Below are 144179 nucleotides of genomic sequence, written 5' to 3' on the forward strand. Positions count from 1 at the left end.
TTACTTCCACTCTGTAAAATCCCAGTCCTTGACCAGCTGAAGTTGACCTAAGTATTCTCTGAAAGGTCACTTGTCTTCAACCAAATCCCACAAAATGAGAAGTTCCCCCAAAGAAAGAAGTGCTGTATTCAAAACCAAAGGAAAAGATCTTACCTCGTCCTCATCATACCAACACTTTAAAATGTTTCTGAAAAAAGTAAGATGGCAACCTCCTTTTCTTTCAGTCCAACTATGTGCCAACCAATCAACAGGGCACTTCACAGACCTCAACCTCTTCCCTGATCCCGTGAGGTAGGAGCTAAGTAGTTTCAAATGAGACAGCTACTCAAAATGGTGAAGTAAAGCCATCCAGCCAGACTTTCCAATGCTTTAACTTCAGCATCTCTTCTCTCTCTCTTTTTGAAAGCTTGAATTAATACACATAATACTCATCTTCCTTAAAAATACAGCACGTGAGGATCGACATAGTGGTTTGAATAATAGCCCCATAGACACATATTTGAGTGTCTGATACCCAGCTTTTGTAACTAGGAGTGGCCTTGTTGGAAGAGGTGTGTCACTGTGGGGGTACCTCTCTCAGCCTCCTGCTGTGAATCAGGATGTGAGCTCAGCTCTTCCTGTGTTATCCCTTTTGCCTTGCCATCATGGACTCTGCTCTCTGAACGCATGAAGCAGAGGCTTTCATCTATGAGTGCCTTGGTCATGGTGTTCAGTCGTGTTTAGTAGAGTTAACTAAAATAAGCAATAACCAGGGAAAACTGACACAGTGGCAGCACAGTTGGTTTTTTTTTTATTATAAATTTTTCTTTTTGAGGGAAAAGCATGCTTCTTTCATTTCCTTTAACAGCACCTGTAAAAAATGAATATACTATTCTAAGATTCTAAAATACATATGTAGACTTTGGAATGTTAGACTGTCAAAACATCAACTGTATCACATAACAGTTAACAAACAGAAGGCAAGGTAGGCTAAACAAGGACAGAATTTTGTTAACTAAATAATAGCAGCAACTTTTGAAAGATGATTTTATTAAAGTCATTGCACTTGGTCATTTTATTGCTACAGCACAAGGCCATTCAATTGTAACACTTCTCAATTCTGATTGTAAAGATTGTCTCATTCTGCTCATACAGTTCAAGTTTAAAAGCAAGCATAAAACATTCATCAAAAAATCTACAGAGCACTTAGAACATTTCTTGTCTGTGATCACAGTTAGGAGTGTAAGGAGTCCTCTGTTAAGACCAGCCTATTCTCTCTTTGCATCTTCTGATTTTCTGTGAAGTCCTATACAGTTGTATAGAGGTAACACCTTTATAGTAAGAAGCAAGCTTAGTGGTCACGAACACACCAAAATAACATTGAAATCCCATTAGAAACTTAGTAGTGCTATGTTTCAAAGACCAGCAAATCTGAACTATACATTCACTAATAATTTGGCAATGACAGATTCAATTCTGTCTTTTACACTAATATTGGGGGAAGAGAGATTTGCCTCTACGTAAAGTTGTTGTTAATCATTTTCTAACTTCAACTTTAGAAATAGTAAAAGTTCCTATATCAAGGGCAAATACTGGCAAATGCTATTTTAAAGGAATTGGTTTCCCTTTAAGTAAGTTCAAGCTTGTTTGTTTTTTCTTAACTAATTTGTAAAGGGCAGAAAGAAAATAGACACATGGAAAATAGTATGACTTCTCTATTCCGACTGAGAAAGCAAAAGCATGTAGGGATGACTCACTGCTATTCTGATTGTGTGGACTAGTGAATACCCACCACCACCAAAGGAACATTGTTTCCTTTCTCATGCACATAGGGCCCCTATGCAGCACAGGCTGGCCTCATACTCATGATTTCCCTCCCTTAATCTCCAAGTTACAGGCATGTCGTCACTATACATGGCTCAAATAAACCTTTTAATAGCATATAAGCATTAAAATATATGTGTTGCTGGGGCCAAGATCACACCAATCAGGTCAGTGATACATAGTAGACCAGAACGGAACCAAACTGCAAATGAAAATTTAGTATACAATAAGGGATTGTGCTTCTATATTTCTTGTGTTTACCAACACATAAATCCATTTTTCTGCTATCTGCTTTTCTAATTTCTTACATTTTACCTAGTATCTATGAGCTACATATTTGTCCAGAAAGCATAGTCACTTGCCTACTGTTGAATGTGTATGTTACTTTTTTATTAAAATAACCTTCATTGGGAAAAGAACACAGTTTGAATTGTTAGAGCTTTCCCTTCCAGCAGTGTGGGTGGAGACAAACCTTCCAATGGGGAATGTAGGAGATAATTTCTAGGATGTGGGGAAACTAGAAGTGATTTTTAGGGTGAGGACACTGTCACCTGAGGACTGTCATTACATTAATAAGAAGCAAATGCTTCATTTGACTCATCACTTAAAAATAAAACAGAACAATTTTGTTCATCAATAACCTCTCATTAGATGAGCTCAGACTTGAAATGGTTAAAAAGGCTAGGCAGACTGGGCACACCTGTCATCCTAGCACTTGGGAGGCAGAGGTCAGGGAAACTGGAAGTTTAAGACCATTTTTGCTAAACCACAAGGTTAAGTCCAGCCTGGGAGAATGAATGAATATATGAAAATATATATATATATATATATATATATATATATATATATATATATATATATATATATATATATATATCCCTGTGTCAAAAAAACTAAAATGTACACTCTATGTACAATTAGCTCTCCCCATTAGCTAATCAAGTGTAACTTTGTGTTGGCAATTCTATTATTTTCTACTTCAGTTCTATTTTACTTGAAGCAACACAAGAAATCAGACTTTAAAACACTTTTCTATTTTAAGATTAAAATGTAAAGAAAAGGTATTTTTTAAGAAGCATGATAACTTACCATTTGACATTTATTTTCTAAAGTAAAGCTTAAAGCCTAACTTTTTTTAACAAATAAAAATATTTCACTTTTTAAAATTAACCTTTGTGTTTTTAAACATGTTGCCCTACAGATACAACATTTTTATGTTCACCTGGTCTATAGCCACACCACCCTGAATGTGGTTTAGCCAGCCTAAGATGTTCAACTGTTTATTGTGATGCTAAAGAAATGGCTCAGCATCCATTATGGAATGATCTTCAATATGTCAATTATATTTGAATTACATACCACATATTACTACTTGTGAAATGCTAACACTCTTTTTCACTTTACCTAAGCAACAATCCAAAATATCTCTAGGAGTTAGTTTGTTCTATTAGATAAATTATGTCTGTAAAACCTGAGTGTTTACACAACAGTTTTGCAAATACAGAACATTATTCTGGAATTTTGAAAATATCTGGGTTTAGAGGCTTTGTTTTCTAAGATTATCATTAGTGAAAATTAAAGGAAGGGTACAATGAATTAAATACAAAATAATAAAATGAATAATATTTATGACTGTAGAATGAGCATAAGAATACAACAATATGGCTGGCGTTTACCTATTCCACATGTGCTGCAGTGTCTAGGCACAAATAATTAGCATGACATTTTTTAGATCTCTTAGGCCACATGAATTTAGAACAAAGCTCCTATTTTCTCAAGCTTAATCCAGTACAGTTTAACTAGCTTCCTTTAATGAATTCTATAGTGTGAGCATAATAGAACACTATAGAAGTTGGATTTATAGTTATTATTTCATTAATGATTAAATATGCATGGGTGAGAAACCTGGTAACTAGAAACTCCTATTTTATCACCCAAAGTACAAACAGCACTGCAGACAAACAGGCACAACAGTGTAATCCTGGGTAAGAAGCTAAAAGGAAAGTGTGTATGAGAGTGTGTGTGTGTGTGTGTGTGTGTGTGTGTGTGTGTGTGTGTGCGCGCGAGCGCGCGTAGTAGTAGTGTATGTATACAGTTCATGCCCTATGCATTACAGGAAAGCAGTGACTCTACTATAAAGCTAACCCGTCCTCAAATAGTTTATCTTACAGCTTATTTGTAAAGATATTACGATATTTATAGTATAGAACTCTTTAAAAAATAATACAAGTTTCAATAAAAAAACTATTATGAACTTTCTTTCCTTTTTATACAGATTCAGTAGTATTTTCAAGCAAACAATAGAAATGTTTGCAATCCCAGCACAGTAAGAAATAAGGCCTCTTCTTTTTTCATATTGGCAAAATAAAATATATAAAAAAACCTGTCACCCCCAACTTTTCCGAAGATATCACAGTTCATGTCCTCATCACAACACCGCCTGCTGTCTTTAACAAGTCAGTTAGGTTCATGCAGCATTAGCAACCCTGGGTCCACACCACCTCAAGACAACAGAACAGCTTTCTTCAGCTTTGCTATTTCCACCTGAAAACATAAATTGAACAACATAAAACACCTTTAGCAACGTTTACATTAGCCAATCTGTACCACATGACCATGCTTTCCAGCCACGGAATTTGTATTTCAATACTGAACTCTTAATTCCTTAGAATGCAAAATTCATACTGTTGAATAAGAAGTCAGTAAAAAATATAACAATGTTAGTTCCTAAATAGAAAGGAATGAGAAAAAAATATATTTATTTTAGTTAGAATAATGCTAAGTAACACAAGCATTTGAAATAAATATGGAAAGAAAAGCAAGGCAGGCACAGGCACACACAAACACACTGAAAAGAAAAATCTCTCAAAAAGTAATGGAAAGAGAAACTAGAAAGAACGAAGAACCACTAAACCAAGAAAACCTTTTACAAGGTGGTAATGGAAAACTGTGACATACTCCAGAAGCTGAAGTAGGAACCCAGAGCTGCCATCAGCTAGCAGAATCTAAAATGCATATGGCTGAGGGACATGTTTGTAATCCCAGTACTCAGGTAGCCAAGGCAGGAATACTGCAGTGGGTTGAAGGCTCAGCTTTCCCACATAGTAAGACCCTGTCTCAAGAAGTCAAACAGGGAGCCTGGTCAACATAAGACAGTACAGAACAGTCAGGGCCACAAAGAGAGACCCTATCTCAGAACAAAGCAGGCCCCATGCCCAAATTATTTTATGTAAACTAATTCCTGAATATATATTTAATAAGAAAATTAAATGGCACTGGGCGGTGGTGGCGCACGCCTTTAATCCCAGCACTTGAAAGGCAGAGGCAGGCGGATTTCTGAGTTCAAGGCCAGCCTGGTCTACAGAGTGAGTTCCAGGACAGCCAGGGCTACATAGAGAAACCCTGTCTCAAAAAAAAAAAAAAACAAACAAAAAAAAAAAAAAAAAAAAAAAAAAAAATTCCAGTAGAAGAAGGATGATGGTACTGACAGAGGAAGAGAAGGCCCTGAAAAGACATGGCTGAAGAGAAAAATGAGGAGAAAAGTTAAAGAAACTAAGTCTAACTTCCAGCTTTCCCCAAAACCACAAAGCTAATGTCACCTCTCCAATAACAAACGGAAGTGAATGCCACAGCTGTGGGGCCATCGAGCCATGGGGCTGAGAGGAGCAGACCTGGAGCAAGAGTGGGCTGAGGTATGTCCAAGCTCAGAACTCTCATCCTGAGATCAGCAGGAACAGAATCACCCCACCCCCACACTCCATCCTGAGCCTGCATGTCCTGGTGGAAGTAGCCCTGTGCCCATCACCTGTGCCTAGCCAGAGACGGTCTCCTACAGCCAGAAAAACTTCCTTTTCCCTTATAAGGTCATGTCCAGCAGCACCTGGAATTCCTCTTCAAGCAAATGAGGCATCCAGAATGCCACGGCCCTGACCAATGATGTACTCTTACCCTGGAAGCACCTACACTCCCCCTGAAAGGTTTAAATAGCCCTTGTTTACCCTCTTCTCTGAAGCTATTCCAGGGTGTGTGCTTTTTGCCAGTGCACTCACTTCCAAACAAGATGCTGCCTGCACCTGGCTAAGCTTCCCTCCCTCCAACCCAGGCAGAATGGGTCTGACTATCCCAAGGACAAGCTGACCAGAACCCAGATAGGCAAAAGCCTGCTTGCCCCTTAAGGTAAAAAAGAGAAAAAGAAACTCAGAGAAGCTCAGAGAACTGAAGACCAAGGGACACCACCAGTATTTATTCACTCACACCCCTTACACACCTAGTGCTTCACACACAGTAGAGTTAAGACTCAGAGCTATCACAGAGCTGGAACTACAGCTCTAGGTCTGAGTGATTCCCTAGCAAGCACAAGGCCCCATGTGCGATTATCAAAACAACAAGGAAAACAATTTCTTTTAAACTGCATGAATACATACAGTCAACAAGAAATTCAAGCAATTGCTACCATAAAATGGTGCAGTGCTCATCTGAGGTAGGAGAGCATCATTTGTAGCAGAGCCAACCACAGAGTTGAAAGAGGGAAAAACCAAAACCTCACACTTTGCAAAACTGAAATGCATTACCTCTAGATTACTTCGCATGGCCTTCTCTTCTTCTAACTCTTTGCGTAGCTTTTCCAGTTCTTTCCTAAAGGAAAAGTATTACTGTTCAGTTTTACCATTAAACGCCCTATTTCACAGATAGTAACTGAAGCTTTAACTTACACACATACATACAAACAACATACAAAGGGAAACTTTCTAGGAACAATAACCATGTTAATTTAGAAAAGTTTCAAACTGTTTAGTTTGAGTACTTCAGTATAAGGTTTGAAGAAACAAAAACCAGCACTTCCAGAAGACCTGAGTTTGGTCTGTAGCACTAGCAAGAGGTGACTTACAACCACATATAACTTCAGTTCCAGAAAAATCTGACATCCTCCTCTACACTTTGTAGACATTACATAAACACACACACACACACACACACACACACACGTCGTTTGTATTATTTCATTCCTCCTTATTAAATTTAATAACACTGACGACCACTCAAAAAGTCATACAGAAACTTAAAATCATAGGGGTGTGTGTGTGTGTGTGTGTGTGTGTGTGTGTGTGTGTGCACACGCGCACGCACATTTGTAGCAAAAAGAACTATGTTGTGGAGGGGAGATGGAGAAATGCCTAGTGATTACGAATACTTGCTGCATTTAGAGACATGCATTTCCAGCACCCACATGAAAGCTCACAAATGCCTGTAACTCTAGTTCTAGGAGACCTGCGGCCCTCTTCTGGCCTCTCAGAGTATAGGTATGCACATAGGGCACATATACACAGGCAAAATACTTACATACATAAAATAAAAATAAATTAAAATAAGAGAGTTAAAATAGACTTACCCTATAATAAAACAATGACCCTACTAGATACCATATGCTAACAAAAAAAGTTCAGTAATAGAAATTGGTGATCTCTTTTGGAGTTCTCACAGACCTCCCCAGCCCAAACCTTACAAGCTAATGCCGATGCTATTCATTACCCTTCAGAACTTGACAGCAAGGCCCTACTGCTGAAGATACCACAGACTTGAGTCATCAGAACAAGAGAAATAAAGCTACTTCTAGCCTAGAAGCTTCGTGTCTACTTGCTAGCTTTCACAGTACCAGCAGGGACAGCCATTCCTCAGAACTGTACACACTGTAAATTTCTGCGTATCAATCATCAACCCTTGCTATTGCCCTCTGATTTTAGATCTTCAAATAAACCCCATCATCTAGCTTCATTTTTCCAAATCAGCTTGAGATGTTGAAAGTAATCTTTGGAAAAATTTGGAAAAAAGTATACACAATAATACCTTACTCATTCTACTGACAATTTAAGAAAACATACAGGCAATTTATGTCTGCAATTGCTACTTCAATAAAAATCCTACATTTGGCTAGGTGTGGTGGCACACACATGTAATTCCAGCACTTGGGAAATTGAGACAGGAGGATCAGGTTCAAGGTCATAATTAATCTAAGAGTACAGGGCCAGACTATGGTACATGACACACTGTCTCAAAGGAGTACACTTGCTATCAAATGTGTAAAACAACAAACTTTAAACCAGGAGAGTTTTCCAATTGGTGAGTGGTCTTCAACATTTAAAGAGGAATAAATATACAGCTTCTACTGTATGTAGTACGGTCTATAAAAAAAATTTTCAAAAATCAAAGTACCCAAGAAAGACCTGCCATATCAAATGACAAATTCTATAATCATAATGTATTCATTAGATAATCTATGATGCGTACAAGACATATATATATATATACACACATATACATATATATACACAGAAAAATATAGATTATATATGTATATATGTATACATACACTGAAACATATATGCTGAAAATGCATGCATTTTTAGTAGTTATTCTAAATAAAAATTTTGTTCCCATTTGTTATTTTTAATTTACATTTATGTTGTTATTTGAAGCAGAGTCTTACTACATAGCCCTGGCTGGGAGAACCTGGAAGTCATTCTGTCATTCAAGTTGGCCTTGAACTTAAGAGATTTTTTTCCCTGCATATGCCTCCAGAGTGTTGGGATTAAAGGCGTTCACCATACCAGGCCCTATTTTATACTGTTAATAGCACTTAAAAAAAAAAAAAAAAAAAAAAAAAAAAAAAAAAAAAAAAAAAAACAGAATTCTAAGCCTGGTGTAAATTAAAAAAGAAATAGTTAAAATTAGACTCAGGGTCTAGGCATAAATTTTATATCTTACAATATATATGTCCAAGAAATCTTTCTGGAGAGTGGGCGTATACATATGAGATGGAATACTCATCCTCAGTTTAGTTAGACTGATTGAGCTTTCATCTGATTTATCCACGGAACCTTGGCAAGATTATGGTTAAAGTATCAACAGATCTATAAACCAATCAAAGATTCAAAGATACAAGGTTGAGTGCAGACCCTGACACTGAAAACCTGCAATTATGAGACAAATAGCTTTACACACACATACACACACACAGGATTGCGCAATCTGATTTGTTCATCAAAAGGAGAAGGGGGCTCTGCCCACCCAGCTAGTGAGTGCACCCCGGATACTGCCAGACACTTTCTGGGGGCTCCATAGAACCCATAGCCAGCGCTAGCACTCCCCTTCCGCCACTCGCCCCTCTTCCAGTCTGAGGCCTGCTGAATGATCAGCCTTGGTGTATCTACTCAACAAGCAAGCTGGGCAGACCCGCTCAAACCTCTGAGGTCCAGGAATTCCATCTGGAGGCAGCGAAGACACAGCATCAGAGGATTGTCAATTTGCTTTCCCCCCGCCCCCCACTCCTCTTCTAATATCTCAACACCCATAATCACCTTGAAGAAGCTAATGATGAGTCAGCGCCCCTATTCCCTGGGCATGGGGACTAAGGTGGTAAATGTTGGGCTGTCTCTCTAGGGAAAAGTAGTGGTTTTGTCGGAATAGAGAGGATTAGCTAGGGTTTATTGCATAGCCATAACCTATTAGTAGAAATCTGTATAATTAATATCAAGATGAAGATATAAATTCTTAAATGGCACCAATTTACTTTGTTTACAAATTTTAAGGTTTTCATTGGCATGAGCTTCTTAGTGATATAAGAGTGAGATGAATATTGTTACTCCCATAGGCATTGTACCAGTATAACACATTTAGGAATACAAAGCTTAGACCCAGTCCTTCTTTAACTTTTTTTAACTGATTTGAGATGGTCAGCCTGTGAGTTAAGGGACTATAGCAAATTCATGACTTGGAGTTTATTAGAAGGGTGTTCTCTATGTTTTATTTAGAAATAGCTGAGTGGAGTTAACAGGCAACAGTCCAGATTACCTTACATGGATAGCTGGTTTTCAAAACATCAGAAATCCTTAGAATTGACATGACAAACATTTCAGTATTAATGTTCATTTTCATTAGAGACCTGTCTGCTCCGGACAGCTTCCTATATTGAATTCTAAGAAGAAATTGAGCATCCTTGGAGTTACTCCAGTTGTGGTGAGACAGCCACTAGGCAAGAATTGCCACTTTCCTTCTACAGACAAATTACTGTCCAGAAAAGGACACACTTGCAAAATAGTCTGCTTAGACAGAGTAATCAGTCCTTAATAATTCTGCAGCACTAAAGTCTGTCAGATGATCCTGGGCCAGAAGGCAGAAGAACAGATGCTCCAACATTTTGAAGGTGTTCAGAGGTCTCTATAAATTGGCTAAGTTTTAGAAACTATGATTTGTGCTTCCCACAATTATAGTTAACTCAGTCATTCTGGATTTCTGATGGGGTTGAAAACTTACAGCTATTTACAATAAGAGAAAAGATTTGAGTGGATGGTCGTCAGCTGACATTCATCCTAAAGCCAGGTTCAGAACTAAATGTTTTAGTTAGAATAGATGACAGAGGTGCTAGTTAGTCAACAAAAGGATGGACTGGGTATTAGGACTATCCTGTACCTCACTGGTACAAATTGGCATAATTATGCTCTAATTGTATTTTGAGAGAAAAGTTTCATTTTAACAGGAAGGGTGATGTGTAGGAGGAGCTAATGTAGGAGGAATACTGAGAGGAAGAAAAGGAGTAAGAGGAGGAGAAGAAGGAGAGGAGAAGCTAGGTGATGAAAGAGAGAAAGAGGGGGGAGACAGGGAGGCAGATATTCATGTATCTCCACCAGTCAAAGATAGTTGTTATATCTAGGTTGGTCAGTGGGTTACACCTCTGATTGAACAATTCCAAACTTATAAAGCCTATGATTAACATTATTTTTTAAAAAAAGTATAAATGCAAAAAGGAAAAGGGGACATGGGATAGGGGTTTCCTAAGGGGGGTGGGGGGTGGGGGGGAATGGGGATAGGGGATGCCATCTGAAGTGTAAATAAAATATCTAATAAAAAAAAGGAGAAGGGGGTCTGCAATAGGGTATCTTTTAAACTTCTTTTAAAGTTGAAACTTTATGGGGGGAGGGTATATCCTACTTTATAACTTTCAGACCTTAAGCATAGGTCAATGGTAGTAGAGTGCATTAACACCACACTCTGAGCTTGAGCCATAATACTACACAAACAACAAGGACTTTCAGAGTTAATGGGAGAGTGGGGATGTGAGGGTAGGGAGCTGGGGGTTGTTAGAGATCTCTTGTGGATTGGAACCCATTCATTTTGTAACCACCTGATGTAAGCCTAACAGATGTAGGGGTTAAAGTCCTCCAAGAGTTAAGTATGAAGATCTAGATCATACCCAAAACACCAATACAATTTTATCAGTATTTTCAAGACTAATTAGCACCTATGCCTGGCCAGCTCCGACCTTAGCACATAGGTACACACAGACCTTCTAGAACTGAGTTACTGGAACAAAATTTCCCATCAAGGGTTTTGCTGAAAGTGCTATAATACAAATAAATGCCTTTGATATGCATTTGCATACTTAGGAAATTGGGGCTTCAGTTCACAAAGCCTAAAAGTACATCTTAGAGGACACTTTGAAGGAACTAAGAGTTACTCACCCATGATCCTTTTTCAGTGCATCCACAATACACAATAATTCAATAATTTGGGCTTTAAGTTCGTCCATGGGATTTTTTTTCCCATCATCTGCTTCTGCTTTAGCTCTGAGTTCTAATGGAGTTAGGAAAGCAGCTGTATTTACTTTAGAAGCACTTGAAGGTGTTGAAAGAGATGGCTGAAAAATATTTTTTAAAATTCTCATTATGTTTGTGTTTATATTTATATTTAATATTATATTTTAATCAGAAGATTGTTTTGTTCTGGTTTTCATTTTAACACAGGACCACATGTAGCCCAGGCTGGTTTTTAATTCCAGATCCTCATCTATTAAAGTTCTATACTGCCCTCTACCCCCAAGTATTGAGATTACAGATCATACAGTACTAAGGATTAAACCCAGGGTTTTGTATAACAGGGAATCACTCTGCTAACTGAGCTACATTCCCAGGTCATAATATTTTTACAGCAGAAATACAAGCAATTAATGCAGAATATACCAAGCACTTCTAATCTGAAAAGCCCCAACCTTAAAAATTCTACTCCAGACTTTGTAATGAGTTTCAAACAGTAGGCATGCTTAAATGTGGGTAAAGAATTACATGAAACAAGTAAATTTTAGTCTTGAGTCACAGTCCTAAAATATATATAATTACTTATCTGCAAATTTTCCAAAATTCTGACCTCAAGCATTTTAGACAAGAACTATTTAACTCCTGCTTTAAGATAAGTGGAACCCACTAGAGTGGGTGTGGGATCGCTTACAGCCTGAACCGTGTAAGTTCCAATCAGAACTTCAGATCAGTGCATCACTCAGCTCTCATTAGAGAAGCTTGTTGCCGTTGATGGTAATTAAGACACAGACCAGTAACTGACAATGTACAGAGAATAAGAGACTTTGGAGTACTCCGTCGTCAATGGGATGTCTACGTCAAACCCCTTCCCTCACAATTCAGGTATCTAAGCAGAAAAGGGGGCAGAAAGGTAATAGGAGCCACGGGTGATAGATGACATCAAAGAGTATAATTAGGACCTGAACAAGCTCAAGCCATGAAAAATCCCAGCTCAGAGAAGGGGAAGTGGGCACACAGTCGCATCCCTGGCAAAGAAGTTGTGTGTAAATACCAGCAGTTGGGAGAAGGGAGAATCAGTTTTCTGCAATGGAGTAGAGCCAAGTGTATATTAGGCACTTTTCAAGGCAGGTCCCACGCTCACATGTAGTTGGCCAACAGAAACTTGATTCCTTGTTTTCTTGTGAGTTACTTTTGTTAAGACAGAGAAAATGTAAAGTTGAGTGGGAAGGAAAAGAGGTAGGGGTGTGTGTGTGTGTGTGTGTGTAGTTGGGAAGAGGGGGAAAAATATAATCAAATTATACTATATGAAATTTCAAAGAATAAAAACATTTACAAAAAAATAAATAAATAAATGATAAAACACAGAAATTCCAAAAGTAGTTTGGTGTTCACTGCTTGGGGGGGGGGGGGGATCAATAAAAAAAGAAATCTGTAATCTCTAGTAGCTTTATTTTTAAGAAAGGAAAATACCCAATGGCTTGTTTGTCTAGTGAGGCATCTACAAGTAAAATTATATGGACATTAAAGTGCTATTTTAATCTTTATTGATACAAATATCCAAAGCCACACTTAAAAGAGATTATGAAGAATTTAATTAAGTCCATAGACTACCTGATGATTTCACTAAAATCTGTCATTTTAGAAAAGTTTCAAGAGACTGCTGACAACATAGAGAATCAGATTAACTATATTTGTTAAATTCAAGAAGTGGCCAAATATTCTGGAATGAAAATGACAAATAAAACACACCTCAAGTATATGTATAATTTGTAACAAAACTGTCTTCAATAAAAATTATAACTTTAGAAAAGAAACATCTAGTCCAGTATACACTGAATGCTTCAGAGTGCCAGGAACCAAGTAAAGAATGAGTGGACAAACCATGACTCCAATGTGCTAACTCTCACAGGTAATTAGGCTGAAGTTACTTTATGAAGAGTAGCTGAGCATGCGTATGGAGATGAAGGCAGGGGGATGATCACTACAAGTTTTCTGAGGGAGCCTGGTCAACATAAGACAGTACAGAACAGTCAGGGCCACACAGAGAGACCCTATCTCAGAACAAACAAAGCAGGCCCCATCCCCAAATTATTTTATGTAAACTAATTCCTGAATATATGTTTAATAAGAAAATTAAATGGTGTAAAAATCAACTTCCTATGCCTTGGAAATATGAAACAGACAGCACACTCTTTAGAATAAGGTAAGTACTTCTATTCTTAAAAGAGCTAGAGAGGACAGTGTGTCTTAAGCTTAATAATGCAATTTTTAGTAAGAATTTATTTCTTGGTGGAAAAGAGAAAAAAAATTCTAAAAGGGCATCCTAAATTTCGTGATTATAATAGCTACAACACATCTTAAAAACTAAACAAACCTTTGAAGAGTAGCTTGCATCCTTTTTAAATTCCAATGGCTTTAGGTTGCCACTATCATCTTCTTTTGGTAGCTTCAAGGTCTTTTCTGGGCTTTGGGTTGGCTAAATGTTAAGCATTTAAAAGAAAAAAGAAAAAAAAAAAATCAAGACAGATTTTATTTTTAAAAAATTTAAAAAAAACCCTTTCATAAGTATTTACACAACAGTCAACATTCTCAGCACTTAGCTGCTGCTCTGCCTGCTGCTCACTGCTGTGTACAAGATGTCACATAAGGTCAGGCTAAGCAGTACTTCTGCATATCTGAAAGGCAAAACTAGCTTTCCTCATCAAAATAAAAAGTGTCTCCACTGAGGTAATTTTAAAGCAACACAGTAGTCATAAACTGTGTTCTAGTGAAGTAGATTTGCATTTCAAACAACAAATAGAAAGCATGGAAAGAAGTTACTAAACTATGACAACAAATACTACAAAAGAAATTACCAAGAGGTGGGGAAAGGACCTCCTTTCCTGAAGTCTGTACCCACTGCTCACTGACGCTGCTGTGCTGTCTGAACAAAGTCCCTGTGCTCTGTGACTGTGGACTCAAGACAACTCTTCCCCCTCCCCCTTTTTTTTTTTTTTTTGAGGCAGGGTTTCTCTGTGTATCTCTGGCTGTCCTGGAACTCACTCTGTAGACCAGGCTAACCTTGAACTCAGAAATCCACCTGCCTCTGCCTCCCAAGTGCTGGGATTAAAGGCATGTGCCACCACTGCCCAGCCTTCAAGACAACTCTATTTTCTAATTCTGGAATCTTTCAGGCAATATCCTATTGAACTGCGCATACTTCTTTTCCTGCATTTTCTTAAATAAAAAAATCATAAAGCTGTCTTCCAGAGCTTTAAAATTAGGTGTGACCCTAAGTCTGTTCATTCTCATCTCAAAACTTTCTTTTCTTCTACGTTTTTCTAAAGTAAGGGAAACTCACAGAATGTCCACCATTGAAGCGGCCAGGCAATCTTCTTCCAGGCATCTTGGGTCTATTTGCAGTGAGATGTAACAAGTTCTCTGAGGAAGCTATGTCATCAAAATTTACATTATCTAGAGAATAAAAATAAGTATTACTAACTAAGAGTTCCTTCTGAAGGGCAAAAAAATCTATTTCTGGTTTTTTACTTCCACCATGAATTAAATACAAGCCACCACTAAGTTGAAGAGCTCACAAACTGACCAGTGCTTTATATATGCATTTGGAAAACAATACCCATGCTCTTATTAAAAACAAAAACAAACAAAAACTCAATCTCTCTACCAGATAAAGACCTTTTAACCATGTAAGACCTGTTTTCAATAGAGCCAGGATGAATGATTAGTTCGTATAAGAAGAATCTGTACGATGTAATGCAGTAGAATAAAAAGATATCATTTGAAGTTCTCACGTTTTTAAAAATCTATTTGAACAATTACAACTTAGAAAATTTTTACATGTATAACATTTTACACTTTACACTGTGGACTAATATCAAATTTGAAGGCCTAAACTGAATCTGATACCCTGTTGCTTTCCATATACTCTCAATGTAAAGTGAAGTTATGATTTAGTTATCTTAACCTATAAGTATGTTATAATCAGGACACAAACAGAACTGAAGACATTATATGAAAATCATAGCTAATTATGTATCTAAGGTAAATCAGATAATAAGTGTAAATGCTACATAGAACACTAATTTATTTTTCTGCCATCAATCAAAGGTTAGTTGACCCTGAACCAAATACTTTGTGTTTAAGGGCATATAAGACATATACGGTAATTCAAACCTCTTAAACAATTGTATATACTGCCTGGCGTTTTCAAGGGTAGCCAGAAAATCTTAAGCAAGCTGTTATTACTCCAAAACTCAGATGTCTACTCATGGCACAAAACTCTTTTGTAAATTCCAGATACTGCCATGATCAGTCTAACTTCCTGTAGCTCAGATAACTAGGAATATTAACCATATTAACCATAGCCAAAGTATCCCAATCTTCTAGGAGACTCATCTTTCTCATTAGCATTTGTCTGACAGCTGTCAAGAATTATCAGACACTTATTATGTCCAAATTCAGTGATCTGTTGTTTCTTTAGACCTAAACATACTCATCTTTATCAACCTCAGATGTACATAATGTCCATTTGAGAGATGGTGAATACATGGTAAAGAGAGTCATCATTTGGAAATGTGCACTGTATCACTGAAAGGACTGGCTCTCTATTAAGTTTTGCGTGTTCTACCCTGAACAAACACATCAAAATAGAAGCTATAATTTAAAAAAAAAAAAACTTAATTTTCTGATCTTGATAATTACAATTATAGAATATAACAAACCACAGAATAAAATAAGTAACATAAATGAAAAATAAATTACATAATCTAAAAGGTTTGGTTTAAATATAAGCATATGCCATTCTGTTTATAAATATATTAAAGAAAATAATTGGTATAAAATATATTAAATAAATGTGCACTAGTTACCTATAAAAAGACTGAAGAGTAAAGCCCTATCATCTTGACCAAAGAAATAATTTTCAAATGCATATGTAAGCAACTTGTAGAAAAAAAAAAAAAAAAAAAACAGAAAAATATGGAAGAAATCAAAGAAAAATGAAACAGAAAGGGTAAATTTTTTTAATGTAGATTTACAAAGTACAGCATACTCATGTAAAAATGCCTTCATACATCCAATTTAGGGCTACAACACCAAGACAATTTTACATTCTAAAACTCTCTCAGGTTCTCCATTTAAGATATCAAATAAAACAGAATAGTGCACATTTTGGATTTATGATACACCTAAAGCCATGATATGTGATCTATGATTAGTTAACAACAGATTCACACTATGAAAATGGCATAAAAGGCATTAACTCTACAGTCACATCTGTCACTCTGACAATCACTTACACTTCTGTATGTCTGAGGAAGACATGGGTGGCTTTTTTAAAAGCCAAGCAAAGTGACCAATTATGAGGAAAAAAAGTCTGATTTGTATGGTTGCCAATTTTTTTGGAGATGTATTATCAAGAGTATTTTAAAATTATAATCAAGAAAAGTTTTTGAAAATGAACTTGATTGTATTTTAAAATGGAAAACCAAAAGGGTTAGAATAGACAAACACACACGTACTTTCAGCAGAATTACAAAGATTGATGTGCACCACCTACTTATACTGAATATACTACTTTGATTTCTTTTATAAATTGTTATCTTACCAAAATGGAGAAGGGTAGGATAATTTCCTGACACGTAAGAAGGGAGGAAACATGGCAAACAGGCTAGGAAACAAAATCTGGAAAGAAAAGTCAAGGATAGGAATGTCTAGAAAAAAGACTAAATCAAAAAAATTATTTTACAAAGCAGGAGAAAAAGAACAGTTGTAGAATGAATAGAAGCATTTCAATGTCTAGTAACCGCAGGCCATCTGAACTTACACAAAACCTGTACTATTAGATAGATTTGCTCTTTTGCCTTTCAAAAGAGAAATTTTAAATTACTATCAATTTCAATATACATTAAGATTTTTAAGCCATATTATGTTACTCGCTGAACAACAGGAAGTTTCTAAAAGGACAGCTTACTATTTTAAGAGGCCAAGGGTACAAATCAATTTCTAGCATCTTACAAGATAGTTGTAACTAAAATTACACCATCATTTAGTGAAGTTCTAGTGTTTGGTGCATTATAGTAATAATAAAGGTGATTTTAATTTTATGACACTATAAAATAAAAATATGCCAAAAAGCAAAGTATATTTAAATAATCCACTATAAATTTGATTCAATGCAATCTGACATCTCTCATTGTCTGTCTGTATGTATGTATGTATGAATGTATATATGTATGTTTGTGTGTGTATATGAGAGACACTAATGTTAACTCCATGTTCTAGGCAAAAGAACCATTACTAGGAATAAGAACACTGTTTTGCTTCTGGTTTGGATACAAATCTCACTGTATGTGTTTACTACTTAATAATTGCCTTATATAAAAAGTTCCATCATAAATTCTTCCTGAAAAAATATGTATTAAGAAAAATTCAAAGAAAAGTAAATAAACTATAATGGTAAGAGAGAGTATAATTCAACAATATCATGGAAGCCTTGGAATCTCATATATATAACAAAGATTTACTTTTAATCTTAAAAGAATTTATCAGAGAGAAAAAAATCAAAATATAACATGCTTATATCAAAGCACACTTCATCTGAACTTCTCTATGTAAGTAAAATGCTTCTAGTAAATTTTCTATCTACTGTTCTAAGACTAATTGAAAAAAATTAATTTTGCTGGTAGAAGAGTTATCATGTTAACTTATAATTAATTGATAATGGCAGTGAGATTTTCATTAAAATTTATTTTTATTTCATTAAAGTTAATTTCTGATGAGGCATTTGAGGAAAGAAACTGAAGTACGGTCCCCACAGCTCTGCAATTACAGCCCTGCTACATATGAACACACTGGAGGGAACAGAAATTACTTCATGCCATTAAAATAAAAAAGGAAATGCAAATGAATATTCTAGGAATGACTTGGTTTTTTTTTTTTAAGCATCTATATTTCCATAGATAATTCACTGTTTATTTGTAGCTCTATAAATAGAAAATTGTGAGAATAAGGTAAGGAAATCAAGTCTTTCATAGGTCAAAGCAGAAACAGAATGAGATTGATTAGAAAATGCGGAGGCACTGAAGGAACAAATCATTCAGTTACTTCCCCACCCCGTGTTCCAGAAGGAGAGATAAACACGCTCATTTGCTCACAAGTTAATCAAGAGAAATGATCTGAGGAATAAACCTGCTTACGACCAATCAGCTACTAAACAAACTCCACAGTTTCAACAGTGAAGTCAGTGTGAGTGTGGTTTATACCATACTAGTTCATGTTGCGTTATTTAAAAGTTGTGAGCTGTCCCATGTGGGTGATGTGAACTAAACTCACAGTTTAGTTCTGCAAGAGCAATGCTCTCTCTTCATCATGGAGCCATCTTTCCAGCCCTAGTTTACATTTTCTGAGACTTACAAACTATGTTCCATCCTACTGCTAAATTTGAGGCTGTATTCAACCCAAAACTCACAAGAGAGGTAGAAAACTTCTATAAGGACAGACTGAAAAGCCCAAAATGGAAAATGCTTCAAAAATCAAGCATTTGAGTGGCAACATGACTACCAGTGGATAATAGATAATAGCTGGCCTCAAGGTACACAAGGAGCAGGCATGGTGAAAACAAATGGGCACGAAAATCATGACCATCTTTCCCTAAGGAAATCTATATCAAAGTTACACATACAGACTAATTCTGTTTGATATGATGTTTATAAGAGAAGCTATTTGCTGCCATCAGTGAGACCTTTTATCCTAGCAAAGAACCCATGTCTAGAATACTGCTAAGGATGTGGCCGCTGTTCAGTAAAGTATTTTTACTTAATTCCCCAAATTGATAATTACTGAAGACAGCATAAGTGTGGCACACCACCAAAGTTAGCCAAGTTAGGTGAAAAGAACCAAGGACAGTTGCTTACAAGTTACCTGCTGATTGCCTGCGTTGTGACAGTTTCAGTATCTCTAAACCACTGTTTCCTTATTAAAGAAAACCTTAAGCCAAAAACTTTAACTTTCCAAACTGTGTTCTACCAGGCCTGTCTATTATATGAAGAGTAAACAACCACTATGGATATAAAACAAACATGGCTTTTAACTTTCCAACCATGAGTTTGAAATTGTTAAACAAACAATTTCTACTACAAATCATAAAAGACTGCTGGTAGCTGTAAAGAAAACTTGAGGGCTTGGAAAGATGGCTCTGCAGTTAGAAGCTTGAACACTCCGGAGGCAAAGGCAGGTGGACCTCTGTAAGGTAGAGGCCAGCCTGGTCTATATAGTAAGTTATGAGATAGCCAGGGCTACACAGAGACCTTATCTTAATCAACAAAATAGAGTGCACACTTCTCTTGGAGAGGACCCAAGATTGGTCTCCTGCAACCACATGAGATGGCTCACAAACCACCTGTAACTTCACCTCCATGGGGAATCCTGTATCTCTGGCCCCCAAAGAAACCTGAATTCACACATATACCCAGACAGAAACACACATACATACATGTAATTGAAAATAATAAAAAATAAATAAATAAATAAACTTTCTTTTAAAAGTCAAAAGCGTGCCAGGCAGTGGTGGCGCACACCTTTAATCCCAGCGCTTGGGAGGCAGAGGCAGGCGGATTTCTGAGTTCAAGGCCAGCCTGAATTCCAGGACCAAAGGGGGGAAAAAAAAAAAAAAAAAAAAAAAAGCCAAAAGCTTATTTCATCTCAAGTGTTTTAAAACGTCTACTACTTTAAAACCAAAGAGAACAGATATTCAAGAGTGATACAAAGTATTGCAAAAACAAATTTCAATTCCCAAAAGAACGTAACCAAATTTAATATTTTTGTGATAAAGATCACAAAAATCGGGAAAATTTGAAAGATAATACCAATAGATGTTTATTTAAATCATTAAATTTACATAAATGACAAAGTTTTCATCAATTATGACTTTTTGAAAACACATTGCTGGTTACATTTTGAGTACATATAAAAACATAAGCTATGAGAAGTCTACTATTTTACTACTGTCTATAAAAATAGATATTTTAGATCATTTTTCATTTATTATTTAATAGTAAATAAGGTCAATTTAACAAATAAGATACAAAGAATATATTTTAGTGAACCTTTCTAAACTATAGATTGCAATTCTCAAATACTGGTACTGAATGTAGCACCATCTAGAGAAGGGAGGATTCAAATGACAAAGGGATTCATAAAACACTAAAATCAACTGATTGCAAGAACTGAAGATGAAGCCTTTGCACTGATAAACTGAAATGAAACAAGGAAACATGATTATAAAGTGTAATTAGTGTTAAAGTTTAAAATACTAGCCTGAAGCCAAACAGTGCTCTATGACCCTAAGACTTTCTACAGAGCACCAGAGCACTGATCCATATGCAAGGACTGTAGCATTCTCTTCACTGGTGATTGAGCGTGCTGATGTGTCTATAGCTAACTCTGTTATATAAAATGGAGGAAACAGCATCTGTTTCCTAGGGCTACAATAAAAACAAAATAAAAACATACATGAAAAAGTCCTTTAAGAAATATAAGAAACTTCCAGAAAGTAATGACTCTCTAATGCTCTTAAAAGGTAGAACTTAACCAAGATGTCTGTGCTTCCAGCTTTCCACCTTCCCACTGTATAAAGAACCAGAAGAATGGACAAACACAAGATGATCAAAAACAAACAAACAAAAAAAACCCTAAATCTAAAGAAACACTATTTGGTAAATGTGAAGTCTACTGATAATAAAAATATTTTCTTGTAGATAACAGGTTTCTCCAGATTTCTTAGCTTTATAAACTACAACTACTGCTAGCACTGAATCTATGTCATCCTAGTATTTTTTTAAAAATCATGCATGCAGGTACAGGTTGCAGCCAGAAGAGGGCTTCAGATCCCCTGGAACTAGAGTTACAGTCAGTTGTGAGCTCATGTGGGTTTAAGGACAGGCAGCCCGTACTCCTAACCACTGAGCCATCTCTCAAGCTTCTCATTTTCAAATTTTAAAAACCAAAATGTACTGAACTCCGACAAATGTAAACGATATGGTCATTACATAACAGTCAAGACATAATGAAGCACTGAGCACGTCTATCGGTCTTGCTCATTTTCTGTTTCTCAGTAAGAAATCTCTGCTCAGACAGGACTGTATTCTGCCCACTTATCATCCTCACGTCTCCACTCTGGCTACTAAATTTTAAGCCCATTCCAACTAGTTGCCATTATTTACATCTGCAAGTTGCATACTCAAATCTAAAATTCTAAAATCCACCTGAATCCTTTTTTAATCTTGCCCATTCTGGCTTACCTGTTTCTTTTGAGTTCCTGGCTACAAAGGCATCAAGGTCTACTGATTTTGGTCTAACTGGCAATTGTTCAGGATCTAGCTTTGGTTTTGATACTGGCTCAGTATCAGTCTTTGAAGAAATTGCAGAAACTTCTCCATTAATTCTGAAATGAGAAATCAAACAAGCAAAAATCACTTGGAGGTTAAATTTAACTTTTAAAGGCATTAAAGATTTTATGTAACAGAATACTAATTTCCATCTGTTCTGTAAAACTATGCATAAACATAAGCTGCTAACCCTAAAATTGATCATAAGATCAGAAATGTAAAAAATAGTTTTGTTCATTTATTTGGAATATATGATTAACATTTAACAAAATGAATAGTCTACAAGGAAATAAATGTATGGGAAGCAGATATTTAAACTTAGAAAGGCAGCAGAGACATTCAGGTTAAAGGTAGGTAATCAATGTCTAATTTTAAATTAGGCTTACTTGGCTGTTGGAGGTGGTGGAGGAACTGGCTTTTCTGGCCGTTTTGGGTACACTGTTCCAGGAGACCTCAGTAAACTATTTGCTTTGGTAGGAGGAGTGGGCTTTTTGGGTGGGACTTGAGGAGCAGCTGGTTTAGAAGGTTTCTGTTCTAGCAGTGATTTTTCATCTGATGATTAAAAAAATGCTTATTAATAATCAAAACTTGTTTAGGTTTTATTTTCTTATACACTATTGCAAGATTGGGAAAAAGAGAGGCAGAGACCAATATTAACCTTCATATTTTGTATGTGTTTAAGTATGCATTGTTTAAAGGTTGCACTTTAATGTGTTTAAAAACCTTTTTAAAAATGACCCAGGGGAGCCAGAACTCACTAAACCCTGATTAGAAAGAATACACGCTTTTAGCTATGCTTCCAGTAGGCTTCACTTGCTATTAGGGGTGAGAAAACCATTTTATGAAGTAATTCAATGAATAGATACTTCTGAACAGTGCAAAATACTTAAAGAACTATATTATGAATAACTGTATGCCACATTCATTAAAACAACTTCACCAACAAAAAGGTACCAAACACTACATCACACTACATACAGCATATCCATGTCCTTATTTTTTAGGTACTAAGCACAAATATTAACAGAACATCTGTACACATGCAGTTCAGATCCCTAGACTAGTAGTGAGTGTAACAGCCACAATTAAAAACATAATTAACTTAGGCCCAACACTGAATGATTATTGTCTTTGAGAAAACAATGTGTATGAAAGTCTAAAAATAATTTTATGGAATTTTCTTGTAATCAGAAAGTGAATATTAAACTTGAACCAACAGCACAACTCTTTTAAAATTAAAAATTCTGCAAAAATATACAACATAGGTGCTGTAGAACTGGCTCAGCAGTTAAGAACACAGGCTGCTCTTGCAGAGGACCCAAGTTCAGTTCCCAGCGCCTACATGATAAACTCATTGTGTGTGACTGCAGGTCCAGGGATCTAATGTCCTCTTCTGGCATCCTTGGTATTAGGCACACATACCATGCACAAGCACTCACACAGGCAAATACTTACACAATAAAGACACGTTAAGTACAGTATACTGCCTGTGTTCTACCATGTATATAATTATTCCCTTAGAGCTTGTGAAAAATAGCAATCTGGTCACCCTTTTTAGACAAAAGTTGCTTTGCTTGTTTTTGTTTGTTTGTTTGTTTGTTTGTTTTTGTTTTGTTTTTGTTTTTGTTTTTTTAAAGACAAGGTCTTTCTATCTAGTCCTGGTTATTCTGGAACTTACAATGTAGACCAGGCTGGACCTAAGCTCACAGAAATCCTCCTGCCTCCCAAGTGCTGGGACTGAAGGTGTGAGCCACCATGCCTGGCTAAGTCTATTTTTATAGCCTCAAAAATATAATGATGTATCACATACCTATACCATTAGGAAAAAAACACAAAACTTCTGGCCATAATCAAGTAGAACCCCCTATAGCATTGTAACAGATAGCTAAATTTGAATTTCTAGAAAATAATGAAAAACAATTTCTAGAAAACAGCAGAAAGGGGTCTTTGTTTAACTTACCCCTCCCTCTAGCCCATTCTTGGGAATCTTTCTCCTGTCTTAATAAACTGTCCTATTCTATTTCTAATCATGTATTCCTGATGCAATCCTTTGCCCTGGGACATAGAAGCATGGAACTACATATTTCCCTGATACTCTGGGTGTTCTCACTGTTCCTCTGACCTCCACATCTAACTTCAATGGCAGAACTTCTCTCCACCTCCCTATTCCTGGCAGCTGCTGAGATTTACAGCATTCAGGCAAAGCCTCACAGTAATCCCAAAGCAAATTCCCAAGTGCTCTTTCTGTGCAGAACCCTCAACTCTGGTACTCTGCACAACTGAGCATCCTACAGGCCTGTGTCTGCCCTCATCTCTGCAACAGTATCAGGGCCATCCGACTCCTTTCTGCTGCATGTAAAATATCTTTGGAACAGGCTAAAGAAGGTAAACAAAACTCTTAAAAATTAATTTTAAATATAAAGACAAAACATACAATCCTACAATAGAAAACCACTATGATATAAAACAGGAAAGACAGAAACAGAAATGGCCTTGAGTATGATGATAACTTGAACCCATGGTTTAAGGAGAAAATCAACTTCTATAGGTTGTCCTCCAATCATGCACACACCCCTAGCACTGACACACAAATCATATATACATACCTATTAATCCATTTCTTTAAAAAAAAAAATCTAAAACTTCAGAAAAAAGAAAAATAAAATTCTGTTCTACAAGAAAACTAAGCACCCACACAATGGAAAGGTGTTGGTAAAAAACACACAGGATAAAGGACAGCTACTCAAAATAAAAAATTCTTAAACTCACTTTTTAAAAAATTGATTTAAAAAAACAAAAAACAGACAAATATCTAACATACAATTCACCAAACATAGATGACAAGCACATGAAAAGATGTTCAATATCAGTTGTCATTAGGAAAGTGAAAAACATGAGACACCACCATCACATAGCTACCAGAATACAAATTCAAAACAAAGAAAACATTACATGATGTCAAAGACACAAAACCATCTTTCACTACTACTAGAAATACAACATGGTACAACTACCTTGGGAATAGTTTGGTAGTTGCTTACAAAAGGAAACACACTCTTACCAAATGATCCTATGATCACTGGTATTTATTTCATCTTTGATATTTATTTAAATGAACTAAAGTGTACATTCACACGAAAATCTACATAAATGGTAAAAGCAGCTTTAGTTAGTCACAACTGCAAAAACTTAGAACCAACCAAAATATTCCTTACTGAGTATGGCACACACAGACAATGTAACAGTAGTAAAAGCATTTGATGAGGTGCCAAGTCATAAGAACACAGGTAGATTTTTATATACACAATAAATGAAAGGTGATAAAAATGGCTACATACTATGAATAATTGGAAATGTCAAAGTATAGAAACAGGTGAGAAAAAAGTGACTGCCAAAGATTAGGAAGAGGGAAACCCAAGAGAGAGCAGATGACATCCAGGACAATCAAACTACTCTGATGGCACAATGGTTGACACATGGCACTACGTATTTGTCCGCAAAAAAATGTACGATATATAGCAAACCCAACAGTATAAACTCTTGAAGATAATAGCATGTGAATTATAATTATAACTACCAATCACAAATAGTACACACTCAGATGTAGAATGTATATAGTAAAGGAAACTGTGCCTACAGGGGAAGAAGGCATGCAGGAGAATAGGAGAACTTATACTTTTGGTTGGTTGTCCTTTCTTCTGATTTCTTCTGAGTATGTGCATGCACACATGGCACACACATCACACATGGCACAGTACATGTGTGGAGGTTATAGGACAACCCTGATGTAGGCTCCAGGAACCAAACTCAGATCATCAGACTTGTGCAGCAATGTACTTTTACCTGCTGAGTCAATCTTGCTAGCCCTTGGTTCAACTTTCTATGACTCGGAAATTAAATACAAAAAAGAAGGGAGGAAGCGAGGGAAAATCAGTTAAGAAGTCATAATAATTTAGGAAAGATATAATAGGCTACACTCTTAACATGACCACAGAAATAAAACCACTCTGAAGGAAAATTCAAGGTTCTGCCCAATCTATTATATATTTTTTAAAAAGTCTTACTTTCCTAAACTTAACAATATAAAATGTTAAAAAATACATGGTGTCTCAGAAAAACTTTCCAAGTTCATACACAATGGGATTAAAGATACCTAGTAATTACCACAGTTAAATTCTGAAGAATTTTTAAATTTTATTTTCTCCAAATCACTATAAAAAGTATCTTTTTATAAATAGTTTTTTATGTATAATATGAAACGATAAATACTCCATCTTACTGAAGGATTCATTTAACCTTAACCCTAATCCTAACCCTATTCAGTAAAATCAAAGGTTTAACTTCATATCAATTTGACACAATACTCATTATTGGAAAACTCCTAATGGTGCAAAGTAAAAACAAACAAGCACATGAAGAAAGGTTTAAATGATCTAGTGTGGTGGTCATGTTTCTTTAAGAGACAATCAAAGGGTAAGGGGAGAGTTAGCCTTACCTTTTTCTTCAGCCTTTAGAGGAAAAGCTTTCTTCTCTGCAGCTAACAGGTCAGGCTTTGGAGCTAGGAGGTAGGAAAGAAAGTGAATACTAACTTTTAAGAATAGTATACACAGAAAGAACAAAAAGATGGTAATTTCTAGCACTCAATAAAACACTAGAATTCAAAATAATTTAGTCATGTATATTTGGATTAACACCACTAGTGTTCCTTTATTTGGCACATTTATCTTATGAATGCATCTATACATATATGACTTTGTTTTATTTCAGTTGCAGAGTCATATAATAGGAATGGCATAATTGTAACACACCTGAAATTCTGGCACTGGAGGCAGAGGCAGAAGAGTCTAAGTTTGAGGGTAATGTGAACTATCTAGTTAGCTCAAGGTTTACCTTCAGCTACATAGTGAAAACCCTGTCTTGAAAAAACAAAAGAAAACAAAAACAACAAGCACACAAAATCTCCGGGCTGTATTTAGATATCTAGGAATACTTGCATAAAGCAGCATTTGTTCAAAACAAATACATGAATACAAAAGTAGAGTATGGGGCCAGATACTGTGGCACACACCTCTAAACCCAGCACTGAGGAGCCAGAAGCAGGCAGATCTCTCTGAGGTAGGTCACCCTGGTCTAAATAATAAGTTCAAGACTAGCCAGATCTACAAAGTGAGACCTGTCTCAAAGAAACAAACAAAAGTATAAATAAGCAATGTGGCAGCTCTTACAACCATCTTTAACTCTAGTCCAAAAGTAGACCTGGTGCCTGCCCTTTAGCCTCCATGGGCAGCATGCACATGGTACACACACAACAGACAAACAGACTCAATATTCCTATTACTGAAGTACACAAGTTGCCTCTAAGAACCCAATTTTATTTTATTTTTGGAGACAGAGTCTAACTATATAGTCCAGGCTGCCTTGAACTTACAATCCTAAAAGTGCTGGGGTTACAGATATGCACCAGCATCCCTGACTAAGATCCTTATTTTATATCATTTGTACTTTTAAAAATGATGATAAATATTTAATGCAAGTAAACATTTAATTTTGTATAGATTTAAAATACCTTAATATTCATTTTAATTGAATTTGCTCATAAAATTCAACGGTCATGCCAGCAGTGGTGGCACATGCCTTTAATCCCAGCATTTGGGAGGCAGAGACAGGCGGATTTCTGAGTTTGAGACCAGCCTGGTCTACAAAGTGAGTTCCAGGACAGCCAAGGCTATACAGAGAAACCCTGTCTCAAAAAACAAAACAAACAAAAACCAACAACAACAACAACAAAAATAATTCAATGGTCTACCTTATTGTTTTTTTTAAACTTAACAATATGAAAAATAACAAACTAAACAATGCATTTTTTTTTAACAAACCTGGACCTTTTGCAGGAGGAGGTGGCTTCTTTGGTTTCTAGGAAGAGGAGAAAAGATTAAAATTAATTAAGTATTTAAAGTTAAGATAAATTAATCTAAATTATATTGTTTCTCATCTTACTCTTGCCAAAAATAATAAAAATATTAAAAATGTAACAACTCTAGAAAGGGTCACTGAAAAAAAAAAAAAAAAAAAAAGTATTACATCCAAACAGATTCCTTGATCAAAAGTTAGTCAAATACTTTTTAAAAAATAGTTAAGATGAAAAAAAAGTCTTGATGAGCAAAATGTTTTCATATTGATTTAATTAGTTTTTGATTTCTAAACATCAATTTGTCTTTTTTCATAGCTAAGGAATATAAACTTGGTCAAAACACATGGAGGGGGAAGTCATAGGCTCCAGTGGAGAACTACTGATGTTTTCTAAATAAACACAATATAAAATTTATACTCATGGTATTCCTCTCTGCCTTAAAGCAGTTTCTGTTTTCAGCAACCTATAGATAACACAGAGACTCACAACAAAATAGTGCAAAGAATAAACTACCTCTCAGCACTTGGCACTAAGTTGTCTATGTGTCACATCTCCACCAAGGCTTGGAAACATTGTAGAAGCAGGTGCAGAAAGAACATGAGAGACAAGACATGGGAAGGAGTGCTATGGATAGCTGTTTTTCGATATGATGTGACTGCATACATGGACTCAAAGCAGCAGTGGCTATTTGCAGAAGACTGAGCCCATCAGCATGGCATCATGCACTAAGGAGGGCTCAGAACCCCACCCCCACCCCCTCAGCCCCAGAAAGTGGAGGCAGTGGATGGATCCTAGGGATGATCCTGTGCTGGAGTCACTGGTAATTTGCCCTTGCTCAAGGCTCAAGTAAATAAACCCCAGCCCCAGTCAATGGTAATAAATACAGATGATTACAAACAGACAGCAACTACTAAGAACATGAAACTAAAAGGGTCTGTTGGAAAGGAAGGGTCTAGTGACAAGGAGGTGTGATTAAAGGGATGATGAAGGGAAGGGGGTGTGATCCATGCATACTGCATGTACTAAACTGTGAAAGAGAAGTTTTAAAAAAACCTTAAAACACATATGAGAAAGTAAAAAACACAAAGAGTAACAAAAACAAGCATAGCTTTCCTTCTTAAGTCTGAAGAATTCTCATAGTTACAGTTAAAGGCAAAAGTCTCCTTGCCTCAATTTCTAAGCATTAATTCACTTTTAGACTTCATTTAAAGTCTTTAAACGTTTCTAACACTTTTAATTATGTTGCTCCAAGTTAAGAATAAGTGAAAAGTAACAAAATAAAAGCAAAAAAAAAAAAAAACTAGCACTCACTGAGGAAAGACTAAAAGTAGACTGAATGCAATACAGCAAAGGAAAGAACAGCCTGAGCTGACAGCCTGGGCTTCTAGAAAGTAATTGCCAGTGATGAACTTAATTAAAGACTCCAAAAATTAGCATGCTCTGCATAGGCTACAACTGAAGATGACAGTGCTGTGTACACCTAACTGCTCTGCCTTCTGATTTGTAAACTCAGGCAGCCTTGCATATGGAGAAAGTGTCAAGGCATCAAAAGGCAGATTATCTAGTGTAAACAAATGACCTAGTCTCAGTGTTTTGTTAATATATAAATAATATATGTATAAGGAGGCAAATGCTCAGCCTCAAAATACCTTAAAATGAATTGACACTTTTCATTAATATTAAATACTTTCATTCAAAAATTAAGAATATATTCAATTTATATAAAGCTAGCTTTTTGGTAAGTCAGAAACGCTAAACAAGTCAAAGCTGGTTTTCAGTACATATAGTCAATATCAGAATAAGATACAGGACTAAAATATAATACTATTTCATGGCTAATCAATTTTTAATTAAATGTACAATCTTATGAAACTATGAAATTTAGCAGTAGAAAAACATTATTTTTCAAAAAATATTGGTAAACAACATATTATCATCATTAAAATACAAACAGAATCTTACTGGAAAGTCTTTATCTAGTTCACTTATCTGAACAGCAAAATTATCTGGAAACACTCCTTCTTTACCGTTCAGTTCACCCTTCCACCAGCCCGCTTCTCCAGTCTCCTAAAATGTAAACCAAACAGTTACACAAATGGAAGGTGTGTGTATGTGTGCGTGTGTGTGCGCGTGTGTGTGTGTGTGTGTGTGTGTATGTATGTAAAGGGATCCTTATCCTTACCAGGTAGCCCAGGCTGCCTGGAATTTACCATCCTCTGTTCCTACCTCTGCAGGCATGAGCTAGTAGTTAACAATAAATGAGGGAAAAGTTCACAATGAGCTAGGAAAGTGATGAATTCCATTAGCTTTAGAAGGAAAGGGCTGGCTGGGATGGGCAACCTAAACACTAGTATAACGTTTTCCTAGAATAAAAACTATTCTCTGCATATTAATTTCATCAGGAGTTACAAAACTGGGTTTAATACATAGGTGTGGTGAATGCCCTTAAATCCCAGAACTCAGGAGGCTGACACTCACAGATAACTGAGTTTGAGGCCAGCTTAGAGAGGTCCATGCTAGACAGAGCAAGACCCCTCTTCAATAACAACAAACAAACATACATCTGGGTTTAATGTTTTAAAATAAATCAATTCTTTAAGTTAAAATGTTCTCATGCGGATAGGAGAGGTAAGAAGAAATATAATAGATAAGGAAAATCAGAAAAAAATAAGGAAGCCCTAAATTGAATTTTTTAAGCTATCCTAACATTTTATATGTATATACTGAAAAGTACTTATCTAGCAGCTTCAGAAAGTAGCACTCTGCAAAAATATTAAGTTTTATCAGTCTAAGCTATGAATATTAAAAATTATAAGGGGTGAGGTTAAATTTGTGGACTGCTTTATCTATCATGCGGGAAGCTACATGAAACACTGGATATATTAATTTCATTAAAGTAACCTTTTTGCTATCTATTTTGAATCCATAATGTGTACACTTTAAAGGTACACAATGAAATATATTTCCACAACATCATGTACACTAAGCCAATTGTTAATAGTTTAAACAGTAAGATGAACTTCAAAACAAAACACATCACAGAATTATAATAAATGTAAATATTTATTATTCTCTTGTAAATAATTACTATTATAAAATTCTTCCCAGACCTAAATATAGGAGCATTTTTCCCCATTACATGGCCTTAGAATTTATCCTAATTTACATGATTATTTATTTCTTTAAAATAGATGTACCAAGACTGGGGAGATGGCTCAGCAGATGGGCTTGCTATCGAGGCTGATAACTTGAGTTCAAATCTGGTGACCTACAGTGTGGAATCTGGAGAGAACCAATTTCTACAAGTTGTCCTTGTAGTTCCACATGCATGGCATGTGTACCCTTCCCAAACAGATTCACCATTTCACACGGAAAGATGAGTCCCACACCTGTTACTTACTAATAAACATTTAGGTTGTCCAATGCTTGGAGTTAATAAAGAAATATGTAATGTGATCACGGGTCATTTCTTTTTCTTTTTATTTTAAATTCTTATTTTAAACATTTCTTATTTTAAACATTTGGTTATTTTGTCTACATGTGTGAATGTGCATCATGCATATGCCTGCTGCCTGCAGAAGTCAAAAGAAGGTGTCTGATCTATGGAACTAGACTTACAATGGATCTAAGCAACCATGTGGGTGCTGGGAACTGAACCCTGGTCCTCTGTAAGAGCAACAAGTGCTCTCAGCTGCTCAACCATCTCTCCAGCCCCCCATCACTGCTTTTTAATATATCCATTATAAGTAATATACACAACGAAAAATGTTTAAATTTTTTAAAAAATCATTTTTTAAAAAAAATCACTTTACAAGCTTATTTATGTTCCAAGTTCCCAGAAACCACACCCCCCTCCAAAATAAAGTCCCAGCCCATCTGAAGTTAACACTCTATAAGCAATGCAAGAAAGTACTTCTGTGAATGATGGCTCACTGAAAATATCTTACCTTACTTATCAGGTGGATTATCTCCCCTTCTCTAAAAGTAAGTTCATCTTCATTGGTTCCTGCATAGGGAAATAATGTTCTACAATATTCCTTAGCTGAAACAAAGAATATAAATACTGTTGCTGATTGATGCAGCACATACTTATCAAGCCTCTGTGCAAAATAACATACTCAATAAGCAATTAAAGGTTAATTTTAAAATGTATATTCAACATTAAGAAAAAAAAATTCACTATCACTCAAGTATTACTCAATGTGTGATATGTATCAGGAATAGTTTAAACTTCAGAGAAACTCTAAAATGAGCACAGCATAACAGAATTCTCAACCTCATGCACTTTTATCCAATAGGATTTACTATTCTGGGAATCAGTACAGTGTAACACACCCGTCTAGTGAGTTGGTAATATAAAGCACATTTACGCTATGATGGTTTATTTTAGAACTTACCTTTAATCTTGCCATCAATGTCTGGTTTTGTTACCTCCGCATTCGGGGTTCTAGATCCCAGTGACTGTGGGATTAAAGGCTAGAAGAGAAAAAAACACTATTAACTAGCTTAAGTCAAAATAAAAATAATCTGCTTTTTAAAGTCTGTACTATTTGGGCAGGGGAGATGGCTCAGTGGTTAAGACTGCCTGCTGCTCTTCCAGATGACTCAGGTTCCATTCCCAGCACCCACATGGTGGCTTACAACCATCTATAACTCTAGTTTCAGAAGATTCAACCCCCTTTCTGCTCTCCAAAGGTACCAGGCACACATGTAGTACACAGATATGCATGTAGGCAAAACAAAATAAGTCTAAAATATATTTTTAAGATTTTACTTTAATTTTAAATGTATGTATATGTGCCTGCATGTGGAAACATGCACATGAATTCAGCTGCCATAAAGGCCAGAAGATGGTGTTGATGTCTGGAGCTCAAAGTACAGGTGGTTGTGAGCCACCTGACATAGATATTGGGAACTGCACTCTGGTCCTCCACAAGCACAGTGTGAATTCTTAACTACTGAGCTGTGTCTCTAGCCCAGGAATAAGACTTTTAAACAGTTTTCTTCTACACTTGTCCATCCCTCCCTAATGGTCCTTACATTCAGGTGAGTAATCTAACTAAAATCCAACAATAAAAAATTAATAATCTCAAAAACTCCTCAAATAATACTTTCCTTACATGATAGGGTGTTTTGCCTGCACATATGTTTACCTGTGCACCAAATGTATGCAGTGCCCATGGAGGCCAAAGAGGACAGTGGATTCCCTGGGACTGGAGTTATAGACAATTGTGATTCACAATGTAGATGCTGAGAATCTAACCAAGGTCCTCTGGAAAAGCAGCTAGTACTCTTAACCACTCACCCATCTCTCCAGTCCCAATAGCCACCAATTTTTAAAACAATCTAAAAATAATAATTATAGTATTCGCATTATGATTTAATAATACAATTTCTGAAATAAATGTATATTGAAACTTAATCCTTACAGTTTTCTGCATCAAGTGGGGATTATAAATCTTCCTTTTTACATTAGGAAGCAGCTAACCACATCAAAGCAGTAATTAAGTCCTGAAGCCAAGATCTCAACCTACAAAAATGGATGGACTCTTAAATTTATGTTACTTAGCTATTATTTGAGAACTTCTTACAGGTATGCAATATATTATTGAGGGCTTCATATATGAGTATTGCATCTACATCATTCCCACCCTGAAATAGAGGGAATATTTAGCACTCTCTGAATGAAAATATTTAGGTATTTTAACACAGTACCCTTATATAGTCTACTTAGACATTTCCCATACAGTATGGAAGGTCCTGCACTACCTTCAACAAGTGTTTCTTTTGAGTATTCTACTCCAACAGACAGTACTATATATGACAATAGCCTTCAATAGTTAAAAATATTAATATACTGATAACTAATCTATCATTATTTTTTGTGTCATACTCACTTTAATTTCTCCCAAATCTAACTAGATCTTTTAATATGGTATCATTCTACTTTATTAAATAATGTAACTGTGAGATTACTCTCACTAATAACTGAGTAGTGGACATCATTAATTATGACTGGCAGGATACTAATATAACATCACTAATCAAATAAAGTTATTTAATACAATTATACACTTTTAGTGCTCAAATTGTCCCTCATAGAGAAAGAAGCTATAGAACACAATGCCACAAAACTGTGAGTTCAGTCCATTTATAGCCCATAATTTATTTTCTATCTTTTCTTTCTTTTACCTTTTTTTTTTTTTTTTTAAAAAAGAAAGCATTTCACTATGCAGTCCTAAGTGGCCTGGAAATTGTGATATAGAGCAGACAAGCCTCAAACTCAGAGAGATTGGCCTGACTCTGCCTCCTGAGTGCTGGAATTTAAACATGTATGTCATCACACTGGACTGGGCCCTAAAATCTTAATGCCACTTAGTCTCAAAGATCAGAAAGGACAGGGCAGGACAGGGCAGGACAGGGCAGGGCAGGGCAGGGCTGGGCTGGGCAGGAAGCAGAAGTCTTCTTTCCTGTATCCAATTCACAATTAATTAGAAAACTATGTAGCAAGCTGGTAGAGCAGAAGACTTTTTAAAACCACTATCTTAAGAGAAAAAGAAAGGATTTCACCAACCAACCAAATGAAATGTAGCTGAACTGAGTCAATAAATAATGAGATGTTTTAAACTTCTAAGAGATAGGGAGGTACAAATGAGAATTACTGGAGATGGTACAGCAGGTAAGTGCACTTACTGCTTTTAAAAACCCAGGTTTGGTTCCCAACACCCTCATAGCAGCTCAAGTACATATAACTCCAGTTTCAGAGGATCCAGCTCCCTCTTCTAAGATCCTCCAGCTCATGTGTGCACATGTTATACACATATACACACAGGCACAGGAACACGCGCGCGCGCACGCACACACGCACACACACACACACACACACACACACACACACACACACGAAACTGTTTTTAATGAGACTTATTGGGATAAAGTTAATTTCCTCTGAAGTAATTCTTAATTTGTATCTCCAAAATACAGACACTGGGAACAGAAACTTCAAAAGAAATATTCAAGCCTGCAATCATTTCCCCCTGAAACAAAATCTTATGAACTATAGATTGTTTACTTGATTCCATTTTTTAAATGCTGGTAAAATGCTAATAGTTTACTTGATTCCGTTTTTTAAATGCTGGTAAAATGCTAATAAAATTATCCAAACACTCAGAAGTGATGTTAGTAGATTTAGCTATTGTTGAGAATCCAGAAAGGTGGCTTATGCCTTTAATTTCAGTTCTTGGGAGGCAGAGGCAAAGGCAGGTGGATCTCTGTAAGTTTAAGACTACCCTGGTCTACAGAGTGGGTTCCAAGACAGCCCAAGGCTACAAAGAAACCCTGTCTCAAACAAACAAACAAATTCCAGAGAAAAGTTGAGTAGCACTTAAGGTAATTTCTTTTTATATTCACTTTAAAATAGTGCAATTTTAGGTAACTATTAAATTTTAAAAAAATAACAAATTTTAGCTTTAAAAGACAAAGAGAAAAGATTTCCCTTTTATATTTACACTGAATTAAAGACCTTATGGCTGCCACTAAGAAAAGTCTATCTAGGATTTACCAATTAATAAGCACCCTAATTTTGTGACACTGAAACACAATTATTAACCGTTACAAATTTCAAGTTTCCCCATAAGCTTTTCATTCGTAAGTCCGCACAACCCCCAAAAGGAAATTAACAGACTTTCAAACTTTTACATTTTAAAAAATGCTTAGTGATGAGGGCAGAAGACCCCAGGAGGACCGAGCATCACTAAGAAGGAAGCTCAACTTAAGCAATTGCCTAAATCAGACTGGCCTGTGGATCACGTCTGCTAAGCATTTTCTGATTGCTAGCTGATGTGGGAAGATCTGCTTAGCTGAGCAAGCTAGGAAACAGCTTTACTCCATGGCTCCATTCCAGTCTGAGTCCTGCTTTGATTTCCCTCTATAACGGACTAAGCCAAACAGACTCTTTCCTCCCCCAGCTTACTTTTGGTCTATACATATATTATAGTAAGAGAGAATCAAGCCAGCCATTACCTTTTCTGTTTTTTTCTCCTCTGTTTCACTACTGGAAGTTCTTGTCCTAAGTTTCACAGAGCCTTCCTTAAAGATGTCTCCAAACCCAATTCCTCGGATTTTCTTTGGCTGTGCAACTGATCCAAGAGCAGGTTCATTCCCATTCCCCGGAGACGGCAACGGTGAGGTAGGGCCAGTCAAAGGAACTTCTACAAGAATAATTTCTTTTTGAAGAATGACACCCAGAATAATAAAAATCTTTACATTATTTTCTACAATATCTATGCCTTATACTTTGTAATTTAAAAAAAAAAAAAAAAAAAAAAAAAAAGGAATGATGTCAATAAGATACATAGCATGGTACTCAAACATCCTAGAACAGGATGTATATTACATTGATTTTTGTTGATAAGTTGAATAAAACAATAACTATTCTAAGTATATTTATTTGTATGACTAAGAAATACAGAAAACTAACACTAAAGATTCTTAGCAAAATGCTACAGCTTAGATAAAGGTTCGTGTGGTTAAGTCTGGTTCTCAATACAAATGGTATGGAAGGGTGATAGAACACTGAAGAGGTGGCACCCACTAAGAGATGACTGATCGTGGAGAAGGACTGATGCTCATGTCAGGAGTTGCAGGACTAGATTAGTTCATCACAGAGTACTGGACTATAAAGGAAGCTTCACAGTAGCAGTTCTTTTCCTAAACAACCCTTTGATATTAATAGAACCATCTGAGATTTAGGATTGTCTTACACAGAACATCAGGTTCTGCCTCTCGTAACCTGTTTTGAGGCTCTGACAGTATACTTACCAGATTGGCAATCCTGGCCTGTCAATTTTCAGACTATTTATATTTAATAATTACTGATATTTAAATTCATTAACTTTCTACTTGTATTAATTACTTATTTTTATTCCTTTTCTCTTCTTCTCACCTTGATTTATCCCAGTATTTATTAGCATTCTGTTTTATTAAATACAAGTTATTAAATACACCTCTACAATAGCTCAAATGTACACTGACAGTCATTGAACATATATCTCACTATTCACCCTAAAATCTGTCCCTTTAGTTCTTTCATTAAATATGTACAGCAAATGCTATTTCACATTTTGTACCCTCATGTGGTGACATAAAAATACTTTTTTTTAAAATCTTAAATGTGTTCCTTTGTTGAAAAATTAACAAGGGAATGCTGGGTATTAAGGAAAAGTAATACAACACAGACATCTGATGAAAACATAACAATGAGAAATAATCTAGTTTACCATTAATCTTATAACAGTCTAGAAGCTTTTAAAGATGGCCCCATATTTTCTTGTATTCGTGTATACTCATGAGGAGGGAGGGGATGAAGGAGGGAAGGAAGGAAGAAAGAAGGGAGGAAGAATGAGATGAAAGGAGTTTATCTTGATTATCTTTATTTGGATATTTCCATATTCCCTAGCAGGTCTCTAACTCAAGATCTCCAAAGTAAATTCACCATCTCCCAACCTATCTCCAGCAACAGCATCTGCATCAACCCAAAGACTACCTGGTAATCTCTGAGCCCTCTTCTTCAGTCTCTCTCCACAGCCCACCATCACTAGGTCCTATGTAATATAGCATCTACTGCATAGCTCTCCCATTCTACCCATGTCTTTCCATCACCACAGCATTCTTCTAGTTTAGACAAATACTCTTTCTACCTAAATCACCAAAATTCTCTCAACTGCTCCTGCTACCGGACAACTCTTAAACTGTACACTCCATCCTACAACCAAAACAATCCCGCTGTTAAAAACAGTTGGTCATTTTATACTGCCCTGCAAGCCTTCTCTGTGATGTAGTGTTTTCAATGGCTTAACCTGAGTTTCTCCATCCTAAACATTTACCACATTCGACTATTTAATCACAATCACTGTGGTCTGAGTATCTTTCAGGATCTTGAAAAGCCTTGTTTTTTCCCTTCGCTCTCCGTCAAGTATGCTGAGGCACTCCTCTTCTTACATAGATCTAGAGTACTCTGTTGTTTCTTGTCACAAATATTTTTTCGTGTCAAACTACATTAACTTTGACCTATTTAATAAATAGCCTTTTATTCTGAATGCAACAAAAGCTTCAAAGTTGGAGTGGGAAGTTGCTTTCCTATTAATCACTGAATCCCCAGAGTCTGGCACAGTATGCTGTACAACAAGCACTCAAGAAACTAAGTGAATAGCAGTATTAATATGCAGGATTTCCTTTCAATCTTTGACTATTAGATCTCATATTTAATGTGCCTCTACTAACATGTAAATGGACTCTCAGATCATTGCTCAGACATCTCAGTCATGGGTGAGGAAAATCAGAATCCAACAGGGAAATGACAGGGCAACAAAACTAAGAAATGCCTATTACCTTATTTCCTTTCCATGCCCTCCATGCATTAAATAGCGTTAAAAAAAAAAAAAAAAAAATATGAGCAGAAGCCCAACTGTGATTTTATTATAAAGTAGATAATCAGGAGTTCCAATTTCATTACCCTTAAAGATCGATACCAATGCCCTTAAAAGTTAAGTTTCACTCATTGGGCATCAATATGTCATACTATTCCACAAAATAGGTATATGGCAATTAACAAAAATTTATATATTCTAATAAGTAGTTTGCTTATACACACACACACACACACACACACACAGAGAGAGAGAGAGAGAGAGAGAGAGAGAGAGAGAGAGAGAGAGACGTTAACAAGGAAGAGTAAAGTCTACTTCAAGAAGAAATCAAACCAGGCGGTGGTGGCGCACGCCTTTAATCCCAGCACTTGGGAGGCAGAGGCAGGCAGATTTCTGAGTTCGAGGCCAGCCTGGTCTACAGAGTGAGTTCCAGGACAGCCTGGGCTATACAGAGAAATCCTGTCTTGAAACCCCCCCCCCCAAAAAAAAAAAAAGAAGAAGAAGAAATCAAATGGAAGACAACTGAAGTTAAAGGGTTGGAAGCTTCTGTTTCTTTATACAGAGCAGTCAGGAAAGGCATCAATACTGAAGTGATTAATAAAAAAAAAACTTAAATAAGACAAGAAGCCATCAGAATATTTGAAAGAGCCTTCCAAGCCCAGTGTGGTCACCACCCAAGCATTCTACATCCAAACTGAATCAAGTCGAAATGTGATTAGGTATAAGATGGCTGCTTCTTTACTTACTTTTTCTTGTTTTTACTTTTAAATACAACTATTTAAATTGTTTTAGGTACTAAGGTGGTCTGAATAGGAATGGCCACATTCCTGTTCAAATAGGAATAGACTACAGTTTACATACTTGGCCATAGGAAATGGCACTATTAGAAGAGGTAGCCTTCTAGGAGTAGGTGTGGCTTTGGTGGAGGAGGTGTGACACTAAGGCATAGATAGGCTTTAAAGTCTCAGAAACCCAAGCCACACCCAATGTGGCGCTCTCTTCCTGCCGCCTGTGGATCCAGATGTAGAACTCTCAGCTCCCTCTCCAACACCATGTCTGCCTGAACACTGCCATGCTTCTTGCCATGACAATAATAGACTAAACCTTTAAAACTGTAAGCTAGCCCCAGTTAAATGTTTTCCTTTATAAGAGCTGCCATGTTCATGGTGTCTCTTCAAAGCAATAGAAACCTTAAGACAAGTATTATAAATAAAGCTAAAAATTACTTAATGTACACAATCAGATATGCCTAAATTATATGCAAATTCTAGGCCATTTTAGAAAGAAACTGTAGTCCTCTGATATTCATGTCTGTATCGAACCTTAGAAGCTAGTCCCTCAAATACTAAACAAACAATGCATTTAATCCACTCAAGAAAGATCAAAACAACTGCTCTATACTCTCCAAAAGTCTCAATGCCCAGACAAGAAGATAGAAAATAAAGAAACAAGTCTAAAGACAAGAAATAATGTGTGTGGTCCTGAGATCAGAAGCAAGAAGTTATTACAAAAGCACAGCAGAACAACTGAAGAAGTCTAGAAATAAACTATGTGTGAAACAATATCAATATAAAGTGTCCTGATTTGATGGTGATAATAATGTAACTATGAGACTATCCTTGTTCTCAAAAAATTAGTAAGATTTTTAAAACAGACATAGAGCATGAGCAATAGTTAGCACAAGTGGAATTGTTAACAGTGCATATATCTGTGTAAATAATACACAAGCCGGGCAGTGGTGGCACATGCCTTTAATCCCAGCACTTGGAAGGCAGAGGCAGGCAGATTTCTGAGTTTGAGGCCAGCCTGGTCTACAGAGTGAGTTCCAGGACAGCCAGGGCTATACAGAGAAATCCTGTTTCTAAAAGAATATACGAGAACTCTTTCATTTTTATTTATTTATTTATTTATTTATTTATTTATTTATTTATTTATTTATGAGTTCACTGTAGCTGTCTTCACACACACCAGAAGAGGGCATCAGATCCCATTACAGGTGGTTGTGAGCCACCATGTGGTTGCTGGGAATTGAACTCAGGACCTCTGGAAGAGCAGTCAGTGCTCTTAACCACTGAGCCATCTCTCCAGCCCCCGAACTCTTTCATTTTTATGTTTACCCAAATTAAAAAGAAACATTTCTAGTACATGCCTGTAATCTCAGCACCTGGGAGGCTAAGGCAGAATTATCATCATGAATCTGAGGCCAATCTGGACTATAGTAAGACCCTGGTTCAGAAAAAAACAAGCAAACAAACAAATTTCTTCAAAAAATGATTTAGCTACAGAGAAAACAGAATCTGATAAGAATGCAGAAAATAAAAGTAAGATGTTACTGTAAATTTTCTAGATTATTAAGCTAGGCCATTTACAAACTCAGCAGTTTAAAAAGTAGTGCAGATAAGCAATAGGGTAAAATAGAATTAGGGAAATAAGAAGACGAAATTATTCGACCAGGTAATTTTTCCCTTTTAGTCCCATTATACTTTGTTTTCTAAAACTACATTAGCTGAAACTGACTAAACACGCACAGGAACCATTCCAAAAGATAAAGTCAGAGTCCAATCACTTCAGTGTCTCCACCAACCTGATTCTTCCTGAGCGTCGTGAGTTTCACCATCATCTGTGAACTCTAATTCTTTCACAAAGTTTGAGGGAAACAGTCCCAATTTATTGTTCAGGGTTCCACTCCACCAGCCTTCTTCTACCTGAAAAAGTTCACAGCTCAAAAGTAATAAAATTCTTTTAAGTAAAAACCTTCATTCTATTAAAAAAAAAAAATGGAGCTGTAAAAATAAATGACAGGTAATGATGTAAAAGAAGCACTTTTTAAAAAAGGGAATATGATGTAAGTGGATAAAGTCTAATTAATATTTCTAAAATAGTATCAGATTAGTCATGCTTAGAAATAATCATATTACTTGCATTTTGCAATGTTTACAAAGAGAACTTACAACCAATTACATCCTATGAAGCAAATATTTTTTACTAAACTGACAGATAACACAGTAATTATGCATTAACTGAGAAAGCACACAGCTCTTGACTGAAATAGCACTCACACATTACTGGGCCTTGCTTTATAAATATAACATATGTTTTAGTTTAAAATTTTTGTTTGAACAAAGTTTAATAACTTTAAGAATATTAATTCCCAGACTAGTGAAATGATTCATCAGGTAAGAGTACTTGCTCACCTTAACTATCTGAGTTTGATCCCTAAAAGCCACACAGTAGAAGAAAACTGACTCCCAAAAGTTGTCCTCTGACCTCTGTATGTGTGCCATAACACACACACACACACACACACACACACACACACACACACACACACTCAGAAATTAAGAATACAGAAAATCAGAGTTCAATTCCCAGGACCCACATCAGACAGCTCATCCCAGCTCTTGGAAATCAGACGCCTCCAACCACCTCAAGTGCCAGCACACACATGCACATAAACCCACACACATGTACATAATTAAAAATAAATTTTAAAAGAATAAAATGTAAAAGCATTTATAAAGATATAATTTCCTAAGTGTTACAAAATTTTATTTTCCCCTTTCAGCTAAACAATGACAAGATTATTTTGTCTTTTTTTCATTATTGTGTTCATTTTATGTGTATGAGTGTTTGCCTGAATGTTTGTCTAAGTACCACATGTATGTAACCCCTGCCCCACCCTACCCCCAGCCATAAGAGGGTGTCAGATGCCCTGGGATTGGAGTTACTGTGTGAGCTGCCTTGTGAATGCTATGAACTAAACTGGGATCTTCCAGAAGGGCAGCCACTACCGAGTCACCTCTACAACCCTGAAAAAAATTCACTTTCTTTTTTGGTTTTTTTGGTTTTTCGAGACAGGGTTTCTCTGTGTAGCCCTGGCTGTCCTGGAACTCACTTGGTAGACCAGGCTGGCCTCGAACTCAGAAATCCGCCTGCTTCTGCCTCCCAAGTAAAAATTTACTTTCGAAAGTTCATCTAACAAGTACCTCCTTCCAAACAGAAATAGTCTCATAAAACAAATTCTTTAACAAATCATTTATACTCACTAATAACAAGATTGCTCAATTTCCGTAAGTTAAAAAACATTCAGTAAATTGCTTTCAAATAAATAGTTTCTGCTATGAATGCTAAAGGGTTTTAGTAACAATAAATTTTGCCAAGTATACTACTCATTGTCGCCATTTACTTATCAGCATTACATGTGACATCACAGCTAGAAATATCTCATTTAAATAAATCATTTTCAATGTGATTAACCTTATAACTGAAAATAAACCTTCCTCTACATAAACTTATCTGGAGATCCTGGATCTCATTAAGTAGACTGGGCTGGTCTCAAACTCAGAGATCCACTTGTCTCAGCCCCCAGATTAAAGGCATGTGCCATCATGCCTAGCCTGAAAACCAACTTTTGATAAGTAATTCATGTAACAGGCACTCATTATGTACAAGTCATGATGTTACTGCTAGTTAAGAGATTCAAATCTTGCCTAAAAGAAATGGCTTCCTTGCTTTTGCTGAAACAGCTAAGTTGAGAGACTACAGCAATCCCAACTCTTTAATAAAACAATCTACACACATAGTTAGAATGCAATATAACTGTTAGGCTTGGCAGCACATGCCTTAAATCCCAGCACTCAAGAGAAAGAGTGCCATTCCAAGCCAGCCAAAACTACATACTATTTGTCTCAAAAAAAAAATAAAAAAAAAACCTAATAAAAATGCAATGTAAAAATAAGTGCTATAATCAAAGTGGAGATAAAGTGCAATAGGCACAAGCTTGAGAGTACCAGAACCTTCTCCCCTAAAAGCAAATGACCAAAAAGCTCAATAGTGAGCCACAGTAAAAAATCTTCTAGATAAAAAGCATGTGAAAATAAAGCACATCAAAATAACTGACAGTTACAGACAATGTAGTTGAAATACAAGTAGCTAGAATACAGTATATTTGGGATGGCAAAGTAAAGCAACAAGTATCAGGAGCTCAGAGGTTTTAGCAGACCTAAGGCAGTAAGAACCTGGGCACGATGACGTGTCTGACCATAGCACTCACCACACTGGGGTGGGGGAAGCTGCTTTGACTGTGAATGAGGCCAGACCAAGCTAAATTGTGAGTCCGAGGAAGTGGGCTAACAGAGTGAGACCCTGCCTCAAAGGATAAAAAACTAAAATAAAGGATTGAAATTATAGAAACACATTAAATGACAAAATACCACAGACACCAAGAAAGAACATCAACTCATTATTTAAACTCCAAATATCAGCGATTAGTTAAGAGTGATTTAATTAAGGAGTTCTTGGGAAGAAGGGTGGTAAAGAACACTAATTCACGCACAGCAATAATGAACTGGATATGGTGCTCATTTTTGTAATCCCAGAATGGAGGCTGAGGCAGGAGGACCACCAGTTTAAACCCAGTCTGAACTATGAGATCCTAGCTCTAAAAAGATGAAAAGACAAACTCAATTGAAAACAGAATGCAGTCTAGCCTGCTGGCACATGCCTGGAACACCAGTGCTCGGGAGGTAAAAAGAAAGGTGAATTTGAGGACAGCCTGAGCTATATAATCAGATCCTGGCTCAAAAACACCAAGGGCCCACTACGTGCAGAACCCTGAACTCAACTCCTCCATTAAGGGAGGAGAGGGGCTTTCAAGACGCAACAAGCTTTCAAGAGTCAACAAGCTTCACACATTCAAAATCAGGCCACTGCATGTCAGGCATATATGAAGATGACTTCAATAAGGTATCTCACACCACAAATGTGGTCTTGACACAATTCCCATCAAGAACTGATCATTTCTGTGCTCTACCCTTTCACTCTTGATAGCTTCTAAGTGGTTGCATCATTTCTGGACTCCAAGGCTAGACTGTAAAAAGTACTTCCTCATGTTTGCTGATACAGTTGCACTTAAGAGTTGTGAAAGTGCCATGCAAATCAAAGCACCCTCTATTCAAAATGTATTCCAGATTTCGGACTAGAGAATATTTACATTAACTTTACTGAAAATCTGAAGCTTTTTAATTATTATGTCAACAGGTTTCAGAATCTGGCCCATTTCAGAGATCTGATATATTGCCATACTCCAAATCCAACCAAACGGGAAGAACTCTTAAATAGCAGTTGTAGTCTTCAAGGCTGTCAGACATTAGGAGTAAATAAAGGAGCTCGCTTAAGAAGGCTCTCACCAGCCCTACTTCTAAACCTTTCTAGCTGAGGCCCCAGACATCACAGAACACAGAAAATCCAACCCTCCTAGCTGCATACTTGAGCCACACAACCCAGAAGCAAAATAACAGTTGTTTTTGCCACTAATTTTAGGGTAGCTTCTTATGTATCACGAGTAACAGCAATAAGCAATGTGATTCTCTGTGATTCAATCTCTACCTCTGAGAAATGAAGATAAATATTCCCTTCTGTTAGACTGAAGTTTAAAAGAAATAAATATGATATACTTATTATTCAGCACAGTACTTCTGACATAGCATAGGTTCAATAAACCTTAACTGGTATCACCATCAGATAACAACAGATCAGAACTCCCTTCTGTATAGTTATCCTAGAAGTTAACATAAACATTAGTCATAAATGAGAAATTATAACACAAAATCAATTTCTGTTACAATATATTTTATCAAATCACACTTTTGAAAACAGCACCTCCAACTTTCCAAATAAACTTCTAACTTTCCTTTAATGAGAAAAGCAGATGTAAGAAATTAAAAATATTTTCACATCGCATATGAAAATATTAAACTGTGAAAAAAGCATGTTTGGCTAGTATTTAAATGGAACAATTCAAATAAGACAGACTTCAGAGCAATTTCAGTATTGCACTCCTAAATCATTAAGAAGGAATTTTTCTGTTACTACTTTGTGCCAATAGCAAATTCAGAATCAAAGATAAGGCTCTCCAATGTTTGAGGTTATTTAAATAACATTAATTTTATTTTTTAGCACTATTATAGTGGTGTGTGAGTATGGCTGTGTGCATGCAATGTGCAGAAGAGGTCAGAAAGGAACATGGTAAAATCTCTCTCTCTCTCTCTCTCTCTCTCTCTCTCTCTCTCTCTCTCTCTCTCTCTCTCTCTGCCTTTATATGGGTTCCAAGGATGGACCTTAGATAGACAGGCTTGGGTGAGCAATCTTCCCAACAGAAAAATTTTACTAGTTTTACGCTTAAAAAATGTTTGTTTTTATTCCTTAAGGCAAACACAAATATTATATAGCAAAGACAAGTATAAAATTGTGTCTTTAAATTTGCTTTTCTGGCATAAATTTTCACTAATTTGTCTATTTTGACAAAGCCCTCCTCTAGAAGCCACACCATCAAGCTGCTACACTACTGCCCATGTACACAGTCCTTACCTCTTCAATGAAATCAATGACATCCCCCACAGTCAGTTCCAGTTCGTCCTCATTTTGTGGAGAGTAGTCAAAAAGAACTTTACACTGACGCTTTTTTGTCTCTACAAGAAATTATTTTTAAAAATAGGTTATAAGAAAGATCTTTTAAAAAAAATGGCACCTTTAGTCACATACCACAATTATATGATGTGTAAGGAAAAAAGCAAATGATTTAAACAGCTAATCACAAACAACACTGGGTGATTTTCAAACACTTCTCCCACAATATATGTTCATTGCCAGATAATGTGCAATGCTTTTCGTAATAGAAAACATGGATACGCCTAGTCCCTCTAATTACACAAAAGCAAAATATCCAAAACCAACTTTTAAGACTACAAAGACATTTTGACAATAAAATTATTGTAGGCAAGCTCCTCCCATGGTGATTTTCAGATTACTTATTGATCAAAGCCTAGGACTATTTAAAATGCAGTACTCTTAAGCAGTTGTTAAAAGGAAGGCAAGATGGCTAAAGAGAAGCACCCAGCACTCCCTGCACAAAAGAAAGAGGGGGAGGGGAATGGAACAGAAGAGAAGGAAGGAGGAAGCAGGCTGGCAACAGGTAACAGATGTACAGCTGCATGTTGAGATGACAAACAGCATTCAAACACAGAAAACCAAAAGTCTTGTAAAGTCTAAAGCTGCAGAGTGAGAGAGAAAAATATCCCAACATCCAAGTCCCTAGCTCTGCAGCTTAGAACCCTTTCCCCTCTGCTGGGATAAAGGTGAAAAAGAATCAGAAAACTATCAGCACAGACACTAGCACTCCTACCTATGTCTCACAACCCTGGAAATTTACATTCTAAAGAGAATATGAAATATGCCCACTAGCTCCCTAGAATGCTGTGACCAGGAGGCTTCTTGAAAACATTATTTTCTGAATCTGGACAGACATGTTTCAGGGGGTCAGACTTGACCTAGTGAAAAGACACTAATACAAATCTATTTAAAGAAAGGTATACTAAGAGAATCCAGTGTAAGGGAGAGAGTGGAGGGCAAGGTGTTAGCCACAAAAACTAAACGATTAGAGAGCCCAGCAACTGAGATGAGAGTGCGGTTAATCACAAGTAGACTTCCTCTCATTCTCAACTCCACACAGGAGGTTCCTATCTCTAACGAGATGAAGACAAGAGCTCCAAGATGGTTCTCAACCCACACAGGTACACTGGGGCAGTTTCAAGTAACATCATTACAACTTAAGTCATTGGTTCAAAGCTAACATTGTCAGAGAAATTCAATTATGTCTGTATGTGTTCTTCTTTCTCCTCTATTTCTGTCTGCACCTAAAACTAAGCTGCACAGTTCTAGCTACAACCATTCCTGCAATAGCCCTGGTAGATGGTACAAAGGAGAAAAGCCCAACTCAAGCAAGCATGCATACCAAGGGAAAAGGACTATAAGGTTTCACACCTGAATGGGCATACCTATAGCAGCAGAACCGAGAAATTTAACTGTCTGTTTCTATCACTACTACAGTATCCACTGTATCAGTCTTTACCACATCTTGTACAATCATACACAGTGGCAGAGAGGAATGCTTTCTTTCTGTTCTAACCTTCCTAGAGAACCACTGGACTTGTACCAACCACTATTTGGACTCTATATAATTACTAGAGCTGCATATTCAAATAAGAGAGTCAGTATAAACAGTGCCTGAGAAAAACCTCCATTACCAAAAGGATTACCTCTCCCAGTGTAGGAAGGACTTACACCACACAGGATGTATTCCACCACACAAAGCCTGGACTCCTCAGTATCTCTACTCCCATGTCACCAGCAGAAGTGGCTCTCTCTAATTCCAATTCTAAGCAATGGTTATGCCCAACCTCCATAATCTCACCAAAAGAAACTCTTAAGGAATAGAGAATGACAACATTATGTACCAGCTGGAAGTAAATGCACTAAGATTTATCTTCAATGAAGTAGAGGAGTTACTCATTTTACCAGACATACAAATCTAAGTAGAAAGAAAAATTATGAAAGACAAAGTAACTTAGCATTCTAAAAACAGAGCAAAGCTCTGCAACAGACTCAAAATATACTGAACAAGACAAAATTCCAGATAAAGAAATAATGTCAAAGAACTTAAGATAATGTTTTGTTGTTGTTTAAGTTTAATGAGATCCAAAGAAATATAGATGGAATGATTAAGAAAACTTTAGAGCTGGGCAGTGGTGGCGCACGCCTTTAATCCCAGCACTTGGGAGGCAGAGGCAGGCAGATTTCTGAGTTCTAGGCCAGCCTGGTCTACAGAGTGAGTTCCAGGACAGCCACGGCTACTTGGAGAAACCCTGTCTCGAAAAACCAAAAAACCAAAAAACCAAAAAAAAAAAAAAAAAAAAAAGAAAGAAAGAAAGAAAGAAAAAAGAAAAAAGAAAAAGAAAACCTTAGAAAAAGAAGGCAACAAATGAATGAGATGTTCATCAAACAGACAGAGATTTTTTAATTAAGGAAGAGAAAAACTATCAGAATTTGAAGATCTGATTTTTGAAGCAACACATTTGGATAAAAATATAAAAACTAAGAGTGAAAAAATGGACATGAAAGATTTGGAGGGTATCATTAAAGATCAAACATGTATGTCATCAACAGATTCAAACAAACATTTTAAAAGAGTAAGGTCAAAGCAAACCAAATGAAATAGCAGAAAATTTCCCTAATTTGGAGAAAGGCATGCACAATCAGGGACATTTAACTCCCAACAGGCAGAAAAGATCCTCTCTACAAAACATCACATATGCAACCTGTCAAAGGGACACCACAAGAAAGACTTAAAACTTACAAGAGAAAAATGTCAGATCACATTGAAGGATAATTGTATTGGACTAATGGTAGACTTATCAACGGAAATCCTGAAGGCCAGACAGGTACGGCGGGTATAGTGGGTGGGCAGTGAATCAAGAGTTCAAAGTTTACTGTACTTAAGAGCTTGTCTCAAATTAAATAGACAATGAGTACCAGAAAAGCATCAAATGAAGTTACTTCAATACAATTACAGCAGGAACAATTTCAATACCACACTGTCATCAATTCACAGATCAACTGGTCACAAACCAGAAGAGAGAAGTGGAAACAGATTTATTCAAGATAGGACTAGAGATAAACAGAGTAGACACTTTGTCTCAGTATCTCCATCCACAATGGAGATTAGCCATTAATGGCTTTGAGCAGAAAAGATAAAAATTCCCTGCTTTTTCCTGTACTAGGCAGGTGGATTCATCCTTAGGGTTTAATCTCTTTCCTTTTTCTTAGAAAATTATGCCAAAGGCCAGAAAGATGGCTCAGCAGGTAAACGTACTTGCCTCCAAGCCTAACACCCAAAGTTTGATCCCTGGAAAGTGGAAGGAAAAATGACTGGAGAAGGAAGATGGAGCTGCTTTCTCCTACTCTGCACTGAGTATGGGAGCAGACGGAAGAGTAGCCACGCTATTTTTACTTTCCTGGCAAAGCACTATTTAAGTATCTTTCTTAGTAGTCCTATGATCTTTAAATATTAGGTAAAATAAATATCATATTATCTCTTTTTCACTACTTAGCTACAGTATTTCCTGTGGGAATATTAATATTTTAGAGCCCATGGTACAATAATACTGCATTTCTAACAAGTTTCCAGGAAGCATTTTTCTGCTAAGCTAAGAAAACAGACTTTGAAAATAAAAAATAGTATTTTACTAACTACAAGCATCTGAGTTCTCAATTCAAGCCTGGTGCCAACCAACCAACCACAATTTTCAAATATATACTGCCCACTTTATTTTACGCTCTCCAATCCCACTTGACTGCCCCTGAACTTGTCATCCTCTTGCCTCAGCTTTTTCCATCCGTGATCATCTCTGAATAACTTACTTCAAAACCTAAAGTAAAATTTTATTTTCACTTATGTGTTTCCATTTGTCAGAGAATGAGTTTGTAAACAACCTGAAATATATTTTAGAGTTATATATATTTGCCTCTCACCATTTCTACATTTTATTCTTTTAAATGTTTTACTCAGCCTACTTATAACAACACACATTGTCAGGATTCAGTGATGTTCATAGATGTGCAGTGATTACGTCCAGCTAGCCCACACTCGCCACAGGCCCCAGTAATCCTTTTCTAGTCTACTTTCAAGTCTCTTTTGCTACATATGGCAGAATTTCATTCTTATTTTGAACCAAATAATATACCATTATATACTTAATGTGTTATTGTCTTTACCTCATTATCACTTAGCTGATGGACATTTAATTGATATTGTTATTATTTCAATACTGGAAATGGTGCTGCTTAAACACAGGTATACATGTATGTAATTTGTACGCTGCTTCCTTTCTTTCTGATACATAATTCAAGAATATAGTTGGATTTATAGTACTTTGATTTGTTTGTGAAAGGGTCCTGGTTGAAATCCAGACTTACACTGAACTTAGGACCAATAGCCACTCTGTTTCTCAAATTGGCTGGACTAATTTACATAACACCAACAGTGTACACATCCTCCTTTTTTCCACATTTTCATGTTTTTTGTAACAACTGTTATAACTAGGATAAAATGGTGTATTTTACTTGCTAACACTTATACCTAAACTGAGAGGAACTGTGATAGTGTGGATTAGAATTGTTCCCCACAGGCTTGAGTAATTGAAAAAGTGGTTTCCACAGTTAGTACTGTTTGGGTAGGTATGGCCTTACTACAGGAAACATATTATGGCTTCACTCTAATTTTAGTTCTCTGTCTGTACTTCATGCTTGCAGTTGAATATATGAGTTCTCAGCCTCCTCTTCCAGCTGCCATGACTCCCTGCTGTGAAGTCTTACCCCTCTAGAGCTCCTGGCCAAAATAAACTCATTCTTAAAATTGCCTTTGATTGTGGAATTTTATTACATCAACAGAAAAGTAATAACTTTGCCTAGCTCCAGCTGGGATCTACTCCTATAATATCCTTAGTCAGCTGGAAAAAAAAAAAAAAAAAAAAACCACAACAACAAAACAAAAGAAAAGGCCCACCTATCACCCCACCTCATGCTCAGATACATATACCCAAAGAAAGGGGTGTTCTGGTTTAGTATCCCTGGCCTTTAAATCTGTCTAGCCTGTGCTAAAGAAGAAACATTGTCTTTTTACACCTAGAATTAAGAGTTACAGAGTTTATAATGGGCAGAGATCATAAAACACTCTTCCACTGGTTTGAAAATTCACAGAGCACAGAAACTGCACACAATAGCTCTATGCTGCTCCACTCCACTATTTGTCATCAATCTCCAGAAGTTCACAGTCCAGGCCCACTAAAGTAGCTAAAACTGTCCAGTAGAAAGCAGGGCAAGTGATGTACAAACACTACTGGAATATCACAATTTTCTGGGGGCATAACGGATTTAAAATAAACTTTCAATTGGTCTAGTTATTAAGAAATCTTCACTTTTCACCCCCCCCCAAAAAAAAATCTTTTGTGGTGTAACCCAGAACCCAGTGCTATAACCCAGGAAGCAGCAGTTTTCTTAATGGGCAATGACATGGAAAATACCACTGTGATAAGGGAGGCTGTACAAATATCATTAACACTGAACATGGAGTTTGGCAGGTTTTTTAAATGTTAAAAGATTTACTATACATAATCATAAACACTGTAATCATTCACACATGTTTAATACTTTATATTTTTAAACGGCAGTCTTTGAGAATGGTATTGTTGCCTCTTTTCTTAAATGAGGTTATGGGAAAAAAAAAAAAAAACAAACAAACAAACAAACAAAAAAACCCTCAAGTAAATTTAAGGGATCTTGGGCCATAAAAGTAATTAAATTTCTGTAATTTAAAATATGCTGGCACAATAACCCTACAGGTGCAATAGTGGTACCCATTCCTTGGTAGTAACCAACAGCTCTCTAATTGAACTTAGGTCCCATTTAGTACCATATGCCTTGTACTGGTAAACCTAGTGCTCACTGCTTTTAAAATCATGGTTAGTCAAAAGAGAACCTACAACCACAAATTTACTAAACCAGCATCATCCCTAAAAACAATCCATAAACATCTGTCCTTATACCACAGATAAGCGTAGTCTCCATGCCTCATCAAGGAAACCTCTAGAGAAAACCACAACCATTCAAAATGCAGAGTTGTGATGGCCCATCCCAATGGATTCACGTATAGAATCCAGAGCCTAAGGCTCAGGAAACACTGCAGAATAGAAGGCAAAAAGATTTTAAGAGCCAAAGGATCAGTCTGCTGTGAGATTGTGTCTCTTTATCAGAAACTACACCCATGAAGCCTCATCATATAACCACCTGAACATGAGGTATACAAGGATGACACCAATAAGCATGCCAAACTGAATGGTGAAAACACCTGAGGCCTCAAACCTACACAGGTAACTACAGGCAAATGAATAATAGGGGCAGGAGAAGCGGACCTTCCCAGGGAAGAGTACATCAATTAGTTATCTGGTACCAAACAATGAAAACATACACACATACAAGTAGCATTGTGTGAACTCAATGGATTATATTTAGAAATATCTATGTATGGACAAAAACATACATGCATGCAATAACAATGAAAAACCACCAACTTGGTCTACAGAGGAGTTCCAGAACAGCCAAGGCTATACAGAAAAATGTCTTAAAAAAAAAAAAAAAAACAAAAACAAAAAAACAAACAAAAAAAAAAATGAAAAGCAAGGCCATGAATTTGAAACAATCAAGGAGAGCATACAGGAAGGCTTGGAGGGAGGAGAGCAAAGGGAGAAATGTTGTAATTAAATTATAATCTCAAATATAAACAAAACATAAAAGATATAGGGTAGAGGAGATACGTCAGTGGGTAATAGTGCTTGTTGCCCACACACCGGCTTAATTCCTATGTCCCATATAACGCTGGGGAGAAAAACAGCTCCACAATATTGTCCTCTAATCTGCACTCAATACCCCCACACACAATGGTTTGGTTTTTTTTTAAATAAGACATGGTACTCTTTCTGTGTCAATTTTTTCCTAATTTATTTACAGATGAAGAACTTGTCAGGACTGGTGAGGTCTGAGAGGTTAAAAGCACTGGCTGCGATTCCAGAGGTCCTGTGTTTAATTCCCAGCAGCCACATGCAACCATCTGTACTGAGATTTACTGCCCTCCTCTAACCTGCAGGCATGTATGTACTCCTAAAATACATGTATACATAATAAATAAACAAATATTAAAAAAAAAAAAAAAAAAAAAAAAAAAAACTTGCCAGAGCAGGAGAATCAAATCTGGGGCCAACATAAACATAGCAAGACTCTATTTCAAAAGAAAAGGAAAAAAGAAGAAAAACTAGCAGATACCTCAACATGTAAGTAAGTACTATTAAATACAATCAATACATTAATCATTCAGACACAATACGAGGTAAATCTGAGATCTTCTCATTTATAGCTCCTGTATAAGGCTACCAGCTACTCTGCTGGGTCTTCAATGTTACTGACTTGACATGACTAGCATAGAAACTAATGTGCCAACCATCAACACATTAGATAACTTAAGAGTTTCTGCAGTTGGCTACAGAAGACTGAACTCATCTTTCTGAATTCATGAACAATCAAAATATCATACTTTGACATAACTAAGTAAGGAAGAAATTGTTTACATACTCTTCTTAATAGCTTTGGCTTGTGGATGTGGCTGAATTCCTCCAGCTGGAAGTCCGTAAGTGCTGATTCGCTGTACAAGACTCGCTACATTTCCATGCCTTTCCCGTTTGATGGGCAAATTATCATCCTTGGGCTCTGTCTCTCGCTTAATTTCCTAAAAAGAGAAAAACTGGTTTTTAAAAAAAAAAACAAGATTAAGTATATCTTATTCAAATTACATTCTTAAATGTATTTCTGTACTTTTTCTTTTTTTGAATGTAGCTTAGTTTAGCCTAGTCTGGAACATACTGTGTAGCCAAGCTAGCCTAGAACATGTAGCCATCCTCTCACCTGAGCATCCCTATTCTTGGGCTGCTCAAATATAACATGCCAAGACACAGCCATAATGAAATAAAGCATGACCTAACTTCTTTCTAAGCTTTTGTTGTGCTCCAATGTGTCTGAAGAATGCAGATTTTGCTGACCATGACAAAGTATAAGTTTACATCTTAGTGAAACTAGAAAAAAAGTAGAGGGGCAACCCCTCACTCTAGCATACACCAGAAACATCCTAAAATACATAAATTAATAACACAAGTTTTAAGTCATAATCATTAACATATATAGAAAACAAAGCTAATTATCAATTATACTTAAATTCACTGTGTTCTCTTTTCTTCTCTAACACTGTCAAATTTTTATTAGTTTATAATAATCTTAAGTATCTTAAAGCCTATTTCCTAAACTAAAAGAATGTTTAGCAGGTTAATCTCTTTAACTCAAAAGTGAGGTCTAATGTATTCTCAGCAGGGTTAGGGAAGCAGCAAAGCCGGGCATGGAGGTGTCACCCTTCAATCCCAGCACTACAGAGGCAGAAGCAGGAGGGTATCTGTGAATACAAAGCCAGCCTCATCTACACTCAAGTTTCAAGACAGCCAGAACATAGAGAGACTCTGTCTGTAACAAAAGAAAGGAAGGAAGGTAGGAAGAAAAGTGAGTAGGGAGGGGGAGGAAGGAATGAGAGAAAGGCAATAAAATACAATGGAAGACTTGTGGGACAATTCTGAGATACCAACGTAAAGAGTGACCCAACTGTTATCTATGGTTTAAAAAGACAAGACAAACAGGTAGATACATGCACAAACAAGCACAAAGATACACATACACAGCATTATTGTACAGCAGGATACCAATCACAAATGTACTTGTACCTGTATTTTTCTAAATGTAAAAGTTTTAAAGTATTTTCACTTTAAACATATGCATTTATTTCTTGACATATATACTTAATTAACTGACAATACTTACCTTAACAAAATTGTCAGGGAACATGCCTCTCCTCCCATTTAGTTCTCCTTCTAGCCATCCTTCCTCCTGTAGTTTTTTCACATTTCTGATGATTTCCCCAACTCGGATAGTTAACTCATCATCATGTACAGCATCGTAGTCATACTCCACAATATAGTCAACTAAAAAAAGGAGAAAATAAATGTCTAAAATCTAATTCACAAAATTACTATAAACCATACTAACAAGCGTTGACCTACAGAATCTGTGTAGCAGCAACTAATACTGCAAAGATGTCAGGCTTCTCCTTGTGGTACTAAATACCAGAGCACATCAGCAAAGCCCTTGATTATCTAAGTACAGACCATAGTGCATATATAATGCACATTCATTACATATTGCATTCTTATACTTCAGCTTTGTGGTATAAGATGTCCCATATAAGGCTGCCCTTATATGCCTATCTTTATAAAATTTCTTGAGTGTGACCTATGACAGACTTGTAACCAAAAAGAGTATGACAAAGATGATGGACTGTGTGGAATGAATGAATATTGTAACGGCCATGTTGCTTCTTACTAACTGGCTCTGAAGACACAAACCACCATGTTAATATGCTGCAAATGAGGAAATGAGGCAAAACCTCCGCTAGGTCCCTCACTATAATAAAGCAAAGGACCTGAATGATGACAACCATCACATGAGTTTAGAAATGATCCATCCACGGAAGAACCCCTGGTGAGAACCCAACCCTGGTGAACATATTCAATGCAGCCTTCGGAAACCCCAACCAACACAGTCCCCAGACTCTGAAACCACAGGAACAAATAACTATATAATGTTTTAAAGATTTCTTTTTTAATTATATGGTAGGAAGAAAATATACATGTAAGTGCAGATGCCTGTGCAATCTAAAAGCACTTACCAGATCCTCTGGGGCAGGAGGGAAATGTAACTGTGAGCTACTGGATGTAGGTACTGGGAACCAAACTCATTGCTCTGCAAGAGCAGCCAGAGCAGCAGTGCATGCTCTCAACCACAGAGCCATCTCTCTAGCCCCTAAGCTACTAAGCTACTAAGCTGTGTCAATAATATTAGAGAACAAATGACAAAAGCACACTGAAATAAAGATTGCATTCTTTAACTACAGGATCTCTGATCACAGGCAGTGTATGGGTACATTTTATAAGTTCAATTTTAAAAAACAGAACAGATTCCCTATACAAGATGGCAGACTAGATAGCTATACCCCATTATCTTTTCTTCTATCTACAATGACAAGGGAAAAAAAATTTTTCAATCAAAAAAAAGTAAAAAAGTGCACTTCAAATCAATAGCCACCACACCCCTTCCATTTCTCACAGATTCTTAATTTTGTTCAGATAGTCTGAAACCCAATACTTTTACATATAAAGCTTCTTTCAGCCTAGATTAGATCTTGACTAGTCTAGGTCAGTACTTCTCAAGTACTAAGTATAACCAATCATCTGGGAAATCTTATTTAAAGGCAAACTGATTAAAGCTGAGATACCTAGAGGTCATAGAAAAAGGCAGAAGTGTAGAGATCATTCATTCAGAATCATTCTAACTCCATCACACTCAGGATTCTGATTTTTGTTCTCATTTAACCTTAAAAGCAAAAACACAGGCCTAAGAATACAGCTCTGCTGTAGTGTTTGGTTATTATGTAGGAGGTTCTAATTCAATCCCAAACACACATGTACTCAAAACACAAGGGCCAGGCACCTCTCAAGACACTAGGGTAAGAGGAACATGACCTTGAGGCCAACTAGGATCACACAGTGAAATCTTATCTAAAATAAATACAACAAGAAATGACACCCAAAACTGCTCCAGTCTGAGATAGGGAAAACCATAGATATGACTGAGGCAGAAAGCAAGACAAGAATCTGAACACATTTATCAAACTGCTTCCCTAACAAGCCCAACTGCCACACTCCAGATTTACTACATGGAGTCATTTTTTATTTAGGTTGTAAATAAGTCTCAGACAGGATTTCTATTGGAGGTGAAGACATTCCACTTTATTAAGAAAGCCAGCAGAACTGATAAAGCCAGGGAGAAGCTTAAAGAATTTAGGGGGCTATAGTTGAGATAGTAAATCCTTCTACATAACCCCCTGGGGGGGGGGGAGAGAGACAGAAAAGAGGTGGGCTACATAAAATATAAGGAGAATAAGAACCTCACTATCATTTACAGTATTTCCAGAAGACAAAAATGAAGGCCAAGCATTGTAGTGGCACATGCCTTTGACACCTGCATTTGAGACAGAGACAGAGAGTTCTAAGCCAATCTTGCTTACACAGTCAGTTCTAGAACAGCCAGGAATAATTTTATAATAAGGACCTGTCTCAGAAGTAGACATGGTTTCTCCATAACACAAAATGTTAACTAGCTAGGCATTTTTCTCCTTGAGGCAAAAATTTCAACTCATATATAAAATCAGAAATAAACAATGTAAAGAAACAAAGTATAGTTAAAGTACTCTTGATCATCCCTGGTTTCTCAAACAATGATAGCTTCAAAATTTATAGACTACTCATAGTAGCAGGCAATTCGACATGCTAATTACATAATAAATCTCTAAATTCTACTCACATAACTACTCCTCAGTAACTCTGGAGGGTTTTCCCTAGTTTGGGTCTTGTTTCTTAACATGGTGTCTCATGTAACCCAGTCTGAATAGTGAAAGTTGATGTTGCAATGAACTTCTGATCAGCCTACCTCCACCTCCCAAATTCTAGGATTACAGGCCCGAGCCACCACAGTCGGCTTATCCATTCATTCTTTTTGCTAAGATTACTTTTAATTATCTGTGTATCTGTGTGTAGGTATGTGCACATGAGTGCATCCAAGCCCCTGAAGCTGGAGTTACGAGTGCTTGTGAGTTCCCCAACATTGGTGCTGGGCACTGAACTCAGGAAGAATAATATGAGTGAGCCACCTCTGTATTAACATCTAGCCACCTCTCCAGTCCCTCAAATAAAATAAGAAAACATGAGTCCATACAGATTATAAATCAATATTTTTTAAATATTACTGTTGCTGTGACTAAATGGACAAAAAGCCTGGTTTATGGGACACTTTCACTGAACTACTTCAAAATTATAAAATAAACTTTAGGCCTGCCAAGATGTTCCATCGGTGAGAATACTTGCTTAGGAGAACCTGAGGATCTCCAGAAACCACGAGAGAGAGAGAGAGAGAGAGAGAGAGAGAGAGAGAGAGAGAGAGAGAGAGAGAGAGAGAGAAAGGCAGCACTGAAACAAGGTTCAGTGAAAGCTCTTGCCTCAAGAATAAAGTAGAGAATGACAGGATGCCTAACATCCACCTCTGCCCTCCTCTACATGTACGTACACACACATACAAACATACCACATATACCACACACATGTTTAAAAAAATTATCAGAAAAAAACTAAATGAAAAAAATTATATGCAACAAAGTTTTATCTTCAAGTAATATACAGGTTCATAAAGGTGACAATACTTTAAATTGAAAGTTTTAAAAATACTTGAGTATCCAACCAAAGAGTACACATGCAGACATAGACCACAACATGGAAGTTTGACATCCTAAACAAAACTTGATTTTTTGTAAGAGCACAAGAAAAAAGCTAATTATGCAAAGTGTCAGGGATGTGAAAAGAACAGAAAGCAAAAGTGATTTTTATATACACACACACACCACACACACCACACACACACACACACAATCAAATAAGTAAAACATAGTAAAAGAATTTAGAGTGCAGAAAGAGCACCTACCCTTAATGAGGCACTATTGACAGTTGATGGCTTCTAGAGGGGGATGGGTCAGGTTTTGAAAGTGTGACTTGTGGATGGCCCCAAATTTACAAATAAAGAAGCAGCACAACTTGGGAGTCAATGGGTTTTTTAAGCCACACTGAAGGGAGGGGATCTAGGAAGAATTTTCAGAGTAGGACAAAAGGATCAAAGCACATTATAACAAATTCTCCTATACTATACTATACTAAACAAGGATTATAGCGGAAGTCAGAAAAATAAAGAGTGAGAGTGTGTGTGTGTATGTGTGTGTGTGTGTGTGTGTGTATAAAAATAGGGAGAGGGGGAGGCAGAAGACAGAGATACAGAGACTGAGATTAAAGTAATAACACCAGTAACAAAAACAAGGGGTTAAGGGAAGTAAAATTACCAACTAACATTAGGCTTTTATAATCATGGACGTAGTAATCAGTTGGTGGTGGCGCACACTCAGCAGGTAGAGGTAGACAGATCTCTGAATTTGAGGCCAGCCTGGTCTACAAAGCAAGTTCCAAGACAGCCAGAGCTACACAGAGAAACCCTGTCTCAAAAAACAAAGAGCGGGTGGGGGGAAGACAGACAGAGAGAAGAAAGAAGAAGGGTGGGGAGGAAGAGGAAGAGAAAGGAAGAGGAGAGGAAAAGAAGGAAAAGGAAAAGAATGCAGTAATGACAGAAAAATCTAAGAAAATAATGCCAACATTGCAGGAAGAAAGAATGAACACAGGGCTAGAGAGATGGCTGTAGCTAAGAGCACTTGCCACTTATTATTTGCACTTTTAATCTTATTATTTTGTTTGCTTAACTAAACATTTTCTTCCTTTCCTAAAATGTTCTCAGAAAATTTTAAGAAGACATGCTTTCAAATCAGGTCAGTGGAAATCTGAGCCTGACTCGCCCACAGCCTGTCTCTAACCTAGGATAAGCAACAATCTCTATACTTCTAAAGATTATGAATATTAATATTTTTATCAAACTACTCCTGTGAAGATTAAAAGCTCAATGCATACCTAACATGGTACGTATACTCTAAATGTGAATAACTGGGAAAATATCACCTAAAAAGAGAAATTTAAACTTAGCAAAACATGGAAACTTCTTATAAAAATTCACTCATACAGTCAAATGTAAACACCTATAACAGCAGATGTATGGATCATGAAACCTTCTGAAACAATCATTTGAATCTCTTGATCATTTGAATTTCTAGGCATTCCCCAAACACACTTATTTAAAAAGAAACTAAATTCTTAGAGTCAAAACAACAAGGAAGCATGTTTTATAATGCCTGACATATAATACATAAGCAATAACTATACCAAGCATGCTACATGGAACACTGAACTGAAATACACTGCACTTTAAAGTTGCATTTCAAATGTGCTAACTTTGATTTCCAGTCAATTTAGTTTTCATATATAATAAAACAGGTATAATCATGTTTAATCTTCATTCAATAAATATTTACCTAGTTATTCCTTTAAAACACTTGGTCTAAGTGTTTGGGATATATTTAAGAAAAAAAAAAAAGCTCTCTGCACTCCTTAAGTTTATACTTTATAATACTGCCTGGATGAGTCAAAAATAAAGATTAAGTAGGCTGAGAATATAATTCAGTGGCTAAGGGACTGGGGGTTTAATCCTCAGCACCAAGAAAGAAGGGAAGGAGATAATAAAAGAGATTCCAAAACTCGGAATGACACAATAGATGTAAGAAAAGACAGGGCAAGATAAGATCAAGAGCGTCTACAGCCTGTAACCCAAATAGCACTCAATGAAAGAATGAGCTTTCTACTCTATAGCACAGAGGGCGCAAGTATATGTAAGAGTGACAACAGAGGCCACCAGAACAGTCCGATGGGTACCAGTGCCTGTCAACACGTCTGATGACCTGAATTCAATCCCTAGGACCCATACGCTGTAAAGTGGAAGAAAGAACCAACTCAGGAGGAAGCTGTCCTACTAGGCACAAGCACACTCTTGCACAAATGTACACATACAAAAATAAATATAAAAGTTGTTCAAAGATTAATAATAGTACTCAAAAATGAAGACGTGAGACTTAAACAGTACTTACAAAAGAGCTTTAAAATGTACCTGAAACAGAAATACCTAATAAACAGTCACTAAATGTTAACATCAATCACAACACACCACATTCTTCTCACTAAGTGTCTAGAGTACAAGCATTCTGTCTACTTTTTTCCAGTCTTATGAAGCCCCACTGTCTCTATACAGGCCAGAATGACCTTGAATTCTTGATTTTCCTGCCTTCCTCTCCTGAGGACTGGGATTACAGACAGGCACTCAACACCAGTCTTGCTTAGGCAGCGCGAGTCATATATAATAAAACAGGTATAATCATGTTCAATATGCAACCATCTAGCTATTGAGCTACATCCTTCAGCCCTTCACCATTTTTGAGCACTTCTGTTTGCAATGACATACACAAAGTTTCAAATTACATTTGATGAATTTAACCAAAGCATTTGCTGATGAGATTACCTATTATTACTCTGAGGAAAAAATAGTATAATATCGCTGGCTAAAAAGAACTAGCACATTGTAAAAAAACAAACAAACTCTTATCAGATTACAGGCCTTACTAAAAAATTCCATGACAAAAGTAGTACAGGGTGGGTCACAACTATAATCTCAGCATTTGGAAGGCTGAGGCAGAATTATGAAAGGCTGGATGGAGGCCAGTCTGAACTACAATTAATTCTAGGCAAGCCTAAGCAACAATGTAAAAGCCTGTCTCAAAAAACACATATATGCCATAAAGACACAGTTCCCTTTTCTCAAAACAATTCCATCACAAATGTCCACAAAATATTTTGCATACTTAAAGCTGATGGACTTGGGCCAGCCAAATGGCTCACTAGACTTTAAAAAAAAAAAAAAGAAAAAGAAAAAAAAACTTGCCTAAAAAACTTGGTAACCTTAGTTCTCATGTATCATATGAACTGATGACACATGTACCATGACACATGTACTCATGCTCACACACAGAATAAGCAAACAAAACAAAAAATATTTTTAAAATGTTCTTATGCGCCTATAACTAAATTACTTCCTTATGAGGAACATAAGGAAGGAACCAGCATCATTCAGTTGTTACTATTAGGTCTTCATTTATTTCTTCTGAGAGGTCTGGCCTAGAATTTGTGATGTGACTAAGCTAACTCAAACTCACAATCTTCCTGCCTTGAGCTCCTGAATGCTGGGATTTTAAGAGTACACCACCATGTCTACTCTCTGGTGCTTTTTAAATGTAGTATCTTGCCAGGCATGGTAGCACAAAGCCTGAAATCTCAGCACTATGGGCTGATCTCAACAGGGGTGATCTCTGTGTCTTTGAAACAAGCCTGGTCTACGTAGCAATTCCAGGCCAGCCAAGGCTACTTAATGAGACCCTTTCTCAGAAACAGATGATAGATGATTTATGATATAGATAGATGATAGATTGGACAGATGGATCATTGTTGAGGAGTTAGATTACAGACTGTAAGTCATCATAACAAATTCCCTTACTATATAGAGACTATCCATAAGTCTGTGACTCTAGACAACCCTGACTAATACAATAGCAATCTAAATGTTGTTTTAAAAGCTTTAAATATTCTACCTCTGAACCTGTAAGCCAGCCCCAATTAAATGTTGTCATTTATAAGACTTGCCTTGGTCATGGTGTCTGTTCACAGTAGTAAAACCCTAAGACAGAAGTCGGTACCAGAAGTGGGGTGGATTGCAATGGCTATTCTCAGTTGTCAACTTGACTGTATCTGGAATGAACTACAATCGAGAATTGGAAGGCTCACCTGTGATCCAGATCTTGAGGCTTGGAGATACAAGTTTCTGACCTGGATCTTGGCATGGAGATCTGAGGTATAGTGGCTATGAATCCCAGGAGGCTAAGACAAGGAGATCTCTGAGTTCAAAGTCAGCCTGGGACAAAACAAGTCCCAGATCCAGTTGTGGTGGTACACACCTTTAATCTGGGTCACACTTTCTGCTGGAGACCTACATAAGGACATTGCAAGAAGGAATATTCTCTCTTCTTTGCATTTACTTGCCAGCACATCTGTTGGAATCGACTAGCCTTGTGGGACTGAGCAACTACCAAATCCTTCAACTTCCCATTCACAGCTGACCATTGTTGGGGAATTGGGACTACAAACTGCAAGTCATCATAACAAATTCCCTTACTATATAGAGACTATCTATAAGTCTGTGATTCTAGAAAACCCTGACTAATACAATAGCAATCTAAATGTTGTTTTAAAAGCTTTAAATATTTTAATATCAAGCTTCTTAAATTGTGAATCACAACCTCAGACTCTTATAATTGAATGTGCACACCAAAAAACATCTGGCAATATCAAGAGGTCTCTGAACACATAATGACCAAAGTTTAATTCAAAAATCAACCACAAAATGAATATAGATGAAAAAGGGTATTTCTAGTGGCACTCACCCCTGCTATAAGGCTCATCTTCAATGAGCCTACATTCTGAACACAAAACATGCTCACTTTGCACTACAAATGCCCCCATACCAGGCAATTCCAATCAACACTGAACACTCAGACAGGTTCAAGACCACACTGTACAGTAAACTCCAGTGTTTACTATTCATGGTCTTTGTCTCTTATAGAAACATGACAGTTTAATTACAGAAAGCAAATGACTATTTTCCTACTATCACTCAGTGCATAAGTATCAAATTAGTATACCACTGGATTGATTTTGATTGAAATGTCTGACTTGGAAAAGTACTCTTTCAACTGTTAGCTTACAGCTCATTGGTGACACAAACCTTTAGCCCCAGTGAGCAGGAGTCAGAAGCAGGCAGATCTCTATGAGTTCCAGACCAGCCTGGTCTAAATAGTGAGTTCCAGGACTGGCAGGGCTGTTACACAGGGAAACCTTGTCTTTAAAAAAAAAAAAAAAAAAAAAAAAAAAAAAAAAAAAAAATGCATTTAGCTTTGGATTAGCATAGAATTTCTAACAATTTCTGTCATGGCTCATTCTCATTGCTGTCATTTTATACTACATATTCACACGAAGTGATCTCAGCACTGACAATTGATACTGATAGTATCAGCCAGGCGTAGTGATGCACACCAGTAATTCCAACACTCAAGAGGCAGAGGCCAAGTAACTGTTAAAAATTCAAAGTCCACCCAATCTACAACACAACTTCCAGGCAAACCAGAGTTATAGCAATATAGCAAGAACTGATTTATGTTTAAATCGAAAACCTTTCAATCAACTGTAAAAATCTGAAGACACTGTAAACAGGTTTTCTCCTCTAATGAAATAAGCTAATGCAAGTTAAATAAAAAGTAAAATCAGATAAGTTTATTGAGGGCAGCTGTGAGGGGTGGGCTGAGAGTGGTGTTCACTGGTCCCAAGGAAAGGGGGTTGGGGGAGACCCAGAAGAAAATGTCTGGGTTATACAGAGAAGAGCCTCTGGAGGAGAAGAAGCCCAACCCCTGAGCTGGAAAGTTCAGGGTAAAGGTTGGGGCATGACAGTCATACCATGTGGAGAGGGACAAAGGGATGCTGGGAGAACCTGAGGCTAAATCTGCTTTGATATGTTAAATCAGCAGCTTGTCCAAGGTCTGAAACCCAACATTCTACATCAGGTAGTATTAAAAATTCTGCCAAGACCTAATGGACATGGGAGCTGTAGAAATGGTTCAGCAATTAGGAGCACTGGCGGCTCTTCTAGAGGGCCTGGGTTCAATTCTCAGCAACCACATGGTGGCTTAACTGTTTTCAACTCTAGTTCCAGGGGATCTGACATCTTCTTGTAGCCTCCTTAGGCACTAAGCACACACAAGGTACACAGACATGTAGGCAAACACTCATACACATAAATAAAATTTAATTTTTATCTCATTAGCAGATAAATTTCCTTTTCCCTTTAGGGATAAAGGTGTGTGTATACCAAAGAACTGCTTGTCATGTTTTGGGGGGTGGCTATTCGTTCTGAGACAGGTCTCACATAGTCCCAAATATTCTGTCGTAGACAAGACTGGCTTCCAGCTCAAAGCTCCACCTGCCTCTGCATCCCAAAAGCTAGGATTACATGTGCTGCCACATCTGGCCCAAAGAATTGTTTTGACTTGATGCCAGAGAAGATTAAACAGGTATCCTGGTTAGTGCTGATATAGTCTGGATCGTGAATGTCCCAAAGACTCCTGTTTTGAAGGCCTAGTTGCCCACTATGGCCCTATTAGGTGATGAAAATTTCATGAGGTAGAACATACTGGAAATTAACTTGATAAATACATGTCCTTTAGGATCACAGCCTCTGTGTGTCTCTCTTTCATGCTTTACAACTAATATGGTTTTAGATTTCTATTGTTGTGATAAAAATCATGACCAAAATGGGTTTGGCTCACACTAACTGATCATAGTCCACCATGAAAGAAAGTCGGGGCAGGAATTCAAGGAAAGAACCTGGAGACAGAAATTGAAGCAGAGGCCATGAAAGGACACTGCTTATAGAGTCTTTTTTTTTTTTTTTTTTTTTTTTTTAAAGAACTATTTATTTTATGTATATAAGTATACTGTAGCTGTCTTCAGGCACACCAGAAGAGAGCATCAGATCCCATTACAGATGATTGCGAGCCACCATGTGGTTGCTGGGCATTGAACTAGGACCTCTGAAAGAGCAGCCAGTGCTCTTAACAACCAAACCATCTCTCCAGCCCGCTTATACAGTCTGGCTTGGCTTATTTTTCCATATAAGAGAGAACCACTTGTCAAGGGATTGGCACCACCCTCAGTGGGCCAAAAGCCCTTTCATGTTAATCATTAATCAAGAAAATGCACCACCAGCTTGCCTATAGGCAGTCTGATGAAGGCATTTTCATGATTGAGGTTTCCTCTTTCCAGATGACCCTAGCTTGTGCCAACTTGACAATAATAATAATCAGCAGCAGCACAGTCATTAAGACAACAGACTTCCTGAACTACATACTCTCACAATGGTATCAGTCCAAAAGCAAAAATCAAGAGACTATAAACCAACCCAGTGGTGGTGGCTCACACCTTTAATCCCAGCACTTGGGAGGCAGAGGCAGGTGGAGTTCTGAGTTCAAGGCCAGCCTGGTCTACAGAGTGAGTTCCAGGACAGCCAAGGCTACACAGAGAAACCCTGTCTCAAAAATAAAAAAAAAAGAGAGAAAGACTATAAAGTGAAATTCTGTATTGTAAGCTAAAATAAATTTTCCTCCTTATGATATCTCGGGCATTTTTGCACAGCAAAAGAAGACAAACACATCTGCCAAGTACTTAATCACTGATCTAACTAATGAGATGAATAAATCCTACTTCCTTCCAAAACAAAGTTTTTATTATAGTCAGGGTTACTTGTTACATTTTAACATTTCTGACACTAGAAGGAATCCCTATCCCCTTAAATGGTTTGGGTATCAAATAAAGTCCCATGTTGTCTCATTCCTATTGTCACTTTCTATTTCTAGTACAGCACTAATAAGCCATACAGGTTTATAACATCAGAACAACAGGAAGACAAAGGAACATTCATATCAGAACCCAGAGCTTATAAGATTTTTCTTTTTCAAAAAAGAAAACAATACTTCCTAACTAATCTCTCAACAGCAGCTCTTTTCCTTGATATGACTGTATTAATCCCTTTCTCTTTGGGGTGGACATAACAAATTCAAAGCGAGGTCAGTTAACACTGAGTACATTCCCATCCCCCACACCTTTTTTGTAAGATAGTGGTAACTGTGTTACTTCAATGAAACTTCAGAATATTTTTCTACTTAAAATGCCTAGTGATTAAATTCCTCCACAGTCACACCCTTGGAACACAAATTACCTGGACACTGAATCATCTTGAATAACCTAAAATACACCCGATATGGTGTCTGGCACATTTAGACAGCTAGAGTCCAAAAGTTTGAGGTCATCCAAGGGAACATAATAGGACCCAGTCTCCAAAGGGGGGCAGGAGTGGAAAGCAGGTCTGTCAAATCACTAAGACCAAGAGGATGCTAGACTGTGACCAAGGAATACTCTCATTTTGATAAGTGGAAGATCACATTAAAACCCAAAGCTATTCATAATCACTATAGTCACATATTAAACAAGTACTGTTGACTACTAATATAATCTCAAGACACATGCAGTCTAGGATGCATAGCTGTAGAGCTAAAGCATCTTGTCAGAGATACTTCTGGGCTCATCTAAAACAACCTCTGTAAGGATTCAGGATCCTGTCGGGGAGGGGAGGGGAGGGGAGGGGAGGGGAGGTAAACCTACCCTGTATTTCTCTCAAAAGAATGCTGGACTCTGTCTTACTCCATTTCCCTGTGGCTAGGTCTCTGAAGCCTACTGTCAAAGCTCATTTCCTCTATCCCCCCCTTAATAACAATCTCAGCTTCTATCAAGTACCAGCCACCAAGCACCACCTCACCCCACACCCATCTGAACTGCTCACCTATCCTTCTACACACTACATTCTGCTACACATAAAAGGCTCACACACTGACTGTAGGAACCTCCACCTACATTTCTGAAACTTATGCTCTGCCCCCTACCTCACCTAGAAAGACTTCCTGCCTAACTGCTATTAAACTGAGTTGAATCTTTATAGCAGATATGATAGCAATTTTACAGAATTAAAGGTGTCCAAACCTTAAAGTTTTTTAATCTGATCGTTAATACAATATATTCTGATTAAAGAGAATAGGACTGTTATGTTTAATCTTAGAAAGAAAACTCTTTTTCATGCTCTGAAACTGCTGGTAAATCCCAGTTTCAATCTACCTGAAAATATTATCAGGACAAATGAGTGTTATTTACAAAGTAAAATAAGAAAATCACTCACTGTAGAAGTACATGTATCATCTAAGATAATAGCAAATTTTTATTAAAATAACTTCAGCCAAGCAAGGTGGCACTCTCCTGTAATCCCAACACTCAGGATGCTGAAGCAGGATGGTCACAGTGATTTCCATGCAAGCCTGGTCTAAACATCGAGTTCTAGGCCACTAAGTACAACAGAGTGGAAACTTGATCTCAGATAGACAGACAGATGGGGGAGAGAAAGAAAGAGGATGGTGTGTTTTATACACACACATAAATAAAACACTTTTGAGAGTCCAGCGTCAGTCTCAAGGCAGCTAGTTCGCCCGCCTGTCTGTCCATCCTCGGAGTCGTGGAGAGAGCCAGTCTGATCCAAAAGGCCAAGCTGGCTGAACAGGCCGAAAGCAATGAGGACATGGCAGCTTTTATGATGGGTGCCGTGGAAAAGGGCGAGGAGCTCTCCTGTGAGGAGCGGAACCTGCTCTCCGTGGACTACAAGAACGTGGTGGGCGGCCAGAGAGAGGCCTGGAGGGTCCTGTCCAGCATCGAGCAGAAGGACAATGAGGAGGGGTCTGAAGAGAAGGGCCCCGAGGTGAAAGAGTTCCGGGAGAAGGTAGAGACCGTGCTAGGCCTGCTGGACTCCCACCTCATCAAAGGGGCTAGAGAAGCAGAGAGCCGCATCTTCTACCTGAAGATGAAGGGTGACTACTACCGCTACCTAGCCGAGGTGGCCACTGGTGATGACAAGAAGCGCATCATTGACTCTGCCCGGTCAGCCTACCAGGAGGCCATGGACATCAGCAAGAAGGAGATGCCGCCCACCAGCCCCATACGCCTGAGCCTTGCCCTGAACTTTTCCGTCTTCCACTACGAGATAGCCAACAGATCCGAGGAGGCCATCTCACTGGCCAAGACCACCTTCGACAAGGCCATGGCCGATCTGCACACCCTCAGTGAGGACTCCTACAAGGACAGCACCCTCATCATGCAGCTGAAGACAACCTGACGCTGTGGACAGCCGACAATGCTGGGGAAGAGGGTGGTGAGGCTGCAGAGGAGCCCCAGAGCTGAAGCAGCCTACAAGCTCCCTGGCCAGCCTTGCCCTCCAGTCCCCAGCCTGCAGAGAGGACTAAAATGGAGTGGGCCTCTGCCCTTCCCAAACCCTGAATGTTCTGATACACCTTGGAAGGCTCCTTGGAAGGCATGCAGCCAAGCTGAGGCCACCAGGGCTGGAGAATCTCACTCTTGGTGTAGCTGTCTGGTGGGTGGTCCCACCCCTGCTCTCTGCACCCCCACTTCCTCCCACCACTCCTGAACCAGTCCTCCCCCTGGGCCTCCTGTTGCTTCTGGATCCTAGGAATTGAGGAGGCTCCACACCCCCTGTGACTGAGAACTGGACTGTGGCAAGGGCTGGGTGTGTGTGTGTGTGTGTCTCTCTCTGAAAGACTGTGTGTGAGAGTGAATGAGAAGGAACACATGTTTGCTGGGTGTGACCATGTTACTCAATAAAGTTGCCCTGTGACAAAAAAATAATAATAAATAAATCATGTTGGGAGCCGACTTTAGCAGAAAGCGGCTAGATCAACTTTGCAGCCATCTGGAACCATATACCCTGACGAAAGATTTGGTTTTCAATAGCCTACAACAGCTGAAGCACACTCTGATATCCCACATATTTTGTATTGCTGTTTACTGCCTCCAGCTGCAAGGTGCACGTGGTGGCCACGCCTGCAAGGTATTGCAGTTCACGTGCTGTCCACGTGCTATCTACGCCATACATGCTTATAAGGCGCATGTGCTATCCACGCCTGCAAGACATTGCGGTGCACGTGCTGTCCACGCTATAGACGCCTGTAAGGCTTACATCATATCAACACCTGCAAGGCACGTGGTATCCACGTGCCTACAAGGCACGTGGCAAAAGCCTATAAATAGCTCAGAATTCCCTTCAATAACGAGACTTGATCAGAATCTCTGTCTTGTCTCCATTCTTCGCGTCTCTTCCCCTTTATCCCCACTCTCTCTCTCGCTAGACCCTGACCCTCGGACCGGAACGGGCAGTACGGGCCACAACAAAATCACTTTCAAAATAAATTTTATTCTTTTGCAGATACTTAATTTTGATGCCATGAAACAGCATCAACTGTCCTACAGAAGACCCATCCAGTCAGTTACCTTGACTAAGGTAAAGTGCATGTTTGCTGCTACCATAAAACCCTCAAGTTTTTTGGAAAAACAAAGTATCTTACTGTACTCCCAATCAAGAATTTCTGAGCCTGGCAGTGGTGGCTCACACCTTTAATCCCAGCACTTGGGAGGCAGAGGTAGGTGAATTTCTGAGTTCGAGGCCAGCCTGGTCTACAGAGTGAGTTCCAGGACAGCCACGGCTATACAGAAAAACCCTGTCTCAGGAAATAAATAAATAAATAAATAATTCTGGAACAGTCTTCTATTTAGCTCAATCTTCTCTGGAATGTATGATCACCTCCTACATCCACTCCCAAGGAGGTGAGAAAACAGGTGCCTATCAGCAATCTTTGAATCCTTAACCCTGAAATAATGAGTGTAAACATAAGGCATCTGTCTGTACACAGGGGCTAGAGAGGAAGCTCAGCAGTCAAGAGCCCTGGCTTCTCAATCATGAGGCCTGCTGTTCAAATTCTAGCACACATGTAGCAAACTGGAACCACCATAAACCCATTACTTCCAAAGGAAACAGAAAAGAGAATTCCTGAGGCTTATAGTCTTTAATCATAGCCAGGAAAACATGAGCCCTAGGGTTCAGAGAAAGACCTTGCCTCAGGAATTGGTAAAATGGTTCAAGAGGCACTGAACACCCTCTTCTGGCCTCCGCACATGCACAAAGGTACAATAAAAGGCTCAACTATTTTCATGGGTATAAATTTGATTGTTGCAGGACTACAGTAAAACAAGTAAAATTTTCTATTTTTTTAATAGAAAATTTTTATCTAAATTTAAGGGAAACTTAGTTCTAAGTATCTGTTTACCTTTTAAAAAATAAAAAATGTATATATATATATGTATACATATGTATATATATGTATATAATGTATAATATATTTATATACATTATACATTATATACATATATATACATATGTATACATATAGATATGTATATATCTCCATTCATTTTACCTTACTTCACTCCAAAAAATGTCTATCTGTATTTTTGAGAAGAAATATTCGGGACTTGAAAGATGACGCAGTGGTTAAGAGCAGAGCGCTGGCTGCTCAAAGTTGCCTATAACTGTAGTGACATGGGATCTGATGTCCTCTCCTGTTATATAGGCATACATGCAGACAAACACCCAAATGCATCAAATACATAAATAAATAAATCTAAAAAAAAAAAATCGCCTTTCTTCATTCCCAAATATCCTTGCTAATTCCTTCAAAAAAGTTTTGAATGGCATTTCCTCCTACATTTAATGTAGAAACTAAAAACATTAATGTAACATAAAACTTAAATATTTCTCTAGTAGTATAAATTCTTAAGTTTTTCCAAAGCATTTAAACATTTCAAATGAATAATAGTTTCTCACAGTGTATCTAATATTGAAAAAAATTAATACAATTTTTGTCAAGCTGTACCACACAAAATTCAATTTATGTATTAACACAAAATCATCTTACTGGTCTTCGAAGACAGTATTCTGCTTTCAGCAAAGATCAAAATTCACACACAAATCAGTAGATTTGCACAAATCTTTTGAAAATACACGTTCCACCAGCAATATTCTTTTTTTTTTTTTTTTTTTTTTTTTTTTTTTTTGGTTTTTCAAGACAGTGTTTCTCTGTGGAGCCCTGGATGTCCTGGAACTCACTCTGTAGACCAGGCTGGCCTTGAACTCAGAAATCCGCCTGCCTCTGCCTCCCAAGTGCTGGGATTAAAGGCGTGCACCACCACTGCTCGGCCCACCAGCAATATTCTAAGCATTTCTAGGTCATTCATTCACCCAATAACCTGAGATTGGCACTTCTCACCAATTTTATAGACCAATAAACTAAAGCACAGAGGCTAACTAACTTTCCGAGTTGCAAAGCTTGTAGGCAAGATCTCAGGAAGTCCCTGTTCAGAACCCTTTTCCTTTTTTACAGTTTCATGCAGCCTAGGAAGGCCTTGGGTGTACTGTGTGAACAAAGCTAGCCTTGAATTCTTCAATTCCTGCTTCTACTCCCAAAGTAATACAGGTCTAAACTTCAGAAAATATTAACTAGCCAGCTGTGGCTCTTAAGTGTAGAAACTATCACCTCATAAGAATCCATGATCATCTCAAAACAAAACAAAAAATAAGACTTTTATTTAGTGACAAATTAAATAAAACATGAGTATTTTAGGCTGCATCTTTTTTTTTTTTTAAAGAAATTTACTTGTGTGTGTAGGCCATGTGGAGGGGTGACTTCATAAACCAGATGAGGGTATCAGATCCCTTGGTAAACCACCCAATGTGAATGCTGAGAACCAAATTATGGTGAGCTGCATCCTGAATTGTAAGAACTAAAGACAACTGGGTGGAAGTGGCAGTGAGGCCTACAAATCGAAGCAGCCAAGAGGCTGAGGCAGCCTAGACTACAGGGTAAGGAAATCTTATCTTTAAAATGCAAGGAAAAAGAGGGCAGGTAACAAACTCAGCTAATTATATATTAGCATCTTGACTGTATGCTAAACAATGGATTTTCCCAAGATACTCTGGGAACTCTAAAACAGACCAAAGAAAGAGCCTATGGCCAGTAAATACCGGTATTATAATGTAAAATACTTTCCATTTACTTTTCTTAAGATCCTAGCTAGGTATAGAGGCTTTAATCTTAGCATTTGGGAGGCAGAGTCAGGTGGATCTCTGTGAGTTCAAAGCTAGCCTGATCTACAGAGTGTGTGTCAGGACAGCCAAAACTACAGTGTAAGAACCTGTCTAGGGAGAGAGGGGAAAAAGAGAGGAAGGGGGAGAGAAGAACAGGGAGGGAGGCAGAGAGAGAGGGGGAAAGGGGCTAGGAAGGAGAAGAGAAGGAGGAAGAGGAGAGGATGAGGGAGAGGGAGGGAGAGAAAGAGGAAGGGAGAGAGAGGGAGGGAGGGAGGAAGGGAGGGAGGGAGAGAGAGAGAGAGAGAGAAAGAGAGAACGAGCTTTATATTCACGTATGGACCTACTTTCCCCTAAGCAGAATCACAAATTTAAATGATCTCCACAGTTTAAAAAAAAAAAGAGAGAGAGAGAATGGGGAAGGTGAAAGTAGATACTCATCAGAGTTTCAAGCCCAGCGGATAACCAGAAGGAAAGGTACTTAAAATAACTGCAACCTCAAAGAACTGTTTGTTGTTCAGCACCTGGCCCAACAGTCTATACAGGATCCGAGGTGGTTAAAAGGGCTCGCAGCAACTCCAAAGTTACAAAACGAAGACTCTAGACCATCAAAAGACGTTCAATAACATTCTGCATCCTGACTTATGACAGATAAAGATTGTATATTTAATTTTAGCTTTTCATCCCCATCAGTTAAGCTAGCTTTTGATGCTTTAGAATAAGCCTGCAATTACCCCGTAAACTCAACTAATCAAGTGGAAAGGAATTCATTTGAAAGTCCCTAACAGCAAATGTTTGACTCCTGAGTCAAAAAGCACTTGGTGTATAAAAGGCACACAAAGCAGGAGGGAGCACAAAATTAGAAGCTCTAAGAAAACAGAATAGCCAGTGTCTGTAAACACTAGCTAAATTCGTCTCCCACGAAACAAAGTGTGGGCACAGGGTGCCACATCAGCAGAGCTCCTGTTTACGTCGGGCTTCTAAATCGTCCGCTAGTTTCCTGAATTATTAATTTCAGTAATGGGTGAAGCAGCATCGACTCTCAACTGAGAACGTGATAATGTCTTTCTAATTTATACCACAAAACCAAATACGGGTGTTACAACTTGCTTCTGCCTTGTGGTGACACCAAGCTGGTTGAGAGAGAGAGAGAGAGAGAGAGAGACAGACAGAGAGAGAGAGAGAGAGAGAGAGAGAGAGAGACAGAGAGAGAGACAGAGAGAGAGAGACAGAGAGAGAGACAGAGAGAGAGAAACACGAACCATACATTTATTTTACGTTTAATTTATAAACATTCGAGGGAGTTCGTGTCTAGCCCAGACGCAACTCTGTTATCAAAAGAACTGTTACACCACTTAACAAAACTCCTTTTCAAAGTCCGTTGCGACGCTTGCACGCTCTCTCTCTAACTCCAAACAGAAAACCCGAAGAACGCACAGAAAAACAACCTTGTGTGTGGCCCTGTACTTTTTCCTCCCCTCCAAGAAGGAAGTCTCACTCCAAACAGGAAACAGCTCCTCCAGAGGTTCCAACTGGGAATCCTAGAATACCGAACCCCAACCCAGTCCCCAGGAGGAAAACTCGCTGTGCTGCTAGGTGCCAACACACCTGACAAGGCAGACGACGGATACCAGGAAAACGATTTCAAACCCTGACCCATGAAAAGAGGAAGGGGAAAGCAGACACAAATCACTGCCCAAGAGCCCAGCCGACCGCAAACAGAATTAAGTATTTTCTGTGTTTCCAATTATCTATGACAAAATGTCTGTGTGTGTGTGTGTGTGTGTGTGTGTGTGTGTGTAGAGGAGATGTGGGGGTGTGAGAGCATTTAAAATATGAAAAATAAAATAAAATAAAAAACAATCTGTACCAAACCACCGAGTAGCAGATACAAGCGCCACTTTTTCAAGTTCGCGATCGCCCTCCCCCATCGAAGTTGGGGGTTCCCAGAGGGCGCGGGGCAACCGGTCACGGGTTCGAGCCGCGCTGTCCAGCAAAGGACGGACGAGGGGGAGAGCCCGATTGGAGCCGACCCGTGTGCGAGGAGCCCATTGGCCGGCGCGGTGGTGCTTACCCATGCTGCGGCTCTGGCGGGGAGAGCGCGGCCCCGCGGCCCCTTCGGTGCACCGGCTCAGGCGCGGCGGGGAGGGGCCTCCATCCGCCCGCGGCGCGCTCGGCGGCTCCTCACGCCCGGCCTCGGCCGCGGCGCCAGCAGGCGGGGGCGAGCGGGATCCGCGCCTGCGCACAATGCGCGCTCAGCCACGCTGCCCGGCGGCTTCCGCTCGCCGTCGGCTGAGGCGCCCGCGGGGTCTCGCACCGGCAGCCTGCACCCACTCCCTCTGAGGCGGAGCGCGCCACGTTCGAGATCGAAGTGGAAGCCAACGGGCCCGGGGGAAGAGAATCGGGACCCGGCTGGGGCGAACTCTCGCGAGATTGGTCTGGGCTCCCCGGCCACGCCCCCTGCGGCCCCCGCGCGCCACCCAGACGCCCGCAGCCGGTGCCAGGTGCGGTGACGTCACAGCGGGGGCGCGCGCCACCCTCCTCCAGGTGCGGCGGGCTGCGGGCACTTGGTGTCGCTGAGATGCGCGACAGCTGGCTGCCGGTCCCACAGGGATTCCATAGGGGGTCTGCAAAATGAGCCCCGGTTGCCCACTTTCTTTTCTGCATGACGTCGCTTGTGAGAGACCTAGAAGAGGATAACTAGGGGAGCGAGCACTGTAGCTTCGAAGTTCAAGGCGAGCCCCCCCACCACCACCACTGCAAACGTGGGGACCCCACAGTTCACCTACAGAGTTCCCGACGGGCCAAAAGCAGTGCTCTTCTTTGGGGTGGGGGAGGCACAAAGTGAATTGCTTCCTAAGCATACATTACTGTGTTCCTTGAGTCTCTTGTTGGCCAAAGAAGACTTCCTACTCTCCCTCTTTTGAAATAGAAATCGTTCTAAATTGGGCATCGTGGTTTGAAACGTTGCCAGACATTTTTTTTTTCTCCTAGAGTCAATATGAAGGGCGGCGTAGGATTATTGTGATCAAACAAGAGCTTTCTTCAAATTATTGACAAATTTAATTAATTCAACCTTATTTTTTTTTCTCCTCTCCTATTTGGGGAAAAAAAAAAATCAACTTAAAGGTCTGAGCAAATATAGGGAAGCAACATGTGTTGACTGCCAACTATTGTGTCTAGTGCTTTTTCAAGAAATTATGTCATTGACTTCTCACAGCTACCCAACCCTTAAACTGCCTTGCCCAAGCCGATTTGGATGTCTGAAACTCGACCCTGCCATTTATTTTTTTTTTTTTTTTAGGTCCTTGGGTGAATGAACCTGACTGAAGCTTTAGCAGTTATATGCATTAAAAGAAATCTTTACAGTGTAGAACATACTATACCTCAAGAGTAGTAACTTTGTAAATATCCGTTCCCACCACCTCCTACAGCCCTGCTTTGGGCATCTTTCACTACTTCTAAAAAGGTTGCCATGGTGATCTTGAAACAGAACTTGGTAAGCTTCACAGTGGATAGAACACTTGCAATTAGTTCTATCCAAGAAGAAATAAGGAAAACATTTCATTTGCACAAGTAAACAAGATGTCAGCTGGGTATCACTGAAAGCACAGAACACCACCTTGTATTAGTCAAGGAATATTTATTGAGCAGTATGTTCATTGTCTCCTACCAAGCAAAGAACACGAATAAAAAATTCATAGCCTTTATCCTCAGTGACTTTGCATTCTAGCCCAAAGGCAAGACATAAACACATAAACTTAATAACAGCCTAAAGTAGACCAAGCTGGGTTGTAAGACCCTAAAAGAAATTAAGTTATGACCACCAAGGTAAGTCTCTAGGAGAGGGGCTGGACAGAGGAGAGGTAAAACCGAAAAACTATCACAATCCTAAAGATGGTAATGTCTCCCAAAGATAAAACCATGAAATCCAGAAATGGATTTATTTTTACATGTATGTGTGAGTTCCTGCATGTCGGTGCACCACATGCTTGCCCATTCCTGTGGAGACCAGAAAAGGTCAATAAATCCCCTAGAGCTGGCATTCCAGGTTTGAGCTACTAGATGTGAGTGCTGGGGACCAAACCCAGGCCTTCTGCAAGAGCAGCAAGTGCCTTAAAAGCTGAGCCAGCCCTTCAGCAGCCAGAAATTGGTTTTTTAAACTTTAGAAACTGCATGTAAACAGTACTTCCTAGAGTTGGCAAGATGGTTCTTTGGGTAGAGGCAGCCTTAGGATTCATGTATTCCTAATTAAAGACTTACTAAACTGTGCAAATGTTAATTCATCAATTCTCAGCTCTTCACATTGCAGGCCAATGGATTCTTTTCACTCTGACGATTTGCACACACACATACACACATACACACACACACACTTTTTAATCTTCTGCACAATGAACATGTTAATCTGATGTCACCAAACATTTCATACTCTGTGACTGACATGATTTCCAACCAATCCCAATAATGCCTGTCTACCATTGTGTTTTCCTAAAGTTTTCTTAGGACTTAATCAAAAATAAATAAATAACTGCATTGATATGTTTTCCTGTTGGTAAAACTATGTTACAAGGACCAATTTAGTACAGAATTGTTGGCAATTCCTCTAGGCTCTGCCCAACAGCTACCTAGCAACTAGTGATGGCTTTGCTTGCCAGGTGCTAGCCAACCTGGCATATAAGAATTATTCAGCTACCCCAGCTCTCTGTCTCTCTCAGTGTGTCTGTGTGTCTGTGTGTCTGTGTCTGTGTCTGTCTCTGTCTCTGTCTCTGTCTCTCTCTCTAGTCCTACCAGTTCCCGACCCCGCCTCTTTCTCTCTTCCTCTTGCCTCTCTTTCTGTCTTTCTCTGTCCCTCCCCTTTTCCATATCCCCTTCCTTTTCCCCCAAATAAGCTTCCTTTTGTGCTAGGTCAGTCTCAGGGTGGTGACTCCTTAGGGAAACACCTTGGCAGACCAGCTAAGTGTTCCCTCCCGCATCCTTATGCCACCATTTTACAAAGCACAACAAAAAGAAAATTCAACGTTAATTAAATTGGGTTGTTTTTAAGGTACCTGTTGAGCTCAAAAGTTGCCAGCAACTAATTCTTCTTTGTTTCTTTGTTCTTAGTTTCAAAATGCTAGGTTTCCTGAACAGTGTTTTAATTGTTATCTTGTTTGGCTTGGCTAATTTCTGCTGCAGTTAAGTTTCTACCACCTCAATATTTTTTTAAAAAACCACTCTTTAGAAAACAATTGTAGGAAATTATATCTTAATCACAAAGCATATACAGTGAGTTCATGAAAAAACAAAAAACTGAGTATCCAGCCTCCCCCTCCCCCCCATATTCTCCTTCCCACCCTCTGCTGGAACTTATGTCCCATCCATCAGCCAGTGACAGGATCCTGTTATTCCACTAGCAATTTGGGGGATACGCTCAGACATGTGACCACTGTAAGCACTCCCACTATTATTGTCTTTTAAAAGTTTTAAATCAAGGCTTGGTGGGAAGGCTCGGTGGTGGCAGGGTGTTTACCTGGGGGGTACAAGGTCTGGGTTCATTTCCAGATATGAAAACTTGTTTTTAATTCATTAGTAATACTAATAAAGGGAAAGAAAAGAAAGCTAAAAACAAAATCATGATGGCCCCATTCAAACCATTCACCAGTCTGCCTACTGCAGGGACCTTTTTTTAAATGATGCTATTTGCACTGATTGGATGCCAACGTCATAGGCAAGCCATAGGCACCTCAAAGGCTCTCTACAGGAGTCTCTTTCAAGAACAACTAGTCCCTCAGAATGTTAAGGCTGTTTGTTGGTGACAGGTTCTCCAACTTATAATCCTCCTGCCTCGTTTCCCAAACCCTGAGACTTCAAGTTTGCCCTACCATTCTATACTTTTTGGTTTATTTTGTTTGTTGTTACTGTTCTTGAGACAAGTTCTCACCTGGAGCTCAGAGATCCTCCTGTCTTGGCTTCTCCGGTGCTGAGATTAAAGTTGTAGCTACCATACCTAACTTTCCATGTCATGCTTAAATCTGGCCCCTCTTGCTTGCAATATACTTTTTTTCAAGTTTATTATTTTTGTCTGTATGACTATTTTGCCTGCATATATAATTAATTCAACTGTTGTTTACATGAAATTCCCTATTGCAAGAAAAAAAAAAAAAAAAGCTGTCTTTAGAACCAGCATAGGACAGACCAATAAAATGTGAACCCCTTCCTCCATTCTTACTTGGTTTGTTTGTTGTTCTGATTTTTTTTTTTTTTGGCTAGTTTGGTTGGTTTGATATGGTTTGCTGTGGTAAGTTGAGACAGGATCTCACTGTGTACTATGGCTGGCCTAGAACTCACTATGTAGACCAGGCTGGCCTTTAATTTACAGAAGTCTGCCTGCTTCTGTCTACAGAGTACTGGTTGCTTTGTTTTGTATTTTCATGTGTGTATGTTTATTCTATAAGGCATTACATTACCTAGGTTGTTTTCATACTAGTATAGAGTGTTCTTTGACCTTATTTTTCCTATACCCTTCCTCCCTCCCTCCCTCTTCCCTTCCTCCTATTCCTTCTCCTCTTAATTCCTTTGTTCCTCTCTGCAGTTTCACTTTTACCTACGTAATTCCATATATCTATATAAAATCTAGGAGTCACAAATGAGAGAAAACAAACATTATCTGTTTTTCTGAGACTGACTTACTTTGCCTAACATTGTATCCAGTTAAATCTATTTTTCTGTAAACAACATTAACTTCACTTTCTTTTTATGACTAAAAACTTCATTCCATAGATGTATAAATGTATGTATGTATGTGTCCAGATATAGATATAGATGTAGATAGATACATATATATGACGTATTTTATCCATTTCCCTGTTGTTAGACTCTTAGGTTTGTTCCATCACTTAGCTATTATATAATATACATGTATATTTACATACATAGTATTTATAGCATGGATATGTATACATATATCACATTTTCTTATCCATTCTCTGTTATTGGATTCCTAAGTTTGTTCCCTCACTATCACTTAGTTAGCAACTACAATAAGCACCGATGGACAAGTGTCTTTGGGACATGTTAGCTTGGAATCTTGTGGGCAAACACCCTGAGGAGTACAGCTCAGTCCTATGGGACATAGCTGTTCTTAAACTTTGAGGAACCTCCATGCTCATTTTCATAGTAGCTACACTACTTCATTCCCACCGACATGGTGCGGGGGTTTCCCCATTTTTTTTTTACTTGTTTTGTTTATTTTAGGGTGTTCGTTTATTTGTTTTTTCTCTTGTAACAGGGTCTCACTGCGATGTCTTGGCTGGCCTGGAACACACTGTATACACCAGGCATACCTGAAATTCAAAGATCTGCCTGCCTCTGCCTTCCTCCTGTGTGCTAAGACTAAATCATGCACCACCAGGCTGAGAGAGGGGTCCCTTTTTTCTTGCCAAATGTTTTGTTTTGGAGATAGGTTCTCAATCATCCCAGGCTGGTTTCCTACTCTCTCTATAGCTAAAGATGACATTGGACTTCTGATCTTCCCACCTGTCTCCTGAACCCTGAGATTACAGACATGGATGCTTTATTGTTTGCTTTTTTAATGACTGCCATTCCGACTGGGTTGAGGGGAATGTCAAGGGGATTTTCGTTTGCATTCTTCGATGACTAGTGAGATTAAACTTTTTTTCATACAGTTAGCCACTATACTGTAATCTGTTGGGAACTTCCATTACATTAGCCCAGAGCCCAGGAATTGGTTTGAGTTGTTTGCAATAAATATTATTGTGTTGTATCATCCAAAAGTCATGTAATCTTTTTACATATCACAAATCATTCTACTACAGGGAAGCTTTTTTAAAAAGACAATAATACTACTAGTTTGTGATTCTATTACTTGGGATCTTTTATAAATTACACAGCCATGCCTCAATCCTAGCACTTGAGACATGATTAAAGGAGGAGATCATTCATCCTCAGCCACACAGTGAGTTCAAGGGCATCCTAAGCTACATGAACCGGTGTCTAAAAAGCCAGAGAAGGAAGACTAGGGATGAATCTCACTTAATAACATGCTTGCCTGGCATACATAAAGCCCTGGGCTTGATCCCAGCACTAACACAAACTAGACGTAGTCTCCCACTTTTGTAATCCCAACACTCATGAGACTCTGTCTCAAAAATTTTTTTACAATTACATGATAGGGCTTCTTCTTAAAATAGTAACCCAAGGGATTCTGAGCACAAGGTCCCTTACATGCCCATTATATCCTGGCCACCATCTGGCCTAATATGGTACTGAAAGGCACTCATTAAATTATTATATGGATGTGTCTCTGCCCAGATAGCTATCATCTGTTTCTAAAACAGGAAGTGAAAACTTTATTTTAGATCCCCACTTAACTTTCCCAACTCTGTGCAGAATAGAGGTTTTCGGGTTTTTTTTTTTTTGTTGTTGTTGTTGTTGTTATTGTTGGTTTTTTTCCCTCTTCTAACACTGTAGCTCTCTCTCTCTCTCTCTCTCTCTCTCTCTCTCTCTCTCTCTCTCTCTCTGTGTGTGTGTGTGTGTGTGTGTGTGTGTGTGTGTGTGTGTTCCTGGGCACTGAATGACATTATTTTGATGCCAAGAATTAAATGCCTGCCAAAGCAGAAAAAAGCTCATAGAGCAGCCGTTCCTCTCCACTCATTCCTGAGAACTCACATTCCATCCTGCTGGTTTCCGGCCGAGTCTCACCCACTCCCACAGCTGCACAGCATTCTATATGTGGCTCATAAGCAAGGCTCTTCAGCCTCCAGTCAGCCCACGCCTCCTCAGCCTGCTCTGCCTCCTCTGAGATCTAGCTATCTACGCAAACCAGGACTTCCTCACCTGAAACACTTTGACCTTCAAGGACACTTCAACCTCCTTACCCTTTATAACCTTATAACCAGGGAAACCGAGTCATAAATGACCCACCCCCTACACCTCTGTCTGCTTTCTTACAGAATTGCTTCTCCTTAGATGTGGACTATGCCTTCTGTTCTACTTTGCTTTCCGTTATTACAACAAAACACTGACTAAAACTGATTTGGGGAGAAAGGGGCTTACAGGTTCCAGTCTATCATCAAGGGAAGCCTAGATAGGAGCTCAAAACTAGAACCTAGAGGCAGGAGCCAAAGCAGAATGTCACTTAATGACTAACTCTCCGTGGTTTGCTCAGCCTGCTTCCTCATACAACCCTAGGGTGGCACCACTCCCAGTGGGCTGGGCCTTCTTTTATCAATCATAATTCAAGAAATAGTTGGGCGAGGTGGTGCACACCTTTGGCTCCAGCACTTGACAGACAGAAGCAGGCAGCTTCTGTGAGTTTGAGACCTGCCTGGTCTACACAGTAAGTTCCAGGCCAGCCAGGGCTACATAGGTGACACTGTGCTTCAAAAAGCAAAGGACAGAGGAGGGTAGATATATAGGATAAATAGAAAGAAGAGGAAGGAAGGCAGGGAGGAAAAAAGGAAGGAAGGAAGAAAAAAGTAGGAAGGAAGGGGAAAAAATGGTTCCACAGAAATGCCCACAGGCCAATCTGATGGAGGCAGTTGCTCAATTGAGGTTTCCCAGGTGACCACAGTTCTCACCCAGCTGACCACACTAACCAGCACAACACACATTCTTTCCCCTATCAAAAGTATGTTTCTGCCTTGAGCTTATCATTTACTTCAGCTACATTTCCCCCCACGAACTGTGTTTCCTAGGCCTTATCTTTAACCCTTTCCTTTCCTTTCCTTTCCTTCCATCCCCACCCTTAGCTCCTTAGTCCTGCTGATCCAGTTTTCCCAGTTTAGTAAACCCTCTCTGGTGGCCTTATTTGATCTTCTAACCTACCCTCAGTAGCAAATACCTTTTCACAGAATACCCGTTTTAAAGATGTATTTATTTATATGTGTGCACTGTTCCTGTCTTCAGACAGTCCTGGGAATTGAACTAGGGACCTCTGGAGAACAAACAGTGCTCTCAACCGTTGAACCATCTCTCCAGCACCTGAATACCCTTCATCTCAGTTAGCCAAGCGGCTCCTTTTTTTCCCAATAGAATAATCATGGACTCAACTGCAATCACTACAAGTCACCAAGTTTTTACAAGGTTACAGCTTAGAATCCCAGTGCGTGCCTTAAAAGCAATCATTGAAGGAGCAAACACCATTTCTACTTTGACCGGAGGAGCAACAACGACCTTGGTAACAGCAGCTGTTGTCTGATCATTCGAAGTCTGGGACCGGAGCAGATTCTCTTTATGTACCTCTTCAGACACGCCTCTCACCGCAGCACTAAGAGCAAGCCTTAGGACTGTAGGCAACTCAAAGGGTATTTAAATTGCCTAGGATCATGTGACCTTAAGCTGCCTGGGGGCGCGGGCGGCGGGATACAGAGCTAGTTCTAAAGCTAATACTCTAGCCTGCCCTAAGTCACCTTGCTTCTTGAACTGGGGTATCTTCCTTTGTTGAAAGAAGAGGAGGAAAAAGGGAAAGGGGTGAGTGGAAGCTCTGAAGGAATCCTCCTTCATTCTTTGTTGTGAGAACCAACCAGGAAGTGGCCTGGCACTGATTACACACAATCTGTGAAGCCAATTAATTTCCTCTGCATCACTCCCTGACAGCCGACTCTCCGTCCTTGGTGGAGATGGGGAGAGAAAGACATGAAGGAGGCATTCTTCCTACTGCCATGTAGTTTAAGGTTTAAAATAAGAAGTCAGGCAAGATATGGTGGAGAATACCTTTAATCCCAGCACTCATGAGATGAGACACTGTCTCTAAATAAATAAATAAATAAATAGTAGCTCTATGGTAGAGCACTTGCCTAGTATGTACAAAATTCTGAGCACTTAGAGAAAAATAAAGGGTAGCAAGAAATGGTGATTCGTACCACAATCCTAACCCTGAGGAAGGACAACCCCATCTACACAGTAAATTCTAGGTCAGCCTGGGCTACTGAGTGATACCTTGTCTCACAAAACAAAACTGGGGCTGCCAAGATGACTCAGCAAAAGACCCATGGCAGGGCAATTAACCTTCTATAACTTCAGCTCTCTGAGAGCCTGAACTTATGTGCATTAACCTCTGCCCCCCCCACACACACACACATATACGTATAATTAAAAATAAAAAGAAATCTTTTAAAAGGGGTGTCAGATAGTGTTATAGACAGAAGTAGATACCTTAAAAGCCTGGAGGCTTATATCTGAAATCCCTGCATTTGGGAGGCTTGGGGGGGGGGGGGCAAACCATCATAAGTTCAAGTCCAACCTGAGCTACATAGTGAGTTCCAGGCCATCCTGGGCCAAAGACTGAGACACTGATTCAGAGGATCAAAAGAAAGAAGAAAGAAGAAATAAAAAGACCAAAAAAAAAAAAAAAAAAAAAAAAAAAATTTAACTTCAGCTGGCCAGTGGTGGCAAACGACTTTAATCCCAGCATTTGGGAGGCAGAGGCAGGCAGATTTGTGAGTTCGAGGCCAGCCTGGTCTACAGAGTGAGTTCCAGGACAGCCAGGGCTATACAGAGAAACAGCATTGTCTCTTCTTCCAGAAAAGCTGGGTTCAATTCCTAGCACCCACACGGTAGCTCACAACTGTCGGTAACTATAGTTCCAGGAGATTTGGCACCCTCACACAGACAGGCAGCGCTGCAGGCAAAACACATTAAAAAATTTTAAAATATAAAAGATGGAATCCAATTTCATTATGATACAACACCCCTTGCTGGTGTCTCTTGCCTTCTTCTCTTTGACCAGCTTGAATGTACTTCTCCTACCTCATAAAAGCTGGGTTTAAACCTCTCCTGGGATATTTGGTGCATTTTTCTTGTAAAATAGCTATTTTCATACAAAATTCATTTCCTGTTATATAGGTGAGGTCCTTCAAGTCTGGCACTGCCCCGTCCATCTCTGTGTTCTCGTTAGCTAAGGGCACATGGAAGGCTCTCAGTAGTGACAGACTAAGAGTGACAGGAGTGTTCAGTGGTCAGCACTTTCCTCCCTCAACATGTCAAGGTTCTGGGTGTCCAGCATAACCAGGAAACAACACAACAACTAAACTATATTGAACAGTATTCGAACAAATGAAAAATGACTTCTTTACAGCTTCAGGATTTCAGCTCAAGGTATTACTTCAATGAGTACAGCAAACTTTGTTTTTGTGAGACACTCTCACTATGTAACTTAGGCTGGCTTTAAGTTCTCAATCCTCCTGCCTCAGTTTTCTCCCAAGTGCTGGGATGACAGTCACATACCACCAAGCCTAACTGCCACCACTTGTAGTGAGTGAATGAGACTTTATCGCAAATTCTTGGTGGAGATGTTGCCCGAGCTATGATTATTCATGCTTTCTTTGTGTTCTGTTATCATATTCAGTGGGAACATTACCTGTTAAAAGATTATGTAACAATTTAAAATTAACTTTTTTTTTTTTTTTTGGTTTTTCGAGACAGGGTTTCTCTTTCTCTGTGTAGCCCTGGTTGTCCTGAAACTCACTCTGTAGACCAGGCTGGCCTCGAACTCAGAGATCCACCTGCCTCTGCCTCCCAAGTGCTGGGATTAAAGGCATGCGCCACAACAACCCAGCTAAAATTAACTTTTACATATTTAAATTCTACTAGGAATACCACTCCAAAGACTAGGGGTATAACTCAACTGGTAGTTATACCCTACTACCTACTACACACACACATACACACACACACACACACACACACACACACACACACACACATATTCAAATACTGTCTTACTTCAAGAGGGAAAAAATCAAAGCACAATCACAATCAAAGCAAAGCAAAACCAAAACACCAGCCCTCCAATGTCTGGAATCCACTTACAATCTTCTGGGTTCCTCCAAAAAACCTTAAGTCACTTCTCCAACTCCACCCTCTACAGCATACACAGCTTGTATTCTGGAGTCTAGATGGCTTCACTCACCTGCTGCTGCTGTTCTTGGTGGTCATCCCATGGTACTGGCATCTCCAAACCCTTGGGGTCTTCTGCTGCAACACAAGTTGCAGCAGAAAATAACCTCATTATAGCCTCTCTTCACCGTGCTAAGCTTCAAAAGAGCGCCTTTACCAATGGCCTCTCCTGGCCTCCCATAGTGCCAAGCCTAAGCTGATCTTCATGACCCCTTCCTGCCTTTAAAACCACTACCACAGTGACTCTTACACATTACCAAGTCTGGCTGCCAGCATCAGGTACAGCCTTGGCACCTCTGCAACACAGCTTCTCTGTGCTCTCAGGAAGCACTTCCCAAAAGATTTCAGCTCTGTGATGCTGGTCTTCTCTTTATCACCACTAATTTCTTACCTCCAGCTAACCAATATCAATTGTCCTAGTAACACAAAGGTTTCATTTCATTGCTTCTGGTATCTTATTCATCACAGCTGATTGTTCAACTCCAGCCAACCAGAACCACAGAATCTTAAATCAGCAAAGGGCCCTGATAAGATCTTTAAACTTCCATTTGAATCTTCACAAGCCAGGCCTCCATCTTCTGCACTGCTCTCAACATTCTTATCTCCCAAGCTGCTACAGAATATCTCTCACTGAGCTCTCAACATTCAGTGCCTTTTCTAGCCCAAAATTTCAAAGCCCTTCCTCAATCCTCCCATAAACAAACCACAGTCTAGTCTGACAGCGATACCCCACTCCTGGTACCAGTTTGTCTTAGGGTTTCTACTGATGCAGTGAAACAACATGACCAAGAAGCAAGTTGAGGAGGAGTTTGTTTATTCAATTTACAATTCCAGATTGTAGTCTATGATTGGAGAAAATCAGGACAGGAACTCAAGCAGGGCTGGAACCTGGAGGCAGGAGCTGATGCAGAAGCCAGGGAGGGACTCCCAACCCAGGGATGGCACCACCCACAGTGGGTTGAGCCCTCTCTCATTGATCACTAGTTGAGAATGCCTTACAGCTGAATCTCATGGAGGCATTTTCTCAACTGAGGCCCCTTTCTGATGACTCTAGCTTGTGTCAAGTTGACACAAAACAAGTGAGTAAACATACTAACACATATTTATAGTTATACTCAAGTGTGTATATCTACCATAGAACCACCACCCTGTTCAAACCTTACCACTCACCTGTTTAAAAAAAAAAAGCAAGAATGAAGAAATAATTACAACGTTACAACCTTATACCCAAAATGTATCAAACAGGCATGAGCTACTGGTTAAAGAAGGAAGTAGTCACTGCTAATGAGGTTGGATCTAAAACGAGATATAAAACAGTAAGTCAGTGTTCAGAGACACACTGAATGTTTCCCCACTTTGGGGGAGGGGGAGTGGAGGGAGGAAATGACAGAAATGCAGAATGAAAAGGTCTTGTCACCACACATCTGCACTTTCCCAAGGGCCCAAGAAACGGCATGATGCATGAGAAATCACTAGCAAGGACAATGTCTAGCAAAAGCTCCATGCTAGTGTCTGTCTCCAAATGAAAATGTCCATTGGCATGATTCTGAAATCAAAATGAAAGGGAAAGGAATTTCCATGCTGACTTTCTTTGAAGAGACAGGAATTGAAAGTGCAAGAGGACAGCTTTATTTTGAGGGGAAGAACCTTGAGGAAGAGGAATTTGTGTCTAAGCAAATTTAGTGTGAGAGGGACAAATGTCAGTCAAATACCGGTCCTGAGAGGAAATCACTTCCATCCACCCATTCATTCATTTGGGGAGAGTTTTTATTTTCGTGAGAAGCCTTGAATCAAGACTAGAATCTCATGCGTGCTTCGTGCAACACTGTACCACTCAGCTATGTACCCACCGTGCTATAGCTGTTTCACACTCTTCTCATAGTGGAAAAATTGCTTCTTGAGGGTCTAGAGAGATGTTTCAGCAGTATAAAGCTCTTCCTGCTCTTCCAGAGGACCAGGGTCTAATTACTAGTGCCTAATCAGAGGCTCACAGTAGCTTACAACACCAGCTCCTAGAGATCCAACACCCTCTTCTGACTTCCCCAGGCATACACACACATGTGCCTATACTTTCACACAGACATACAAATATATATTTGGAAAAAAGAAATTAAATCTTAAAAATAATTTGCCTGTTGACCAAAACTCCCACACTCTCCAGAAAAAGGTAAAAGGGCAATCAAAATTCCAAAGAACTCATGTTTTTTTTTCTTTTTTACATTTATACATGTATGTGTGCATGTATGTTCGTGTGTGTGTGTGTGTGTGTGTGGTATCACAGCACTCCTGTGGAAGTCAGAAGACAATTTTGGGGAGTCACGTTCTCTGTCCACTCTGTGGGCACCAGGGCTTGAACTGAGTGAAAGCACTCACTATACCAGGGCTGCTTCGACAGCCGACCACACTGCTTTCCTTCTGACTTATACCCATGGAGGAGGCCTGTGGTGTTTGGGCTTAGCTGACTGATCTGTTCATTGGCTGCTGAGATAGCACCTCTTCCTTTGTCCTTCCAGTTTAGGTGTGATGAGCTTATACATTGTTGTACTCACTAGACCTTGTTGGCTTTCCAACTCTTCTGATGACAGTTCTTATATTTGACTGCCTATACTACAACACTTGAAGTAGTCTTCCTTTCTCTGGTTGGACCCTACCTGATTATTCAGTCAAGCAGGGCTTGATTGATGCTTGATGTTTGGAATTTGTCTGGTTGGTTTCTGATATTCCATGGTGGTTTTATGCCAGGTAGAAAATTTAACCTGGCATGGTAGCACATAGCTCTAACCCCAGCCGCAGGAGATAGAGAGGCAGGAGGATCCAGAACACAAAGCCACCCTTGCTTTATAAAGAGTTTGAGGTTAGGCTGGGCTTCATGAAGAGCCTGTCTCAAAAATGAAAAAGAAAAAAAAATTAAATTATGTGTAGCTATATTTACCAATATGTGTACAAAGGTTTTGAGACTTTTTTGCGTGTGTTTATGTGTGTGTTATGAGTGTGAATGGGTGTATGTTCACTTATGTGTGGGCATATGTACATGCACATGCATGTAGAGTTCAGAAGCTGGCATTCAGAGTCATCCTTGATAGCTCAATACTGCTGGGCAGTGGCGCATGCCTTTAATCCCAGCACTTGGGAGGCAGAAGCAGGCAGTTCTGTGTTTGAGGCCAGCCTGGTCTACAGAGTGAGCTCCAGGACAGCCAGGGCTACACAGAGAAACCCTGTCTTGAAAACCAAAAAAAAAAAAAAAAAAAAAAAAGAAAGAAAGAAAGAAAGAAAGAAAGAAAGAAAGAAAGAAAAAGATAGCTCAACACTTTATCCACTGAGGCCGAGTCTCTTACACAAACTCAGAGCTCTCTAGTGCCTCTTATTCTAGCTATGCTGTGGGTTGCCCTGATGCAGATGTTAATTCTGCTTCCTCAAGAGGGACTGCCTCACCCCACCCCCATAAGCAGTGGATCATGTACTCAGGTGACCTCATGGGAGCCTTTTCTCCATTTTAACTGGTCAAATAAAGGCAAGAGCCTGTGGTTGGGCAATGAAAGGAAAAGGTGGGATGGGAAATCCTGGAGAATGGGGGAAGGTAGGAGGAGGAAGAAGAGAATGGAGGAGAGAAGACAGAGGAGGAGGAGGAGGAAGTGAAGATGGAGCAGAACCACATGGGCAGGAGAAACTGCAAGTAGCAAAGGGTCTTGTAGCTGGGGAATAAGTTGGTATAGTGTTAGATCTGCCCAATCTAGGCACATAGCTTATAAATATAATAACTGGATTGTGTGTTCTTCATCTGGGCTATTTGGGGCTAGAAATTACTGCAACATAGCTATCCAGTTCGTTCCAGGGATCCTATATTTACCCTCTGATCACTGGAATTCTCAGTGGACTGCCACAGACAGCTAGCACTTAAGTGGGTTCTGAAAAGCTCCAGCCTCTGTTTGGAGAAGGCTTCTGAGAGAAGGGGTGTCTGGGAGTGGTGAAAACAAATGACTCAAAGTTAAATTGTGGGTCCAAGCTGGTGGCCTATGTTCTGTTAGAGACAGCTTTCCAGCTTCCTTTCTCTCTCTTCTGCTTTCTTTCTCTCCGATCTGCTTTCTCTGGAAATCTCCAGAGAGCCCTCTCTATATGCAGCACTCTCTTGTTCTTTCTTCCAGAACTGCAAGCTGTTCTCTCTTGCTACTCTGAACAATTCTCTGGATAGCTCATCTCCTACAGATCATAAGCCCAGTCTTTTATTTTACATATCAATTTAGTCTTTTATTCCAGGTTTCCTTTTGATTGTCCCATGAATCCACATCCCATGACCCCAGTCCCTTAAGTCTTAGGAGACAGGAAACACACATTTTCTTTTAACATCGCCAAAGAATTCAGAGATCGGCCTGCCTCAGTTAAGCACAGACAATAAGCTAGCAGGTGGGACCCCGTCCTGAAATCACCATTTCTACCACACCTGGGCCTAAACCTGCTCTGTCCCAGGCTGACCCTGAACTCTGGAATCGGTCTGCCTTCATAAACATAAACAACAGCGAAGACAACTGACAACTTTAGTCGGGTGGGATCTCTTGTGATTACCACTCCCTAAGCTCTTTACCTCCTTCCTTAGTGTCTTTCTGACAAGCTGGCTCATTGTGCAGCTGCCTCCGTTCCTTTAGATCTGTGAAGCTCCTTATACAATTCATAATGCATCCCTTTATTTTTGCATAGTTGAGAAATTATAAATTTTCAAACTTATGTTTTTAGAGTTCTTTCCCACAGCCTTAAGGACTGTCCTGACGGTTCCCGCATTTACCATTTTGCTGAGATGATTAACCTTCACCTCCTGGACTCCTGCTGTCTCTGATCATTATGGAGTCATTAACATTAACAGGGAAGACATTCCTCCAAGGAGGAATGTAAAATATGTACATTATTATATAAACAAGCCTTGTTCCCACGTTGGCACTTTTGGAGGCCCTCAACTGCTGGCTCTTTCCCAGGGCCATGAACCATGTGATTTTTTTTTCCCTACCAAGGCTATTCCAGACCCTCCAGGGTTCTCGGGATCTGAACTCAGACTCACACAGCAAGTACTTTAACTGCTGACCAATCTCCCCACTTCCCAAGACTTTGAGATAAAATTATACCATTTAGCTTTTTCTTGCCATGCTGGATAAAGAACCCAGGGCCTTGTGCATTCTAGGCATGTACTTATAAATGAGCTACATCCATAGGTGATTTCTATCTTCTCAAATCTTTAATTTTTAAGACATTTCTTATATACCATAAAATATAACTTCAGCCGGGCAGTGGTGGCCCACACCTTTAATCCCAACACTTGGGAGGCAGAGGCAGGTGGATTTCTGAGTTAGAGGCCAGCCTGGTCTACAGAGTGAGTTCCAGGACAGCCAGGGCTATACAGAGAAACCCTGTCTCAAAAACAAACACACACACACACACACACACACACACACACACACACACATCTCCTCAGAAGTATATATATCAGAAGTATATAACTTACTTTATTATTTATTTATTTTAAAGATTTTTGCTGGACAGTGGAGGTGCATGCCTTTAAGCCCAGCACTCAGGAGCCAGAAGCAGGTAAATCTCTGAGTTAAGGGCCAGCCTGGTCTACAGAATAGATTCTAGTTCAGCCAGGGCTATATAAACAAACCCTGTCTCAAACAACAAAAGACTAAAAAAATATTTTACTTGAAAACTTTTTTTTTTTTTTTTTTTTTTTTGGTTTGTTCTTTTGAGACAAGGTTTCTCTGTGTAACAGCCCTGGCTGCCCTGGAACTCACTCTGTAAACCAGGATGGCCTCAAACTCACAGAGATCCACCTGCCTCTATATCCTGAGCGCTGGCATCAAAGGTATATGCTACTATACCCAGCAAAAATAACTTTTTAAATGTGTCTGTGTATGTTTCTATGTTTGTGTGCACACATGCACACCAGAAAATGGCATCAGATCTTCTGGAGTTGGAGCTACAAGCAGTTGTGAGCTGCCCAACAGGATGGTGGGAACCTAACTTAGACGCTTGAAAAAGCAGTAAACACTCTTGAAACATTTGACCAACTTGCTATAACCACAATAAATACCCTGCACCCCTAGACTCGAGACTCTCACTTCTGTCCCTGCGACTTGGGCATAACAATATAGTTCTCTTTGTTTGTTTGTTTGTTTGTGACAGGAGTTTTTATTGTTGCTGTTTTTAAGGTTTTTTTTTCCCCCCTTCTGCATGGCCCTGGCTGTCCAAAATGCATGCTGTAGACCAGGCTGGCCTCAAACTCAGAGATTCACCTGCCTCTGCTTCCTGAATGCTGGGATTAAAGTTGTACACCACCACTGCTGGGAACAGTTTTTTTTTTTTTTTTTAATAGGTAACATTGTGATGTATTTAGATTGGATTTAAGAGTACATAGATTTAGGTTGTTTTATTCTCTTTTCAGTGTCTAGTAATTCATAATGTCTGAGAAAACTAATGTCTTTACAATATATATATATATATATATATATATATATATATATATAACCTTATGGAGCTAGAGAGATGGCTCAGTGGTTTAAGAGCACTTGGTGCTCTTACAGAGGACCTGGTTTCAGTTCCTAGCAACCACATGGTGCTCACAGACATCTACAACTCTAGTTCCAAAGGACTTGATTCCCTTTTCTGAACTCTGAGGGCTCCAAGAAAGTCCTCATACTCATACACATAAAAAGAAAACAAATAATAAACTAAATACATCCTCACCGTATCATATACCTAGTTCTACACATAACTGTTCAGTTTCTGGACTTTACTATTGCTATGCCCAAGTCCCAGGGACCCCAAAGACCACTGAGGAGCCAATTCTGATGCAAACACATAAGGGTCTTTAGTAGGTGCTCGCGAGGAAGGATTTTTACCGATACCTTTGCAGTAGGAGAGAAGTGAGGATGGGTCCATGATTCACCAAAGAATGACACCCCAGACTCAAACAGTATGTCAACACAAAAAGTCCAGCATGCATGGGTTTCCCATTACCAAGATAGAGAGACCCCAAAGTGAGCTTGAAGGCCTGATTTATTTCTGAGGTATGGGGGCTAGAAACTGTTGCTGGAGAAGTCTGGAAACTGCTGCTGACCCATTGTCCTTGCCTCAGGCCAGGTGGCAGCGCAGTTTCTGACTATCTGCCTGAAGCCTGGGGTCTTTTTCTAGTAACTGACTTGCCTGAGCTTGCCTGGACTTGACCAGTTCTTAGGCATAGTCTCCTGAACTGCCAATTTGAAGCCTGTCATGCAATCAGCCTAGCCTTCTCTTGTAGCCTGACTGGCTGTTGCTTGGGGGGCAGGAGGTGTGTGTGTGTGTGTGTGTGTGTGTGTGTGTGTGTGTGTGTGTTGCCATAAGATATTTGCTCAAGTGGACTTTGTGGAATTGGAATTTAGTTCCTAGAGCTTTAAAAATGGAGTGGGTCTGGCTTTACAACTATTATCTATTCCTCTATTTATGTTTTAATACATCTCACTATGTATCCCAGATTGGCCTTGGATTCACAGCAATCCTCCTGCCTTCGGTCTCCTGAGTGCTAAGATTGCAAGCAGGAAGCACCGCACCCAGCCTCACTGTTTCTCAAGGTGTAATGCACAATTGCGTTGGATTCTCCTCTTGCTGATTGCTGGACTTCAGACCGTAAATTGATTTAAGTGTTTAGAATAACAAAAAGGACCTGCCCCCTGCAAGAGCCTAAGAGTCAAAACAAAGACGCTCTAGGCCAGGTAGTGAACCTTTCCTATAATTCTAAGATGATGTTTGTCCTCCTACGGCCAGCTAAGCCAGGTCCTGACATATGTAAATATTCAGCATACAAATAGCCTGGCTGAGGGTTCTAAGTGTGTTAAATGCACACTTGGCTAGACTCCAGATGGCATGCTAAAACCAAGTGGTAACAGAAAATGATCATTGCTGGATGTCAGTATCGTAGATTAAAATCCCGTTGGCCTTAGAAGAAAGGCAACTTCGTCGTTAAAAATGATCATTCCAGTTTGCTTTTTCTTGAAGTGTTGGGAAGCGGCTTGGTTCATAAGATGCTTGCCATGCACCCATGTAGACTCTCTTTTGGTCCTAAACACTCATATTAAAAAGATGCTTTAGCAGTTAAACCTGTAAACCCAGTGCTGAAGAGGAGAGAAAGCCGGGCGGTGGTGGCGCACGCCTTTAATCCCAGCACTTGGGAGGCAGAGGCAGGCAGATTTCTGAGTTCAAGGCCACCCTGGTCTACAGAGTGAGTTCCAGGACAGCCAGGGCTACACAGAGAAACCCTGTCTTGAAAAACAAAAACAAAAACAAAAACAAAAAAAAAAAAAAAAAAAGGAAGAAGAGGCGAGAAAGACAGGAGGATCCCGTGGGCTTCATGTCAGGTAGTATCCCTGAGTCAGTGAGCTCCAGACACCCATCTCAGAAAACAAGGTAGAAAGGGATTAAGAAAGAAACCTCTGGCTTCCACATGTGTCTGTGCCTATTCATGTGTGTACGCACACTTGCACTATACATGAACAGGAACGCACACATACACAAAATAAAGAAGTAGGAGGTGGTGATATAGCTCCTGCCCAGGCTGACAATCTGAGTTTGAATTTTAAACCCTACAGGGTGAAAGGAGAGAACTGACTCCACAGGCTATCCACCCTCCGATGCCCTACATGTGCACTGTGGTGGGCATGCACCTACATTCATACACACACATCGTTCTGTACATATACAATGTACACAGTGATAGGTTGCCCACCAGTGAAATGAGCCAATTCAAGCCATTATATTAAGGGCAGGTTTATTGGGAAGCCGTTCTTGGTTCTTGGGTGAGTTCACTGGGCCCAAGGATGGAAGCCAGGGAAGTCACCGTGGGAGGGGGAATAGAAAGAGAGAAAGGGCTTGCAAGCAAAGAGAAAAGAGGAGGAGGAGGATGGAGAGAGGGAAGAAGGGGAGAGAGAGAGAGAGAGAGAGAGAGAGAGAGAGAGAGAGAGAAATGTCTGCATTATATAGGAATGAGGTAAGGCAGGCAAGCCCCTGGGCTGGAAAGTTTGGGGTTGAGAGCAAGGTGTGCCAGGTAGGGACTAAGGGATGCTGAGAAAACCTAAAGGCCAGGTCTTCTTTGATATGTATAATATGCACCTGAGTCCTTTGTCCCCATCCGGGAACCAAACACACAGTAATAACAAATAAGACAAAAAAATAATAAATCAATTTTAGAAGTGAAGCGTTTCAGTCTGACATTATAGAGTAAAACACAGTTTCTCGTCACTCTTGCCTGCTCCAGTTCTCCTAGAACCATGGTCATGTGGCATCTATGCTTATTTAAACAGCTGTCCACAATGAGCAGGGATCCGACCTTTGAAGGCCCTTACCTGGCTAAGGTGCTCCTGTAATATTTGCTACCAATTTTATGAGCTTCCTTGTTTGCCCAGTGATAACTGACCAGGACTTGTCTTGTCGAGCAAAGTATATGGCATTGGCTTGCCAGAACTTCCTTTTCCTTTTTGAGACTAAACTCTCTTCTCTCTTGATTACATATGCTGGAATTTTACGTCTTCCTGACTCTACATCCAGAATGTGGGCATGACAGGTATATGTCACCATGTGCACCTAATTCCTAGAACTATTAATTAAATTAATAAATTAAAATTTATTAAATTTTTATAATTTATAACATTATAATTTTAAATAATATATAAACATTTCCAAATAATATGCATAATGATATTATAAATAAAATTTCATTAATTTATGAATATGCTTAAATTTAATTAATAAAAATTTAAAAATTTTAATAAATGAATAAATGAAAAGTAAAACCTTTATGGACATTTATTGACTTGGAAAGGATAGAATGTTCTTTCTAAATTCTTTGTCAACAGTTGGATTTACTGTGAATGGAATTCAGGGCACTTTCTGATTTATGGAGCTTGCCCATGTTCCATGGCTTCTTGTATCCTTAGAATCATCGACTTTTGCCTCGCTTTCTTTGTCAAGCATCAATCTATCTCAGACTATCACTGACCTCCTTCCTCCACTTCTCCACTTCTTTCCTTTTTTTTTTTTGGTTTTGGTTTTTTGGTTTTTTGAGACAGGGTTTCTCTGTGTATCCCTGGCTATCCTGGAGCTCACTCTGTAGACCAGGCTGGCCTTGAACTCAGAAATCCGCCTGTCTCTGCCTCCCAAGTGCTGGGATTAAAGGCGTGCGCCTCCACCACCCACCCTTCCTCCATTTATTTCTACGTTTCAGGATGGAACAGATGGTTCCTGTGCATCCATGTGGAAGTCAGAGGTCAGCATTAGATGTCACCGTCACCTTGGTTTTTGAGGTAGGATCTCTTGGTGGGGCCTTCCTGTGTCTGACTTTCCTCTGTTGAAGTTACAAGTCGGACCACTACACTAGCTTTTTATGTGGGAGATGGGGATCCAGCTTAGCTCCCTAGCCCCTGGATAGCCTTAAACTTACTATTTACTTACCTTAGCTTCCTGAGTGGTATTACAGGCACATATCATAGGGGCTGCCTCTTCCTGCTGCTTTTAAAGATGCTTACAATTGATTACTTTAGGCCCATCAGAATAATTTAGGGTCTTCAAATTAGCAATGTAATTCCATCTTAATCCCCATTGGCTATGTAATGTGTCATAGTCCAAACTTCCAGACATTAGGATATGGACAGACACCAGGAGGCATTATTCTGCCTACCATGCCACATATATTTACAAATTTTGTAGACGAATATTCTTAAGATTCAGTTGTAAAGAACATAATCTACTCTGGGTTAAGCAGAGAATTTAGTTCAGTGGCCTTGGAACTGTTGGCTGACTAATTAAAGTTACCTAAGCTTCCCATAGTCACTCTCAAGGAATGCAGTGCAGAACTGGGTGACCAGAGGTGACCCTTGCACTATAATCTCTGGAATTTTGAGCTTGTGAGGCAAGCATCTAGGTGCAGCAGCCACGTCACCTCCACTACTTTCGAAATGCTCTGGCTGGGAATGGGATACGCAGTCTTGATAGGCAGAAGGCTGAGGCAGGGGCATGGTGAGTTGGAGGCCAACCTGGGCAACATAGGGAGCATCTCTATGTGGCTGTGGTTGTTCTGGAACTCTCTTGCTCTGTGCATCAGGCAGGCCTCAAATTGAGAAGTCTGCCTGCCTCTACCTCCCCAGGAAATTGGATTCTAATACTGTCTTGGATTTATATTTTTAGCTTTTGCAATGCAGATGGAGGTAGGGACAGATGCTAAACATAGTAAGCAAGATACCTGCTAAGTAGTAGGATGTAAAACTTTCATTCTCCTGTTGTGATTGTTGTCTGGGACGCTTACTGACTCCATCTACTAATCTAGGTCTAAGCTTCTAGCTTTCATACAACCTTATCTAGGCCTAAAGTAGTTTCAACCTCTGAGACTTGCAACTGAAAAAAGCTCACCCTTTCTTGTTCTTTCTGAACTTTGTTTGGTTAGTTCAATTCAGATGTTCTGGCTCAAACTCCTCTCCCAGCTGACTTATCCAAGCTGGCTTTTCTCTAGGCTTCTGAATGGCTCTGTTTGGCCTCAAACTAACTCCAGCAATCTTTTTAAGTAGCTTCTTTTTGCTCTCTCTTCTCATGAGAGTTGAGCATATTCTATTCTGTCAAATCTTTCTCTGATTTATCACTTTGTCTGCCACTCAATTAGATATCACTTTCAAATGTGGGCACTTCTTTCTACAAACTAAATTTACCTTCATTGTTTGGGATTAAAGGTGAGTAGTAAGGGTGTGTCAACATTCCAGCCAAGGGATTAAAGGTGTATGCTAAGAGCTTAGCCACACACTAACTAGAAACAAGTTCAAATATATTGTAAAGGTGGGTTCTTGGGGCACCTGCTATACACTGCATCTTTATGGAGGAACATGTAAGATACCAGTGTAGTGGACACAGCTAGAGGGACTTTAGAGTGGGTAGAGGGATATTTTATTTTCACTTTATAGCCTTGCATTTATAACTATTGTTGTCTGAAACACTGCATGTATACTGGTTATTCAAAACAAGAGAATTTTTGTTTTGTTTATCAAGACATGGTTTCTCTGTTTAGCCTTGGCTGTCCTGGAACTGACTCTGTAGACCAGGCTGGCCTCAAACTCACAAAGATCTGCCTGCCTCCACCTCCCAAGTGCTGGGATTAAAAACATATGCCACCACTACCTGGCTTACAAGAGTATTTTAAAATAGTATTGATTAAAATCAAAACAAATAAACTAAAATCAAAAGATCTGCCTGTTGTGATTTTTAAGTTTTTGTGTGTTATTGTATGTTCGTGATGCATGTGTGCAGGTATTTGTGGCTCTGTGTGCCTGTCAAATTCAAACGATAACACTGCGGGGTTACTTCTTCTCTGTCACCTTTGCTTACTTATTTTATCGTTATCGTTGTTGTTTTGTTTTTTGTTTGTTTGTTTGTTTGTTCGAGACAGGGTTTCTCTGGCTGTTCTGGAACTCACTCTGAAGACCAGGCTGGCCTCGAACTCAGAAATCCAACTGCCTCTGCCTCCCAAGTGCTGGGACTAAAGGTGTGCGCCACCACCGCCGGGCTTGTTTTGTTTTTTTTAAGCACAGGACTTCACAATGAAGCCCTGGCTAGACTGGACCTCTTTACATAGACCAGGGTAGCCTCAAACTCAGAGTTCCCCAGCCTTTGCCTCCTGAGTGCTAAAATTGAAGATGTAGACCACTACGATCAACAATTTTTTTTAAAAAAAAAATATTTATTTGTTTACTTTGTGTACGCTTGTCTGTTTCTAAACCACAGTGCTTGTGTGGTGGTCAAAGAATAATTCTGGAGAGTCAGCCCTCTTCTTCTGCCATTATGGATCTGTGCAGTCAACCTAGAGATATCAGTGTGTGAGAAATGGTCCTTACCCACTGAGCCATATCTACTGGCCTGTTACTTATTTTCCTTTACCTTGCATTTTTTCTCATTGATGCTTTTCCCCTTATATATGTAGAATGACTAGTTAACCAACATACATTCAAAAGGGTGACTTCTGTAATAAACCCTTTCTACCAATTATCCCTCTCTTGGCTAAGGCACAGTTTCACTGTTGTTGATGGCAGAGACCTATAGGACAGTCTTCTGTAGTCAAATGTATTAAACCTCGAAAAATCTTTGAGTAGTAAATTAAGTGTCAGGCTGAACCAAAGAGCCTGCAAAATAGAGATCACAGGAGGTGCTGTTTCAACTGGAGAAAATAACGTGTTCGTTCATTTATCCAAATGCAGGGTTTCTGTTGGAAGATTGTCTTAGGTTTCTGTTTGTTGGGAGCTGACTTTAGTAGAAAGTGGCTAGATCAACTTTGCAGCCATCTGGAACCATATACCCTGATATTTGGTTGTCAAAAGCCTATAACAGCTGAAGCACACTCTGATAAATATCTTGTTCATCCCACATAGCTTGTTTTGCTGTTTAGTGACCTCAGCTGTATGGTGCACGTGGTAAAATGTTTTCACCTGTGTTCTCCTACTTGTGTATATAAATACCTCAGAATTCCCTTCAATAAGAGAGACTTGAGAAAATAGAAGAGACTGAATAACACCCTGTCTTGTCTCCATTCTTCACGTCTCTTGCCCCAAGAGCCCCACTCTCTCTCTCTTGACCAGAGCACTTAGCTCAACCAAAGCATTGAGGCCGAGTGTGGGCCTCAACATCTGTTGCTGTGATAAACACAAAAGTGCAAAAGCCATTTGGAAAGCGAAGGGTTTCCTTCACCTCACTGCTTACAGTCCTTCCTGAATGGAAGTCAACAAGAGAGCCTGGAGGCAGGAGCTGAAGCAGAGGCCGTGGAGATGGTGCTATTTACTAGCTTACTACCATGCCATGCTCAACCTACTTTCCAATACAACTCAGGGTCACTAGCCCAGGGCTGGCATTGTCCCCAGTGGGCTGGGCCTACGCACATCAATCATTAATCAAGAAAATGCCCTACAGACTCGCCTGTGGGCCAATATGATAGGGGAAGCATTTTCTTAATTGAAGTTCCGTCTTCCTGCAGAGTATGTCTTTGTGTGTGTCTAGCGCTCTCTCTCTCTCTCTCTCTCTCTCTCTCTCTCTCTCTCTCTCTCTCCTTAGAGAAAGCCTCTCCTGTTGTCCAGGTTGCTATCAAAGTCTATGTCCTTAAGGATGATCTTGGACTCCTGAGAGTCTCTGGCTCCACCTCCCAAGTGTTGGGATTTGGCACGGGTCAATTCTTTCTGGAGATAGTCCCCCAATAGAAATAGAAAAGCCATTTGCGGAATCAAAATTTAGAGAGAAGAAAAAAACGGTAACACCAGGCACATGCACAGTAACCACGGACACCTATGAAACCTTTACTAGATAGCTCTTCACCGGGCAGGCTTGGCCATACATCAAAGCACATTCTGTCATCTCCAGTGGGAGGTGAAGAAGAACTGCATTCTGGGACTTTTCCCTCTGCAGTGCTCTTGAGACTCAGCTTCAGTTGCAGCGGTCCCTTATAAACTCATTTGACAGGATGAACCTCTGCACTCCCATAGGCTAAAAGAACCAAGCTGGAAAGTCTGCCCCACCCTAGGTGAGCAGAGCACTGTGCTTGGGCACACATCTGTGGATTTCCCTTTTCTAGCAAGGGAGAGATGCTTCAATGGTTGGGGATAGGAGACAACTGTTTTTCTTTCTTACTGTGTCAACGAGAATGACAAGCCTTTGTAATTGAGCCAGAGAAAGCTTTGGAGATGTGGTAGCACATGCGCACACACTGTAGAAAAGTCACCTGCTAAAAAGTTAATCATTGACTAGAACCAGGAAGGCAACCTTCCCTGCTCTCAGCAATACCCACAGGTACCCGTGTAACTTAGCATATGCCCCAGCGATTCCGATTCCACCAAGAATTCACTGGGTGTGGAGGAAGAAACTACTTAACTCCAAGTTGTGATCTGACCCATGCCTAACCGGAAACCTGACTCCAACAAAGGCTGCTGCTGCAAGAAGCTATATTAGATACACTCTCCTCCAGAGACCAGCGGTGGGGGGGGGGGGGGGGGGACGGGGGGGGGGAGGGGGGGAGGGCAGAGCCAGGAGAAGGATGACAGGCTGGGGCAGAAAGTCCAGGCCCTCAGTGACTCAGGCTTGCCTCAGACTGACTGCAGGAATGTTGGCTGCTGGTGATTTTCCTAACCCTGTGATGTCTGTGATAACAATTTTGCCTGGTCAAGACATCTTCCTTCAGGGTCAGCTAGATGACCTAGTGGGTAAAGTTCCTTGTGGCCAAGTCTGATGACCTAATGACCTGAATCCAGTGCTCGGAACTCACATGGTAGAAGGAGAGGCAACTCTGGAAGTTGTCTTCTGATGTCCCCTCGAATACCATGGCATGAGCGTCCAGCCCTCACACAATAAATCAATAAATGTGAAAAATAAAATTTAAAGATAGAAGAAAACTCCCTTTATCCTTTGCAGTGACACATGTCTGTAGTTCCAGCACCTGGGAGGTTGTTATGGGAAGATCAGGGGCTTAAAAGTCAGTCACTGCTGCAAAGCCAGGGCAGAGTCAGACTAAGTGAAACACTGTTTCCAAAAATCAGAATAGTGTTAGGGAGACCCTCTCAGCTGGAGAGAGGGGTTTCTGTGCAAGCTTGAAGACCTGAATTGGAATCCCTAGTACACATAAAAGTATGTATTGTCTTAAACACCAAGATCGGGAGACTCGGCTCAGTGGTACAGTACTTGCCTAGCATTTGCATGGCCCTGGGTACAGTGCATAACAACACAGGCAGGCACATCCCAAAATAGCCACCAACAGCAATAGTGAATTAAAGACTACTGTTTCTGAGGTGAGTCATCCCGTGTAGTACCACCAAAACCTCCTGATTGGTTCATCTATTTATTTCAAGATAGTCCAACCCTAGCCAGCCTGGAACTTTCTTTGTACACCAGGCTAACCTAAATTCATATGGATCCTCCTGCCTGTGCTTCACAAGTGATTGGATTACAGGAGGCAGGCTTCCTATCTGGTTCCCACGCTTCTGTTGCTGCTGCTGCTGCTGCTGCTGCTGGTGACAAAGTATATCAAAGGAAACTCCAGGATCCCTTCTGGACTGGCTGGTTTAGCTTGACACAAGTCATCAGAGAGGTAGGAGCCTCAGTGGAGAAAATGCGTCCATGAGATCCAGCCGGAAGGCATTCTCAACTAGTGATCAATGGGGGAGGGAGGGCCCAACCCGTGGTGGGTGAGCTATTCTGAGCCAGGTAGTTCTGTAAGAAAGCAGGGAGCTGGAGAGATGACTCAGTGGTTAAGAGCACTGTCTGCTCTTGCAGAGGACCCGGGTTCATTTCCCAACACCCACATGGCAGCTCACAGTCCTCTGTGACTCCAGTTCCTGAATCTGACGCTCTGGCCTCTGTACACTGAACCCAAGTGGTGCATATATAAACATGCAGGAGAACATTCATACACATAGAAAATAAAAACAAATAAATGTTTTAAAAAGTAAAGAAGAAGGCAGGTTGGGGAAGCCATGTGAAACAAACCAGTAAGTAGCACCCCTCTATAGCCTCTGTATCGGATTCTACAGCCCCTGCACCAGCTCCTGTAGCCTCTACATCAGCCTCTGTAGCCTTTGCATCAGCCTCTGCCTCCAGGATCCTGCCCTCTTGGAGTTTCTGTCTTGACTTCCTTTGGTCATGAACAGCATTGTGGAACTGTAAACTGAATAAACCCTTTCCTCTCCAACTTAGTTTTTGGTCATGGTATTTTGGTGTAGTAATAAACACTCTAGCTAAGACACCTTCCAAAGCTTCTGGAGAATTCTAAATAACAATGCAAAGGGGAGGCCTCATAGAAAGTCCTCAACCCACTGGCACACACTACAGCCTAAAATCTGCCTGTTTCTTTGTTTCATTTTAGGCGCCCGGTGGACACAAAATACCATCATTAGCATCAGCTAAGGCTGGTGATTACTCCAAAGGCACCTGTTTCCAACCTAAAAACACAGTACCCACTGACACATTGTTGAAGTTTTGTGAAGCTTTGAAAGCCATGGTTATGGGTAAATAGACACCCAGAACTAGAGATTGGTACACAAATAACAGGTGATGACGGACAGCTGGGAGAAAGGAATCAGAGAACCTTGGGCTAATGGGAAGGAATCGTCATACTTATTTACCTTCAGCTCAAACTAGTAGACTTTGCTCTGGAAATGTCCCTGTGTTTCCTGCACTTGTGTATACGTTTGCATGAGTATACTGCAAGTGACCTCACACCCTCTAGGGCTGCGGCAAGAGATTGAAAGGCAGTGTGACTCAAAATCATTATTGGTTGGTGTAGTGGCAGACACCTTTAATCCCAGGCAAAGACAGGTTGATCTCTGTGAGTTCCAGGCCAACCTAGACTACATGGTGAAATCTTGTCTCCAAAACAAAACGAACTAAAGTAAAAATAAAATATGTGGCTGAATGTGCGATTTAACCAGGAAAGGATTCCACGAACACAATGATCCGACCAGTGGCTTGTCTCCCACAGCTGCCAATGTGGCTACAAGATTAACTTTACCTCATTGTGCCAGCACCCAGGGAAAGGGAGACATCAGACCATTACATACAGCTGGTCGATGCCAAGTGGTAGGCTTTCGAAAATCCTAGCCAGTTATAGTTTCCAAGCACAGTGCATGCTGGTTAGTTAGTTTCATTTCCAAACCTTTGTGCCAAAGCAGCAGATTAGGGACGAGGAGAGAGAGCGAGCGAGCGAGCGAGCCAGTGCTGCATAACTGGAACTTGGTATATGCAAATTGGAATGTGTTTCCTTTCTTTCTCTGACCAGATCGCTTTTACTGATCTGAGTCACAGCCTGCAAGAGGGTGACAAAGTTGATCAGTCTAGGGCTGGGAATGTAGCTCAGTCAGTAAAACACTTGCCTATTGTGTACAAACAAGATCAGAAGGCCAAGAGCTGTCAACTCCAGAGAGAGTTTAAGGCCTGCCTGGAGTACCAGAAATCACGAGTGAAAATGTGGACGAGCTCCTGTGCAAGGGAACTGTATGACAACTTAGACGAACCATGTCACCACTCACTGTCTTCTTGCCTCCAAGAGAAAGAGAATATTTGCATCTTGGAATCATTATTATTTTAAATTTTATTTATCATTCTTGGGGTGTGTGTGTGTTCACACATCCACCAGGGTGCACATGTGGAAGGCAGAAAAAAAAAAAAAAACTTCCTGGAGTTGCCTTTCTTCTTCTCCCTTTTTGTGGTATTCTAGTTTTCATTCTATTGCTATGATAGAAACAGCCTGGTCAAAAGCAAGTTGGGGAAGAAAGGCTTTATTTAGCTTAGATGTCCAAGTAACAAGTCATTCTTTATCACTGAGGGGACTCAGGGCAGAAACTCAAACTCAGGAACCTGGTGCAGAAACCATGCAGGAATGCTGCTTACTAGCTCCTTTGCTGGCCTATGCTAAGTTAGCTTTCTTATAAAGCTTAGGTCCATCTACCTAGGGGATGGCACTGCCCATGGTGGGCTGATTCTACCCATGGCAATTATCATTTCAGGCATCTCTCAGAGACATGGTCACAGGCTGGTCTGATCTGTAAATTTTTCAGTTGAGGTGCCTTCTTCTTACTCGTCTCTAGGTTGTGTCAAGTCAACAGTAAGAATGTTGGGGGGATCAAATTCAGGTGGCCTGGGTTGAGTAGCAAATTGCTTTTATTCACTGAGTCTTCTCAACTGTCTGCATAAAAAGCTACACTCTTGGCACAGATCATGGACTTCCTTGTGGCTTCTGGCAACAGCGCAGACATGGCACTCTACATGGTCTATGGTGTCAGCGAGTGCCAAGGAACTCAGCAAGGTCTCTGGTGGCAGTACAGATCACAGACACCACCCTGCCCTCGGCTGCAGCACAGGCCATAAACACCATCAGAGGCAGCACTAGCCAAAGATATCAGCCAGCATGGCTTCTGGGCAACACGGGCCAAGGATTCCAATCCGGTCCCAAGCACTATCCCAGCTCCTGGACATCAACTTGGCCTCAGGTGTCTACAACAACAGGATATTTTTAGGCAACAAAATTGAGACAATGATTTGATGCTAGCCGGGAGGTCTAACGCTGCAAGCCGTTCATGAAAGTCCCACTTCTCCAAATGGTGAAAATGAATTTTCTATTTAAGGAAGAAAACATGGTCTACATTCTCATGAAACGCGTCCTATGTAATTTAAGAATGTGGAAGTGTAGTTTAGGAAGTGCCATTACAAGTTACTGGCAATGGGTGATTATAAACATCAGCACTCTGGCATTCAAAGCTGGGTGGAGGGCCATGGGAAAGTGTGGAACAGCCAGGAGCCTTGAAGTTCACAAGCAGAGGTTCAAAGGAAAGAAATGAAGGGTGGGTAGGATGGTTCAATGGTTAAGGTGCTTGCTACCAAGGCTGATTGATGACCTGTGTTTAATCCCTGGAACCTATGAGGTGGAAGGAGAGAACTGACTCCCACAAATTGTTCTCTGACATGCATGCCCACTCAAACACATGATATACAATATATGTTATATAAAAATTATATATATATATATATATCCATTTAAGATAAGGCTAGAAGATTGGAATACCAATACAGATGTTTAGTTTTCAGTTTTTTTTTCTCCTTTCCCAATATCTAATTCTCTTCACTTCACTTGGAATTAGAGAGGATCAAAATGCTGCCAGGCTCAGTGGTAACACCTCTGTAAACCCAGAAGTCAGGGGCCTGAGGAAACGGGTTCAGGAGGATGGAAAGTTTAAGGTCAGTCTGGGCTAAACAGAAGAGGAGAAGGAGGAAGAAGAGGAAAGGCAAGCAAGGTGTATTATGTATAAAACCCTTTCCTTGTACTCTTTGTTACATCCTAATATCTGTAGCAATTATGTACAATTGATTATATATGCACCATCAATCACTGGGAAAGAGAAATACATCTTTCTTTCCATTTTCTCCCCCCTCCAATCATTGACAAGTATTTCAAAGTTTTAAAAATTATAATAGTTGGGGAAGTGCTTAGATTGATAAGAGTTCCAGGACAGCCTGGGCCAGATTGATAGCTCTCGAAAACAAACAAAACAAAGAGTGCTGGTGCCCCACCCACACAAAAATAAATAAATTAAAAAAAAAAAAAGTTTTAAGAACAAAAGCTACAGAGTTTATAAGCCTTTATTGTTCAGTGCCGGAAGCTAGGAGCTGAGTTCAGAAGGCAGCATGGTCAAGTTCTCGGTGTGTCCCATTCTGTTTTTCAGAGGGCCATTTGCTTGGTTAGTCTTCACATGGAGACAAAGAGGCAGCTAGTTCTATGCTACACCTACTTTTTCACAGGATCTCATTATGTAGCCCTGGCTCCCTATGTAGACCAGGCTGGCCTCAAACTAACTGATAAAACCTGCCTCGCTGTGCTTCTATCAAAGGCATGTATGACTATGCCCCGTTTGTACCAATCCCATGTGTGAGAGAGCGCCTGGATCATAGTTACTTCCCAAAGTCCCTACTTCTACACAGTATCACACTGAGGTTAGGATTTCAACATTATGAATTTGGGGGCAAACATATTTAGTCCATTTAATAAGAGAAAATGAAGGGGTCCAAGAATATTTCCTGTAGCTTCCTAACAAGACACACAGCAGTCACCGCTCCTGCACTGGGCAATCTGCTCAGATCTTTACCTAATAAGCCGGGTTTAGTGGGACTTGTTTGTAATCCCAGCACTGGGAGACTGAGACAGGAGGTTTTGTTAAAGAAAAAAACATTGGCAGGCAGTGGTGGCACACACCTTTAATCCCAGCACTTGGGAGGCAGAGGCAGGCGGATTTCTGAGTTCGAGGCCAGCCTGGTCTACAGAGTGAGTTCCAGGACAGCCAGGGCTACACAGAGAAACCCTGTCTCGAAAAACAAAAAAAAAACAAAAAAAAAACAAAAAAAAACAAAAAAAAAAAAAAAAAAAGAGCGAGAGAGATAGAGAGAGAGAGAGAGAGAGAGAGAGAAAGAAAAAACATCTCAATATTTCTGCAGAAATTTAGAAAAGGCCGGCAATAATGATGCCATGTTATGAGCCTTAAGGACAACTGAAGTCTTTAAGGGCCCTGAAAATGGTTACAGTGTTAAAAAAAAAAAAAAAAAGAAGAAGAAAAGAAAAAGAAAAAAGGACCAGCTTTGGTTACAAAGTGAGATAATGTCTCAAAACAAAACAAAAATATTTTCCTTAAACCTTTTCATTTTACCTTTGTTTTGTTTACATGTTCTCAATAACAACAACAAAAAAAACTAAAAAAAAAAAAAATTCCCACTACTGTTCTATTTAAATAAGATCTGAGATTATATTTCATAGAGTTTTTTTTTTTTTGCAGAATAAATATGTTAATTGCTAAAGACTTTTTTTTTTTTTAGACACAAGGGCCATCAACAGGCTGTTGATGTTTAATTAAAACCAAGAGTGTATCCCCCTATTTTCTTTTCCCTTAAGGCTATATCTACAAAAATATAGTACTATTATTTAATTACTTAGTATGTAGATGCTTAATTATATGTGCGGCTGTGATTTATAGCGGCATAATGCCAAAGCCATCCTTTTTGCTTCACACAGCCGCAGCTGCTGGTCTGCAGGACAGAACACTGTGGGAGGTGTTTATTTTGCAATTAAGTAAGAGTCTGTCTGAGTTATTACTTAGGCTCCTCCCACTACCCCAGCCTCCTCCCTTTCTTTTAACCCCAGCAGTCAAGAGGCTTCTCTCAAACTCGGTAAGAAGTAGAGAATGACCTTAAACTTCTGATCCTCCTGAGTGCTGGCATGACATTGTTTTGTCATGACCCCTGATTTTACTCGATACTGAAGATCAAATCTAGGGCTTCAAGCATGCCAGGCAAGGGACTCTACCAACTGAACTACAACCGCCAGCCTCCCATGTTTTTTTTTTTTTCCTTAAATATCCTAAAAGTCAAAACTGAGCCAGGTGTGTTGTTGGTGCACGCCTTTAGTCCCAGCACTGTTGAGGCTTGTGGCAGAGGCAGGTGGATCCGAGAGTTTGAAGCCATCCTGGTCTACATAGTGAGTTCCAGACGCTGTCTCAAAAATGGAAAAGAAAGAAAGGAAGGAAGGAAGGAAGGAAGGAAGGAAGGAAGGAAGGAAGGAAGGAAGGAAGGAAGGAAGGAAGGATTGAACGTGGCTCAGCGGCTGCTCTTGCAGAGGATCCAGGTTTGATCCCTAGCTAGCTCACACAAGGGGAGTCACTATCTGTAACTCCAGTTTACAGGGGATCACTCTCTTCTGTCCTCTAAAGGCATCAGGCACACACACACAGTGTATAGACATACACACAGGCAAAACATCCATACTATAATTTTTGTAAAAAGCCAAAATGTTAAAAAATGTTAATTACTAAAGTCTTTTTTTCTTTTTCAATAGTGCTACTGATAAGAACATTCAGTTAAAACGAGAGAATAATAATTAATCATTCTTTTAAAAATTAAAAAAAAAAAAAAACACCTAAAGTTTTAGTTGATTCCAAATTTTAGTCAGTGACAAGTAACCTTTTCATGCTTTGTGACACGGTCAGGACACAAGTCGGGTGTATCAGGATTCAGACTTTTAGGAGCAATGTTGACCAAATGATATTCACAAACAGACCACAGTCTGGAAACCCATAGTCTCAGTCAGTCTCTCTCTCTGTCTCTCTCTCTCTCTCTCTCTCTCTCTCTCTCTCGTTTTTTTTGTTTGTTTGTTTGTTTTTGTTTTTTGGTTTTGTTTTGTTTTTTGAGACAGGGTTTCTCTGTGTAGTCCTGGCTGTCCTGGAACTCACTGTGTAGACCAGGCTGGCCTTGAACTCAGAAATCTGCCTGCCTCTGCCTCCCAAGTGCTGGGATTAAAGGCGTGCGTCACCACTGCCCGGCTTGAAACCCGTAGTCTCAATAGTCTCTTCCAGAAACAATATATGGAATGAAAGATTCTAGAAGACAAGACCAAAGAAGAAAGGAAATCACACTCAGATAGCATCTGCTCTCTGCCTGGTAGACACTGACCTAACTGCCGGAATAACCCTGAGCTGTAAGTATCCCTACCTTCCTAGGCTTTCTGTGTGTGATTAGGGTAAGTGATAGTTTAAGTAAGAAATGAGTCCTTAGCCCCAACCCCCATCCCCACCCCCAGCCTGCTGTCCGCCTGCCCCTCCCCTCTCCCACCCCGAGTGCATAGTCTAGGAGGAGCTTTGGTCACAGATTGGCCTTTAATCCCAACACTGGAGGGTGGGGTGGGGTGGGGTGGGGTGGGGTGCAGAGGCAGGCAGGCCTCAGAGGCCAGGCTGGTCTAGAGTAAGTTCCAGGAGAACCAGGACTATAAGAGAAACCCTGTCTCAATAAACCAAACAAAACAGAAAAAGAAGTGCCATCTTGCTGAACAAAGTTTTTTCACTGAGAGCCAGCTTTGGGTTTGATGTCTCAGTTTCTTTTCTGTGGTAATGGCTCGGCTTCCTGCTTCTGGCAACATGCTTGACTTGTGGCAATGCGTGTCTTGCCACCGCGGGCTCTAGACCCGTAAACTCAAAACTCTTCTTTCCGTAAGTTGCCTTGGTCTGGTTGTGGTGTTAGATCAAGCAACAGAAAAGTAACTTATACAGGGTGGTATGTCCAAAGGTTTATCTAAATCAGCGACAATCACTTTTGGTCTTGTCCCTGCATGTTTCAGGCTTCGTCTGCTTCCGGTCCCGCAAGAAAATGCGTTCCGATAGTTGCTTCACTCAACTCTTTGTTCAGCACATTTCATGTATTAGGCAGTATGCCAAGAAGTTTGTCCAACATGAGCTTCTGGTTTCTTGCTGGGACTGGCAATTACATGGTGGCGTGCCTGCAACACGGGAAGCAAACGGTAACATGAGCCGGAGCTCATGGGCTCTCAGGGAGAAACTGTTGCAACCGAGGATGAATCTCATTTGAATGGGGCTTTGAATGGGAAAATAGCAGGAATTAGATGTACTAGGTAGGTATTGACACAATGACTATCCCAGACGGGGCCAGCAAAACGCCCCCATTTTACTTTTTTATTGTATTTTATTTTTTTACTTTTTTTGTTTCCGAGACAGGGTTTCTCTGTGTAGCCCTGGCTGTCCTGGAACTCTGTAGATCAGGCTGACCTCGAACTCAGAAATCCACCTACCTCTGCCTCCCAAGTGCTGGGATTAAAGGACAGCCAGGACTACACAGAGAAACCCTGTCTTGAAAAACCAAAAAAAAAAAAAAAAAAGGCTGATTTTCCTAAAGCTTTTCTTCCCAACTTCAAGTCACTAACTAGGTCTGTCTCACCGGTGAAACAAGAATGAACAGGGATAGAAAAACGACAAACCTCAGCAATCTTAAGTACCAAGTACTTGCTTTTTTTTTTTTTTTTTTTTTTTTTGACTTCCTCGTGGCCCGGGGAGACCTAGAAATGTCTTAATTTTCAGAAGATGTTTCTCAATTAGTAGAGTGTTTGTATAGCATGCGCGATGCTGGGTTTGATCCCCAACATCAAATAGACTATCAGTGGTGTAGGATTACATGACTGTAATCCTGGAACTTGTAAGATAGAAGCAGAGACAGTTCAAGATCAACCTCAGCTAAATGGTGAATTTGAAGGCAGCTTGATACACGTGAGATTCTGCCTAAAATAAAATGAAAGAAAATGAAAATGTCTTAGATTCTATAAGATGTTTAAAAGAATAGCATTGCAACTGCAGCTTTGTCCTCTCCACTTACATATACACATTAGACTTACAACACAATATAAGCCATGGCTTGCAAGGCTCAAATATATTTTTTCTAAGCTATAGCAAAGTATGGTGGATTATATCTGTATTACTAGCATTCAAGAAGTCGAGGCAGAGGGATCACCATGGGTTCAAGGCCAACCAGGACTACTAGTGAGTTTCAGACCAGCCTGGGCTACAAAGTGAGACCTTGTTTCAAAACAAAATGTGTGTGTGTGTGAGAGAGAGAGAGAGAGAGAGAGACAGAGACAGAGACAGAGAGACAGAGAGAGACTGAGAGACAGAGAGACAGAGAGACACAGAGAGAGAATAGACAACACTAAACCACACACACACACACACACACATTCACACACACACCTCACGCACATGTAGGCACACACAAATACACACTTAACCATTAAGCATTTAAGGTCATCTTTAGCTACACAGAGTTTGAGATCAGCCAGACAGTGGTGGTACATGCCTTTGGTCCCAGCATTCAGGAGCAGAGGCAGGAGGATTTCATGAGTTCGAGGCCATCCTGCTCTACAGAGTGAGTAAGTTCTGGACTAGCCAGGGATACACAGAAAAACTGTCTCAAGCAAGCAAGCAAACAAACAAAAAACCAAAGTGAGGACAGTGTTCTATTGGGCAAGAAAGAAATTGAGAGAGGAACTTTATATGAGAAGGGAGTGGAATTCAGAATGCAGGATTATTAGCTTTTAAGAAGGGTCCAAGCTGGAGAGGGCTTAGTTGTTGCGGCCCTCTCCACTCCATGCTTGGCGGCCATTGTTTCCCGGCCCAAGCTGTCGCTCCGGTCTGCGGGTCAGGAGAGAGAGAGAGAGAGAGAGAGAGAGAGAGACAGAGAGAGAGAGAGAAGATAAAGGGGAAGAGATGCAAAGAATGGAGACAAGACAGAGGTTCTGATCAAGTCTCATTTATTGAAGGGAAATCTGGGGTATTTATACACTTTTGCCACATGCCTTGTAGGCGCGTGAATACCATGTGCCTTACAGATGTGGATATGCTGTAAGCCTTACAGGCGTCTATAGCGTGGATAGCACGTGCACCTCATGCCTTGCAGGCGTGGATAGCATGTGCCCTTGCAGCTGGGGTCACTAAACAGCAAAACAAGATATGTGGGATAAACAAGATATTTATCAGAGTGTGCTCAGCTGTTGTAGGCTGTTGAAAAACAAGTCTCTAGTCAGGGCGTATGGCTCGAGATGGCTGCAAAGCTGATAGCCGCTTTCTGCTACAAGTCGGCTCCCAATACTTAGTGGTTAAGAGCACTGATTGCTCTTCCTGAGGTCCTGAGTTCAATTCCCAGCAACCACATGGTGGCTCACAACCATCTGGAATGGGATTTGATGCCCCTTCTGGTGTGTCTGAAGACAGCTACAGTGTAATCATATACATAAAATAAATATTTTTTAAAAAAGAAGGATCCTCTTCTATTTCTTTGGGAACAAAAGACATAGACAGGGGGATACTCTGAGGTCAAGAGTTAACTAGTTTTTTAGGACAGGCATTTTGTGCTACAACCTATCTCTAAAAGAATGATTCCAAGAATTCTGCCTCAAGAAAACCATTTTAAACAAATGACTTTCCTTGGGATGGTGATGTAGCTCTGCTGATGGAAAAATGCTTGCTTCAAATGCATGAAGATGTGGGTTTGATCCCCGGCAACTCCTACACTGGACATGCTGATACATACCCACAATGTCAGCACTCTAGAAGCTAAAAACCACGTGTTCGGTAGTTCAGGATCATCGTTGGTCACATAGGCATTCATGGCCAGCCTGGACTACATGAGACTCTGCCTCAAAATAAAATGATAAAATAAACAAAACTAAATAAGATAAGATTAAAAATAAGTTCCTGTGTACGTGTGAAGATTTAGGGAAGCTACAATGCTACCCTGTCATGAGTGTCCCATTGGGGAAACCAGAAGAGGTTCCCTTAGAGAAGAGAGAAATGAGAGCTGAGTCAGGCCAGGCTGGTTATTGGAGAAGGCTGTGTTCTTTAGTGGCCTTAGTTAAAGGAGCACCATCCAAATGGCCTGACATAGGAAGGTGACAGAGGTCATCAAACTTAATGACACCAGGGAGGAAGAAGTGAAAGCTGTGAACTAGGAAAGAATTTGAAATAATCTTCATGGGAAGAAACAGTGTCACTGCTGACTTCTGGCAGTGAACAGAAAGAGGAAGGGTATTTGTCTTTTGTTTTTTTTCTTTTGACATAGTCTCACTGTGTAGACTTGGCTATCCTGGAGCTCACCATTTAGACTAGTGTGGTTCTCAAACTTTCTAATGCTTCGACCTTTTAATACAGTTCCTCAGATTTGGTGACCCCCCCTAACCATAAAATTATTTTTTGTTGCTATTTCATAACTGTAATTTTGCTACTGTTATGAATCATAATGTAATATCTGATATGCAGAATAACTGGTATTTGACTTCAACGGTGTCGAGATCCACAGGTTGAGAAACAGACCAAGCTGGCCTAGAACCGAGATCTATCTGCCTATCTCTGCCCCTAAAGTCCCCACCCCCATCTGAGTGCTGGGATTAAAGATGTATGCCACCCAGCCCAGCATGAAGTGTATTTATATGGAGGCTTTTGATATAGAGAATTCAAATCATTAAAATCTTTTATTTAGTTTTTCATTAGCATTTATTAATTACATGTAATAATTGGTTTCACTTGACATTTTCATATATGTATGTAATGTATTTTGATTACATTTACCCCCATAACCTTGGGGGGGGGGGAGATAGGGAATCCATGTTTTGTTTCCTCCCTCCTTCTATCGCCCCGCCTCCCTCTGTTCCTCCTCTCCTTCCAAGTCAGAACCTTACTGTGTAACTTAGGCTAGCCTAGAACACATCCTGTAGCTCAGGCTGGCCTCAAATTCATTGTGTAGTCCCAGGGTGGCCTGGAACTTATCCTGTAGCCCCTGCTGATCTGCAACTTACCTTTTTAATCCTTTTTTTTTTTTTTTTTTGATCCCTTTCCTCTTCTCAACAAGTCCCCCTTGTCTGTTTTTTATGGTCCCAAAGTCTAATTAGGGATGCTTACTGGAACGTGGGTGAGGGCTGTTTACAAGCACACAGCACATGATCCGGGGTTATGCCATGGAAGAACATACTTCTTCTTTCTCTAGCAACCATTAATTGCGTTTATATCCTCAGGGAGGGATGGGTTCTCGTGATCCCCTCTGTACACTGTAACAGAATATTGATGAGCCCAGTCTTGTGCTGAAACCCACAGCTCCTGAGACTTCAATAGTGCAATGGCCATGGGATATGCAGGAGGAAGCCTTCTCTAGTCATCTTCTGGTTTTTACAATCTTTCTGCCCTTCTTCCTTGATGTTTCCTGGGCCTCAGAGATCCACCTGCCTCTGCCCAGGTGCTGGGATTAAAAGCATGTGCTACCACAGCCTGCCTCAGAAGATTCTTTTTAAAACTTATTTTTTATTTAATTGTCTTTTTTCAAGTATGGTGGTTTTATGAAAAAATGTCCCCAATGGGCTCACACATTTAAACATTTACTCTCCATTTGGTGATGATATTTGGGAAGACTCTAGATCCTTCTTCTGGCCTTCAAGGGCATCCCACACACATGTGGCATGTACACACAGATATACATAAACATAAAATCATATTTTTAAAATCCTCAGTATGTAGCCCTGACTGGCCTGGAACTTGTTTTGAAGACCAGGCTGACCTCATACAGAAATCCACCTCCCAATTTCTCTCAAGTGCTAGGATTAAAGGCATGTTCCAACACCCTCATCAAAAATTGCTATTTTGTTTTAGCAAGCAACCAATCTGGTTAGGTCCTGTGCTAATTAGCTTCTGTGAATTTGACACATGCTACACGAGCTATGGTCATTTGAGGGGAGGGAGCATCAATCGAGAAATGCCATCATCAGATTGGCCTATAGGAAGTTTGTAGGCCATTTTCTCTTCTCTTCTCTTCTCTTCTCTTCTCTTCTCTTCTCTTCTCTTCTCTTCTCTTCTCTTCTCTCCCTTTCCCTTACTTCCCTCTCTGCCCCATCCCCTCTCTCTCCTTCCTCCCTTCCTTTTTTTTTTTTCCTGTCTGTGTCAGATTGTGTGCCCCTCACTGGCCTGGAACTTGATTTGTAGACTGGCCTTAAACTCACAGAAATCCCCCTGATACTTCCTCCTAAATTCTGAGACTAGAAGTGTATGCCACCATGCCCAGTGTGAAGGGTATTTTCTTGATTAGTGACCGATGTAGACACCAAGCAAACCCTCTGTGGGTGGTGTTACCCCAGGGCAGTGGTGCTGGGTGGTATTAAAATGTAGATCTAGCAAGCTAGGGAGACGGTGGTATAAGCAAATATTATTCCTTCATGGCTTGTGCTTCAGTTGCTGCCTTGAATTCCTGCCTTGACTTTGCTCAGTGGTCCGTGACCTGGGATTTGTAAATCAAAGAACCCTTCTCGGGGCCCCAGGTTGCTTTTGATCCTGGTCTTTATCCCAGCAAATGACAGCAAACTCAAGAAAATCCAATGAATGCGTTTCAATGCTCACTCGGTGCTATTGTCATGCAGCAAGTCAGTTCTGAGGCCTTTGTAAAGTTGTCAGACCTGTCCCGTGTGTACTACACAGTGGCCAGCCTGATACTGGGACAGCTAGTGTATCTGGTAAGTTCTTAAAGTCTTCTAGAGTCATATTACAGGAACATGCCATAGCTTGTGCCTTCTCACTCAGTACCCACTGAAGAGCAGCTGGGCAGTTTCCAGTTCATGGCTATTATAAATAGAACTTCTGTCAACAGGTTTACATGGGGCAAGGTCCATGTGTATGTAGTATTAAAGTGAACTCAGCATTTATAAATAACATTTTTGACAGGCTCTCAATGTACGATACAAGCCTGCCTTGAACTCATGGTTGTCCTGCGGCAGCCTGAGGTCACGACAATGTACCACCTCGTTTGGATTTCACTAATAAAATTATAGAGTCACTTTTTAAAGCTCTTCTTTTTCTGAACTTCCCCCCCCTTTTTTTTGTTTTAGAAATTATGTATGCATACATAGTTTAACAAATATGTAACACACATGTATAATATTTATGTGTGTATGTGTGAATATGAATGCAGTGGTCAAGGAGTCCAGAAGAGGGTGTCAGATGCCCTGGAGCTCGTGTTTGGTGTTACAGGCAACTCTGAGCTGCCCCAACATAGGTCTGGTAACTGGACTCAGGTCTTCTACAAGAGCCTTAACATACCTTAACCACTAAGTTATATCTTCAGCCCCTCTTTAATTTTATTGATTGATTGATTGATTGATGATTTATTGATTTATTGATTTAATGTGTATATGTATATCTGCATATATGTGAGCATGAACTTCTCTGTGAGAGGACTCAGTTTCTCCTTCGACTCTGTGGGTCCCTGAGATAGAAATCATACGGTTAGGTTTGGCAACAAACCCTTACCCACTGAGCCGTATCTCTGGACCGGTTCCCACTTTTTTTCCATTGACCTGGAATACTTGGTGTTTTCTCAGCTGAGCATACGTTACAGATACCTGGGAAGAAGGACTCTCAGTTGGGGAAATGCCTTCGTTGGTGGGGCATTTCCTTGGTGAACATGGGAGGACTCAACCCACTATGGGTGGAGCCATCTCTGGGCAGGTGATTCTAGGGTGTCCAAGAAAGCAAACACAGCTGGCCATAAGGAGCCAATCAGTAAACAGCATTCTTCTGTGGCCTCTGCTTCAGTTTCTGCTTCCAGGTTCCTGTTCTGCTTGAGTTCCTGTCCTGATTTCACTCAGTGATAGACTGTGATTGGGAGATATAAGCCAAATAAATCCTTTCTTCCCCAAGTCGCCTTTGGTTACGACCTTTATCACAGCCATAGAAAACATAACCAGGGCAGGGCTCTATTTATACTGTTGAGCTATAAACCTCTGCAGGTGTGTCCACCTTCAGGGCTAAGTCTTTCCATAACAGGAGAAAGCAAAACCCAAAACAAGATGATTGAAGTTTCACGGAGCAGGGGTACTTTAGATTCTGGGTTTAACCCTTTCTTTACCACCTTGCCACTATCTACTTTTAAAATAGGTGCTCCAGGAATTCTGTGGGAATCCTGTAGCTGCACTGAGTGGGGAAGACGTGGAGGAATGTGCTGATCCATATCTCAGCCCAAACCTTGACAGATTCTAGTTAGCTTCATGCAAACTAATACAATAAAAACACAGAACTAAAGTGGGGGCTAAAGGTGCATGGTGTATACGGGCATGGCGGCACTCACCTTTAATCCCAAAATATGAGACATGGAGGAGCTGCAGAGTGAGACCCTGTCTTAAAAAAAAATTTTTTTCCCCTCTGGGAAATGAGTGTGAAGGGTACATGATCAATAAAGAATCAATACAAAATATGATGTGGGAAAAAAGTTTCAGGCACTTTTGTAATTAAAATATTTTTTTTACAGGTGACGTGAACATAATGAAAAGGTTGAAACACAGACAAGCAGAAAAACACAAACGAACTATGTTTTTGTATGCATCGCTTATTTATGAGAGAGACCATACTGTTCACATATTCTGATAAACTGCATCTCTCAAGCAACAGTAAAAAGAAAAGAAGTGTGCTTGCACATACACCACACACACACACACACACATACCATACACACATACACATGCACATACACACATGAAAGCACATATGCATATACACCATACAGCACACACATGCACGCACATTCTCACTCATACACACACACTCACATGCATACACTCACACATGCACACACACACACACATGCAAGCACGCATGAACGCCCACTCATGTACACATACACACACCACACATGCACTTGTGCACACCCATCCACCTACATTTTTGGTGGGGGAGATATCCTTGGAAGTGAGTTGCTAAAATAAATAAAATAAGACAACACGGTGATTGGCACCTATACTCCCAAAACTCCAGATGCTGAGCCAGTTGTTAAATTTGAGGCCTGCCTGGACTATACAGTAAGTTCGAGGACAGCAAGGTCAACATAGTGAGATTTTGTCTCAAAATAACAACAAATGTATTAAATCTTTAAAACATGGTAAAAAAATAATTAGACAAGAGACATTAAAATCTAGACAGGCTCTATACCTATTTAATGACTAACTACTATCTTCTTCAGCTTTGCAAAATTCATATTCAGGAAATCACAGATAATACTTTTATGCTACAAAGAAACTTCAAAACTTTAGTTAGCTAATCCATGAGCATAGAATACTTCTAAACCTCTGCGTGGGAGTCCCAGGTCAGGGGCCTGACTACAGATGTCTCAGCAAAGTGTGGCTGGACACTTACTTTAATTGACAGAACCTGAAACGAGTTGAAGTAAATGGGTGAAAAGAATTCATTCTATATGGGAAGGAAGAGCGGGCCAGAATTCTTTAAGCTGCCAATAATAGTTGAGGAGTTACATACAGAAACAACCAGAACAACGGACGGGCACTAGAATCTCTGGTATTCATTTTAGTTAGGTTGTACACTGAAATGTCCCCATCAGGTAAAATATTTGAATACTTGGTCCTCAGTTGGCCACTCCTTGAGGATGATATGGAACCTTTAGAAGGAGGAGCCTTGGTGAAGGAAGTGAAGGTGAAGGTGGGGGTGGGCTTTGAGATTTTTATAGACTCACCCTACTTCCTGTTCCTTCTCTTTGCTTCCTGTCCATGGATAAAATGAGATCTTTCTGCTTCCTGCTCCGGCTGTCATGTTTTCCCTGCCACTCTGGGCTTTTCCCCTCTGCAACTGTAAGCTAAAAACAAACCCTTTCTTCCTTGAGTTTCTTTTGAGCATGCTATGTGGTGTTTTTTGTTTTGTTTTTGTTTTTTTGTTTTGTTTTTTTGGGTTTTTTGTTTGTTTGTTTGTTTTCGAGATGGGTTCCTCTGTGTAGCCCTGGATGTTCTGGAACTCAATCTGTAGACCAGGCTGGCCTCGAACTCAGAAATCCGCCTGCCTCTGCCTCCCAAGTGCTGGGATTAAAAGCAGAGCATGCTGCCGGGCAGTGGTGGCGCACGCCTTTAATCCCAGCACTTGGGAGGCAGAGGCAGGCGGATTTCTGAGTTCGAGGCCAGCCTGGTCTACAGAGTGAGCCCAGGACAGCCAGGACTACACAGAGAAACCCTGTCTCAAAAAAAACCCAAACAAAACAAAAAAACAAAAAAACAAAAAACAAAACAAAACAACAAAAAAGCAGAGCATACTACTTTATAACAGCAACAGGAAAATAACTAATACAGGTTATGTGTCTGATGGTCAATATCTCAGGCCTAGTCACAGACTTGTCAAGAAGGAAATCACTGCAGCTGCATACGGTGGTGGAGGCAGGAGGATTGAGAGTTGAGTTTAGCCTGGGATATACAGTGAGATCCTGTCTCTAAAGCTGCCACCACTGCCAATAGCCCCAACAAAAACAACAGGAAAGCCATTGCTGCCTGGGGTTAGTTTTAACTCTTGTTGCAAGGCTTTTATTGAACCTGTTGCTGCTTACACTGCTGTTCCTTCAAAGCGACTGCAAGAAAGAATTCAGGAAGGACAAGTCTGAAAGGTAGCACGGAGTCAGGTAAGGTTTAGGACAGCAATTAGAGGCTCTAGGCAACACCCCAGCTAGAATTAAGCCCTGTAGAAGGTGGTGTGCCATACTCTGCTCATTGCAATGTCAACATGAGAGAGGAAAGAAAGACAAGGGAAATCATGGGGAGGTGGAAAGGGGAAGGCTCTGCTCCCCATGGGGATACGGAAAGGGAAAAAACCTCCTCCCTCCAGAGTCTGGTGGAGTTTTCCTTGGGCTAAGAAGCAAGCGTTGGAACATGACACAATTAACATTTTCTGAGAAGGGTATCAATCAACAAAGAAGTCATATTCCTTTAATAAATAAATATTTCATGTCGAGACACCAATGACCCACCCAGGCTTACAGCCTGATTGATTACGTGTCTTTGGGAGACGTGTGTGTGTGTGTGTGTGTGTGTGTGTGTGTGTGTGTGTGTGTGTCTATGATCTTGGGAGGCCCTCAGTCCTTTTCCCAGACATTTCTGTTTGGGAAGACTTTGTTTACAGCAAAGCTATCCCATCTGCTGGAATCCCTGTGATTTTTTTAGGTTGCACCCTTATTAGGTACATGCCTCCTGCCCCCCCCCACAACTACTCTCTACAGTCGTCCTTACACTCCTTAGCAACTCTTTGAAGACAACAACTTCAAAATCCAAATCGTATATTGGATTGTTAGACAACACGACCCTCTCAGAGAAGCCCGTATCTGTGCTCTAGAGTCTGTCTTACTTTCTTCTGGAGTATCCCTCTTAACATGTGATTAAAACTTTATATTAAGATAGCTTTATGTTTTTGGTATGTGTGTGTGGCATTTTGTGAGAGTCAGTTCATTCCTTCTACTGTATGGGCCCTGGAATCTTAACTTAAGCAGTTACACGTTGCAGCAAGCACCTTTATCCACTAAGCCATCTTACTTAACCCTTTATTCAAACGTCTTTAACAAACTCCAACTCAACTTCATACTTCAAGACTGCTCTCAAAATTATTTTTCAGGGTCAAAGTCAAGACTCTGATTTTACATGAATCAAGGTCCCTAAAAGATCAAGGAAACACCTCAGACAGATTCAGATCTTAGTGGAGCTGTGCCTCAGTCCCTATCTGAGCCATAGACCTTGGTGAGGGCTCCTTAAGTGATGAACAGCTCAATGTGCACAGCTGGGCAGAAACAGATCCAAAGTTAAAGCCAGGAAAGATGATACATGTGAACTGAATGGACATGCCAAGCTCCTGTTGTGTCATGAGTCACCCATGGGAAGGTCCCTCCTTAGAGCACTAGATAGTGCCTAGTCTTGTACTTACCCACTGGACATCTGCAAACCCAAATCATTAATGCTTTTAACAAAAGCAGTCTCAGACTCCTTGTTACAGTCACAGAACACTTCGTCGATGAGTGGTTGGTGTTTTAGATGCTTCAATGTTAACTGTTTCATGTACATGTGAACTTAAAATATATTCACTCATTTATTTATGTAGTGCTATTGGAAAGGAAACCCAGGATGTCTTAGTTTCATGTCTGAAGCTGTGATACCCCAGCAAATCAACTTAGAGCAGAAAAGTTTGTTTCATTGGTCCAGGTTATAGTCTACCAAACGGGAGAAGTCAAGGTGACAGCATCTGAAAACAGACAGTCACATCACATCCACAGTAAAGAGCAGAGAGAAACCAATGTGTGCACGCTTACTCTTCCTCCGGTACTTTACAGCCAGCTTAGAGAATGCTGCTGCCCACATGTGTGTGGTATTGGTTGGGTTTTTCTACACCAAATAATGTAGTCAAGTCTATGTCCCTAACACACGCCCACAGGTCAACCTCACCTAGACAGTACCTCATTGAGACTCTCTTCCCAGATGATTCTAGATTGTCTCAACTTGACAATTGAAACTAACCATTACACAGGGCATCGGACAGGTTAGGTACCTAATTTATGACTGAGATAGTCATCTTAGCCATTTATTTATTTATTTATTTATTTATTTACTGACATATGCATTTTAGAAACAATCACACACTAACCAATTTGTCTTGGGGCAGATCTGTTCCTGGGTGAATGTTGTGAACTCATTATGTCAAAACCATTTGTGTCTTTCTACAATGTCTGACTTTATTGAATAAAATAAATTTACTATATAGGGTGGCTGCTGTTGGTAACCATTTGTCAGGTAGTTCTACTTCTCTTGATAGCCCTGGCAGAATCAAATATGGGTCCTTTTATTCCAGTCTTTTCATTTGTTTGAAATAGAGGATGATATAACCTAGGCTAGCTTTGAACGCTTTATGTAGGTTCAGGATAATCTTGAACTCTTGGTCCCCCTGTCTCTAACTCCCAAGTGCTTTTGATTATAGATGTGAGCCACCATGCTCAATGTGTGGTATTGGTGATTGAACCCAGGGCTTCATGCATGATAGGCAAGCATTCTGTGAAGGCAGAACCAGGTCTTGGTGGCTACCTAAATAGATGGCTGGCTGGGTGGCTGACGGGATGGATGGATGGATGGATGGATGGATGGATGGATGGATGGACTGGTGGTGAATAGCTTAATGGATAAATGGCTGGCTTCGTAGATGGCTGGCTGGATAGATGGATGGTAAGTCCAGATGGGTGAAGAGGAGAAAGGACAAATAACAGTTTGAGTAGGTTATGTCAACAGCAGTGACCAAGTAGACCTTGGTCATTCTCTGCCTGCTGGTCCCTTAACACACATACTTAGTTGTCGGATGACAGGTGGGGCCCCTACTCATCACAGCATTACATGTCCCCCTCTTTATATGGTCCTCAGTCTGCTGTGTCTGAAATTCTGGGGTCTGGTTTTTCTGATATAATTTTAGTACACTCATGTATTCCTCCAGTTCCAATTCACCCTGAAAAGTATACTGCATGGCATCCTTTCTACTTCCAGAAATGAGTCATTTATTAGTCTGTGCTGTGAGGGTGTTGTTAGTCAAACAGGGCCACTCACATGTCCCCGATGGTGCAAAGTCATCCACTCTCAAAATGGAATTAAAAAAAAAAAACAAAAACAAAAACCAAACAAACAAGCAAACAAACAAATCCTGCTTGTAAAATGGAGTCCAATACATCTGCAGCAAATCGGTTTTGCCAGAGATGACAATACCCTTGCTCACATGAGCTCGGAGCAGCTGGGACAGCATGGACAAGACCTGTGTGAAGATCCAGGGAGCCAAAATCCCTGCATGGGTGGGGAAGGCCTCACAAAGACCCACTGCTAACCAAAGGGCTATTGGCAATTGATGGCTCCTGTGGGGAGCAAGAGTTGGTTTTCTTTAGGAATTTGGGAGACTAGAGAGATGGCGCAGAGATTAAGAGCACTGTCTGCTCTTCCAGAGGTTGTGAGTTCAATTTCTATCACCCAAGTGTTGAGGTAGTGCCTCACAACCGTCTGTAATGGGATCTGATGCTCTCTTCTGATGTGTAACTGAAGATAGTTACAGTGTATTCATATAAATAAAATAAATTAGTTAATTTTTAAAAATATGAATTTGGACCCTGATAGATGGTCCATATGCCAGCAGATGGTCCCAGATATCTATAGGCAGTCCTAAGTGGATTCAGTGAGTTTGAAGAAGGAGAGAGAGAGAGAGAGCATAATTCTGGGAGGAAAAAAACTAATGGAGAAGATAGAGGAGGAATACAGGGGCGAGAATGAGGGATGGATTTGTCAAGACACATTATATGAATGTATGGTGGGGATTTTTGTTATTATTGTGGGTTTTGTTTTTTGTTTGGTTTGGTTTCTCTGTGTAGCCCTGACTATCCTGGAACTCTGTAGATCAGATTGACCTCGAACTCAAGAGACCTGTCTGCCTCTGCCTCCCAAGTGTTGAGATTAAAAGTGTGAGATACCACCACCACCTACCTCTACCTCTCTTTCTCTCTCTCTCTCTCTCTCTCTCTCTCTCTCTCTCTCTCTCTCTCTCTCTGAAATTTTTAAATATTAAAAAAAAGTCAGCTGGGCAGTGGTGGCACACACCTTTAATCCCAGCACTTGGGAGGCAAAGGCAGGCAGATTTCTGAGTTCGAGGGCAGCCTGGTCTACAGAGTGAGTTCCAGGACAGCCAGGACTACACAGAGAAACAAAACCAAAACAAAACAAAAGGCAAATAAATGCAGGCCTAGGGTTGTAGCTCAGCTGGTAACATGTTTATAGCACTCTTACCAAGCATGTGCGGAGCCTTAAATTTGACCCAGAATAGCATAAACATCTCATAACTGTAATCCCAGCACCTGAGAAGTTGAGGTGGGATGTCCAGAAGTTTAAGGACAGGGCCAGCAAGATGACTCAGCCAGGGGAGTGCTGGCCACCAAGTCTGATGACTTGAGTTCAGTTCTTAGGTGCCACATGGTGAAAGAAGAGAGCCCGCTCAGGTGAGTGGTCCTCTGACCTCCTCATGTATACCAAGGCAATGTACATCCTTCCCCAATAAATAAAGACATGTAATAAAAACTTTGAAAAAAAAAAGTTTATGGATGCTAAGTTACACAGCAAGTTGGAGGTTAGCCTAGGTAAAGACCCTCTTTCTTTCTTTCTTCTTTCTTTCTTTCTTTCTTTCTTTCTTTCTTTCTTTCTTCTTTCTTTCTTCTTTCTTTCTTTCTTTTTTCTCTCTTTCTTTACTGTTTTTGACACTGGGTCTCATATGTAGATCTAGCTATCCTGGAACATGCTATGTAGCCCAGATGGCCTCAAAGTCAGATATCTGCCTGTCTCTGCCTCCTAAGTACAGGGATTAAAGGTGTATCCTACTATGCAGGGCTATGAGACCCTGTCTTTAAAGGGGGTGGGGGTGGGGAGCTCCTAACCCTGTGAGCCTGCTTGCTATAGTAGAAGATATCACAGATCACTCTACATTTTAGGGTTGGTCACTGAATAGTGCAGTCACAGATACTAGGAAAATTAAATTCGGGCAGCATTTAGAGAGGGCAAAGAAGTACTTATAAAAGGCCAAGAGAGTGTTAATTAAAAAAAAAATACTTTATTTGTGTGTGTGTACACAAGGGGGAGGGAGAGAGGGGAGGAAACATGCGTGCAGGGACCCACAGATATTGAGAACTGAACTTGGGTCTTCTGCAAGAGCTGTAAATACACTTACCTGAGTCACTTCTCCAGCCCTCTTCACTGTAACTTCAGACTAGAAGGAAAGCAGATACATTTTCATCTCATCGCAATAAAGAACAGAAAAAGGCCCAGGGACTTGTCAGAATGGGTCTGACAGGTTCACAGGTAAGGTAGGGGATCTGTTCCTAGTGTTGTCTTTGGAGGCTGACAGTTTTGAGAAACAGTTACCTGCAAAGCCAGTTTAAGGCTAATTTATACCTAGTGAGGAGGGTGTCCAGCAATGAGAACCTTTCCAGAACATGGTGGACTTACATCAGACGATCCTGCCTCACAGGCGGCTCTACGGTAACCGAATACAGTACTGAGCAGGATGTTCATGAGGCTTCCCTTGTGAAGATATAAATGGAAAGCTACCGAATGTGCTAAGTGAATCAGACAGGGCTATCAGATACAGAGACATAATGACACACTGTTTGTGTTGCAAGGACCTCGATCTTGATTCCCTGTGGCTCCCCGGTTCTTGTGATCTCAGTGGAAAGAATCCAGATAAGACACACAAAGCTCAGCGTAGGAGACACATAAGCTTTGTTACAGACCAATGGTGAGAGAGGATGGTGGCCTCAGGGACCATTGCGAGGCTATCTTCTCAAGGGAGAAAATAAATAATGGCTAGAGAGACCAAGGGGCAGAGCTGTATGTTAAGGCAGCTTTATGCTACTTCCGGAAGTGTCTGGGTCCTACAGTCTGGATAGGGAGCACTTTCCTATCCAGGTGATTGACAGGATCATGGGACGAACTCCCGAAGTAAGGGACAATGACAACGGTATAACTTTGTTCCTGACCAGGAATCCTCCTGCTTAAGCGTGATCACAAAATGTTCCTGGCAGTTCATAATGTCATGTCTCCACCCAGGGCCTGAGATAAAACTCAGATTTCATTCTTTTGACAAAAAAAAAAAAAAAAAATTATGTACCAGAGCAGATTAAAGAACCTTAAAGAGATGGGGTCAGATAGAAAACTCAATGGTTAAGAGTAAGCTCTGCTCTTCTAGAGTTGAGTACCCTATACCCATAACTGGACAGCTTAAAACTGCCTCTAACTCCAGCTTCAGGGAATCTGACCACCTCTTCTGGGTACCTGCATTCATGTGCATGCACACACACACACATGTGTATATACACATATGTATAATTTCAAAAACAAAAATACATCTAAAAAAAAATCTGGACATGTTGGCATACAGCTCGAATCTCAGCATCCCACAGGCATAGGCTGGTGGGTCTCTGTGAGTTTCAGGCCAAGTTGGTGAACATAGGGATTTTAAGGACAGCCAAGGCTACATAGTGACAGCCTGAAAAAAAAGAAGGAGGAGGAGGAGGAGGAGGAGGAGGAGGAGGAGGAGGAGGAGGAGGAGGAGGAGGAGGAGGAGGAGGGGGAAGGGGAAGGGGAAGGGGAAGGGGAAGGGGAAGGGGAAGGGGAAGGGGAAGGGGAAGGGGAAGGGGACGGGGACGGGGACGGGGACGGAGACGAAGAAGAAGAAAAGAAGAAAAGAAAGAAACAATAAAGACAGAAAAAAGAAAATTAAAGAAAAATTATAATTTATAAAGGTAGCCTTGGGATACCAGGAGGAGACAGCTTTCCCTTAGTGGGCCTCAGCAAAGTCCTGCTCCCTCCCAGTTGCCTTCTTTTTGTCTAGCTGAGAGCTAACCTTTCACATAATAATATTCAGCTCAAAGCAGGGACAATTGTAACACTTTGGCCATCCTCAAACTTAACGTATTACCAGGAACACACAGGAGGCAGCAGAACAGGTCTGGCAACATTAGGGCCTCACAGTTGATTATGGTAATGATCTCTCAGACAGATAATATCTGTAGCTAGCCACCTGACATGGTAGAGGATGATGGGGGCTGGGAATATTGTCCCGGTGTCATGCTGTTGCTGAGACAAATGTCCTGACACAAAGCAATGTAGGAGAGAGAAGGGTTTGTTTGGCTTCTAACTCCCAAGTCTATGAATTCTGGGAAGTCAGGGTGTGAGCCCAAGTAGCTCATCACACCCCATCCATAGTCGCAAGCAGAGAGAATAGTCACAGTCATGCCCACAGCCCACAGCCCGCCCTGAGCTGGGTAATTAATTCTTCACTGAGACTCTCTTCCCGGGCTGTTCTGGGCTGTGTCGAGTTGACTATTAAAGCGAAGCCTTAACTGCCCTTTGAGTGGGGCTATTTTATTATTTTATTTTAGATAACAAATTCTTTTGAGTGGAAGAAAACCTGGGCAAGAATTTGTACTCTAATGCAAGTGGTTCTGTTCACTAACTGTGTAATGTCATGGTTTCTGCTTTTCAGACGGAGTCCACTTCTGTGATCTAGGGTGAAACTTGACCTTCCACTTCCTGTGGCTTCATTCCTCCCCCCCCCCCCTACTGTGGGAAGAGACTCTAAAGAGAGACCTTTATACCTCTTCCCTTGGTGGTGGGACCATCAAAACAGTAGTCCTCAAGAAACTGGAATTACCCTGGGGATCTTTTACTGGGTGAAGGAAAAGGTTGTAGTTGGCTGGTAGCCAGGAGATGAGCTCACCTTCCAGGAAGAGATTTCATAGTCTGACAGTTTTTCAGATGACTTTGCAAGAAAACCTACCTTGTTAGAGTTACCAGAACACAGGTGGGACAGGAAGGGCCCCAGTGACTTTAATGACTGCAATCACAGATACCTTTATGTCTGGCTCCCTCTTCTTCCTCCTCCTTTTTTTTTCCCCTTAAACAACAAAAAAAAAAATTTTTCTTTTTTTTTTTTAAGATGACAATATAGTTACATCATTTCTTCCTTCCCAAACTTCCTATATATTCTTACTTGTTATGTTTCAAATCTCATGGCCTCTTTTTTCATTAACGGTTGTTACATCCACATACGTGTATATATAATATATAAACATACATATATTTATATCATGTCTAAATACATAAATCCCACATGCTTGGTTTGTAGTCTGTATGTTACTCGTGTATGTATATGTTTTCAGGGCTGACTATTTGGTACTGGATATCCAACTGATGTGTTCTTCCCTGGGGAAGACTATGTCTCCCTCCCTCAGTGCCCCTTAATTGCCTGTAGTTGTCTGTGAATGGCTGAAGCCTAATAAGCTCCTTCCCCTCCCAGTCCTTAGTATCATCCTCCTAAAGCTCATGCTTAGGCAGTCGTGTTGGTGAGACTTTATGGGTGTGGCTTCTGACACTCCTGGGAGATGCAATGTCAGAATAACCTCCCTGCCTCTCCGCCTCCTATAATTTTTCTACCTCTTTTTTTTTTTTTTTCCATAATGATACCTGAGTCTTAGGTACAGGAGTTATGCTGTAGATATAATTAGTTATGTTGGGACTGTGCTCCGCAACTCGGGCTTTTGTTGGGTTGTAGGAATTAATGGTCACCATCTGTTGCAAAGATAAGGTTCCTTGATGTGGATGAGGCCCACCCTTTTCTGTGGGAATAAAGCCAAATATTTATATAGTACTGGGTTAATAATGAGGCAGCTGCAGGTTTTCCTCCAAGATCCACGACTTACTTTGCTGGCTGTAGGTAGTTGGCTGGGTTTCCAGTTCCAGGCACACCTTACCTATTCTTGAGTGGTTCTAAAGTTCAATTAGAGAGCTGTTGGTTACGATCAAGACACATGTGCCACTATTGCACTCTTGGGTTACTGAGCCATGCTGGTTGTCGTGGTTCATAGGCATCATAACTGGGTAGGACTCTTGGTTCCTTCCTTCCTTCCTTTGGAAGCTTGCATGGTGCCTTCTGGTACCATGGAAATTAGTCCTCAGGGAAAAAGCCTTCAGGTCAGTTCTAGCTCCGGGTCCTCTGGGCTCTATGTCTGAAGTACATGGCGTCTTCAACAATAGGGACTTAGCTTCTACCTCTGGGGGGCATACAAAGACAATAGCAATAACCTAGAATGTTTTGAGAGTCTCTTGGACAACCCTAATCAACAACTCAAAAGAGAGCCTCTCATGCCTGGTATTGGGGTTTTGTCAAATGGTCTTTGGTTTTTTGGAGGGAGTATTGTCAGCTCAGATAGGAAAATTTCATTTAAACTATATATTTAGATTTGTATGCTGACTTGTGTGTGCTATATGTATTTTTAGGTAGATAGCTAATTGTGTGGTTCCTTATAACTCGTTCAGATATTCTTACTGTTATTTGGAGCTAGGAGCCTCAGATGAGAGAATATTAGACGTTTGGGTCTCTTGTGTATGTGTGCATGCATGCGTGCGTGTGTGTGTGTGTGTGTGTGTACACACATGTGTGTTAATAATGCATATGTGTGTGAGCACAGGCATGCTTGTACCGTGGTGTGTGTATGGAGATCAGAGGACAACTCTTGGAGTCAGTCTCTTTTACCTTGTTGAATCGAGGTTTCTCTCTTGATTTGGCTGTGCTGGAAGCTCAAGGCTAGCTGGCTTGTGGGTTTCTGGGGGATTCCCCCTATTCTATCTCCCATCTCGTCTTAGGAGTCTTGAACTTCAGGTGCCCACCACCACATCCATTTTTTAGAAACATTTAATTTTAATGTTTTAAAATTTATGTTTATATTTGCGTGTATGTGTACCACTTTTATGCTGGTGCCCGAGGAAGCCAGAAGAGGCCATTGGAAGCCCTGGGACTGCAGTCACAGATAGCTGTGAGTGCTGTGTGGTTGCTGGGAATCAAACCTGGGCCCTATGCAAGAGCAGCTAGTGTTCTTAACGTCGGAGCCACCTCTCTAGCTCTCTTATTTTTTATTATTTTAAAAAATTATGTGTCTATGTCTCTGTGTGCTTATGTGCATGCGAGTGAAATTTTCTTCAAAGACTAGCTCAGATCCACTGGAGCTGAAGTTATAAGCTGTTGTGAGATGCCCAATGTGGGTGCCCAGAATCAAGCTCAGGTCATCTGAGAGGGCAATATACTCTTGCAACCAGTCCCTAATTTATCTTTTTTATATGAGTGCTAGGGACTGAACTCTTCTGATCGTGGTGGAAATCATTATTTCCATCGAGCCATCTTGCTGATCTTTATTTATTTTTTTATCACTATGTATTATTTTACACAATGGAGTTCATCTTGACATTTTCGTGCATGTATATAATGATGTAAGTTGGTCACCCTCACCCTACTGCTCCCCTCTCTTGTCCCCTCCCCTTCCTGCTGACCCTCTTCATTTTCCCATGGCTTCCTCATTTTCTCCTTCAACTATCTCTTAGGACTATGGCAGTTAGGTTAAACTAAAAGTAACAGGTAATAAATGTGTATGCCCCATGTATATGTGCATATGTACGTATCCATGTGTATATATTTAAACAGACAATAAATTTAATTCAGGAAGCAATTATAGAAAAATGAAAGAATGTAAATGCATTGATTTGAATCTATCTATCTATCTATCTATCTATCTATCTATCTATCTATCTATCTATGTATCTATGTATCTATATCTATCTTAGTAATTATTATACTGTTCACCCATATTGCCTACCCTTGACTGTTTCTCTCCTCAGAGTAGCCTGGCCCCTTGCACACTGGGCCAGACAGGAGAGAGGAAAGCTTAGCAGGGGCTGGTGGATGTAGGCAGGATCTTGACTAATGGTGAGTTTGAGGGTAAAGAACATATCTAGGAACAGCTTTAAAGAACTTGTTCAGTTTATTGGGAAGAAAGGGGGTATTTATACCCCTGTGGAGGTGAGCTGGGTCTCTGAGGCAAGGTTTGTGTGGCCATGTACAATTGGCCAGGGCAGTGGGAAGATACTTCATCTGCATACTTAGGGGCTGGAAGGGTGGGGCTGGGAACCTTTTAAGGGCAAACAAGGAATGAAGTCTGATAATTGTCAGGGTAGTAAATTCTTACTAGGGTTGATGATGGGCCAGGAGACTTTATGGTGCCCAGTTGGGGAGGGGGGAGGGAGCCAACAGTTGGGGGGGGGGGGTTCCTCAGATGAGGACCAGAGTCTGTGGTCCTCATCTGAGGTATTCAGGGTAGAAGATGCCTCTACTCTTCCTTCTTCTGTTAATCCTAGGCCATTAGGATCCCACACCATATTAACATTATCATACATTTTATCCCCTGAGCACTTGGTAACTTAAACAATGTTAGGTCTACAAACAAAGCCACAGAGAGATGACATACATGACAAGGGCTGATCCACTGTGGAAAGTTCAGGGTGGGTTTTGGACAGAAATATTGGACTGGTTGCTCATCAGTACCAGGAGTCAACATGTCAATTCCTCCCCAAAAAATGTAGCACTCCTTTTTGCAATGTAGTTGAGGATGGAGCTACATCTTTTATAAGTGGAGCCCAGAGGCCCGAGCCTTGTTTTAAAGGTCAGCGATTCCCAACCTGTGTGTGTGAGATCCCTTTGGAGATTGAACATCAGATCTTTACATTATGATTCATAACAGTAGCAAAATTACAGTTATGAAGTGGCACCGAATAATTTTATGGTTGGGATCACAACACCAGGGTGTTGGATCCTCTGGAAATGGAGTTACAGATAGTTGTTAGCTGCCTTGTGGGTGTTGGTATTAAAGGGTCACAGCATTAGGAAGGTTAAGAACCACTGTTAAATCTTCATGGTTTGGATCCTTAGCAAACACACCTGATTTTGTCCCAAGGAAAGCTGTCTTCAGGAAGGCAAAGCTCGTGAAGTGAAATGCCCCCTCAATCAAGATACTTCCCAGAGGTTGACATCAATTCGGTGGGTGTGGACATATTTACTCTTGATTCCATTCCCCGGAGGTGACTCAGAATTCTGAAGGTCCCTGGATCAGTCACCCACGGCTGCTTTCTGGGCATACTTTAACTCTGATGCTATGATTGGTTGATTGTAAGCTGTTGCTTCCTATCTGCCCACTGGGGATGGGTTGGTGGGGAGTGGGGAGGGAGGAGTTGGGAATCCCACCTGCTTGTTCTTAGGATGGGATGGAGAACAGGAACCAAACGAGGAAGGTAAGAGAGAGAATCAAGAGATACTGTTTGGTTTCTCATGTTGACAAAATATTTGCCCAGATCAAAGCAGAAGATACTGAGGTCCACCCAGTTAGGTCACGTAATAGGGAATTTTGTCAACATGGCTAAACGTTTAGGTATGTAATATATCTAACAACCAAACACCTCCAAACACATGTTGTCTGACCATCTTTGTGTCTTTCTGCCTGTCATTCAATTGCCAGTAATCTGCAGGACTACAGGAAAGGATGTCTAGGATTTATTATTTTTATTTATGTATTTGTGTGTGTGTGTGTGTGTGTGTGTGTGTGTGTGTGTGTGTGTGTGATGTATGTGTATATGTGGGTACCTGAAGATACCAGAAGACCGTGGATCCCCTGGAACTGCAGTTAGAGATGGTCGTGGCCTGCAATACATAGTGCTGAAAATCCAAACTGGGTCCTCTGGAAGAGCAGTAAGCTCTCTTACCATTAAGTTATCTCTCTAGACCTGGAAGAGGCTTTCTAAAGGAACTTCGTTATGTTAAAAAAAAATTTAGTACTTAATTATCACATAGTCGTTGTTATTTCTTGAGAAAAACTAGAAAAGGGGAAGTTATCCTGTTTTAGAAAATCAGAAGAAAATAATTTGTTTTTAAATCGCACCCCTTATCCCCGATTCGTCGTCAGGACCTGTTCCTTACCGAGAATGGTAAAGAGAGACTCCACGTGATCTTAACTAATGACTAAGGTTTGATATGCTGGTTAATATTTACCTATAGTAAACAGGATTTTCCTGGTTTATTCAGACTCAAAGCATTTCTTGGCTGGCAGGAACAACCCAGTAACCTTCAAAGCCAAGAACATGATAGTCAGGGGAATTTCTCTTTTTATTTATTTATCTTTTGAGACAAGGTCTCACATATTACAGACTAGCTGAAAATTCAATACCTATCAGCCTTGAACTTCTGATCCTCCTGTTTCCACCTTCTGTACTGAGATTCCAGGTGTGTGCCTCTATGCCTGGCTCTTTCCTTCTTCAGCACTAGAAAAATTGAACCCAGTGGTTAAAAGCACTGGCTGCTCTTTCAGAGGATCCAGATTCAATTCCCAACATTCACATGGCAGCTAACAACTGTCTGTAACTTCCAGAGGATCCAGCTCCCTCATACAGACACACATACTGGCCAAACCTCAATGCACATGAACTAAAAATAAATCACTTTTTTTTTTTAAAAAAAAGAAAAATGGAATGAAATCTTATAAATTTCCTTTAAAATCTAGGAATGAGCAAGATATGAGGCATATGCCTTTAATCCCAGCAGCGGCAGGTGGATCTTGATGAGTTTGAGGCCAACCTGGTCTATATAGTGACTTCCAGGCCAGCCAATGCTACATGGGTGAGAACTCTAAACAAGTAAACAGATCTTAGAAATGGGCTGGTGAGATATCTCACTTTGTAAAGGCAGCCAAGGGTTTGACAGCCAAGAGTCTCCTCCTGCAAGTTGTCTTCTGACTTTCCCATGTGTGCTTTGACATCTCTTCCCAATAAATCTATAAATAAATGGAAACAAGAACCCCTAGGAAGGGGCTGTTGAGATGGCTCAGCAGGGAAATGCACTTCCTGTCAAGCCAGAGAATCTGAGTTTGATCTCTGAGCCCCATCTTGGGGAAGGAAAAGAAGAACTCCTGTAAATTGACCTCCGACCTCCATTTGTGTATCTTGGTACATGTGCACATCCCTCACTCAAATTAAATAAAATAATAATAATAATAACAACACTAAGAGTAATAATTTGATGTCAAAGTAGTTAGGCTAAGGAGATGGCCCATTGGTGGAGTGTTTGACTAACAAGCCAGAACCTCTCACCATAGGGACCCTGATGCTGGCAGGTGGACACAGGACAGCCCCGAGGCTTTGCTTGCAGCGCCTGGCCTGGATATATTTACACTCAACAACAGCAACAATACAGATTCAAGGTGGAACTGCATTAAGCAACTTAAATTGGGAAGAATTTCTTGAGCCACTGCTCATGCCTGTCATTCCAGTGTTTGGGAGGTGGGGACGGGAGTGTTAGGAGTTCAAAGTCATTCTTTCTACAGAGTAAGTTACGGACCAGAGAAGGATGCACGAGACCCTGTTTCAAATGCTACACAAACAGTAAAGCAACCAAAGGGGCTGAGACTGTGGCTCAGCAGCACAGCTCTGGCCTAGCATCTGTGATCCCCAGTGCAGAGAAAACAGTTTCTTGATGAAGCAGATCTTGAGCGACAGGTTTTAAACAACCCATTGGCCCTCGGTGAGACGGCCTTCCCTTGAGCCACACTAGCTGCCAGCCAGGTCTTGTTCTGAGTCTCCATCCCCTGCTATAGTAAGGAGCAAGTAGCCAGGCACACAAGCTCACACGAGTAATACCAGCACCTAGGAAGTAGAAGCCGGAGGAACCCAAGTTCAAGGCCATCTTTTGTTTCGTGGTGAGTTCAAATCTAGCTTGGGTTACATGTGACCTTCTCTCAAAGGTCACATTTATACCACTTTCTTTCTCTCTGATGTTTTCATTTTGTCCCCCAGTTGCTTTTTTTTTCTTTCGGTTTTTCTTCGAGACAGGGTTTCTCTGTGTAGTCCTGGCTGTCCTGGAACTCACTCTGCAAACCATGCTGGCCTCGAACTCAGAAATCCGCCTGCCTCTGCCTCCCAAGTTCCCACTTGCTTCTTGTGATTGATGGTACAGCTAAACCTAACTAAATGCCATCCTTAAAAAGGGTTCAAGGCGGTCACAGAGTTACAAGTTCTGTTGTAAGGAGTGCCAGAAAGGACAAAATCCCTGTTGAAAACACCTTATGAAATGGAAGCTGGGATAGGGGCTGGAGAGATGGATCAGTGGTAAGAACACACACTGTTCTTGCAAAGGAATTGAGTTCCATTCCCAGCACCCACTCTGGGCAGCTCAGAACCACCTGTAACTCCAGCTCCAGTGTGCTTGATGCTTCTGACCTCCAAATACACCTGGACTCACAAGCACGAACCCTCCCTCCGCCTCCGCACACATAATTTAAATACTTAAGGAGACACCTAACAAAGTAAAAGAATGATGAAGACCGAGGTTTCTGGCTCAGTGTGGGAGGAACGGCTGGTCCAAGACATCTGTCCACGCCACCGTGGGGTGGGAGGTACACCCTGCTACTCTGGCTTAGACAGAATGCCTTCTCTTAACCTGAAAAAGTAGGAGGATGTGACAGGAGACACAGCATGCTAAACTGAAATAGAACCTTCCCTATGGAAGCCTTTTAAAATTCTGATGTTGTACCACTCTTGCCGGTTCATGCTTGTAATCTCAACACTAGGGAGCCTTGAGGAGGCTGAGTTAGGGCAATGACCACTGGGAGACTGAAGGCAGCCTGGGGTACATAGTGACTTTTAAGGCGAGCCTGGGTTACACTGAGAGGTCTTGTCTCACAAAACAAAACACATTTTAGAAAATGGTGGATACGAATTGAAGCAAAATTGCATCTCACCGTCAACGCTTTGTCACTTTGGGAGTCAAACTGATTAATTTTTAATTTTTTTTTTTTTTTTTTTTTTTTTTAATGGTACGGTATACCTATGTCCACATCCCGTGGTATGTTTGTGGAAGTCAACAATTTTCCAGACTTGTTCCTCTCTTTCTACCATGTGGCCCAAGGAGGTGGAAGGAGGTTAGGTTGTTAGGCCGGGCAAGCAATCGTCTTGACCCACTGAGTCATTTCAGCCACCTAAGCATATTAATTTGTTAAAAGCTTTATTTATGTATTTATGTATTTAATTTATTTATTTAGTGTAGGAGTGTTTACCTGCATGTATGTGCGATGCCCTCAGAGGCCGGATCTTCTGAAACTGTAGTTACACATTGGGAACTGGCACGAGAGTGCTGGGAATGGAACCTGGGTAGTCTACAGGTGCAGGAATTGCTGCTCCACTTCTGAACCATTTCTCCAGCCCGAGCCCCTCCCACCTTTCTAATGATATGCAAATTCAGAAAATTCATCCATGTAAGAATAAAAGTTAATGTTAGCAATCAGGAAAGAGTCTCTGTGTTAGATGTCTGTCTCTATCTTTCTGTCCTCTCTCTCCGTCTTTTGCCTCCTCCCTCTCCCTCCCTCCCTCCCTCCCTCCCTCCCTCCCTCCCTCCCTCCCTCCCTCAAATGCTCTCAATTTTCTCTCAAAATTTCTCCCTCAAATTTCTCTCAAATGCTGAGTATCACTAAGCAGCCATGACTAGTGTGGAACTTGCTGTGTTCACCAAGCTGTCCCCAAACTCTGTCTCTCTTTTGTGCTGGGATTTCAGGCTTGGGCCACCATACCCTGAAAGGTTTTGTCCTTTCCGTCTACTGACCTTGCTTGTATCCTTTTAGATACTTAGACATTTACACGTATATGAATTTGCACTTGCTTGTATCCTTTTAGATACTTAGACATTTACACGTATATGAATTTGCTCTCGCCGCGGGTAAGAGTGCTTGACTTAAAAGCATAGCTTGCTTTGTTAAGCAGCCATTGTGGATTTATTTTTCTGCCAGCGCTTGTCTGTCAAGAAGAAAACCGACTTGGGCCAGCGTTGCCATCTAGTGGTCACTGTGGAAATGCAAGAAGTATTTACTAGGTACAGCGGAGCAGAAGTTCTACTCCTAGCTGAGCTTTCTGGTAATTGGAAGCGCAGGCAGAGGGAGAGTTAAGGGGAAGAAAATGGAAGAGATTTGTTGTAAGACTTTCCATATCTAAGAAGGGGTAATGTCTTGTTTGAAGAGAGGGAGTTGTGATGTCGAAAAGTAAAGAGAGCCGCCCTTAGGTTATCTTTCAGCTGGGTGTGGTGGCAGCAGGCCTCTTGTCCCAACACTCAGGAGCAAAGGCATGCGTATCTCTGTGAGTTCAAGGCCAGCCTGGCCTACAAAGTGGGTTCCAGGACAACCAAGGCTATTACATAGAAAAACCCTGTGTCAGGAGAAAAATAGAGAAGAAAAAAAAAAGAGTTATCTTTCAAGAGGTTGGGAGCACTAAGGTCCTTATGCCCACAGATTGCTAGGGAAACCAGGAATGTTAAGCATGTGGAGTTGTCTTTTCAAAGAAAAAGATGTATAACCTGTTCTTCTACCCAGGACTAAGAGGTGATTAAAAGCCTGGTGATCCGCATTACTGGAAGGGCCAGGACATATAAAGCTCCCACACAAGGGCCCCGTCTTAGTTAGGGTTTTCATTGCTATGATGAGACACCGTGACCAAAGCAGCTCTTATTAAGGACAGCATCTAATTGGGGCTGATTTGCAGTTTCAGAGGTCTGCTCCTTTGTCATCACGGTGGGAAGCATGGCAGCATGCAGGCAGACATGGCGCTGGAGAAGGAGCTGAGAGTTGTGCATCTGGATTCACAGGGGACTGTCCTCTGCAGGCAGCCAGGAGGATGCTCTCTTTCCACACTGGGTGGAGCGTGGGCATAGGCAACCTAAAACCCCACCCCCACAGTGACACACTTCCTCTAATAAGACCATATCTGAAACCCCACCCCCACAGAGACACTTTTCTCCAAGAAGGTCATATCTACTTGAACAAGACCACACCTCCTATTCCATGTGGGCCAAGCATTCAAACATGTGTCTTTGGACCAAAACTAACCAAACCACCACAGACCTGAAGATACTCAATAGTCTAGATGACCCTTACATTATGTATGATCAGGTACATAAAGGTACATTATGTATGACCAGGGGGCTTCCCCCAAGCAGGACCAGAGATGGCTATTAGTGCAAATAACCTCTGCTATCTATCTGACTGAAATCATGCAGATTCTACCCTAGATATTTAAGCTAATACCTAGCCTGTCTCTAGAACTCATTTCCTTGGAAGAAATAACATGTATTTGAGTTGAGTTTCAATGTAATTATGCCTCCTTGTGCATTAGGGATTGTATTACACCAGGAAATTCCTTTTTCCCAAGTTATATTGTCTTTGTTAGGGGTTTACTGCTGTGAACAGACACCATGACCAAGGCAACTCTTATAAGGGCAACATTTAATTGGGGCTGGCTTACAGGTTCAGAGGTTCAGTCCATTATCATCAAGGTGGGAGCATGGCAGTGTCCAGGTAAGTATGGTGCTGCAGGAGCTGAGGGTTCTACTTCTTGTTTCAAAGGCAGCTAGGAGAAGACTAACCTCCAGGAAGCCAGGATAAAGGTCTCAAAGCCCAACCCCACAGTGACACACTTCCTCCAACAAGGCCACACCGACTCCAAAAAGGCCACACTTCCTAATACTGCCACTCCCTGGGCCAAGCATATTCAAACCACCACAACCGTGTTGAAAAATACTTACAGTAAACTTCTCGGGGTCAGACTGCAGAAGTTTGAACCAGCTTGGCTAACTAAGTCCTACTGAACTGTGTTTCCCTCTTGCCTCTTGAGGTACATCTCTGCCAACTGAGGCTTTTACAGCACACACACCCCCTTCATATAGCTAATATGCCCAAGTGGAGAGAAGAGAGAACCCCTGCGAACTGATGTTTGCTAATATTTATCTCAAAGTCCATCACGATGGTCTCTCCACAGAGTCTCTGTGGACTCTCTCTCTCCTCAGACTTTTGCCCTGGAGCAGGGAGCAGCTTGTCTCCATTCTGTGGGCGGTATTGGAGCATAATTCTTCTACCCTCAGTCAGAGCTCTTGGTTGTTCTAGGTTTTACTCACATCGCTTACTTTTCTCATTCTTGACAAAACATCTGACAAAGGCAACTTAAGGAGGGACTGGATTATGGGAATTATTGTGGCTCACAGTCTGAGAGTACAGTCCATCACGCAGGGAAAGGCTTGGTGACAGAAATGGTTTTATCTGTTTGGTGGGAGCTTGATCTAGCTATTCATATGGCATCTGCAGTCAGGAGATGAATTTTGGAGCTCAGCTTGCTTTTCTTTCTTTCTATTTCAAAGATTTATAAAGATCTATTTAAGGATTTTTTTTTTTTTTTTTTTTTTTGAGACAGGGTCTCCTTGTATAGTCCTGGCTGGCCTGGAACTCTGTAGACCAAACTAGTCCTGAGCTCAACATAGATCTCTGCTTGCTTCTGCTTCTCTGAGTGGTGAGATTAAAGGCATTGCTATCAAGCCTAGCTAAGGTTTGTTTATTTATTTATTTAATGTCTGTGAGTACACTGTAGCTGTCTTCAGACACACCAATAGAAGGCATCAGATCCCATTACAGATGGTTGTGAGCCACCATGTGGTTGCTGGGAATTGAACAAAGGACCCCTGAAAGACCAGTCAGCACTCTTAGCCACTGAGCCATCTCTCCAGCCCCGCTAAGATTTATATTTATGCACGTTTATGAGTATGTGTCTGTGTGAAAGTCTGCCAAGTGTGTGGGTGCCTATAGAAACCAGAGATGGTGTCAGATAACCTGCAGCTAGAGTTACTGACAGTTCTGAGCACTTGATGAGGGATCTGGGATCTGGGTACTGAACTTGAATCCTCTGGAAGAGCAGCCAACAGTCTTAACCGTGCAATCATCTCTCCAGCCTCTTTCTGCCTCTGTCTCTGCCTCTCTGTTTCTCTTTCTCTGTCTCTCTCAAGCTCTTGCAGTTCTTGGCTCGCCTGGACCATGTAGTCCAGCCTATAGAAACCAGCCTGGCCTTGAATTCACAGAAGTCCTGTTGCTTCTGCTTCCTGAGTCTTGGAATCAAAAGGATGCACCACCATGACTGGCTGATTTTTCTTTTTAGAACATGTACCAAGGACTCATGTCATGATGTTGAAGCCAGACACAGATCCCCGTGGGAAAAAACCTGCCTGGCATGGAGAAGACTGAGTGGGAAATGGTAAAGCTGAATAAGTGCTGGAGAGGCAGGTTCCGGGAGCTGAGGGAGCAAAAGAGAAACTCAGGCTGAAGAATTCTGGGCTGTATATTAGTCAGGATTCTCTAAAGTCTCAGAACTTACAGGATGAATCTCTCTCTCTCTCTCTCTCTCTCTCTCTCTCTCTCTCTCTCTCTCTCTCTGTGTGTGTGTAATTTATTGGAATGACTTACAGGCTGCAGTCCAACATTCACAGGCTGTGAATGGAAAGTCCAAGAATTTAGTAGTTGCTTAGTCCCATGAGGCTGAGTGTTTTAGCTGCTCTTCTGTAGAAGCTGGAATACTGTAGAAGTAGGCTAAAGTAAGCGCCAATGGATGTTGTTGGCTGGTTTTGTGTCAACTTGACACAAGCTGGAATTATCACAGAGAAAGGAGCTTCAGTTGAGGAAATGTCTCCACAAGATCCAGCTGTAAGGTATTTTCTTACTTAGTGATCAAGGGTGAAAGGGCCCATTGTGGGTGGTGCCATCCCTGGACTGGTAGTCCTGGGTTCTATAAGAAAGCAAGCTGAGCAAGCCAGGGGAAGCAAACCAGTAAGTAACATTCCTCCATGGCCTCTGCATCAGCTCCTGCTTCCTGACCCGTTTGAGTTCCAGTCCTGACTTCTGACCCGACCCAAGGGCCTTAGTAATTCGTGGGCACGAGGAGGACCGAATCCTGAAAAAAGAAAGGGTGAGAGAGAGAAAGGACTCAAGGAAGCAAATGCTTGTCAAGAGTCGTATATTTGGGCGCGAAGCGCTTTTTTATAATACATTTTACAAGGGTAGGGGGTAAGAGGGGCCAGATGGTGGAAAAGTACAGAATCTTCTCCGCCTGTGCCCTGAAACAATGTGCGGTCCACCTGCTTTACTCAAAAGATATGGTACACTGCTTTTCCCAGAAGACAAAGTACGCTGCTTTGAATCTACCTGCAGCTTCCAAGCAGGATCTTGTGGTTGCCAGGCAGGATGAAGCTGCAGGGGACATTGTGCAGGTGGGGAGAGGTAGGGGATGAGGCTAAGAGGCGAGGGTCCTGGCTTCTGACAGACTTCCTTTGGTGATAAACAGCAGCGTGGAAGTGTAAGGTGAATAAACCCTTTCCTCCCTAACTTGCATCTTGGTCATGATGTTTGTGCAAAAGTAGAAACCCTAAGACAGATGTGCTGGGCAAGTGAGTGCAAGCAGGTGAAGAACAAATAACCTTTCTTTTTCCATTATCCTTAATTTGTCCTCCAGAAGAAGGTATGACTCAGATTAAAGGTGTGCCTCAAGATCTGGATTAAAGGCATGTATCATCCCCCTTCAAGATCTCGATCAAAAACCTGTGTCTTCCAGCCTCAAGATCCAGACCAAAGGCATGTTATCTTCCTGCTTCAAGATCTGGATCACAGGTGTGCCCTCCATTTCTGGACTGTAGTTCATTCCAGATATGGTCAGGTTGACAACTGAGAATAGCCTTAACAACTGGTTTCCAAAAGGAGGTGATAAATGCCAAACTTAAATTTCTATAAGAGTGAGCCAGGAGAAAGGGGGGAGTCTGAATGCCAAGGCAGGGGTGGGGAGCATTTCGGAATCCAGAATCGATATTTATTTAGAGAATAGTAAAGGATTGTGAGCCAGGGCAGGGAGAGATGCATTCCGTGTCTTAGATCTGGGCTGATATGGCTCAGTGGGTGTTCTGGTTTGTCATGCTGTTGCTGTGATAAACACCATGACCACAAGCAACTTATGGGAGGAATGGGTTTACCTCACCTTATACTTTTAGATCATAATCCGTTATTGAGGAAAGTCAAGGCAAGAACATAGGCAAAAGAATATAAGGAAGAGACCAAAAAGAATATAAGGAAGAGAAGAAGGAGGAAGAAAGGAGAAGGGATGAAGGAAAAGAGGGAAGAAATGAAGGTAGGCAAGAAAATGGAAGAAAAAAGGAGGGAGGAAAAAAGACTGGGGATCTATCAGTGGTAAGGGACGTGCCTAATGTGTACAAGGCTCTGGATTCTACCCCCCACACTCATACAGAAGACAAAGAAAAGAAAGATTGCAGAGTTAAGCACATTTTCTCTGTATTGAAGAAGAGGGTGAATAGGTGTGTATGTGTGCATAGGGCGGGGTCATCGGTGTTAGCCAAGCCTAATGTTGGCTTTGAGAAACAGACATTAGGTTTGAATGGATGGCTGATTCGTCTGCTAAGACAAGAAATCTGCTTGCTACAGTGCAGTAGAGAGAACTGGAGGCTATAGGGCTGGTAAGTGACATCCAAGATAAGACACAGGAGTGCCTTGGTCTGACTGTGTTTGTGCCTCAAAATACATGTGAAGCTGGGTTCCCATTGTCTTAGTATCTGGAGTGGGTAGAGAAAGAAGAGTCAGCTGTGTAGTAAGTTTGAAGCCAGCCTATGTTACATAACTCTCTCTTCCATTCCCCGACACACACACACACACACACACACACACACACACACACAAATAATAAATAAATGTAAATAAACAAATCCTTTCTTCCCTGAGTGGCCTTTGGCAGGCTACTGTGTTTTGTCACAGTAAAAAGGCTAAGTAGTCAGTACAACAGCACACTCCATAACTACACAAATAACAACTCATTTTATAATTTCAAAGCCCCGGGGGACAGTGTACTTATTTTTCAGTTTGTTTTGTTTCACATAATCTGGAGCACACAATCTTCTTCCATCTACTTAAGATCCTATCTCTTGTCAAAACCTCCCAAGCTTGTTGTCAGCTTTAAAACAAATATTTTGATTTACCCAGGAGTTTACATCAGATACGAAATTCTGGGGATGAAGAAACATCCAAGATTATTTTAAAAAATTAAGCTATTTTTTAGGGATGCCCCCCTGCTACAAATGCCCTTTTTAAAAAAGCCACCTTTCTGCTAACCTATCAGCTCTGAGAATACAGTGAGTCCCTAAGATCTGGCATCTTTGTAAAAATAGACCCATGGGTTAGTAGCCGATAAGAGAGTCCCCAGAATAGACTTGACACATCCTGCTTTAAAACTTCTCAAAGTATGAATTCTTTTTTTTTTTTTTTTGGAGGGGGATGAGGGAGAGGGCAGGGTCTCATTATATAGCCTTGGCTAGCCTAGGACTTGCTATGTAAAGCAGGCTGGCCTAAAACTCACGGAGATCTGACAGGCTCTCCCTCCTGACTGCTGGTATTAAAAGCTTGTGCCACCATGCTGAGCCTGAATATTTTGAACTCAAAAATAAATGTATTACATTTGGTCATTTATCTATGGGGAGGAGGGGTACCCAGGTGCGGCAGCCCACGCAGGGAGTCAGAGGACAAGTTCCAGAGTCATTTCTCTCCTTCCATTTGGTGGGTTTCAAATTTGAACTCATGCCATGAGGGGAGGCCTTTACCCGAAGAGGCAGCTTACTGGCCTGAACTGTGAGCTTTAGCAGGATTCTGGATATTATGTATTAGCCCAAGATGATTTTATAAGTAGTTTTCTTACATAAGCACAGATTCGTCATTTAACATTGCCTTTCTGGGGAGAGGTTCTAACTCCATTGGGGGCTGCTGGCTTGGCATTATTGCTTGTTGGGTGTTTACGATATCTCAAGCACTTCCTATTTATCACCCAGGTCTCATGACAGCGCAGCAAAGTGGACATTATCTCTTATTATCCGTATTGTTAAGAAGATGAAATGGCGACATCGGGCGAACTAGCCTGCTTACAGTTAGATGAAGGATTAGAGTTTAGTCACAAAACTAAGAGGAGGAAAGACCCACTTGGAATGTGGATGGAACTAATTACAGAGTGAACCAATGAACTGAACTGGTTCACCTCGGTGAAATCATCAACACAGATAAACAGATCACGTGTGTGTGTGTGTGTGTGTGTGTGTGTGTGTGGCGCAGCCACGGAAGACCACCGAAATGGGGGATGGTTTAGGAACAGAATTGTGAGATAAGAATGCCAATGCTTGATTCTTGCTGTGATTGAAGAGAATGGGAATGAGGTGCAGAAAAGGATTGACAGATTCAGCCACACGAAGCAAGTGATGAGGCCCCGGAGTGTGCCCGCCTTCTGAGAGGCTTTCAAAAACAGTTGAACAAGGCCTGGTGCCTGCTCTACAGGGACTGTGAATGGAGTAGGTTGGTAGATGGTAGACCTTCAGGGTTCAGAGTAGGAAGAAGTCCAAAAAGAGTCAACCCAGCCTCCTCCTCTGACTAGGGAGAGCTGGGTAGATTGGCAGTGCTTCCTGAGTTACTCAATAACTGTAAAAACATTTTCCCTTTATTCACTCCCATTTTCCCTACCTTCAATTAATTTGTTTCCAAAAAAGGGAACATTCTATTAATGACACAGAGATCATAGCACCAACCCACCCTACTCAGCTTGGGAAGGGAAAAACAGTTCTGTTGCCCAGGAAAGGAAACGTTTTCTGCAAAATTGTGCTATCATATTTTAGGAAACAAACAAAAAAGCCCACCCCTGCCTGCATGAATGTTCAGTAATTAAAGTTAATCAGCGAGGTTAGCCAGATACGGGAGGAATTTGATTGTACAATCCTCCAACACAACTGTCCCACTCACCAGAACTGCTTTTTGACAGAAACTGTTAGTAAGAAAAGAGTCTGAGCCAGACGTGGTGGATGCCTGTAATCCCAGCACCTGAGAGGTAGCAGCAGGAGGATCAGGAGTTCAAAGCCAGCCTAGGCTACAGGAGACCTAGTCTTAAACAATAGGGATTGAATTAAGACCTTCAGAATAGCTCAGTGAATAAAGGTTTGCCATGCAGACCTGAGGATCTCTGGGATTTATTAAAGGCGAAAGAAAGAGTTGATTCCACAAGGCTATCTTCTGGCCTCTACATGCATGCTATAGTATACACACCCCAAAATACATACAGACACACAGAGACACAGAGACACAGACACACACACACACACACAACCAATTCAGACATTTTTAAAAGATTAAATTAAAGAACCAGAGGGTAGTTTTATATCTGTAATTCCAACATCTGGGAAGCTTCAGAGGTAGGAAGATGAAGCCGCTGGTCAAGCCCGGCTGTTATTCCCAGGCTCTGCCTATCTTTCTTCTTGCTCTAAGTTCATAACTGTTGTGTGAGACCATGTATGCATGAGTGTGGTGTGAAGGAAGTGCATGTAGAACCCGGAGGGCAACTTTATGGAGTGGGTTCTCTCCTACCTTTACATAGGTTCTGGGGATTGAACTCTGACCTTCAGGCTTACTTGGCAAGCACTTTTACCTACTGAGTCATCTCATTCCTCCCCATTCCTTGACATTTTGAGGCAGCATCACTGGCCTGGAGCTCACCCAGTAGGCTAGGTTGACTGGCTAGTGAGAGCCAGGGGTTTGCCTATTTCTGTTTCCTCACTGTTGGGTGTCAATGCATGCAACCAAGACCTGCTTAGTTTTCTTTTCTACATGGGTTCTGGGGGTGGAACTCAGGCTTCATGCTTGCAAGGTAAAGACTTTCTATCTTCCCAGCTCTAAGGGAAGACTCTGTAGCAGCCTTGATTTACAATGGGGTTGGGGGAAGAGACACAGAGACTTATTCCACTTTCTCAGTCCTCCCTGCTGATCTGTAATGACCCAGAACTAGAAGCCAGGTCTCCCACAGAGGCAACATTCCTTCCTCCCGGGTCCTTGCTCTTTAAACTACACTCCTCCACAGTCTCGGCACCATTCTGAGCATTTAGAGGGAACTCACCCTCTCACGATGAAAAGACACATCCTAGGGTAGGCTTGCTCACTGGATAGGGAGAACAGGTCTTCAAAGAAACAGAGAGCAAGGCGAGCATGCAGCAGAGAAAAGCCTGAACCTAAAAACTACATACTGTGTTTCCTCACTCTTCTATCCCAAAGGGATAGTAAATTTATGTTCATTCTGCAAAAAGCAGCACACACCACCAACTCACTGGAGAGAGAGAGAGAAAGAGAGAGAGAGAGAGAGAGAGAGAGAGAGAGAGAGAGAGAGAGCATGAGCTAGGAAAGGATTTGACTCCAACTGAGCAGAAATTAAATGCTGGCATCCACCCAGCTCAGAAATAAGGTCAGTTATTTCAAATTGTGTCCCAAAGAAAGCTCGAGTGTCACCAGTGATTATCCTCAAAGCCCCACAGCAAGCAGGGTGGAGGGTGGGGGCAAGCATGTGTTTCCTTCTGCATTAGCTTTGAGCTTCCCTGCCTGGCTTCTTGGCACAGGTTTACTCCATGCCCCATAACTTCCA

At 40.5% G+C, this 144179-nt stretch overlaps 2 protein-coding genes and 1 non-coding gene across 5 annotated transcripts; 2 read left to right on the forward strand and 1 right to left on the reverse strand.

The window, feature by feature from the left end:
• Positions 1 to 4048: 4048 nt before the first annotated feature.
• On the reverse strand, positions 4049 to 74123 carry Cd2ap (CD2 associated protein). 3 transcript variants are annotated; one of them, XM_034521713.2, is made up of 18 exons: positions 73947 to 74123; positions 54419 to 54579; positions 53132 to 53285; positions 45482 to 45582; positions 40698 to 40818; positions 35709 to 35896; positions 32084 to 32162; positions 31634 to 31728; positions 29649 to 29753; positions 27652 to 27688; positions 26271 to 26333; positions 22162 to 22327; positions 21689 to 21831; positions 14731 to 14843; positions 13765 to 13866; positions 11319 to 11494; positions 6375 to 6438; positions 4049 to 4347 (listed from the first exon to the last, which is right to left on the reverse strand). In XM_034521713.2, the coding sequence occupies exons 1-18, from the start codon at positions 73948 to 73950 to the stop codon at positions 4306 to 4308; spliced, it is 1914 nt and encodes a 637-aa protein (XP_034377604.1). In that variant the 5' UTR covers positions 73951 to 74123; the 3' UTR covers positions 4049 to 4305. The 3 variants fall into 3 exon arrangements, with proteins under 3 accessions (XP_034377604.1, XP_076771350.1, XP_076771348.1); XM_076915235.1 differs by lacking the exon at positions 73947 to 74123 and adding an exon at positions 73743 to 73918 and having other exon boundaries at positions 31634 to 31692; XM_076915233.1 differs by lacking the exon at positions 73947 to 74123 and adding an exon at positions 73743 to 73918.
• On the forward strand, positions 67466 to 68056 carry LOC117722519 (14-3-3 protein sigma-like). The gene has a single exon (XM_034521714.2). The coding sequence runs from the start codon at positions 67466 to 67468 to the stop codon at positions 68054 to 68056; it is 591 nt and encodes a 196-aa protein (XP_034377605.1).
• Positions 74124 to 105747: 31624 nt separating the features above from the next.
• On the forward strand, positions 105748 to 105864 carry LOC117722830 (small nucleolar RNA SNORA33). The gene has a single exon (XR_004608596.1). It is a non-coding gene; the product is annotated as a small nucleolar RNA SNORA33 (small nucleolar RNA).
• The last annotated feature ends 38315 nt before the right edge of the window (positions 105865 to 144179 follow it).

This window comes from Arvicanthis niloticus, chromosome 17 (assembly GCF_011762505.2).
Source record: "Arvicanthis niloticus isolate mArvNil1 chromosome 17, mArvNil1.pat.X, whole genome shotgun sequence".
Taxonomy (NCBI): domain Eukaryota; kingdom Metazoa; phylum Chordata; class Mammalia; order Rodentia; family Muridae; genus Arvicanthis; species Arvicanthis niloticus.

Excerpts from the sequence above, each read along its gene's own strand:
- LOC117722519 (XM_034521714.2), top strand. The coding sequence starts at position 67,466 with ATGGCAGCTTTTATGATGGGTGCCGTGGAAAAGGGCGAGGAGCTCTCC.
- Cd2ap (XM_076915233.1), bottom strand. The coding sequence starts at position 73,803 with ATGGGGGAGGGCGATCGCGAACTTGAAAAAGTGGCGCTTGTATCTGCT. Across the intron at positions 35,897-40,697 it reads CGACGCTCAGGAAGAATCAG|AAGTTCCTTTGACTGGCCCT; the intron begins GTTGGTGGAGAC and ends TTATTCTTGTAG. Across the intron at positions 13,867-14,730 it reads GCTTCAATGGTGGACATTCT|CCAACCCAAAGCCCAGAAAA; the intron begins GTGAGTTTCCCT and ends CTTAACATTTAG.